The 142,876-nt window shown below is 46.8% G+C and overlaps 4 protein-coding genes across 8 annotated transcripts; 3 read left to right on the top strand and 1 right to left on the bottom strand.

Moving 5' to 3' along the window:
* The first annotated feature begins 55,688 nt into the window (after positions 1 to 55,688).
* On the top strand, positions 55,689 to 64,472 carry FAM210B (family with sequence similarity 210 member B). Its single transcript, XM_080812587.1, has 3 exons — positions 55,689 to 55,930; positions 61,646 to 61,821; positions 62,236 to 64,472. The coding sequence occupies exons 1-3, from the start codon at positions 55,745 to 55,747 to the stop codon at positions 62,450 to 62,452; spliced, it is 579 nt and encodes a 192-aa protein (XP_080668713.1). The 5' UTR covers positions 55,689 to 55,744; the 3' UTR covers positions 62,453 to 64,472.
* Positions 64,473 to 66,133: 1,661 nt separating this feature from the next.
* On the bottom strand, positions 66,134 to 84,397 carry AURKA (aurora kinase A). Of its 2 annotated transcripts, none has more exons than XM_080814505.1 (9): positions 84,300 to 84,397; positions 80,200 to 80,246; positions 77,223 to 77,502; positions 75,881 to 75,935; positions 74,595 to 74,786; positions 73,603 to 73,741; positions 69,832 to 69,980; positions 67,173 to 67,347; positions 66,134 to 67,048 (listed from the first exon to the last, which is right to left on the bottom strand). In XM_080814505.1, exons 2-9 carry the CDS (start codon positions 80,239 to 80,241, stop codon positions 66,863 to 66,865), a joined length of 1,218 nt encoding a protein of 405 aa, XP_080670631.1. In that variant the 5' UTR covers positions 80,242 to 80,246; positions 84,300 to 84,397; the 3' UTR covers positions 66,134 to 66,862. The 2 variants fall into 2 exon arrangements, with proteins under 2 accessions (XP_080670631.1, XP_080670632.1); XM_080814506.1 differs by having other exon boundaries at positions 84,267 to 84,349.
* Positions 84,398 to 84,517: 120 nt separating this feature from the next.
* Positions 84,518 to 96,739, top strand: CSTF1 (cleavage stimulation factor subunit 1). Of its 2 annotated transcripts, none has more exons than XM_080814037.1 (6): positions 84,518 to 84,688; positions 87,941 to 88,141; positions 89,731 to 90,008; positions 90,156 to 90,353; positions 91,195 to 91,585; positions 94,316 to 96,739. In XM_080814037.1, the coding sequence occupies exons 2-6, from the start codon at positions 87,973 to 87,975 to the stop codon at positions 94,573 to 94,575; spliced, it is 1,296 nt and encodes a 431-aa protein (XP_080670163.1). In that variant the 5' UTR covers positions 84,518 to 84,688; positions 87,941 to 87,972; the 3' UTR covers positions 94,576 to 96,739. The 2 variants fall into 2 exon arrangements, with proteins under 2 accessions (XP_080670163.1, XP_080670162.1); XM_080814036.1 differs by lacking the exon at positions 84,518 to 84,688 and adding an exon at positions 84,789 to 84,863.
* A 5,452-nt stretch (positions 96,740 to 102,191) lies between these two features.
* On the top strand, positions 102,192 to 136,176 carry CASS4 (Cas scaffold protein family member 4; the record flags this gene model as incomplete). 3 transcript variants are annotated; one of them, XM_080814653.1, is made up of 6 exons in its annotated part: positions 102,192 to 102,227; positions 122,466 to 122,726; positions 128,190 to 128,291; positions 129,692 to 129,772; positions 130,931 to 132,241; positions 135,766 to 136,176. In XM_080814653.1, the coding sequence occupies 6 exons, from the start codon at positions 102,192 to 102,194 to the stop codon at positions 136,174 to 136,176; spliced, it is 2,202 nt and encodes a 733-aa protein (XP_080670779.1). The 3 variants fall into 3 exon arrangements, with proteins under 3 accessions (XP_080670779.1, XP_080670778.1, XP_080670780.1); XM_080814652.1 differs by having other exon boundaries at positions 122,466 to 122,888; XM_080814654.1 differs by lacking the exon at positions 130,931 to 132,241 and having other exon boundaries at positions 122,466 to 122,888.
* Between the last annotated feature and the right edge of the window lie 6,700 nt (positions 136,177 to 142,876).

The raw sequence follows: 142,876 nt of genomic DNA, 5'->3' as shown, positions 1-142,876 counted from the left end.
TGTGTAAATTCCCCTCATGGTTGAGTTCTGGCTAGTGCCACGGTGCAGTAGGGCAGGGAATCGGGAGGAGGGGCACAGCAGGGCAGCATCCCACGAGAGCTCGGCCAGACAGAGAGGAGCACTGTGTAACCTCAAGAGCACAGAAAATATTAAAATGTAGTAAAATAATTAGAAAGTAATGCACCTGGAGTATACATCATATTTGTTTTTAATACAACTTATTCATAACTTCATATAACTTTGTTCTTTAAAAAGAGAGAGCGAGCGAGCACATGCAAGCAGGGGGTCAGGGGTGGGAGGGACAGATGGGGAGGAAGAGAGAGAGAATCCTAAGCAGGCTCCATACCCAGCACAGAGCCTGATGCGGGGCTCGATCTCACAACCCTGAAATCATGACCTGAGCCAAAATCAAGAGTTGGATGCTTAACTGACTGAGCCACCCAGGCGCTCCCATGTAACCTCATTTTTAATAGTGATTATGCTTGACAAGCAGCTTACAACACTCTTGAAAATATAATAATCGGCTCTCTCGAGGCGGATAGGCAAGCTCCAACACACCACATTAATGAGGGGGACAGAGAAGGGCTGCTCTGAGCAAGTGATTTCTACGATGAGACCAGAGAGAAGGGGAGGACCAGCCCTACAAAGATGCTGACGTTGAGGGGGGTGGGGTATTGGGCACAGAAGGGAAAGGAGGTCAGTGGGGCTGGAGCTCAGGGGGAGGGGGCTGTGGACAGAGGTGGGCTGGGAGGACAGGCAGGGGCCAGACTGTGCAAAGCCGTGTGGCTCACAGAAGTGACTGAGCGGACAGTCTGATGACAACAGGATGCCATCGAAGCTTTTATTCGGAAGCTCTGGGAGAATGGACCACAGGAGGAACAAGAGCAGAAGGGAGAGCATCTGGGCAGCTATAACAGTGGTCCGGGAGGCAGAGGATGAGAACTCCCAATGCTCGTGTGTACTTTTGCAAATGGTCCGTTTCAAAGGGGCCATTGACGTTCTTCTTGCCTGAGCCCCTCAACGAGAATCATAGAGGGCAAGATCTTCCTATTTTAAAGACAAGGAAACTGGGCCTGAGGAATATCTCAGGGACTTTAACAAGGTCACAGGCCATGTTAATGGTTGTGACAGGGATTGAATCAGTGAACTAAGGGACCATCCACTTCCTCTGGGGTCGTCTGTTTTGCCTCCTGTACCAGTGTAATTATTAGTATCACCACCTTTCACTCTGAAAAGTATCCCAATTTGAGATGTAAATAGAGGATGAGGGAAGGCAAAGAAGAACTATGTGAGGGTGCCCTGGAATTGGAGGTAGGGACAGGAACTCGTGATTTCTAAAGAGTGTGTGTGTGTGCACGCGCGCATGTGCGTGTGTGTGCGTGCACATGTGGGCATGAGATGTGTGCACATATGTGTGCATGGGAGTGTGTGTGTGTGTGTGTGTATGCTGAGAGGGCCTAGAATCAAAAACAGCTCAGAAGCAATGCACACATCTCCAACCCAAATCTTGGTCTCTAAAACCATTCCCCACTAAAAGGAACCGGAGGTCCTCAGCGCAGTGGTTGATTTCAGGACTGCAGCAGGGATAGTACAAGTAAACCTGGAACATCTTGATATGCCAGAAAATAAGAATGTGCTTGAAACAATGATGGGGAATGTCAAAACAAAGAGTTTCCATTGGCCAAATCTGGGAGAACTGAATATCCTTATGATTACAGACAGTAATGAATTATAAACCTTTGGGAAAGATGGAATCTGAGTCCATACTGGTAGGAAACAGAGATATATAAGTAAATAACAAAATAAAGGGGGAGGGGTCTTATTTACAGTAGAGCGTTAACTGCCAACTGGTAAATGTGGGGCAAGTGGCAGATCTGTAAAACCATCATTTTGCAGCCTTCAAAGAAAAGAGTGGTTCTGGCAAAAATCGTTAAAGAAAGCTACTTTCAGGGGGAAATGTGGATGAGGAAAAGGATACCCGTGTGATCTTACAGTGTCTCTTCCACCCACACTGCTTCTTAGGTACTGGGGGAAAATAGTTCCTACACTTTTGGAGGAATCGGACAGCTCGAGGCCGGGTGACAGAATGAGCATCTCTAATGAGGGCAGATGGACATCGTGGGCCTGCAGAGAGACACCCTGAGAAGGACGTGGCATCACTAGTGGAGTGACCCGACAGGGAATGCAAACCCTAAAGAATTACTTTAGGGGAAACATAGTTACAATCAGCTAAATAAATAAAAATCATGTGTTCAAGTAAAAAGGCCTAAAAGGACACCCACTAAAGAGTTGAGAGTCATCACATCTGCAGAGTAAAAAAGAGGAGATAAGAAAATCTGCACTTTCTGCTTTACATATTTGGGTTGGGTTTTTTTTTAAGATTTTATTTATTTGGGATAGAGAAGAAGCAGGGAAGAGGATCAGAGGGAAAGGGAGAAGTAGACTCCCCATGGAGCAGGGAGCCCAACACGGGACTCAAACCCAGGACCCTGAGATCATGACCTGAGCTGAAGGCAGACGCCCAACAGACTAAGTCACACAGGCGCCGCTGCTTTATTTATGTGGATAGTATTTGAATATTTTGACAGGCATGTATATGTTATTGCTTCTTAATACAAAAAAAAAAGAAAGAAAGAAAGAAATATAAAGGAAATATAATCAGCATCTCTGTCACTGGGGCTTCAGTGACTAAGGGCATTTGCAGCAAGTAATGTCCTTGACTGTCCAGCCTCCCTTAACTGGATTCTCTGAAAGGCTTCAATGTTGCTTGAGCATTTTTCTTTCTGAAATGCTCAGCTTTAACAAAATTCTGAGTAGAAGAAGAACCATGAGTCACAATTACAGGAAGGTTTCAGAAGTATTATGTAAAAATTACCCAAGGCAGCTTGGCTAAAACTTACGCAAGCAGGAATGATTCACCCCAAGCAGTAATTGGGTGAGGAGGGGAGTGGAAACCCTCATGGGTCATTGTGTTTACTATCATCCTAGTCTGCCCATATCCAGAATGCTGGGATAAATCACTTCCTAATTAAAAAGGTTTACATTTGTCACCACAGTCAGGTTTGGTTCCAATAGTCAGGCACATAAGTCCCTTCCTGGATTCTCACACGTTGAGGCCGCCATTTTGAAGAACGGTGTTCTCCTGCATTCAAGTATAGGGGAAAAACTACATCAAGCACAATTTTATAAGGATAGTAGAAAAGCCCAGTGGATATCTGTCTGATGGCATTTGCCAAGAGAGTCATATTTATATCTTCTCAGTATTTTCAGTAAAATCACATCACATTAGACACCACCTGAAGCTTCTACTCCTTCTTCACAACTTTAACCAGACTCAACCACTTTTCTCCCCTGTCATTGTTTTCACCAGTTTTCTGAAGCTGAAGAAAATCCTGTCTGCCCTAAGTCAAGATTCCTTTGGGCATTTCTGCACTTCCTATTCTATTTTACATTAAACCTGCCCTTCCCAAATTTTAGTTATAGTTGTAGCACCTTCATGGTGATGACCAAATCAGCTTACAACAACCTGTCTTAAAATTGACTTAACATTTTTAAGAATATATCTTTTTAAACTTAAAGGAGTATTTTTAATGGAAAATGGATATCCCTTCCTAAAAATGCAGAAACAGCACCACTTGCTTTATTAGTCAGGATCTGCTGAGTTTTGTGGTAGAAAACAAACAATCCCAAATTCTCAGTAGCATTACACATTAGAAATTCATTTCACGACTGACCCAAGCCCACCACCATCAGGCCACCCTCTCCAGTACTGAAGTTCTCTGTAGACCCAGAACTCTGGACTGCATTCACCAGACACCTGCCAAATCAGTATGTGAATCTACAGTCACTGACTGGACAGCTCAGCACTGGCTACTGAATGCTTTTCTATCTAAGTGCCAACCATGCCCTCAGCTCACATTTCATTGGCCAAAGCAGGTCACATGACCATGCCTGATTTCGAGAAGAATGCAATCCTGCTGGGTGTCCAGAAGTAGAGGAGACCAGACAGTGGTGGATCATGAAATTGCCTGCCCATGTACATCACGAGAGGCCAGTAAATTCAAAAATAAATATAATAAGAATGAGCAATGTTATTAAATTCTAGCTTGATGCTGTTGCCTGCCAAAGGGAGAGGAGCCAGAGACAGAAAAGTGTAAAAGAAATACAAACAGAAGAATCCCTCTCACATGCCATGGAGGACAGTAATTCCAAAAATAAATGCAATGAAAATGAACCAATAGTATTTTAAAGATTGAGATGATACATTCAAAGTGACTAGTTCATTGCTTATGACTAAGGACTAATTCCATCACTCTATTATTATTATTTTTTAAAGATTTTATTTATTTACTTGAGAGAGAGAGACACGGAGAGAGAGGGAACGAGCCAGGGGGAGGGGCAGAGGGAGAGCGAGAAACAGGCTCTCCACTGAGCAAGGAGTCTGACATGGGGCTCGATCCCAGGACCCTGAGATCATGACCCGAGCAGAAGGCAGACACTTAACCAACTGAGCCACCCAGATGCCCCTAATTATTATTTTTAGTTCCATTCAGAGAAGCATGACTCAGATGTTCACTGCAACAGTTAGGAAAATTGTCCGGCAACACTGAAAAACTCATACACTATACGAAAAAATGCAAATTACAAAAATGCAACAGTGAGATAATTGTTTTATAAAAATGTGTACTTGACAATGGAGTACCATCCAGCCTTAAAAAAGTAAATACTACCATTTGCAACAACACGGATGGACTTGGAGTGCATCATGCTGAGTGAAATAAAATGGACGCAGAAAGACAAACTCTGCATGATCTCACTGATAACGTGGCATCAAAAACTCACAGAGGCTGAGGGCAGACGGCCGGAGTTGGGGGGAAATGAGATATTCCTACGAGGGCACAAAGCTTCACTCACGTAGAAGGAGTAAGTTCTACAGATCTAACATACGGCCTGGTGGCGACAGCTGATGATACTGTACTCTATGCTTGAGATGTGCTGGGAGCGCATCTTAAGTGTTTTCACCACCAAAACAAAGGGTGACTGTGAGGTGACGGGTGTGTATTCGCCTGACGGCAATAATTCCTTCACCATGTGTACGTCCAGGAAAACATCACATACTCTTTAAACATGGACAATATTTATTTTTAAAAACATAGAAATATATATATGAATACGGAGTAGGAGGAAACTAGCCCTGTTTATGGAGTGTCTGTGTGCTGGTCCTTGCGTTAAGTGCTTTCAGCTTCGTTGGGTCATTTAATCCCCAGAATCATCACAAGAAGGGCACCGGGGGGCGCAGCCAGTTAGGCATCCAGCTCTTGATTCCAGTTCAGGTCATGATAACAGGGTCACAAGACTGAGCCCCGTGCTGGGTTCCGTGCTGAGCACAAGCCCGTCTGAGATTCTCTCCCTCTCCCTCTGCCCCTCCCCACCGCCAACCTCTCTCTCTTCTTAAAAAAGGGCCAGGGAGAGGAGGGGAGGCAGCGGAGGGGAGGGGAGGGGGAAAGAAAGAAAAGAATAGCCACAAGCTATAGGTGCTACAAGCTCCAGATTACAGTGAGGAGCCTGGTCACAGAAAGATGAAAAACTACCCCGCACCATACAGCTTGCTCCTGAAAGAACTGAGATCTCAACAGAAGTCTGATGCTCGAGCCTGGGCCCCAGAGGGTTCATTTTAATTTCCATCATTTTAATGGCTTGCCCTCCAAAAACTCACATAAGCAGAACGCATCGTAGCTCTTTATTGGCCATCCACTGATTTCGGATCCAAGCCCTCATTCTGCTGGGCCGGTAAGAAATTCAGCCCTAAGTATTCTTAGTGTTTCACTAAAACCACAGCCATTAACCTCCATCATCTGTTCCTTTAGGACCATGCACAGGGGCTAGAAAATTTCCAGCACCAACCAACCGGGAAGCTGCCCAGAGTCTGATTGTCTGTCCGCTGCAGCCTCAGCCAGGAAGACCGTCCGTGCCTTCAGCTCCACCGACCCTGCCTCTTCCACACCAAGCGCAGCGCCAGGCATCACTGGGACGCCCACCGCCCCTGCCTAGGACCCACTCCCCCTTCCCCCCCTCCAAGTAAAGACGGCCACCCTCTCTAAGACCTAGGGTGGGGGGAGGGGTGTTCCAAAGAACAAGGCTTGGGATTCTGCTCAGGATCCCACTGAGAACAAAGGCTTTCCTTCTCCTGCCCCAGTCTCCGGAATTTCCTCTTAAATCTGGGTAAATCCTTTCATCTCCCATCGGCATTTCTCCTCTCCTCCAACCCATTCTTTGGTGGGCTTCTGCCAGGAGCCACAAGTCACATGGCTTCAGGGCCCAGGAGAACGTGCAAATGAGTAAAGTCAGCACAGTCCATGGAAAGAAGGGGACTGCCCAGAGCACTCGCCCAGAGCTGTCTTAGGAGAATTTTAGGATCAGAGTTGCCAGTTTCCTAGACATCTCAGAAATCCAGCTGCTTGGGTGAAACTGTCTGATCTTTAAAATGCTATACTAGAGATGCCGTTCAGGCTACCACTGGCCCTATGAAGGTCAGTTTGTGATCCTTGGCTCACTTAGGCTCTGAGAAAAAAGAAACTGGGAAAGCAAAGTGTTCTTACAATTCCTGCTTCCTGCAGTACCAGAGCCCTCCCCCAAAGAAAGAAAACCTAAAATCTTCTCCCTACCTGAATGGAAGAGCAAAGAGAAAAAAACATTACAAATTTAATGTCTCAAAAAAAATTAGCCTGCTACATTTCCATTATTGTCTTATTTGTACAAGCTATAGAAATTCAAAGACCTCTTTGCCTCCATAATCTCACACATGTTATTTATCCAGATTCTGTTTTGGTTACAAGTGATAAGAAAACAACTAGCTAAGACACAAAGAGATTTTATTGCTTGTATAACTAAAAAGGGTAGATGTGGCTTTGGGCTCCATTTTATAAATAATTCAGACACTGTCACGAAACCTTGGTTTCCCTCCATCTCAATAAACTGGCTTCTCAGGCTAAACACAGTGGCAAGACCGGGGCGGCCTGAAACTTGTTTCCAGGTTCAGATACGAATGAGACGCTCTGCCCCAGGACTCCCTCCTGAGGCTCCTTGCATTCCGCGGGCTCTGAGTCACACGGCCAAACCAATCCCTAAGGCCAAGAGAGAAGGAGCTGGGGACGGAGCTCACCCCAGGTCCTGCTCCGCCTGGGAGCTGCAGGCACATGGTGGAAGCCGGAGGAAGGCTTGCCAAAAGAGACTTGGAAAATGAACAAATGGGTGCTGAGAAGGCAGAGGATATGCACCTTCAGAGACTTGGAAAAGCCCTCACGCAGCAACCTGGTTTGCACAGCAGCTGAAGAGAAAAGCTCAACAGTTCAGAAGCAGCACAGAACGACAAGCCCCCAGTCAGACAGTCTCCAGCTACATAATCTGCAGGGCCGGTGCAGAATGAAAACACGAGGTGTCTTGTTCAAAAGGTAGAGGGGGAAATGCTGTTAAAGGTACTGAAATAGAAAACTTTCCTTTCATTCTGTAACCTCTCAACTGATCACAGTATCTTCTTTTTCTTTTTTAAATTATTTTTATTAACATATAATGTATTATTACCCCAGGGGTACAGGTCTGTAAATCGTCAGGCTTACACACTTCACAGCACTCACCATAGCACATGCCCTCCCCAATGTCCATATGATCACGGTATCTTCTATTCGCTATGTAATATCCTAAGGAAAACCTAAATCTTACATGGCGAGCATGAATTTCACTGCTTCTCTTTCCTTTATGCAAATGTCAGTTTAAATGCAAATAGAAGCGTGTTGCACTTCTCTGCAGAACCATCAAAATTACACAATCTGTACTTGGCAGCTCACATGTACACATGCATCTCATTCCAACCAGAACAGTCGAAATGTGGCACAAAACTAGCTCGTCTGTGTATATCTCACTTTTCGAGACCTGCGCCTTCTACCAACACTGCCCACCTTCCACTACTGATGAGCAAGGCAGACTAGAAGGAAAGGAACTCCGGACGCCCCGACCCTTCTCGTTCCTTCCAACGCATCACCTTCAGCATAAACGGCTGACTTACACGGGGAAGTGAGAAAAGAAACGATGGGGCCCTTGGTCGTGTTTTTCCGACAACACTGCCTTCTTCCTGCCTTTAAAGCAGGCTCTGGTTCAAACAAGACAATCAGCCTCCCAAGGCTACCCAGGTCCCTGCTTACTCCGTCGTGGATGTAAGGTGCTTACCTTGAACTCCTTGGAGTTTTGCTGACTCCCGGGCGGGGCGGGTCCACTGGAATTCTGCACTCGTGGGCATCGTAACAGCTACGTGCAAATGAAACAGACACAAACCGCAGCACATACACACATCACAATGGGGCTCCTCTACTCATGCCAACACGTCCTTGACCCGCTGGACTTCATTTACAAAACACAAGTTCAAAGACAAAATTGTGAAGAGTTTCAAGGTGGGGAGAGCAGGGCATTGAACCAAGCGCAGGCCCCCCCGAGAACACGACCTCAAGGGGACAACGGTCCATGAAGCCGGCCCTGACGTCAGGAGGCACGGCAGCCCTCATGTTGACACAGACGTCCTCTGTGTCCCTGTGGATATTTCAACCCTCTCATCACCACCCAAAACAACAGACCCGAAGTGTAGTAGTTTAAAATAGGTTGGCCAACAGACAGGAAAATAAAAGCTCTATAAAAGCCAATGCTAAGCCCACAACATCACCTATTTGGGTAATTACATGTTGTTCTGCTCCCTAATGCTGCTCTCACATTCACCTGCACTGAGACGGTACAGACCGAGCTGTGCCGTGTGTTTGTTTCTCGTGGGTAAATGTCCAGAAACAAATCAAGTGACTCTGTGTACCTTTGCTAAAGAAGTTTGGAAGGGAGACTGCGCCCATGAATCAAGGCCCCAGGAATCTATCACTGACAGGTCCTTCACAGAAGCAATGACTCATGCTGAGCGCCTTCAGAACAAATTAGCTTTTATTTATAAAGCACCTCTGTAGTTCTTGCTCAACGCCGGCAGCTGCTCTCAACATTTCACAAATTTATTAATCCCCAGGAAAATTCTAAAAGGTAAGAAACCATCATTATGCCCATCATATAGGCGGCCAAGCTAAAGTACTGAGAGATTTATTAACACCCGGCAACATGGCCGGACCATCGTCAGGAGGCAGTTGTGGTGGTCAGAAAGTCCAAATTCTAAGATAATCGATTAGTCCTGTTCTTCCCGCCCAAAAGGAGTAAACCTTTCCTCAGCTGGTCTGAAACTGACAGACAGTGCGTCCGCCCCACCAGGGGCGGCCAGGGCTGACCACATCTCCAAGAACCTGGACAGCTCGTAAGTATCAGGAGGCCCTGGCCTCAGCCCAGACCAAGGACTCAGAACCTCCTAGCTGGGACCCAGTCACCAGTGTTCCGGAAAGCTGCCCACATGGTTCCAGTGTGCGGCCATGGTTGAGACCCAGAGGGGTCTCTGTCCCACTCTTCCTGGTACGGTGGCGAATGACTGGCCACCGTCGAGAGAAAGAGCCATCATTAGGGAACGACTTGCATTTTAATAGAACCCACTCACCTCCACTTCTTTAAGAAAATATTTATTGCATCAAAATAGTTGGCCAGGGGGTGCCTGGGTGGCTCAGTGGGTTAAGCCTCTGCCTTTAGCTCAGGTCATGATCTCAGGGTCCTGGGATCGAGCCCAACATCAGGCTCTCTGCTCAGTGGGGAACCTGCTTCCCCCACTCTCTTTGCCTACTTGTGATCTCTCTGTCAAATAAATAAATAAAATCTAAAAAAAAAAAAAAATAGCTGGCCAAATCTGAGGGAAAATTCCAAACTTACGTACACATTTTCAGAATGTTGATATTTCAGTTGTAAACTAGAGTAATAGGTTATTCATTCTCAGTGGGGAAAAACTGAAAGCTTTTTCCCTAAGGTCGGGAGCACGACAAGGATGTCCGCTCTCACCACTGCTGTTCAACACAGTACATATAAGTCCTGGCCTCAGCAGTCAGACAACAAAAAGAAGTAAGAGGCATCCGAAATGGCAAAGAAGTCGTCAAACTCTCACTCTTCACAGATGAAATGATAGTCTATGTGGAAAACTTAAGAGACCGTACCCTAAAATTGCTAAAACTCATACAGGAATTCAGCAAAGTGGCACGATATCAAGTCAATGCACAGAAACCAGCTGCATTTCTATACACCAACAATGAGAAAGAAGAAAGCGAAATTAAGGAGTCCATCCCATTACAACTTCGCCCAAAGCCATAAGATACCTAGGAATAAACTTAAACAAAGAAGCAAAGGATGTGTACTGAGAAAACTAGAGAACACTTGTAAAATAAACTAGGAAGACACAAAGAAGTGGAAAAACATTCCATACTCATGGATTGGAAGAACAAATATTGTGAAAATGTCTATGCCACCTAGAGCAATCTACACATTCAAAGCAATCCCTATCAAAATACCATCAACTTTTTTCACAGAGCTGGAACAAATAGTCCTAAAATTTGTAGGGAACCAGAAAAGACCCTGAATGGCCAAAGGAATATTGAAAAAGAAAACCAGAACTGGTGGCATCACAATTCCAGACATCAAGCTCTATTACAAAGCTGTAATCATCAAGACAGTATGGCACTGGCACAAAAAAAGACACATAGATCAGTGGAACAGAATGAAGACCCCAGAAATGGACCCTCAACTCTATGGTCAACTAATCTTCAACAAAGCAGGAAAGAATGTCCAATGCAAAAAAGACCGTCTCTTCAACAAATGGTGTTGGGAAAATTGGACAGCCACATGCAGAAGAATGAAACTGGACTAATTCCTTACACCATACACAAAAATAGACTCAAAATCGATGAAAGACCTAAATGTGAGACACTAATCCAACAAAATCCTTTAGGAGAACACAGACAGCAACCTCTTTGACCTCAGCTGCAGCAACTGCTTGCTAGACACATCTCCAAAAGCAAGGGAAACAAAGGTAAAATGAACTATTGGGACTTCATCAGGATGAAAAGCTTTTGCACAGCAAAGGAAACACTCAACAAAACCAAAAGACAACTGACAGAATGGGAGAAGATATTTATAAATGTCTTATCAGATAAAGGGCTACTATCTAAAATCTATAAAGAACTTATCAAACTCAATGCCCAAAGAACAAAGGATCCAGTCAAAAAATGGGCAGAAGACATGAACAGACATTTCTCCAAAGAAGGCATACAAACGGCCAACAGACACATGAAAAAAAAGTTCAGCATCACTCAGCATCAGAGAAATACACAAAACCACAATAAGATACCACCTCACACCAATCAGAATGGCTAAAACTAACAAACCAGCAAACGACAGATGTTGGCAAGGATGAGGAGAAAGGGGAACCCTCCTACACTGTTGGTGGGAATGCAAGCTGGTGCAACCACTCTGGAAAACAGTATGGAGGTTCCTCAAAAAGTTGAAAATACAGCTACCCTATGACCCAGAATTTGCACTACTGGTATCTACCCCAAAGATACAAATGTAGTGATCCAAAGGGGCACCTGCACCCTGGCATTCATAGCAACAATGCCCACAATAGCCTAACTATGGAAAGAGCCCAGATGTCCATCGACAGATGAATGGATAAAGAAAAAGTGGTGTATAGATATATAATGGAATACCACTCCGCCATCAGAAAAATGAAATCTTGCCATTTGCAATGATGTAGGTGGAACCAGAGGGTGTTATGCCAAGCAAAGTAAGTCAATCAGAGAAAGACAGTTATCTTATGATCTCACTCATAGGTGAAATTTAAGAAACAAAACAGAGGACAATAGGGGAAGGGAGGGAAAAATAAGACAAAATGAGAGAGGAAGACAAATCATAAGAGACTCTTAATCATAGGAAACAAACTGAGGGTTACTTAAGGGGAAGGGGGGAAGGGAGTAGAAAGAGGGGTAACTGGGTGATGGACATTAGAGGGCACTGGGTGTTATGTAAGACTGATGAATCACTGAACTCTACCTCTGCAACTATGTTAATTAACTGAATTTACATTTTTTTAAAAAGGAAAAAAGACCCCCCAGTAATTAAACCTCAGAACCAGAATTCAAATGTGTATTTGTAAACTCCAAAAAAATAATTAAAAAATAAAGTAACACGTTGTTAAACATGTTCTATCCTTCTAGCTTGATAAATAAGGCCACCCAACAACCAAACGGAAAGAAAACAGAACAGCCGTAAAGCAACAGCTTGTCCACACAACTGCCCATAGAACAAATTTGAAATGAGTTTCCTTTTCTGTCAAAGACTGCAGTTTGCTCTGGAGCGGGAGTGGGGCCAGAAAGGCAGACTGCAGAGGACTTCTCCCTCCCTCCCGGCTTCCTCAGCTAATCACACTCGGGAGCCACAGACACTTCCTCTTTTCAGAGAGGACTTGCCAGGAGCCAAGGCTGAACATGCTGTTACTATCCCCAATTTGCACATGAGAAACAGAGGCTGATGAGCGTGAGGAACTCCCAGGATTCTGCGCCCATGGCACAGGGCCAGGATGTGAAATGAGCACTAACTCCAAAACCCGTGTTTTTAACCGATTCATTACACGTTCAACCCTCCCGTTGCCTAAATTACACCCCGTTTATGGGATCTCTGCAAAGCCAGACTACCTCGGCCAACCTGCCCCGATCCCCCCACTGACTGTGCTCTCTCTCCCCAGCGCTGAACCCATGCTGTCTCTGACAACCACCACACCAGGGTGTGAGTACCTCCGACACTCCGGGATCGGCCTCACGAATGGTAAGGAAATCCAAGAAATCGATTTCCAGATTCTCAAAACTCATCTGTACCCTTTCTAAATCCAATGTGAGCACATTCCTGGAGCCCAGAGGTGCTCCAAGCTCCCTGCTCACTCTCCTCTCCCCGGTTCCATAATCGCCCTGTTCCACTCTACAGAAGCCCGCCTCTCCTCACCCCGAATATCGCCACAGCACACTGTCCCCAAGTCCAAACCCTCCCAGGGCCCCACACAAAGGACCATCAGAAAAGGAAGTAAGTGTTCATTCAGAGAACAAAGGATCCTAACATTGGGGACAGAGCCCTCCACAAGTTCAGTGGATTCTGAGTCTTCGCTTGCAACAATATTTCAAGCAAGACTTAATTGAGTTGTCCACTCACAGATCATTAAAAATAAATTTTCTGACAAATCACCGTGTGATTTTTGGCACATAACTCGAGTTTAAATAACTGAGCGACACTGCTGTAACAAAACTCCTATTTCCATCAACTTATTCATGTGTAAACAAGGTTTCTCCAAACTGACATCTATTGAAAAATGAAAAATAAGAACATAATTAATGTTGAATTCTGCATCATTATGGTAGTGATTTCCTCCTTTTGAACAATCTTTTTAAAGAGCCCTGTTCATCTTATTAAGAGATGCAGTCCAATAAATGATACGTTTTATCCTCAATAATTACTTGTCACATTTTATAGGAATTTCTGTTATGTGGACCAATTATATTAACAATAACTAAATTGCAAATTCAATCCGGAAGAATTTTTTTAAGACCAAAAGGCCTTACGGTTCAAGGAAGCCATGTTTTGGCTTCGCGGTATCTATATTTGTTTACAGAGAACCATGATTAAATGGTCAATAAAAGTTTTTAAAGCCCAAAAATATATGCCATTATGGGAATAATGGCATAGGTTAGAATAAAATTCTCTGTGGAAATTTTTAAAAAAGAGAGAAATTGTAAACTTGAGGAGAAAAGGGGGACAATGTAAACTTATAGAAGAATTTTTTTCATCCATTCTTAAATGAATAATGGTGGTATCAACTTATTATGGTCTTTAGAGTCTATTGGATATAATTTTTTTAAATATGTAAACTTTCTATTATAAAACATCAATATTCATAATATGCCAAAGGTAATATTCTTTGCAATTAAAGTTACCAAGAAAAATCCGAATGTCAACCTCAAAATGTATAAAGGGAATTCGTAGTGCTTCAAAATACTTTTAGGGGGGTATGCACACAAGAAAACTACCCAAGCCATTAGCCTGTGTCATTCGCCAATCCCCACCACCATGAGACCTTGGTTTCAACACTATTCTGCTGCCGTCTTGCTTGAATTTCCTCATGGCAGCCTTGTCTCCCCAAGTTGACCTGAAGCAAAGAGCCACACGCTTGCCTGTGTCTTCGGCCCCAGCACAGAATAAAGCTGAGCCCAGACGCCAACGGCTCTCCATGCAGCACCTTGTAACTCAAGAATGAAGAGCCCAATCGAAATCTCCCGCCTGCCAGCCACGGCGAACGCGCTCTGTTCTCTCATCTGTGAAACAGGGTTAAGCCATACACCTACTGGATCTATGTTACAGGATTTTTATGAGGCTCAGATAAAATAATCTTCCCTCCCAGTTTTGACTCCACAGTTTTTCTTTTTTTAAGATATCATTTATTTATTTGACAGAGACAACGAGAGAGGGAACACAAGCAGGGGGAGTGGGAGAGGGAGAAGCAGGCCCCCCGCTGAGCAGGGAGCCCGACGAGGGGTTCGATCCCTCAACCCTGGGACCACGACCCGAGTTGAAGTTAGATGCTTAACAACTGAGCCACCCAGGTGCCCCATTAACTCCATAATTTTTCAAGTATTGCCTTGCAGCCTGTTTGCATGCTCTGAACTCACAAACATCCCCCCTAAATGAATAAAAATGCTCCCTACAAAACAAAATCAATGTCCCTCACCACCACCACCCCAAACAAGTGAACCTATTCCATCTTTCTTGTCCAATGAGCCAAATATGGCCTAAAATCCCTTGACAAAACCCGCAGCACTCTAAATCACCACCAGCTGATCTTCAAGGCCACTTTCTCTGTGACGCGTTTGCTTACTGATCATTGGTTACTGTTGTCTGTACGGACTACTGAGCTTTGGAGGGTAGCCCCTCCCGGGAACTCAGAGGCCCCACAGTGGAGCCCCGTGGTGTAGAGACTCACACTTACCGCAGCATGTGTCTGGAAAGCTAGGCAGGCACGTGGGGTGGGAGAACTACAGCTCAAAAGAGAGACCAGGAAATGTCATCGCCTGGTTGCAGACACTCTGCCGTGTCTCTTCTCCATCTGCGACATCCCCTGCTGGGCCTGCCGGTGCTGTTTCCAAACCACCTTCGCTTGGTTTGCTTCAAGAATTTAAGTAGAAGAGAATGCACAAGTCTGCCTGCCGCCTCTGTGTGCAAGAGGCTTATTTTACAAATAAAAAGACCCTCTTCCGCTGGGAAGCGCTGGGAAGGCAGACAAGAGAAGCAGAGGGACCCTGTCAATAAGCCAGGGAAAGGGTCTTGGCAACTGTAGAAGACACAACCAACTTGAGTCCCAGGAAGGCAAAGCCCCTACAGTTCTGGAACGGATCCTCAAACCCACAGCCGCCACCCACAGGGAGAGTCAATACAGTCTTGGGCCTGAAAACCAAATCTGACCCATCTCAGTAGAATTCCATTTCTCTGTCCTGATGGTGAAGAACAAGGGCGAACCGTCTCTTCCCACGTGGTCTATCTACAAACGTGCCCATGCACAGGGTCCAGAAGGACTTGCACACCAGGCTCTCCTGGTGTGAGCTTAGTGTGTTAGTTCTCATCACTACAGACGCCACAGGATGGGGGCACCTGGGTGGCTCAGTCGGTTAAGTGGCTGCCTTCAGCCTGGGTCGTGCTCCCAGGGTCCTGGGATCAAGTCCCATATCGGGCTCCCTGCTCAGCAGGTGCCTGCTTCTTCCTCTGCCTGCCACTCCCCCTGCTTGTGCATGTGTGCACTCTTTCCCTCTCTCTCCCACAAATAAATTTAAAAAATTTTTTAATAAATGTAAAAAAAAGAAGCTGCCGCAGGATGGAGGGCAGTCAAGAGCCCTCCAGGATCAGCCGGGAAGCTACCAGTCATTGTCAAACAAAAGCAACACTGTTGGTGACACTGCAGCAAAGCTGTCTCAGACACTCAAACCACGAGCCTCCCAAGGCCACTGCCCCTGGGCATGGAAGACACCCAAGGGTTCCTCGGCTGGAGGGAGCTGCTCCTCCGGGGCGGGCACTAACGTCAGCGCCCAACACGAAGCAGTGAGCCACCAACGAAACCCCAGTGGGGGACAGACAATAAACAAAAAATAGAATAAAACATATTCTACATCCAATAGCAAGAAGAGACAAGAGGAGAAGGGTCTGAGTAGGGCCCGTGTGCACTGCAGTCTGAGACCGTGAGGTCGGGTCACCTCCCCGAGAAGGTGACCCACGAGCTCAGACCGGAAGGAAACGAGGGAAGCAGTCGCGCAGCGCGTGACCCAGGGAAGGGCAATCCGGGCAGGAGCGACGGCAAGTGTGAAGGCCCCAGACTTAAACCCTACACGCATACCCTGGTCCCAAAACTTCACACGGTGTCATCAGTTGAGTCCGGCTTCCGTCCTCAGGCCTCTAACGTGCTTGTTCATTGCTCTGCAAGAAGCTGTGGTGTCACCACTCCAACCACAGACGCCGGCTCCGCCTCGGAGAAACGTATACCTGCTGCTCTCTGTCCAGGCCTCTCCGCGGGTCTCACAACCGTTCACTCTGATGCCAAATTACAGTGTGTTGTTTTGAAGACATTTCTAAATGGCAGCTAGACCTGCAGTAACAGCGACGCTCATCACTCAACTGACGATCACATTAGCAGTAAGACCACATCCACACACGGTCTGACCACAACCACCACATCACACCAGGGCCCTGGCTGAAAGCAGGGCTCCGTTCAAGACTGCAAGACTCACACTTCCAAAGATTTTGAAATGGGATATGAGTGGTTAACAAGGTGACCGAATAAAAGATCAATATACGAAAGCCAGATCCGTTCTCAGAAGCAAAAACCTGCAAGCAACCCAAATAACTGGCCACCCGGGACAGTGAATGAATCAACTAGGGCATACTCGTGCAATGAGACAGCAGGTGAAAGTAAGGTATGGGGGCGCCTGGGTGGCTCAATGGGTTAAGCCTCCGCCTTCGGCTCAGGTCATGATCTCAGGGTCCTGGGATCAAGCCCCGCATCAGACTCTCTGCTCGGCAGGGAGCCTGCTTCCTCCTCTCTCTCTCTGCCTGCCTCTCTGCCTACTTGTGATCTCTGTCTGTCAAATAAACAAATAAAATCTTTAAAAAAAAAAAAAAGAAAGGAAGGAAGGAAGGTATGTATCCATTGCAGCAACAGGAAGTAATACGCACAAAGCATGGCATAAGAAAATGAAAAAAGTCCAAAAAGATTCCATAAGGCATGATACCCTTTTTGTAAAATTAAAAACTACTAAAATTTAAAATATACGTCTTAAGAGTACATACAAGTGTAACAACATTGCATAAAAAGAGAGGAAGGAAGCAATGACCAGTCATACAAGATATAAAGAGATGGCTACTTGGGTGGAGGGAGACAAACGGATAGGCTGATGGGGGACCAGATGGTTCAACGGGGCCACAGTCTTAACCTCAGTGTCAACAAATGCGTATCTAAAGTCTGAGGGCAAGTACCACCTTGTTAATCTTCACAGACACCACAGTGCCTGTGTCTCCAAGGGCAAAGTGACAGCAAGAAAAAGAAGGCAAAAGCCAAGTTCTCTATTTAGGACCAAGAATAGAGGGAAAAAAATCAAGATAGACAAGAGGAAACGGAACACCTTCTCCATAGGAGACATTCTAAGCGGCGTCCTACAGTGGAGAGACTCCCACCTCTTTGGCAAGACACTGGGGACTATCGGGACGACCAGAAGACACATTCAGGCTTGGGATCTTTCTGCCTTGTTGGTACAGAAGGCATCCTCTTTGATAGGGAAGCTCATCAAGAAGATCGTCTAGATTATTACTAACCACATTAGATACCTGTTAAATGGAGAAAATAATGTCACTGACTTCACAAACTCACTGTGTAGATCAACTGAGATAAATGTTTGTGACTGGCTTAGCACAGCATCTGGCAGCCAGGACATCAATCAAAACAACTGCTTTACTTGGGTAGGTGTGACTCCCCAGTCCCAACCGAGTACAACCTCCCACAGTCATGGAAAGGGGCAACATTCTCTTCCCCAAGGAGTTCTGCTAATTCTTTCATACAAATACAAAGACAGGAAAACGTATTTCCACTGGGGCTGGCTCACTATGAAAAAAAAAAAAAAAAAGATTCTTTTCTAATTAAGTGGCTGCAAGAGAGATGCTTCCTCTGAAACCTATTGCTTGCTCAGCCAGTACTAGCTTTCAATGAGTGCAGCTGCACAGGAAAAGAAAAAATTAAAACACTGAAATGTCACAAAAGAAAGTTATGCCATTTATAAAGCAACAAGGCTTTGGGGGGAGAATTTTCATCAAAACTAAAGATAAGGAGGGCGCCTGGTTGGCTCAGTGGGTTGAGCCTCTGCCTTCAGCTCAGGTCATGATCTCAGGGTCCTGGGATAGAGCCCCATATCGGGCTCTCTGCTCAGCAGGGAGCCTGTTTCCCTCTCTCTCTGCCTGCCTCTCTGCCTTCTTGTGATCTCTCTGTCTGTCAAATAAATAAATGAAATCTTAAAAAAAAGAAAAAAACTAAAGATAAGGAATCATATCCATCAGGATCCAGGCATACTCAAGTTGGGTGATTTCAAGAAGTATTAAGAAAAGGCCCACGTGCAAAGGTTAGGGCAGTCACAAGTGTTAGGAAATGCCCCAGCTCTAAAGGGAATACACAGATACCCCTTCAAGCCTCAAGGAACATGAATAAAGAACAGTTATCACAACCTGAAAGAGAGCTCCATGTGGAGACAGCTGCCCAATGCCCACCTGGAGCCATATTCTTTTTTTTTTTTTTATATTTTATTTATGTATTTGACAGACAGAGATCACAAGTAGGCAGAGAGGCAGGCAGAGAGAGAGAGAGAGGAGGAAGCAGGCTCCCCGCTGAGCAGAGAGCCCGATGTGGGACTCGATCCCAGGACCCTGAAATCATGACCTGAGCCAAAGGCAGAGGCTTGACCCACTGAGCCACCCAGGTGCCCCTGGAGCCATATTCTTGAGCCAAGGAATGCAGCCATCCCAAGTCAAACCTGCAGGGAAAGAGCCAGGGGAACAGACATTCTGACCTCATTCCTCACTCTCATCCCTCCCTCCAGTTCTCTGCTGTGGATTTTCACTGGTCACACCCAACCTGAAACCAGAGGGGAAAGGAGCCATTGATGATAGAAACCAAGGTGGATACGGATGGAAGGGGGATCTGGAAGGGCAAATAAAAAATACTGAACACAGACACTGGGTGTTCCTCTGTCCCTGCCCACCTCAATCCCAGTTGGCTCATCTTTCTATTTAACAGACTTCCTATTTGCTCATTTTCTCTGGCTGTTAACTCTGCCACTTGATGGGTGGAATCAAAATCCCAGGAGTTTAAGAGAAAATGCACAAGATTATATTCCCAAGGGTTGCTTTATTTGAGGGGGGAAAACAGGGGACAACTGACCTACCTGGAGCAGGGAAAGGAATGATAAGGTCAATTCTCATACATGCACTGGGTGAATATTATCTCCCTCTAAAACTAATGGTCCTAAAGTATGACAGGTCAGAAATATTTATGACCTAATTTAAGTGAAAAATGAGGACACCAAATAAGTCATATATATTATGGTTCTGACTGTGTAAAATTAAGCAGTCAATGTTCAGAAGAAAATATACCAAAATGTTAGCATTTTAGTGTTTCAGTGGTGGAACTTGGATATTTTTTCTGCTTCACTTTATTTCTGAAATGTCTTTGAAAAACATCTAGTACTTCCAAGAGAACAACAAAAAATACTAATAGAAAAAAGCAACCATGGTGTGTTTGGGGGTGGAGAGGGGGTGCTGATGATTCATTCTGGCCCCTGAATTTTCCGATGAGTCTATTCTAACCAAGTAACTTGGATAATGTCAGCTCCTGATGGCATGCTGCGAAAACACAAGCATAGTGGTCTTCCCTTTCCCCACCATCATTCTGGGCATTACTCCACCATCCACGACACAGCAGCCAGAGAAGCAGCAAGAGATGTTTGTCTACAGGCTTCGGTCCCTGTCTCCCTGTGCTTCCTCCTTCCCTATGTGAAAGCCGCTACCAGCACAGTGGATCCTCTCTCCTAGCACTGAGCCCCAAACTCCCTCCCAAAACACATCTCTGATCCTTCCCCACTCACGACATCTTCCCCTTCCACCCAACTAGATAAAATCTCATCTGTGTCCAAATGCCTAGCGCCCTCGTTCTGGCAGATGGTGAATGATAATTTCCTTCTCTTCTCTGCTTTTTTAAATCAACAAACACTTGATTAAACAAACAAAATAATTTCTTTGCAAATGCCAGCCTGCAAATGTTTCTTTGGTTATCTTTTTTTTTATAATTCTTCCCCAGCTTGCCCCTGTAACACCGCAGCGCATTCTACTCCCCACCCCCGACCCTCAGTTTCTAGGACTTGGTCATAATCCAGAGGTCAGCACCAGACTGAATTTGTTCAACAGTCATTAAGCAAAATGCACAAGTGAAAGCAAAGCACTGCTGGGAAACACAGCTGTTTCTACGGCCGAACGGAGGCAGCTTTTATTAAAGTATGCAGCCAGAACGTGGTTCATAAATTGTTACGTGGATTACTTTAATCGGCTAATTTCAACAATCTATAAGCTCGAGGTAATTTCACTGCATGGTGTAGAGTGGATTGAGCATTTAAGCTTTTGAAAGGACGGTGACTTGCTTTTTGAGCCCCAGACATTCCGTGGGTCAGAGGACATGTTGTTTGGGGACATTTCTACCTGTTCAGCCCTTTGGAGAGCTTCTCTTACTCATGCTGGGGTACTCCCTTGGGATGCAGCTTCACGATGGCCCTCTCTGCCGAGTTCCAGTTGTGTCTCCTAATCACAAGAGCTTCATGTGTTCCAGAAAAAGAAAAAATAAAATAGCTTCCTGGTTAGACTCATCAGAATAATGGGACACGCGCTTGAGGAGGGGGTGCTGATGCCAGGGCTTTTAGTGACAGGCCCGTTTCCAAAAAGGCTTTATTTCAAACATCAGATACAAGTAAGGGGGCCAGGCAATCTGACCAGTGAGAACTCCTCCGAGGCCAGTAGTAAGGAGTCCCCTGACAAACACTTCTTTGGACCTATGATGTGCTGAGTGCTACGGCAGGTACGAGGATGAGTAAGATCTGACACCAGCTGCCTTCCATGGGCTCAGTCTTCAAGGCACAGTGCTTGGCACTAAGTAGCCTCCTACTCATGTCTGGGTACTGAAACCCAAACAAGTCAGTGTGATAATACCGTGAAACAAACTAAAAAGATTTCAGTGGAAGCAGGTATTCTGGCTCTGTGACCCTGGGAAAGTTTCTTAGCCTCTCTGTTTCTGTTTCATCTCCTGTAAAACGGGGATAATAATGGTGCCCACCTCACGAGGAATTAATGAGTTAAGGTTTTCAGACTACTTAAACCACAGTCTGGCTCAGGTTTAATGTTTGCGTTCTTAATGAATGGCCTCTCCGTGATTCCCAAGTCTGGAAGCTAGTGGTGGGGGAGGATGAACTGCAGATGTCCCAGGAGAAAACTGCAGAGGAACTGGCAAACGAAAAACAAAAAACAAAAACAAAAACAAAATCCTTGTGTTGTCTGGCATTTGCAAAGAAATTTTTGCTTAATCTTTACTTTTCTGTTTACCTAATAGTAACATTTGAGGCACAATCCGAAAATAAAGATTTATCACAGAATCAATAGGTCAATTTAAAAAATAAGATACAAATATTAGGGACGCCTGGGTGACTCAGTCGGTTAAGCCACTGCCATCAGCTCAGGTGATGATCTCAGGGTCCTGGGATCAAGTCCCACATTGGGCTCCTTGCTCAGCAGGGGGCCTGCTTCTCCCTCTGCCTGCCACTCTGTCTGCTTGTGCGTGCCCTCTCTCTCTCTCTCTGACGAATAAATAAATAAATATTTTTTTTAAAAAAGATACAAATATTAAACACCACTAATTTCCACAGTCTCCAAGAGAATTATCTTCATTATTAAGGTAGCTCCCACTTCTAGGAATTCTAATCACAATTAATATCAAACCATTAAATTTAATATCGAAATGTATATATATGCACTGGGGAGAAGCAGTTATCAGGGAGAAAGTCCACTTTCTCCTGTCTCTCTCTCGCTGTCTCTTTTCCTCATGCCCTACTGTCTTCCTTAATAACCGCCACAACTGTTATCACATAACTACTTGTGGTATTTTTAGTGTTATCCTCCTTTGCCTCAATAGGCTACAAGTTCCATGAGGACAGGAGCAATATCTGTCTTTTTAACCTTCACTTCTCTTTCATCTAACATGTAATGCTTGCCACGTAATAGACATCCAGTGGATATTTCTTGGCTGGCTGGCTGGCTGGCCAGAGCTGGCTGGATAGATGGATGGATGGATGGATGGATGGATGGACGGACGGACGGATAGGTAGGTGGGTGGATGGTTGGATGACTAAGTAGGTAGATGGATGGATGGATGGTTTGGTGGGTGGGTGGGTGGATGGGTGGATGGATGGATGGATGGATGGATGGATGGATGGATGGTTTGGTGGGTGGGTGGGTGTGTGGGTGGATGGATGGACGGACGGACGGATAGGTAGATGGGTGGATGGATGAATAAGTAGGTAAATGGATGGATGGATGGATGGATAGGTTGGTGGATGGGTGGATGGATGGACAGATGGACGGGTGGGTGTATGGATGGACAAAAGATGAACACTTCTCAGGATCAACATTTGTAGGTTTTACCCTTCAAATGGTTCATGCACACAGCATGGTACAACAGTTTAACAGTTCTCAATGCGTAAGGCAGATGCACAAATGTGTCTTGATCAGTTGTGAGGTGGATCATAAGTAATAGCTCCAAAGTTTGTGACTGATTTCCAAGTTTTCCCAAGGTACATCAGATGCAAGATTTTTCTTTCAAGAACATGTCCTCTCCTCACTTACATTCAAAAATGCTACCTCACAAGGGGACAGGAGGAATGATGTTACAGCCAGAGCCCCTAAAATAAAGCACAAATTCAGGCTCCCTTGTTTTTGTGATGTAGCAGAGGCCTTTATTCCTCACCAAATATCCATGTGTTTTTTCATATTTCCTAGCCCCCTGCGGTAGGTTGGAGCAATGTAACTAGTTCTGCCCAGTGATCTAAGAGCAGAAGCACCATGTGTCCCTTTGAAGCCAAAGCATGTAAGAGCTCCAGGGGGTGGAGCTCCAACACTGGGAAGACTCCCAACCTGACTCATCAGCAGCTGTAAGAAGCCCCCATCCACTCGTGTTGGACATGCGCAGACAGAAGTCAACTTGCATGGTGTTAAGCCGCTGAAATTTTGTAGTTGCTTATTACCTCAACACAGCTTTGCCCATCCTGACCAGAACACGCCACCATCTGGTGACAGCCCTGGGAGAGGCTCGGCAAGTGGCTGGCATCCCTCACGTACTATAAGACGCAGAGAACGCTGAGAACCACTGCTCTGCTGTCAACTGTTCTGCCAAAAGTCTTGTGCGTTAGGAAAGGTTTCTTTCTGAACATTTTGTAATTATGAAATCTGTTCTATGTGTAAAAAGTCACACAACAGATAGTGTACCGACCCTACAAATTTGACAAAATTTAACATTTTGCCATATTAGCTTCAACTCTTTTCATTAGTACATTTGTAAAACATTACAGTTACAGCTAATGCCCCATTCCATTCCCATCCTGTCCCTACCCCCCCCCCCCGGAGATAACCACAGACCTGTGTGTCACCTCTGAGGAAGGCAATTTTAAACACGGCAATCTGATACTTGAGCTTTATGTTGCAGAAAGAGATGAGAAAACATTGTGCTTTTATGTTTTTCTTTTACAGGAGTAGCTACTCTGTTTTTCCACCTTTTTTTTTCTTCTTTCTCATGGTTTGCAAAACTATTTTAAGATAAGGAATATGTGACCACTTTACATTTAAACACTGGCCTCTTAAAGGTATTTTATTAAGTCAGTTTCAAAATTCTTTGAGGAAAAGAATTCTAGTTTCAGCATTTGCCTCAGTTTCGGGTTTTAGTGAAACCTCTATTTAACTCTTAAATCAAACTGCTTGTGTTCTTATCCCCTCTTGACGTTCTACTGGGCTCGGTAACCACGACTGATTCTCCTAACCCTTCTGTGCTAATGCTCCCTTGTGTAGCACTCAAGGTCCAGATACAAAATAAAGGGCACACTCAAAGGACACCATTAAAGAGAAACCAACAAGGGTTGGGGAACTACCCCAGAGCTGGCAACAGCAAAAAGCCATCATCAGCCTGGGCCGTAAAGGGTGAGGGAAAGTAGTGGGGCCAGAATCTGGTGAGACCTGAAGCTAGAGGACAGGACCACTGGCCAGGAGGAGCTGGGGCTTCAGGCAGGAAGCCCAGCCGGCCCCTCCTGTAATATTATGCCTTGACTTTCAATCTGCTGATGGCTCCCACTGGACAAACCTAACTGGAATCCAGAGGACAAAAGGCCACAGCTGAAGCAGCCCCACAGATCATCCTACCAAGGCAGTGTTGTAAGGAGGATACAGAGGGGCACGCACAGAAAATCGGCATGCCCCAACTGTCGAATTTGGATAATAATAGTACCCGGGTCATAAAGCTATTCTACCACATGAAAAAATATATCAACAACAGTCGTTGGCTCAACGTATTTGTATATGCCCCCCAAATACTAGTTTATTGCAGGATTATTAATTCGTCCATACGAGTTTGCCTCTGCAGCACTGAATAGGCATACTGATGTTTTCAAAAACACTATAGAAGTGAATTCTTTCCAAAAGGCATCTTATCGTGGCCTAGGGGACTTGCATTTGTTTGTAAATCTATTGATTCATTTATGTATCTGTAGCAAGGATTTTGCCAAAGAAGTCCTTTCAAAGCTGAATGTTTTCACCACATACACTCAAAAAGAAAATCTTCATTTTTTTATGAGCAGATCTGTGCCTTCATGTAATATTCACTGCCTTGCTGGCGGGGAAAAAAAAACTCTTACGGAATGGAAATGAAAATTTTCTTCAAAGAACCTGCTGCTCCAAATCTGTTGAAACGGATTTAATATTTGGTTCAATATTTGTCCCAATGCCTGTTTAAAATCTGGTGAGAATTTTCAGGCTCAACCATGTGGCCTGAGGAAGACATTATGAGAGCTGTTCCAGGACAAAGTTTCCTATAGGCAGTTTCTCTAGATCCTCTCCCCTTGAAAGCAAAAGATGAGCTTTTAAAAGCCGAAACACCAACCAAAAGCTGGTGCCTAGGTGGCTCAGTGGGTTAAGTCACTGCCTTCAACTCAGGTCATGGTCTCAGGGTCCTGGGATCGAGCCCCACATCAGGCTCTCTGCTCAGTGGGGAGCCTGCTTCTCCCTCTCTCTGCCTCTGCCTCTCTGCATACTTGTAAGCTCTCTGTCAAATAAATAAAATCTTTTTTTAAATGCAAAATATAAAATTGCTATCAATATAGTTGTAATTGGAAGGTTTCATTTCTTGTGATCAGTGATTTTGTACCAGCTACACCCAGGGATTTGTGTAGTTACAGAGCATGAGCAAATTCATAGCCATAAAGCCTGAGGCACACAGCTTTACGAACTCTCTACTCGCCCCTGGGCAAGCCACCTCCATTCTCTGCACCCCAACTAGATCGGTAGCCAGAGTGCCTACTTCCAATTGTAGCTCTGCCACTTTTTTAAAAGATTTTATTTGTTTGCTTGTTTGAGAGAGAGAGGGAAAGAGTGCTAAGTGAGGGAGGGGCAGAGGGAGAGGGAGATTCCCAAACAGACTCTGCACCGAGGGGAGAGCCTGACAAAGGACTCGATCTCACAACTCTGAGATTACAACCTGAAACCAAGAGTCAGATGCTTAAGTGACAGAGCCACCCAGGCGCCCCTCTGCCACTTTTTAAATATATGATCATTTTTTTTAAGATTTTATTTATTTATTTGACAGAGATCACAAGTAGGCAGAGAGGCAGGTGAAGAAGCAGGGTCCCTGCTGAGCAGAGAGCTCGAAGCAGGGCTCAATCCCACAACCCTGGGATCATGACCTGAGCCACACAGGTACCCCTAAATAAATGATCTGAAGCAAATGATTTAAGCTTTCTGGGCCTCAGTTTCCTCACATATAAAATAGAAATAGTAACAGCACATCCTTCCTAGTTGTGATGATTAAATAAGTTAATGAACACAAAACACTTAGCTCAGCACCTGGCATTCATTTACTGAATAAGCATTTGTTGAGCTCCTCAGTGTCCTGTGTCCTAGGTGTTATTTCAGGCACACAAATCTCTGCCTTCATCGGCCTTACATTCTACTTGGGGAAGACAGCCTATAAAAATAATAAACAGGCAACCTACAGAGCATGTCAGACAGTAATTGATGCTATAGAGGGAAAAAAAAAAAAAAAACAGAGCAAGATAAGAGGAATCCAAGCTTCCAGTAAGTGATGGGATTAAAACTGTAACAAGATGGTCAAGATCTAACAAGATCACACTGAGGTAACATTTTAGCAAGGGGCTAAAGTTGATCATGGAGTGAGCTACAGGAATGCCTGGAGTGTTCCAGGAAACGCAAACAGCCAGTGCAAAGGTCCTGAGACAGAAGAATCCCCCAAACATTCAAGGAATAGTCAAAGGGTCCAAAGTAGTCAATAATCAATATTAATATATTTTCAAAGTAAAATCAGCAAGATTTGGTAATGTGGGATAAGAGAGAAAAAGGAGTTGGAACTGATTCTGAGACCTTTGTCTTGAGCAAGTAGAAGGATGGTGTTGCCCCTTCCTGGGTCAATAAGTCAACCAGCCTGTTCTTTTTTTATTGTTCATAGTGAAAAATTCCAGGCATTGATCTGGACTCCCATCTAATGCCAAAGCTGGTGTGTGCTGGTCCTCTACACCATACTCCCCTTTAGAGGTTGGCAGTTAAACCACACCCTGGATCCAGGACAGCCTTGAACACGAGGCCTGAGCTAAGAAGTCAGTCAACAGCAAGTACTGAGGACACTTCCCACTCAGCATTAATTTCTGGACAAAGCTGGCTAAAACTAGGCTCAGCAAGATTGAACTGATCTGCCAAGCATCCCAGAGCAAGCCAGATGTGGGGCTGTCAGCTTGTACAAACTCACCCTGCTTGCCATGGATGAAGCTTTTCTCTCTAAAGCAGTTCTTAACCTCCTGCAGACCCCGGACCACCCTGAGACCTGACAAAAACGATGGGTCCCATCTCCTGAAAATGCATCTAGACATTCACAGCTATGTAGACCGTTCTGGAAGCCCTCCCCTTAAAGCTCATCTGTAAACCCACTCAGGAGCCCTGGGCTATGAATTCCTGTGCCAGAAGCAAAGTCTAAAATAACTAGGGTTGTAATAAGTAAATTACCCAGATACGAATTTTTTTCAATAGGTGATAGGTATACATGGAAAAAAAATACTAAAACGCAGGAGTACAAAAGGGTATTGGGTGGTCTTCCTCCCACACCTGCGTGGGAGCAGGTCAGTGCCCCTGTCCACTCCTCCTTCTATAGACATGCAGAGATGGGGTGTGTGGGCGTGTGGGAGTGCGTACCTCTTTCTTTTCATACAGAAAGGAGCATAGTATACACATCATTCTGTTTTCTTAGTTCTTCTCACTTCTCACTTCTCACTCAAGGTCATTCCTTCACAGAATCTAGAAATACCGCACACTCTTTAACGTTCCCCTAATGCTCCCACACTTCATAAGCTGGCTCTTACTGATGGATACTTAGGGTTTGTGTTTTTTTTTTAATATCTACCAAAAAGAAAGCACTGCATTGAACTTTCAACATCCCTATTTGTGCTCATTTGGGAATATATCTATAGCAAAAGCTCCCAGAAGTGGGACTGAGCGTCCAAGGAGGGTCCATGTGCTTTTAATAGATTTTTCCAAATTGTCCCCCAAAGGGATTCTACCAACTTACACTCACCAACAAAATCACCAAGCATTCTAATAATGTTGCCACATTTTTCATAGAACTGAAACTATTGATTTGTTTTTTAATTAAAAAAAAAGAAATACATTGCATAAATGCTTCTTGGCTTCTCTCGACTAGCCCAAGTTCATTCCACAAATTATACTCCCAAATAAAAACAGATACAGTAATCTAACCCAGAGACTCACATTCAGCTCAGGCTGAAAAGCAAAGGCAGGTTCACAGACAGCCTTCGGTTTGCTTATTTGTGGATAAGGGACTGACTCTTTCTTAATTATTAGTGAACAGACATCCCATTATTAATAAGTAGAACTGATGCCTTATCTGAATTGCAATTCCAAAGGAACCTCCTATGAATGATCCAGGACAGAGAGAGGTTTACAAAGTCAAAATGGAATAAAGGGGTGCCTGGGTGGCTCAGTGGGTTAAAGCCTCTGCCTTCGGCTCGGGTCATGATCCCAGAGTCCTGGGATCGAGCCCCGCATCGGGCTCTCTGTTCAGCAGGGAGCCTGCTTCCCCCTCTCTCTCTGCCTGCCTCTCTGCCTACTTGTGATCTCTGTCTGTCAAATAAATAAATAAAATATTTTTAAAAAATGGAATAAAAAGGGGGAAAAAAGAAAAGGAAAGGGAAAGGGAGATGTCAAGGCCAGAATCCATTCTCATTTCAATTAGTTCCAGCAAAGAACTACTGAATCATACTTTCAATGTTGCTAAAGCAATTACTCATTAAGGCAAAGGAAAACAAGGCCCAGTCCTGCCGTTTTCCCTTCATGGGAGCAGAACATCCCAGGCTTTCCTATTTGGACACGTGGTACCAAGTACATTTAAAAATGAACAAGAAATGTCATTAAAATAGAAGATGGAGAAAAGAAAATTTGAAACTGGATGTCTCATCCAAGGTTCTGCTGATGATTATGAGAGACTGAAGCTCACACTGGCTCCAGGAGGAAAAGGAAGGGTCCAGAGAGAGAAGGCTCCCATACCCTCCCCTAAAGACCTCTGAAATGGCATCATTTCCTAAGGGGCCGTGTGATTCTCTGGCCGAATGCTATGATGCTCTCCCGACTCTCACCCTAGGATGACTCCCCTAGGATCCCCTGCCCTGGCTGACCTCCCAGTGGGACACACACACAACTACCTTATTCAGTACCAGCTTAATCCCCGGGGAAGTGTGTATTGCAGTCCCCAGCTGAGCAAATGTGGGCAGCTTCCTCTGCACCCTCTCCTCTCAACCTCCTGCCATTTGGGCTGCTCAGGCACGTACCTGCCTTCAGGCCCCTCCAGGCCAGAGGCAGACACCATTCCACACGTCCAAGTGCCCACGTGACCAGCTCTCCCGTGCCCTTGCTCACCTTCTCCTCCCGAAGCATTTGAGGGCTGGGGAGGTGGGGGAGGTGAAGGCGGGCTACACGCCTTCAGCAAGCCCCCCCCCAGCCAGACGGGAGGGGCTGGTCACCCTCTGGTCAGCACACGGACCAGATGTTGTCCCTGCTCTGCCCCGTTCCCCTCAGGTACCCCCTTTCCTCTCTCTGGCCTGACATCTAAAGGCCCAACATGTGACTCTTTTCTCTGGCCCCTACAGCTGCTGGGCCTGTACAGGGCAGCTGGAAATGTTATGAGATTAATAGCCCCAGCAAAGAGCCTTCCATCAACAACCAGTAGAAGCTGGTGGGTAAATCATATCCCAGCCCCCTTAGCCCTTGAGTGGGTTACTCTCAGGTATACTGTCTACACTGTCTCCCGGCGCGGCCCGCAGTGGCAATGCGCTTGATGACACGGTCTTCTCTTCCCTGGCCCCGCCTTCCCACTCCCCTACCAGTGTTTGCTGACGTCACCTCTCAGATAAAACCACCTGCATGAGAACCTGCCTCGAGGTCGCCTTCAGTATAAACTATGTCAGGAAGTCAAAACTTCCCCAGAGGTCCCAGCAGGACTCTGTTTCTGTCCCGCTGGCCAAGCCTGTGTCCCATGGTCACCAGTTGCGAGGGAGGAATTCATGTTTTTTAGCTGGTCATATTGCATTGCAAACAAAATCAGCATTGTTCTTCTGTGTCTGGCTTATCTGTTTTAGCATAATGTCCTGGTTGATCTACGTTAACAAAGGCAGGATTTCATTCTTTTTAAGGCTGAATAATATTCCATCATGTGTCACATTTTCTTTATTCATTCATCCATCAACAGACACCTAGGTTGTTTCTGTATCTTGGCTACTGTGAATAACGCTTCAGTGGACAAGGAAGCAGAAATATCTCCTCAAGACACCGAGTTCATTTCCTTTCCGTAAATACCCAGAAGTTGAATTGCCGGATCGTCTGGGAGTCCTAGTTTTAATTCTCTGAAGAACCTCCATGCTGTTTTCCGTAACGGCTGTATCAACTTACATTCCCTTCAACAGTGCACCCAGGTTCCTTTTTTCCACAACTTTGTCAATATCTTCTTGGTAACACCCATCCTAAGAGGTGCGAGGTGATCTCTCACTGTGGTTTTGATTTGCACTTACTTGATGATGAGTACCACTGAGCACCACTAAGCTTGCGGTAATTTGCTACCCAGTAACAGAAAACTAATATATGCCTTTGAGAAGCAGGAGGGGTTTCCGGTTGGCTCTGTGAATCTCTGAGCTCCCATTTTGCTGAGGAGGATGGATTGCCTATTGATTAGGATGAGCCTGGGAGAGAGACAGCCTCCCTTGAGTGACTGAGCTCAACATGTAATGAACATGAGCTTCAAGGCAGCATCCACAAACAGGATGAAAACTGAGACTGGGGCCACACAGCTGGGCAGATGGCCCAAGGAAATTGTAAATTCACATATACTGCAAGGGCTAGACCATCCATATCCTGTACTATCTTTGGTTTGCTTTTAATTTATCCTAAGGCAAAATTCCTTACCATGCCCACTAGCTCCAGCAAGACTTACCCCTGCCAACATCCCTGGCTTGTTCTCCTCCAGTCCCCTCCGTATCAAAAACATTCTGGTCTCACCAGCCTTCTCTCAGCACCTGGAACGCGCCTATCTCTTCCCAACCTCTGGGCCTTCCCGCCTTCTGTTCCCTCTACCAGGAATGTTCTTCTCTTGTCTCTTGCCTTGGGCGGCTCCTCCTTCAGATCCAGCTGAAAAGTCATTTCTTCCTGCATTAGAAGACTTCCAAGAAACATTCTCTAAATGCTCAAGCCAAAGTTGGTGCCTCCATACCTTATCCCTGCACACATTATCTTCCGTCTTAGCCAAGAACTTGGGCTTAGATCATGTATAAGGTTGTTTACTTACTCACCCTCTATCTTCAGTACTAGAATGTATGCACCATGGGTAACCGGGAGCACGTCTGCCTGTTTGATCTCCGCTTCCCCAGCATCTAGCAGAGTGCCAGTCCCAAGAAGGCACTCGATAAGCATAAAGGGAAGAAAGACTACTTCTCACCCGAGAGAGTGCTTCTCTGCCATGCCCTCCCATAAGGCCAGCAAAGTGCAGAGACTGCAGGACTGTCTTTTCTGAATCCCAGACACACTCTACCCAAGTCTTGGTGATCAGTTATCACGATAGGACTATCTATTAGCCCTACTTTACAGAGGAAAAAAGTGAAACACAAAGAGATTCGAGGGCACACAGCTTCTTAACAAGCAGAGCCAAGATTTGAGCCAGCTTCTGTCTGGCTCAAAAATCCACATCCCTCCGGCCAGTGTCCACGGCCTCCAGTCCTCAAGAGAAGGCTTCTGAACAATTCTTCACGTTCTGCATACACGCAGCCTCCAGTCCGTGCCCAACCCAGGAAGAGAAGACAATGGTCAGAGAAACCTGGCTAAAAGGAGTGTGCAGAAGTAACAAAACAACAGGCAGAGAATGTGTCCCCACTGGAGAATGGGGCTCCCTGCAGACTGAGGGCTCCATGCAGGCAGGGGGCCTGGTCCTGTTCACTGCCGTGTCCTCAGAGCTAAGAACAGTGCCCAGAATATGAGGGACATTCAATCAGTATTGGTGAAAGAATTCAAATGTGAATATAAAAAATCAGGAGTTCACAGGTATGTACATAGCAGGGGTCTCAACTTGGGTAGAACCCCAAACATGTGGGTTTGCTGACCAAACTGGTTTGGGTTCATACTGGGGTTTCTCAACCTGGGCACCCCTGATCTGGGACTGGCTCATTCTTTGTTGGCGGGCTGGCTCTGTGCCCTGTGGGATGTTGGCAACATCCCTGGCCTCAACTCTTTTGATGCCAACACACCCTGCAGGTTGTACCAACCACAAATGTGTCCAGGCAGTCTCCAAATGTCCCCTCGGAACTCAGAATCACTTTCCTAACTCTGTGAGAACCATTGAATTATGTGTAACAGCCTAATCCTTATTGAAATGTGATTTAGCACAAAGCTGAAAAGCATGAAAAGTCTCAGGGACTTTTGCAGGAACAAGGACATAATTTGCCAGGACATTCTGCTTGCCTTCCTTTCCTGTACAAAATTGATCAACTCTGCTTCAGGAGAAATGGGGGCAGGAGTCAGGAAGATTCTGCAGGTCACCTTGAGACACTGCAAGGGCTGGTGGGGGCCTGGGAGCCCAGGCCATGCCCATTCCTGAAGCACTTGCCAAATTCAAGTTCCCAGCTGTGTGGCTACAGTACCATCTGGATTTAATCTGGAATGGGGCTTCACTGTCTTCTCTCACCTTGAGGATAAAAACAATTCTCAGCCTCGATTGGAGTATTTAACACTCAAGATGAGAGATTCTAGAACTGAAGGGGTCAGCCGTACCACAAATCACAACAAAGACAATGGGGAAGGATACTTCCTCCATTAGAAGTGCTGCTGAATTAAAGTAAAATAAAGGTGCACCTGGGTGGCTCAGTCATTAAGCGCCTGCCTTCAGCTTAGGTCATGATCCCAGGGTCCTGGGATCGAGCCCCACACTCCCCGCACTCTCAGAGCCTCTCTCACTCCCCTTCTTGTGTTCCCTCTCTCGCTGTCTCTCCCTTTCAAATAAATAAAATCTTTAAAAATAAATAAAGTAAAATAAAGATAAAGGTTTCTCCTTTTTAAATCTTATTAACATATATTATTTGCTTCAGGGGTACAAATAAGATCAAGGTTTCTCTTACTTGAGGCCTGTGATACTCTCCACAAACAAGTAATACAGAAACCATGCATACATCAAAGAATTTTCTAAGTGCCACTGTGAAACCTCTTATACTTAGAATCTCCTTCTCCCAAGACAGTTTCTTATCTGAACTGTTAAACACACGTGTCTGGCAGCTCTGGTGGCACCTTCCTAATGAACTAGAAGGAACAGGATCTGGTGAGGACACGGAGTCCAAAACAGAATTCCTCGCCTACCCTTTCTCCCATCTTTCAAAGGTAAAGAGGAACAAATATGTGTTCATCCTAAATGTCAGGCCTTCTCCATCAGGGATGCTGGCTCCGCTTCCCAGCAGGACATCAGAAGAAAAAGCACTCACAGGAGAAAGAAAGTTCAAGGTGGAAGTCGTGGGGCCCTTTGCTTAAACACGACTTACAGCTTACAGACCAGGGAGGCTGCAGGGGTCAGAGCGCTCTAGAGGCTGACTTTTAAAGTAGGTCTCTAATGCACGGAGCATTTTCTTCTGAAGAAATTGTCAGAGGAATCTTGAGCTCAGTAAAAAAAAAAAAAGATTCAAGAGTAGACCTTCCCAGAGAAATGGAAGGTCTGGACATCTACCCCAGCCAACACTCAGCCGAGCAGTTACCACAAAACCTCACTACATCCGCTCAGTCTGTAGTTGCGGGGGCAGGGATTAGGTTTTCTCCTCGACGTTTGGTTGTTCTGTGGACTCCAACTGACTATGCTTGCATCTGGAGTTACTGAGTCCACTCCCCTTCTCGCCCATTACCCTGGCTCAGGGCCCTGAAGCTGGGGACCGGCTGGCCCAAGTGCCCCTTGGCTTGGCCAATGGGAGGCAACAGCTAGAGATCAAAGGGCAGAGCAGGAGGAACAGAGCCGTCAGGGCACCTCTTCCCTGAGATCACTCAGCCTGGGCTGTTTTGGAACTGTAGCTGTATAATCACAATGTGCTGAGTCTGTCTACATTTCTAATAGCCTGATTGGGATCTGGGGTTGAGAAACGTGATCCCTGATATACAGGTGCATTAAGTTCAAACGATCGCTGAAGAACACTCTTTTTTTTTTTTTTTTAACCTGGAAGTGGAAATCTACCTTGTTGGTTGCCTGAGAGACAAAATACACTGCTTTGTGTCATTTAAATGTTATCTTACCCCCACCGAGTTCCTTGGGCCTCGCAGTTTCAGAGGTTAGGAAGTTCCTTTCATTAGTAAATTCTTTACAAAATGAAAGGGATGGATTTCATTTCTATCAATTCTTTGCTGTGCTTTCTACCCAATTCCAAATTAATTCCAGCCCCAGGTTTAGTGGACCAGGTCCACGAGGTCACCATGACTTAATGTTTCATACCAAGCCTGAACACGATTGAGTACCAGCTTTGTGCTACACATGCTATGTTCACGGCCTCCAGTCCAGCCCAAACTCCTAAGGGAAGTCGCATTATCCTCAATGAAGAAACTGAGGCTTAGAAAGAAGTGAAGTCACTTAGGAGAGCTAGAACTTGAACCTAAGTCTTCACGGTCCCAAAACCTGAACTCTTTCCACGCTGGCGTGTGGCCTCTTACATTTTAACCAAGTTATCTGAGGTTTCAGTTTGGCAATGTCCTCATTTTGAGGTTGCCATCATTTTCCTGCCCCAAACTGCTCAGAGTTGCAATGGACCACGAGCAAGCTTCCTGTCCCCCCCGCCTTGGGGTCTGCATGAAAAATGCCGCTCGTCATTTGGTTAGCTAAGGAACCTCAGGTACCATCTGGGGCAGTGGGAACAAAGTGGCCTGTGTCCTTCATCTGAGACGGTGCCAGGCACTTCTCCTGCAGCTAGGCACAACACATCTGTGTGTGTTAGTGCTCAGCTGTGCTGAGAAGAAGGCCATTCTCTGCAGAAAGGAGCTAAGAGATCAGGGTATCCGGAGTTACCTCTGGAGTGCCCACTCCAACATCGGCTCCTTTGGGGAACTCATGAACAGGAGACCTTGACGATTCACAAAAATAAAGCACACTGACAAACACAAGGATCAAAGAAGAAAAGCTGAGAAAGAGTACTTCTTTCTTTAAATGGATATAATTTACACACTATAAAATCCATCCTTTTATAAAGTGTACAATTCAGTAGGTTTGAGAATACTCACCAAGTTGTGCAAGGACATCAGTGCTATCTAATTCCAGAACATTCTCACTGCCCCAAAAGGAAACCCCATGCCCATTAGCAGTCACTCCTCACTATCACCGTCCCTCACTCCTGGCAACCAGTAGTCTACTTTCTATCTCTGTACACTTCATAAAAATCGAATCATACGATATTTGGCCTTTTGTGTCTGGCTACTTTCACCTGCCAGAGTGTTTTCAAGATCCATCTAAGTTGTAACATGTGTCAGCAGTTAATTCCTTTTTCTGGCTGAATAGTTGTATGTATATAGCACATTTTTTTTATCCAGGCATTAACTGATAAACATTTGGGTCAGTTCCATTTCTTACTATTATGAATAATGCTACCCGGAGCATTCACGTACAAGTTATCATGTAGACATATTTTCTTCAATTCTCTTGGGTGCACAGCTAGGGGTGGGATTACTGGATCACAGGACAATGCCATGTTTAACTCTCTGAGGAACTGCCAAACTGTTTTCCACAGGGACTGCAGGATTTTACATTCCCTCCCAGTGTGCGTGGGGGCTCCAATTTCTCTACATCCTTCCCAACTATGGTTGCTGCTCATCTTTCTTACTGTAGCTATCCTAGTAGATGTGACATGGTAACTACCTGTCATTTTGATTTGAATTCCCCCAAAGACCAATGGTGTTAAGCACCTTTTTATGTGGTTACTAGAGATTAATACATATTTCTTTGGAGATCTAGCTACTCAAATCTTTTCCTGTTTTCAAAATTAGGTTGTTTTCTTATGGTTAAGAGTACTTCACAGGGATGCCTGGCTGGCTCAGCAGATTAAGCATATGGCTTCAGCTCAGGTCACGATCCCAGAGTCCTGCGATCATGGGATTGAGCCTTGCATCGGGCTCCCCACTCAGGGGAGAGTCTGCTTCTTCCTCTGCCCCTCTGTTCTCTCTAATAAATAAATAAAATCTTTTTTTTAAAAAAAGGGTACATTTGGATACAATCCCTTATCAGATATGTGATTTGTAAGTATTTTCTCTCATTCTGGGTGTTACCTTATTTTCTTGATGGTGACCTTTGGAACACTGAGGTTTTTAATTTTGATAAAGTCGACTGAAGAACTATATAGAATATGCCTCAAAATTTTCTTCCTAAAAGAGAATGACGATGGGTGGTCCCAGAGGCATTAAGTCGCCAGCACCCCTAGACCACACTGGTACCCCCTGCTAGGACTCTGGACAATGATCCGAAGCTGCGGGGCACAGATGAGCCTGGCTGGCTCGGCCCATGCAGGGAACTGTCCACCACCGCAGTGCTGAAATCAGCCGGACCCAGATGTGCTACCGCACACCACCGCCTCTGCCAAAAAGCATGTCCAGAGAAAGACCTCAGAGACTTGAAAGTAAGGGAAGGACTTACCATGTGGACAAAAGAAAAAGAGCATTCCAGATGCAAACAGCATTTGCAAAAAAAGATAGAAGCAGAAGACAGAGTGGTGCATTTAATTAGCTGGACCAAGAAGAAAGGTGGTGGTGGCTTGTATTGAAGTAGCAGCAGCACTAATGGGAAAAACTGAGCACCCGGAAGATGGCTGCAGACAAAGTCCACGACACCTGAGAAAGGACTGGATGTTAGGGATGAGGAGAAAGGAGGAATCAAAGCAACTCCAAAGTCTGACTTGAGGAACCAGGTAATTGAAGGTGGCATTTACAGAGATGGAGAAAAGTAGAGGAAGACTAGTTTAAAACGGTAACGTAAAACAGATCGGCACTGAGAAGTGGGGTAGCAAAACATCTTAAATTTTAACGAATAAAATTTAAACAATTTAAATTCCAGAAGCTTATTTGTTTTCTTGTTTGCGGACTAGTGTTGTTTTAGGCCATTTGACTCTCCTCCCCGTAATGTGTAAAAACACCTTCATTTGTTAGCAATAGGTTAATTCTCTTTTTAAGATTTTATTTATTACTTTGAGACAGAGAGCATAAGCAGGAAGAGGGGCAGGGGGAGAGGGAAAATCAGACTCCCCACTGAGCTGGGGGCCTGACTCGGGGCTCAATACCAGGACCTGGGATCACGACCAGAGCCGAAGACAGACGCTTGACCGACTGACCCAACCAGGTGCCCAGCATTTACTTGTTCAGAGTCCCTCTTCCCACTAAATGTTAGTGTCCTCAGAGCAGTATATTGTCTTTCTTATTCACTGTGGTGTCGCCAGCACTGAACACGGTGCCTGACACATAGAAGACACACAGTAAATATTCAGTGGATGGAAGAATGAAGGAGCAAATTAATGGGTGACACCAAGGAGCCAACATTCCACACGTACTCCAGGCAAGGGGTAATCTTTTGCACAGACAGTATCACTATCCAATCGGTAGTATCTGGGTTCATCTATATCATTTCCCTGGGTACCATGGAGACCTCTAAGAAGCCACTGTTCTGAAGTAAAATTACAGGGGAAGATCAGCCAATTCAAAAGTATTCACTCTTCTACATAATAATTCGATATGAACAGGAAAAGCTGGGAGATACCAGTCCTACCGTCAGCATCTTTTTATTTTTTTAAGTTTCCTTTTTTTTTTAAGATTTTATTTCTCTATTTGACAGAGAGACACAGTGAGAGAGGGAGCACAAGCAGGAGGATTGGGAGAGGGAGAAGCAGGCTTCCCACGGAGCAGGAATCCCCATGGAAGCCCCATGCAGGTCTCGATCCCAGGACCCCGGGATCATGACCTGAGCCGAAGGCAGAGGCTTAATGACTGAGCCACCCAGGCACCCCTATTCTTTTCATGTGAGTTTTAAAAACTCACATGAAAGTGTCTTGCCACCTTCTGCATCAGGTGGTGAGCTCCCCAGAGGAAGAGGCTCAGGAGGTAGGGGGCTACAAGACATGGCTGAGTGTCAGGAAGGGGGTGTTGTGTTTCCCCAAGTTCTGTGAGAGGTTTGAGCAAATTACTGAACTCAAGGCAGGGGGCTCATGGGAACCCCACTTTAAGGCCACTTTGTCCGAAGGACCAGTGACAACCTGATACTTGTAACCAGCATCTGAAGAGTGTGAGTCCTGTGGGACTGAGCCCTTAACCTGTGGCATCTGACACTCACTCTGGGTTGACAGTGTCCAAACTTAAATGAATTGTACGACATCCAGCTGGTATCTGGAGAACTGGTTCATGTGAGAAAAAACCTACACATCTGATCATGGAAGCATTCTGTGTGAATGGCAAAGGGAAAACAGGAGGGGTTTTTTTTTTTTTCTTACAAAACCAACCCCAGGACAGCTGAGGCAGCAGCTCTGGGCATGGAGCCCAGTGGTCTGTATTCTAACAAGCCCAAGAGGCAACACAGGTGCAAGTTCAAGCTTGAGACCATTGCTCACTCCCCTGGGAGATCCCTGAAGTGTCCAACCCTCCTTCACAGCTCCCCCTTTGGCAGAATCATTCCACCTGAACCCACAGCACCAATTTCCAACTAACAAACCCCAGTGCCCACCTCTATAGCTCTAAATAGTATGTTTATACCATTGTTTCCAGATTTAGAAACATATATTCCCTCCCCACCAAGAGAAGTTAGCTCAAAATTCCCCTCTCCTCAACTTTTGGCATTTGTAGCTTGAGTTTTTGGTCCCTCCGTGACTCTAGAAATTCAGATGATATGCTCAACCCTCTATTCCTTGTTCTACCAACTTTCCGCAGGATGTCCTGACCCCCTGCCTTTGTAAGATGCTCATTAGATCCCATTCCCCTCTCCACTCCTCGTCCCTCCAACCCATTTCACAATGTCTTGTCAAAACACCTTTGCTTTTATGTTTCTAAACAGTTCTGAGTTTCAGTTCCTCCTGTCCTCTAAACACAAAAGCGAAGCTTTTCATGCTTGGCTTGGGAATCAAGTCTAAATACTGAAAACCAAGAGATAGCACTTATATTACTATGGGATGAAGTGTGTAAAGAACATGGCACAGTGTTCATCATGTAGTAAGCCCTCCATCAACAGTAGTTATTACTGTTATGACGAGGCAAATGTTGTTCAAGTGGTAGCCAGCCTCCAAGTGGTGTCCAGTGGTCCTCACCTCCCAGTATTCACACTTTCGTGTAATCCCAAAATGTATCACAATGAACAGCGTTGACCTATTTGACCAATAGGATATTGCAGACATTAGTCTGCATGATTACCAAAGCTAGGTCATAAAGAGCATTGCAACTTCTGCCTTGTTCTCTTGGGATTATTTGGCCTGGGGAAAGCTAGCTGCTCTGTGGAGAGGCCCAGGTGGAAAGGAACTGCCAACACTCAGTACCGACTGGCCTGCCATGTGGGGGAGCCACTTTGGAAGTGAATCCTTCAGCCCCAATCAAACCTTCAGATGACAGTGGCCGTGGTTCCATGTTGACAGCAAACTCACGAAAAGTCTTGAGCCAGAACTACCCAGTCAAGTTGGCTCTGAATTCATGACCTACGCAAACTGTAAACAATATAAATGTTTACTATTGTTGTAAGCCCCTCTGTGTTGGGGTAAGGTGTCGTGCAGCAATAGATAACTACTGCAATTCACCGGCGCCAGCCATCCTGCTGGAGAGCTGTACTTCACAGGACATGGCTAGTTCCAAATGTCAGTATCCCAAGTCGGATAAAGAGATGGGGCTCTCTCAACCAGAGGTAGTCCTTTTGGTCTGAGTAAACACCTGGTTTTAAGTACCTGCAAAGTCATCTCCTGATCCTCGTGGCAGAACCAAAGCCAAAGTCCTGTACATTCCAGGCTATCGGTCAGCATCTCACTGAGACCTTTAAGCTTGGACATTTTAACAAAGGGGAAGGTTTTCAGAGCTCACTTTGCACCACATTGTCTGTTCCCTCCTTACCTCTTAACACACTGCAAAAAATCAACTAAGTGACTTTTTTGAAGATTTATTTATTTGACACAGAGAGAGAGATCACAAGTAGGCAGAGAGGCAGGCAGAGAGAGAGGGGGAAGCAGGTTCCCCTCTGAGCAGAGAGCCCGATGTGGAGCTCGATCCCAGGACCCTGAGATCATGACCTGAACCGAAGGCAGAGGCTTAACCCACTGAGCTACCCAGGCACTCCTAAGTGGCTTTTTAAAACGATAGGTTTCAGGTTGCCATTTGCAGGGATTCTGAATCAGTGACTTTAGTCTGGACTCAAGAATCTGCTTTTTAAAGAAGCCATCCCCAGGAGATCCCAAATGTGGTGAAGATGTGGAGAAAAGAGAACCCTTCTACACCGTTGGTGAGAATGTAAATTGGTACAGCCGTTATGGAAAAGACTATGGCACTTTCCCCCCAAAATTAAAAACTGAGCTTCCATATGATCCAGCAATCCAACTCCTGGGTATACAGGCAAAGGAACTGAGATCAGTATCCCAAAGGGATACCTGCACTCCTACATTCCCTGCAGCACTATTCACAACAGCCAAGATGTGGAAACAACCTAGTATCCATAAATGGATGAATGGATAAAGAAGATGTGGCGTTAGACAATGGAATACCATTCAGCCATAAGAAAGAAGGAAATCGGGGCTCCTGGGTGGCTCAGTGGCTTAAGCCTCTGCCATCGGCTCAGGTCCTGGTCTCAGGGTCCTGGGATCAAGCCCCACATCATGCTCTCTCTCGGGCTCTCTGCTCAGCGGGGAGCCTGCTTCCCCCTCTCTCTCTGCTTGTGATCTCTCTCTCTGCCAAATAAATAAATAAAATCTTTAAAAAAAAAAAAAAAAAGAAAGAAAGAAAGAAGGAAATCTGCCATTTGTAACATGAATGGACCTCCAAGGTCTTATGCTAAGTGAGATAAGTCAGACAGAGAAAGACAAATGCTGTATGACCTCATTTATATGTGGAATCTAAAAAAAAAAAAAAAAAAAAAAAACTGACCTTGCAAAAACAGGAGTCGAGTGGTGGTGACTAGGGGTCAGGGAGTAGGCGGACTGGGCAGATGTTTAAAGGGACAAATTTATAACTAGCAGACACGTAAGTTCAGGAGATCTAATATACAACACAGGGATTACAGTCAACAATACTGCATTATAAACTTCGACGTTGTTGACAGACCAAATTTTAACCATTCTACACACACACACACACACACACTCTGATAAATCTGGAACATGATAAAGATGTTACCTAATGCTACTATAGTGATCATATTGCATTATTTCAGCCTATCAAACCAACGTACTGTACACTTCAAACTGACCCAATGTTATATGTAATTATATCACAATTAAAAGAAAAAGAGCCGCCCTCCGACCCCCACCCACGTGATCCTCATGTTGGCAGGCCCCAACCACACTCAGAGAAAAGCTGCTCTACACACAGTGTCTCCTCTCCTCCCACCGATTAGCTAAAGTGATTGCAGCTTGTGAAATGGGAGTAACACTGAAAGTATTCAAGCATAAATGAGCCAGGCCTTCTCCAAGTCTGAAGCAGAGGACGGCAAGCTGAGCTCCATTATGTAAAATAGGTACAATCACAATCCTTTCTCGGCCTCATAAAAGATCCACCAGTGAATAACTCGGGGACGAATTCCCCTGAAAGACTCAGGGGCTACTCCTACCTCCCAGAGACGACGTCTTCTCTTCCCCAGTTTTGCAAATCTGAGCGAACGACATCTGGTTCATTGTATCAGGTGTTCAGGACCAAGACTGTTTTTAATGGCTCTTTAAAGTCTCACAGACAATGCAGAGAAAACAACTTGGAAACCTTGAAAACCTTAAGGGTGAAACACGAGTCTGGTTCCTTCCCGCTGCCTCGCTTGGCTCCACTCAGGGACGCTGATTCAAAATACTCATTTCCTCTGCCTCGTCAATACCCTTGATTATTTGCCCCTGAAGTTATTAAAGCAGACTGATGGGCAGAAGCTGACGCTCTGCCGGTACCAGACACACTGCAGCGGGTAACGAGATCAGGACTGTATGCCTTACTGAGACATAAAGACTCTATTTTTAAACAAAACCAATAGATGATCTTGAACAAAGAAACCCACAGACAGAAAAGTTGAAACTCCGATCCCAAGAGGAAAGCCCACAGAGAGGAGTGCCCTTTGGGAGCCAGCACCGTAATTGCTTTCCACACTAACATTCAATTAATATTTATGAACTCACTACGATTTACACGTGTGAAATGACCGCAAACAGCAAACCAAGGTTCGTTCTATTCCACGGGCTTTATGGCAGGGTTTGCCAACGGGCGATTCCGGCGGCCCCACCTGGATCTCGGAAATATCTGGCTCAACCTCTGGACGTGGGGGTTGATTCGTCTGCCTGCTTCCTTTTAATTCACTGCCAACATTTTAAAATCAGGAGATTTGGGGGCACCTGGGTGGCTCAGTCAGCAAAGCATCCGGCTCTTGATTTCGGCTCAGGTCAGGATCTCAGGGCCCTGAGATGGAGCCTCACATGTCGGCCTCCACACTCAACTCAGAGTCTGCTTGAGAGTCTCTCTCTCCCTCTCCCCCTGCACCTTCCCCTGCGCACACTCACATGCTCTCTCTCAAATAATCTTTCAAGAATTTTTTTTAAAGATTTTATTTATGTATTTGACAGACAGAGATCACAAGTAGGCAGAGAGGCAGTCAGAGAGAGAGAGGAGGAAACAGGCTCCCTGCCGAGCAGAGAGCCCGATGCGGGGCTCGATCCCAGGACGCTGGGATCACGACCCGAGCCGAAGGCAGAGGCTTTAACCCACTGACCCACCCAGGCGCCCCTCTTTCAAGAATTTAAAAAAAAAAAAAATCAGGGGATTTTACATTCTTTACATGCAGATAGCAGGCCTGGGTCATTGGCATTTTCCGTGTAGCAATCATTTGTTGTCTCACGATTCTGTGGTTCAGCAATTTGGACTGGGCTCTGCCAGATGGCTATGTGGGACTGGGCTTGTTCCGGCGTTTACAGTCCACTGGAGCTCAGGCGGGGGCTGGCTGGTCTAGGATAGCCCTGGCTGGGATGACTCACTCTGTTCTACTTGGTATCCTCCTCCAGCAGGCTAGCCCGGGATCACAAGGTGATCACGGGTTTTAGAAGCAACAGCAGAGTGTGCAAGGGCCCTTGAAGCTTGGGCTCCAAACTCACACACCATCACTTCTGCTGCATTCTACCGGCCAAAGCATGTCACAGGCCAGCCAGATTCAAAAGGTGGAAATCTCCCTTCACCTCTGAATGGGCGGGGAAGAATCTGCGGTCACCTTTGCCATTGACTACACAGCTTATCTTTTTCTTTTTCTTTAAGATTTCATTTATTTGGGAGAGAGAGACAGAGAGCACAAGCAGGGGGAGCGACAGGCAAAGGGAGAAGCAGGCTCCCCACTGAGTAGAGAGCCTGATGTGGGACTCGATCCCAGGACCCCGGGATCATGACCTGAGCTGAAGGCAGACACTCACCCAAGTGAGCCACCCAGGCGCCCCAAAAATAATCTGTTTTCATCTCAAAGACAGCCCAGAGGAGATTTTTCGGTGGGTCTCAACGGCCCCACCCTCCAACTCCAAAAGCTACCACTTTCCTCAGCGTGGGGTTTAAAAGACGCGTCTCTCCCTCAGCACCTTCACTGGACTGGACATTCAGGTCCCACACCTTGTGTCTGTGAGCTGAAGGCAGATGCTTAACCAACTGAACCACCCAGGCTCCCCAGCCGCACCACTCATCGTAAGATTCAGTACATGTGACCACCTTGGGCGTACGATGTGCTGAAGCACACAGCTGGCCCCTCGGAGGGGTATGGCAAGGCCCCTCTGCCCAAGCCTCGCCCCTGCTGACTCATTGACACATGGTCTGGCTCTGCGGATGTGGCAGGCTCTGCCACTCCTGATCCCAGAATGACACCCCATCCCACAGATTCCAAAAACCATCCCCAGCCATGAACACAGCTGCTGTGATCACTTTTCACATCTCAGAAAACATCTCCTCTCTCTTTATCCTGTTTCTTCCCTGCTCATCCCTGCGCCAATAAAGATCCCACCTGCTGCTGGGAGAATCAATGAGGGGAAGGGGAATTGAAAAGGGGGAAAGACTTGGGTGGGGGGGAAATGGCCTTGGAGCCAGAGCACCGGAATCCCCTCCAAGCTCTACCACTCCACTAATTAATCTGTCCGAGCCTCAGGTTCTCTGCTGGGAAACTGTACCTGCTGTGTTCACACACTTCTCCATAAAGATATTATGTTAGTCCCTCTATTCGTGTTGCATAAGTGTGGACCCATGGTGGTGTAACAAAAAATTTAGACACAACAAAAGTACGACAACCCAAAAAAGCACTGAGAGTGAGTGGTAAGGCTATTTCCATGTTCGGCTCTGAATTTAAGGCAGGTTTCCTACAAAAGGGAATTGGCGACTCAGCTTCGGAAGCGATTCTTTGAACAGGTCGAGGGACCATAACTGCGAAGGGGGCTGACTTCAGCAGCTTTTCTTGCAAACCTGCGTTCCGGCAGGCGCCGAACCCCTGGGTGCTCAGAGCCTCCGGAGGACCTGCAGCGCCACCTGCTGGGCGAGGAGGCCTAGAACAGGGTTACCGGTGCGCCGGACCGCACTATTGAAGGTAAATCCGCGACGGAACCACCTGCACGCGCGCGCCACCCAGCTGCAAGCCCGCGGGCCCGGGTCCCCTGACGCCCGCTCCGGAGGCCCAGCCCGGCAATCCCAACCACCTCGGGGCTCAGACCACCTTTCGTGCGCGAGCGCTCAGTCCTCAGCCCCCCAGCGCACCCTAGATGCGGCGGGGAAAGGACTTCAATGAGCTCACGTCTGCAGGAAGAAAGGAAGCCCTCCCCTCACCCCGACCCAGGTCAGGGAGGGCCCGGCAGCCCCAAATATCCCTCCCCTAACCTCCCTGAGCCTCAACTGCCTCATCTGCAAAATGGAAATGATAATACCAACCCCAGGGGTGGTTGTTAGGTGCAAATGTGACCATCCATAAGTACCCAGAGGCTGGCAGCAGAGTGTGCAGAAGTAGAAGCTATTAATGGTAGGTCTGAAACTCCTCTGCAGAAGAGTAATATAATAACAATAATGATGAGTAGTAGTCCCCTCCTCCAGCGTGAGCAAAATAGCCGGTACCATGCATTTATTACCCACCAAGCTCTATTCCAAGAGCCTTACCTGCGTTGAAACAAGCATTTCCATGATGTTTATTATGTTCCATAATGTTTATTATCTTATTTTTTTGAGATTTTATTTATTTGACAGAGAGCACAAATAGGGGGAGCAGCAGACAGAGGGAGAGGGAGAAACAGGCTCCTCAACAAGCAGGGAGCCTGATGTGGGGCTTGATCCCAAGACCCTGGGATCATGACCTAAGCTGAAGGCACACGCTTAATCGACTGAGCCACCCAGGTGCCCCCTATTTCTTATTCTTTTTAAGATTTTATTTATTTATTTGAGAGCGTGACAGAGCACGAGCAGAGGGGAAGGGCTTAGGGAGAGGGAGAAGCAGACCCTCCACTGAACAGGGAGCCCCAATTCTCCATCCCAAGACCCTGGGATCACGACCTGAGCTGAAGGCAGAGGCTTAACTGACTGGGCCATCCAGGTGCCCCAACATTTATTATCTTAACTCAGAGAGATTAAGCAACTAACAGAGCTAAAATTCAAGTGCCAACAGCCTTTGTCTAGAAGTATTAAAAAATTTTCTTCCAGCTATTGGCAGGTCAAATTCCTCCCCACCTCCCACCCTTTTTCTTTCAATCTATTAAAAAGAGGAAACTGGAGCGCCTGGGTGGCTCAGTGGGTTAAGGCCTCTGCCTTCAGCTCGAGTCATGGTCCCCCGGGGGCCTGGGATTGAGCCCCGCATCGGGCTCTCTGCTCAGTGGGGAGCCTGCTTTCTCCCTCTCTCTGCCTGCCTCTCTGCCTACTTGTGATCTCTGTCAAATAAATAAAAATCTTTAAAAAAAAAATAAAAGAAAGAAACTAGGGGTGCCTGGTGGCTCTGTTAAGTGTTTGCCTTTGGCTCAGGTCATGATCCCAGGGTCTTGGGATTAGGCCCCACATTGGGCTCCCTGCTTGGTGGGGACCCTGCTTCTCTCCCTTCTTATGTTCCATCAGATAACAGAAAAAAATTTTTAAAGGGTAAGGGACTAAGCAAATCAAACGACTTTAACCCCCATACCCCTCTTTTGGGTGCTTTTGCTGCCTGCTGGGTTCCTCACTGGCATGGTGTGGCCCTAGGTATTTGTCCCCCATCTTATATACAGAAAATGCTGAGGATGTATTAAGCTAATGACTTCAAATCACTTGCTTGTCATTCCCAGAAGCCAGCCAGTGGAGGTGCCAGCCTAGAACCCAGTGTTCTAGGCCACAATGACCAGGGTCAAACCTGAGTAATGGTGCAGAAGCTTGAGGTCAACAGAAGAAGGCTAAAGAACAACACTTTCATAGTCCTGGGAGACAAATGAGAGATAGGTGCGTGCGCACACACATTCCCTGCTCATAGTACCCACATCACTTTGTTTTTCATTTTTAAGATTTTTTTTATTTGAGAGACACACAGAGAGCATGAGAGAGCACCAGCAGGGGGAGGGACAGAGGGAGCAGACTCCCCACAGAGCAGGGTGCCCAGTGGGGGCCTCGAACCCAGGACTCAGGGAGCATGACCTGGGCCTAACGCGGGTAAAGGACCCAGGCGCCCCCCAACATCACTTTAAAACTTCCCTGCATGTCCACGTCTGAGAACTAGCCCAGCGCGGTTGCCTCTGATGTCTCGCAGACCCTAGAACAGAACCTTTAAAAAGAGAATGTCGACTTACCCGCCAGGCCGGCTCTTCCCCAGTCTTCCCCGCTAGCCAGTGGCCAGCCGCCCGTCCGGAGCTCGGGGTGAACGGGGTGAAGTCCTGCAGCCATCCACGCTGGCTTCAACGCCGGGGTCCCCGCAGCACCCGAAACTGGCCGCGCACGGAGCGCAGAGACGGGAGCCAGGCAGGCGCCGCATGGGCAGGGGACAGTTTCGGGCAGCAGGGGAACCTGGGGGTGGGGGGTGCTCTCCGCCCCCACCGCCAGAAGCTTAAAGTTTACCCAGAGGCCTCAGCCCAGCTGGGTCAGCGTCCAGGCGGGCTCAGCCCCACCTCACTCCCGCGAGACCGCGACCTCGGACGCGGTTCCCTGCGCAGATGGGTGGGCGGGGCCACCTGGCGCCTCAGCCCCAGAATCACGTGCTCTCCGGTGACCTCGCAGCCAATCCCGGAGCCGCCTCTCCTTGCTCCACCCCCCCAGGCTTCCCACGTGGCTCTCCCGTCCTGCCACGTGGCCCCCGTGTCCGCCCGAGCCCAAGGCACATTCCCTGTCCTCCTCTTCCTCCCTCCCCCGAAAGTCTGCGGAGTCTGCACCGGGCTCTGCGCGTCTCATCTTGCCTCCTCCGGGTTGTCTCTCTCCCGGGATGAAAGCCCTGCGACGTTTAACCCCTGCGTCTAGAATAACACCCACTGCTCTGGCCAAATTCCCCACCCCCCACCCCGGCAATCTTTTCCAGCCAGGCCATGCCCCTCACTCCTTGTGCCCCGGCCACTCAGGCCTCCGAATTGCCTGCCCCCAACACGCCAAGCCAACCTCTTCGGAAATGCGCCCCTGCCACCCCTCTGCTCTGCGGCCTCTTCCCACTGAAAGCTGAGGGATGAGAGGAGCCGAGGGAGGGAGGGAGGGACAGAGGAATGGAATGAGAAGACTGATAGAGCCCTACAGGAAACAACCAATAATTATTAATATAATTTATAGTAATAGCTATCACCAGGGCAAGCCTGCTCCAGGCCTGACTGTATTCTAAGCGCTTTACACGTGTTAATACATTTACTCCTCACAGTTACCCCATCATGTGTCTGCTATTGCTTGCCCATCTCCTGGATGCAGAAACTGAGGCACAGGTGAAATCATTTCCCAGTGTCATACAGGAAGAGCTTGAACCTGGGCTTCACGCCAGACTTACTCTCAGCCTCCACTCCAAGACCGTAAATGTCCGCCATGTGGGGAAAGGGGTAAACCACTCCTCCAGGGCCACCACAGGGAAGACAGTGCAGCCCTTTCAAGAAAGATGAGGCTGCTCTGGGTTTACCCACACGAATAGACGTCCTTGGTAGGACAGTGACTGAAAAAGCAGAAGGGCACATTAGGGTCCCATTTGAGTCAAATAAAAGAACAGCTAGATGCCATCACTCATGCATAGGAACCTGCCTGGAAGGGCACAAAAGCACTAAGACTGGCTGAGGTTAGCAGAGCCTTCCCTGGTCCTCTTGCTGCCAGTTCAGGGCACATGGAACTCTTCAGTGACATCTGCCCAACGAGCCTATTTGAAGCCACCTTCCCCGCCCCCCAATCCTTTACCTGATTTCCACAAGGCATTTCCTGCTGCTGGACCCCATGGAGTATACTTACTTGTTTACTGCCTGTCTGTATAAGGGTGAAAACCAACTGAAAAAAGTTAATTTTCTGTGGTGCAGGAAGAGAAGAGACCCCCTTCCTTCTTAGATATTTCCTTTAGAAAACTTAAAAATCCCTTTTCTGCCCCTATGAGATGCATGCAAACCTTTTTAAAGGTGAAATAAGCTCTTGCCAGTTGTACAACCCAGAAATGGGTTTCTTAAGCACCTGAGAGCCATATCTTGGAAATGTAAACATGAAGAAAGATAGTATCCTGAACTCCTAGTCTAGCTGAGGGTCTCACTTAGGTGTAGCTCCCTGTTATAATTGCAAGCTTGTCGTAGAGACATGAGAAGTTTATTATTCCTTCAGATAAAGACAATTAGCAATCACAAATTGCCATCCCAATTACCAGTGGATTTAAGATGAAATACGTGTGACAAATAGTGCTGTCCAGTCCCCTTACTTGAGACCTAGTTATCATTTATCTTGATGATATGGGTATAATGTGTTGCATATGCTGAGCTACATAAAAGGGTGAGATTTCTTTCCGTCTTTGCAATCTATTTAGTGAATCGCCTGTGATATGCATCACATTCTGCCTTAATGTTTATTCAACAATAAAACTGCTCTCTCTTTTCCTTTTGTGGAAAGGTTTTCTGGATTGGCAGGCGATTTTTTTTTTTTTTAATTCTATTTCCCCAACATCTCTTCCCTACTAGAGCATAAGCTCCATGGGATTTTTTTGTCTTCCTAGTTCAGGTGTCCACAGCACCTGGAAAGGTCCAGCACTGAGCAGGTGTTCAAAATGTGTTTATTGAATGAATAAACAAATTAACCTGCCACCTTGTTTGAATTTGACTTCTTGCAATGAGCAAGTATTGTTATAATAAAAAAAAAATCAATTGAGCTTTTAAAATCACCACAATTGCCACGAGAACAGGTGAGCTGCTGGTCTGCTTTATGGATATTGATTTTATGTCCTGTGAGTCTTCAGGCTTCTCAGATGTGAGTTGTAGTCTTTAAAGCAGGACTAGGAACTCCTCCAGACATTCTCATTAGCAACTGTTTCAGACATTATACAAAAAAAGAAACAAAAAAACCTCGGACATCACAGTCCCAGTTAATCCAGAGCCTTCCTATGCACAGAGAACGATCTGTTTGGTTTTGTAGGGTTTTTTAAATTTGTTTGTCAAAGAGAGAGAGAGGGGGGGGGGCGCCTGGGTGGCTCAGTGGGTTAAAGCCTCTGCCTTTGGCTCAGGTCATGATCCGGGGGTCCTGGGATCAAGCCCCACATCAGGCTCTCTGCTCAGCAGGGAGCCTCTTTCCTCCTCTCTCTCTGCCTGCCTCTCTGCCTGCTTGTGATCTCTGTCTGTCAAATAAATAAATAAAATCTTTTAAAAAAAGAGAGAGAGAGAGAGAGGAGCAGCAGGCAAAGGGAGAAGCAGGCTCCCTGCTGAGCAAGGAGCCAGATGTGGGACTCGATCCCAGGACCCCAGGATGATGACCTGAGTCAAAGGCAGACACTCAACCAACTGAGCCACCCAGGCATCCCAAGAATAATCTGTTTTTATCTCAAAGACGGTCCAGAGGAGATTCTTCAACGCATCTCAACAGCTCCATCCTCCAACTCCAAAAACTACCACTTATCTCAGGGTAGAGTTTAAAAGCAGCCTGTCTCCCTGAGCGGCTTCACTGAACTGGACATTCAGGTCCCAAGCCTTGGGCCCTCCACCACCAGACCTTTATTTACATCTAGCTCACACCATTCACTGTCTTCTCTGAATGAATGAATGAGTGAATGAATGAATTGAAACAGTAACGGTCCCCATGTGTACTATGATTATCTTTCCAGAGGGCACTGTATGCTCCGGGCCCTATGCCAAGCACCATATGTGCATCATTTCCCTGAATCTTCACAGCAACCCTGTGAGGTGGGCAGGTCCCTACCTGTATAACTATTCCCAATTCGCAGAGAAGAACTGATGTTCATAGATGCTCGGTGACTTGCTTAGTCTCACGGGTAGGACACAGGAAGGTGGGAGGACACCCCAGGCCATCTGACCCAAAGCCCCAGCCCTTGGCTCCAAACCACAAAATGTCATTAGTTCCAAAGCACTGGGTCAATCTTCTACCTTATTTGTGGAAAAAAAGAAGAGAAAACCCAACCAGGCAGGAACCCTGGGGAGGAGGATTCAGAATCCCCTTAACAGCTCACATTGTCGAGCTCCTGCCCCAGGCCAGGCTCTGAGGTAAGCACTGAAAGAAGATCCCATTCCAGCCTCACACCAGCACCAAGGTGCGTACTGTTCTGTCCCCGTTTCAAAGATGAGGACCAAATGCATTGAGATATGAAGCGACTTCCCGAGGTGCCACAGTTAATAAGTGGCTGACTCAGAATCAAATCCAGGCCCACCGGCCCCCAGAGCCCATGTTCTTAGCCATGATTCTTCCTCAAAGAGATGGAGAAAAGCAGAGAAGGTGACCCAAAGTTGGTCCAAGTGCAAACAGGGAGGGAGTTACCACGGGGTGGGAGCCAGAAGGAGAACGTGAGAGGCCACCGCTACCACTGGTGACATTTCTCCACACCAGCTTAAGGGCGGGAGGTGGGGGAGGGGGAGACATTTCCTAGGAATGGAGGAGCTTGAGGGCTTTTTCTGTGTTTGTCATCTCAATGACTAGAGCCCTGACCTGTACTTTTTCTCTAGTCCCCTTTCTGCCTAACACAGCACCAAACACCATGTGGACCCTGAACCCCCAGTTGCTGAACAAATGAGTAAATGCCCACCTCCCTTTACAAGAAACTGCATAGCTCAAGTTTTCATGGTTTCCAACTCAAAAGTGGTCTATAAGTGGGACCTGGGTGGCTTAGTCTGTTAAGCACCAGACCCTTGATCTCAGCTCAGGTCTTGAGCTCAGGGTCATGAGTTCAAGCCCCACTTTGGGCTCAACACTGGGCATGAAGCCTACCTAAAAAAAAAAAACAAAAACAAAAAAAAAAACAAAACTGGTCTGCAGAATCCTGTTTTCCCCTCCGCCTTCCTCCTTCTTCCATTATCCCCCGCAAAGCCACTTTGGTTGAGATGGAGGGAAGGGGGCTGGGGAGTGAAGCCTCTGGGGCACTTACACCACCCCCACCATGCACCCACGTGCATGGTGAATTTTCATCCTTCCAGGAAGCCACAGAAGCACTGTTGTTATTTCCACATTACAGAAAAAGAAACCTGAGGCTCAAGGAGGTTGCATACCTTCCTCCAGAACACATGGTTAATGGTCCAGAACTCACCTCTGACCTGTTTGCCTCCGAAGACCCTGCCTCACGGAGGGACAGGAATCAGCAGGCACCGCGTGATGGCGGCAAACCCCGCACACGTCATCAGTACCCAGTAAGTACACAGTGAGTAAGCCAGTAAATGAACGGATGAGATTGTTTCAAGGAGAGGGTTGCTAACAGGATCTGTTGCTGCAAGACCTTACAAATAATGGGTATTGAAAAAAGGGCTAGGAGACTTGGCCATTAAGTCTGAGTTATTAAAAAAAAAAAGGAATTCACCTATATATGTCCATTATAATCTATATTAGTCTGCTTGGGCTCCCATAACAAAACGCTACAGACTGGGAGACTGGGGACTTAAACCCCAGAAGTTTATGTCTCACAGTTCTGGAGGCTGGAAGGGTGCCAGCTCAGACAGGGTCTAGTGAAAGCCCCCTTCCCGGCTTGCTGACAGCCTTCTTGCTGTGGCCTCACACGGCAACCAAAGAGTGAGCTCGGGGTCTCTTCCACTTCTTATAAGGGCACTAATACTGTCATGAGAGCCCATGCTGTAACCTAACCTAACCCTATTTACCTCCCAAGTCCTCCTCTCCGAATACTGTCTTAGCAAAGTTTAACGCTCAACCCAGGAATTTGAAGAGGTGGGTTGGAGGGGGTACACAAGCATTCAGCCCGTAACATCCATTACTAGGAGGTTGGATTACATAAGTCATGACACATCAACACTCTAGGATACTCTGCCGCTTTTAAATAATATTCCACTATCGTGGTTTCAACAGGAAAGAAAACAGTGACATAGAAGTAAAAAGAGTCATGTTATAATACAATTATACAGCATGACCTCATTCTTTTTTCTTTTTTCCAAACATATAATGTATTATTTGCCCCAGGGGTACAGGTCTGTGATTCATCAGTCTTACACAATTCACAGCACTCACCATAGCACATACCCTCCCTAATGTGCATAATCCAGTCACCCCATCTGCCCTCCCCCACCCCCAGCAACCTTCAGTTTGTTTTGTGAGATAAGAGTCTCTTATGGCTTGTCTCCCTCCCAATACCATCTTATTTCATTTTCTCCCTCCTTTGCTCGCACAATCTCCCCTCCGCCCCGAGCCCTGCCTCTCAAATTCCTCATATCAGAGAGATCATATGATAATTGTCTTTCTCTGGTTGACTTATTTTGCTTAGCATAATACCCTCTAGTTCCATCCACGTCATTGCAAATGACAAGATTTTGGGGGTTTTATGGCTGCATAGTATTCCTGTGTGTGTGTGTGTGTGTGTGTGTATATATATATATATATATATATGCACATCTTCTTTATCCATTCATCTGTTGATGGACATCTAGCTTCTTTCCATAGTTTGGCTATTGTGGACGTTGCTGCTATAAACATTCGGGGGCACATGCCCCTTCAGATCATTACCTCTGTATCTTTAGGGTAAACACCCAATAGTTTGATTGCTGGATCGTAGGGTAGCTCTATTTTCAACTTTTTGAGGAACCTTCATGCTGTTTTCCAGAGTGGTTGTGCCAGCTTGCATTCCCACCAACAGTGTGGGAGAGTCCCCCTTCTCCGCATCCTCTCCAGCATCTGCAGCATGAACCCATTCTTTTCAATAGCAGGGACAATGCATACTTTGGCAACACCTGGATCCTGTGGTCCAGCCCGACCAGAGGGCAGGTGGAGCACTGAGATTTTGACAGCCACTCCCAAGCTACGACGGGGAAAGAGGTGCACTCCTCAATACAAAGAGGGAGCTGAGTAGACAAAAAAAGGAAGAACTACCAGCCATGTTTTCATCTCTTGAGTCCTTACTCCATGCCAGGCCCAGTTCTACAAGCCCTGAAATGTGTCATCACATTTAACCTTCACAGTGCCCTTTGAGATGGGTGCTCTTACTCCCACTTCCTACAAGGAAAGAAGCAGAGACTTCGTTGGAGTCGCTTAGCAAAGGTTCGTGGCAGAGCCAGGTTCTAAGCCAGGCCTGGACTGCACCAAAGCCATGAGGCTAACCACCAAATCCTACAACAACAAGACCTTCCCGTCACTGTGTCGCTCGCTGCCAGCACAGCAGCGGGCACACAGAGTCATCAGAATAACAAATGCTGATTGGAAATGAACAGAGAGGGACACAAGAAACGATGGACGGGCTGGGGTGGTTGGTTTTGCCTTGGGAAAAGGGACAGAAACAGATGGGAGGACTCCAGACAGGCCAAAAACATTTGGAACAGTCATTGCATCATCTGAAAGAGAAAGAGAATGGGAATAAAAATGCTCTGGTCCACAGGAAGACTTAGGTATGATCAGAGAATATGCCTTGGGAGAAAACTCAGCAGTTGCTCCCAAACGCTGCCCACTCTCCATTTTAACACAGTCCCTCTGCCTGGGCTCAGGAATCTATCCCCCACATTTCTATAGAAACAAGCCACATGAGTAATCACAGGCCCCCGACCCCAGAGCAGATGAATAACATGTTCTCGGCCAATGGAACCTCAACTGTGTTAGGAAGACAATGCGAGTACTGCTTTGCCAACTCTGCTTCCTTTTGCCAGATTCCCTTGCAACTAAGAGTGATCATGTGACAGACAGCGTTCTAGCCCGGGAGACAGAAGGGGCTTCTCATGGTGGGAGGTGGGGTGGGGGGTTCTAGAAAGGGTTTTTATTTGCTGTCCTACTGAGTTTGGGCAAACTGATCCCATCTCTTTCCAGAACCTTCCTGGGAGAAAAGCCGAAGTTTCCCAGACTCCTTTGCAGCTGGGCTTCTGGATATGAATTCATTTCTGCCGATTGGATGCGCTTGCACAATATTTTGAAGGCGGAAACGGAGCAGAGGCATCTTCCTGTGGTTTGAGCTCTTTGCTGCTGCTGAACAAGTTTGCAGAGATTGGGGGTTTTCTGCAACAGAATTCAGGTGCCGGTCGCCAGGCCATGGGTGTGGACAAGCAGTTGTGGCAGAGACAGCAGCCTAACTGCCTTTCCAGGGTCCGGTGACCTGTTCTGTGGGAGCTGGAAAGCAGTCCTGAACCCTGGATCAGAGCTGTGGCAGTGAGTTCTAGAGCACATTCATTCCACTGGCCAACTCCTGATGCCCACCTTCCCGGTTGTGGCTGGCCGGTGTTGCTGTGTCCAGGCAGTCTTTCCTGGGGAAGAGCCTAGTGCCCACTCCTCTAGATTTTCCAATTATTTTCCAAGCACTAATTCCCTGTGCTAAATTATTTTCTGCCTAAAATAGCGAAGATCTAGAAACATTTAGAATCCTCTAGTTTCAACCAAAAAATGCTAAAGATGTTAGGCAAGAAAAGTGTATGAAGATGCCTCAGGGAAGTCACCATTTCTTTGAAACTCAGTTCTTCTGTAGAATGGAGACCAAAGATTATTATTATCATTATCATCAGTTAATAGTTATTGAGTACTGTGGCAGATTGCATCTCTCAAAGATGGTCACAACAGTATTTCCCATCCCAGAAGCCTTCCACAGGTCACCTCGCCACTTTCCATCACGTCGGAGGAATCTAACCCCTCGCTCTTGAATCTCGGCTGTCCTCTGACTCTATTGTAACCAAAAGAATACAGCCGAGTCGACACCGCCTAAACTCCAAGGATATGGAAAAGGCACGAATCTCCCGCCCCGCGAACTCTGCCTGGCGTTCGGGGTCCGGTCCCGCCCACTCTGCTAGAGGCTGGAGCTCGGGTGGGGCGGGGCGGGGAGGGGCCTGGGAGGAATCGCGCGGCTCGGCCCCGCCCACTCCGCGTGCGCCTCGGGCTCCGGGGGGGGCGGGGTCTGGAGGGCCAGCTCCGTTCCGCCCCCGCCCACCCCGCCTGCGGTTCCGGAGGGGCGGGGCCGGTGGGCAGGGCCAGGGAGGGATCGCGCTGCTCCGGCCCCGCCCACGCCGCTCCGGGCTCCGGCTCCGGCGGGCCCCGCCCACCGGCGCTCGTTTCCCCTCCGGTCCGCTGCGCCCGCGACAGCGCTTCGCCGCGCGCCATGGCGGGGCTGCTGGCGCTCCTGGGCCCCGCCGGCAGGGTGGGCGCCCGGGTCCGGCCTCGCGCTTCCTGGCTCCTGGGCGCCGCAGCCCCCTGTGCGCCGCGCCCCCTGTTGCTGCCGCTGCTCCGGCCCGGGCCCGAAGCCCCGCTGCTGCGCACGGTCGGCGGGGACAGCCGCGGCCGCCAGGTAAGCCTCCCCACCCCCATCCCGGCCCCCGGGCGCCCGGATCCCGGTCCATCTCCGCCAAAATAGAGCTTTAGTTGTCCAGCTCTCCGAGACCTAGACACCCCCACCCCCCCAGGGTTCCCGAGACCCCAATCCCTACAAGCCAAGGAAGCGATCCTCCCAGTTGACAGCTGGAGAAACTGAGGCTCAGGGAGGTCTGGTTATCTGCCCAAGGTCACAGTCTCTGGCAGAGCCCCAGGTTCCCAAAGTGTGGGCCGGCACCGTGGCGGTAGCCGAGAGAATTGTAACTGGGGCCTGGACTTGCTCTCAGCGTGCTCACATGGTTGTCAGAGTTGTTTCCCCTTCAAGCAGCGCCGGATCCTCCTCCACACCGGGCCGAGGAGACCGGCTCCGGGGGGGGCTGCTGTCTTGAACACCCCCATCACTTGCTGCTACTCCCTTGTTATCTAAGCAAAAGAGCAGGCCTCCCTGCAGGGCTTCGGGGGAGACTCAGGCAAGAAACACGGTCTTCGGTCCTATTTCATCTTGGTTACCTTCTTTATATGATACGTGAAACTGGTTTCCCTTCAGAAGGTAATCCGGACTTTCTTTAAAAAAAATGTTTTTAAGTTTTTTTTCTTTTCTTTTGAAGTGTGTCTCCTTAAAGGAAAACAGTAAGTAGCGCAGTCTGGAGACACAGGACTGACCAGTTGGAACACGCAGAACCTGGCCTCCTGCAGTCCCTTTCTTTGCTTAAGGATGGGATCCCTGAGCCTGCAGTCACTAGCCTGTGACCTCACCCCACGTAGGATGAAGGCTCTGAACCTGTTTGCTGACCTTTCAAAGGGCTACAGATAGCGGCTTCCCAACAAGAGTTGGGGGACGATTCCAATGAGCTGAAGCAGGCCGGAGCACAGTGCCGGTGGAGATTCCTGAATGAATGTTGCATAGAGATTTGACTCACACCCTTAACATGCCTCCTGCCATCTGCTCCCCCATTGAACGGCAACAGATCTTGTCTCTAAACCCTGAGCCCTCGACACACATCTGGCTGCCTCCTGGTGATTCTTTATGGATCAGCCCCTCTGTCTCTTCCTCCAGGAAGCCTTTCCTGACCACCAGAGATGCTCTGGGTGCCTCCACTGGCCTCCCTCAGCCCCCTGGGTGTGGATTCTCTCTGCAGTCATCATCTGGAATGGTCTCCTAACTTGCTTATCTGTCCCATGAGCCACATCAGTTTTGCCCCCAGCACAGGCCCTGGCACTGGCAGGGGTGTGTGTGTGTGAGCATGCGTGAACATGCGTATGTGTGGGCATGATACGTGCATATAGTAGTAACGAGTATGGTCTCAGACTCCCCATATTCCTGTCTATTCAATCGTTCTGTGGCCTTGATCAGATTCCCCCACTTCTCTGTTTCTCAGTTTCCTCGTCTGTAAAATGGGATGGTAATAATTCACATTTCTCAGAGCATGAGTGTGAAACCTGCCATCGGGGACATTCCAAATTAATGTTAGCTATTGATGTTCCTGTCTCAATAAATGTATAAATCACGGGGCCCCACGAGCTGTGCTTGTTTCTCCTGCTATCTGGTAGATGGGAAGGATCCAAGTTGGGTCAGAACCTAACAGGATGTTAGGGCAAAAGATGCTCATTACTCAAAGTGTCATCTTCTTGAGAAAATACATCGCCGTTGGGGCCTGGGAGCAGGTGCAGGGATCTCCCCTGTCAGCTGCTCCTGGCTACCCACAGGCACCTTGTTTTTGGCCATTGGGAGGACGGAGTGCAGCTAGGGTCTCCAAACATGCCAGGATTTTAATTAAGTACCTGAGAGAACTTCCCATGTCTGCCTTCAGTGGGGTCTCCACTCTAATCAGGAGGAAGGAGGTAAAGCCACAGGAGAATCCTGCCCCTTTCACTTAACCTGATTCGTGTCATGTCACCTCGCAGAGCAGCCCAGCCTGCCTACACTTACACTACGGGAGGGAAATCTTAGGCAAACGATTGGCTCTCGTTGAGCCCCCGTGTCTTTTGTCAGTTCTTGCTCATGTGCTGCCTTTTCAGGGATCCCCTCCTTGATGACCTTAAACTGGCCGCATCCCTCCCGACAGTCCTGCCAGTCTGCCTCCCCTCTGTGGTGTTTCTCCATTGCACTTGTCCTATCTAGCAGCCCTGATACTTTTCTGTTTATTGTCGCTACCCTCCCCCACTAGACCATAGGCCCCCTGAGGGTAGAGTTCTTTTTCATTCATTATTCTGTCCCCCCAATTAGAGCAGCACCCCTCATAGAGCAATTATCCCTGAATAAGTGAGACGCACAGCATAGTTGTTAAGAGCAAAAGCCTTGGACCCAGTAGGTTTCCATCCCACCCTGGACAGGTAATTCCTGTGTGACCCTCTGGAAGTGATTCAACCTCTCTGGGCTTCCAGGCTCCTCTTCTGTCCAGGGAGGATGATAGCAGTGCCTATCTCACAAGGTTGTTGTGAGGATTATCTGAATTAATATTTTCAAAGTACTCAGAAGAGTGCTTGGTACAAAATAAATACAATGTAGTGTTGTGTTTAATATTATTATTATTATTACTGAATGAATGAAAACAGGCGGTACTCCAACCAATGTGAGCAACTCGTGAGCAACATCTTTGCTTTATTCTTCGAACGTTCTGTTCTTGGAACGTTCCTGCCCCTTCTGATAGAGCCTTTTATACCTTAATAACCATTTGGCTTGGGGTTGGGGGGTGGCAATCGCACAGGCACACACAAGGATTTCTAAAGGCACTTTGGCTGAGTCCAGACACCAGGGCCCGTATCATGTTACAGGAACCCAGGGAAGTGCCTGATGACATAGCACAGGGACTTAGGGGGAATATTTCACAAAGACGTGAATGTCTGAAAAGTTTCCATTCCTTGCAAGCCACCCCCTCAGAAATTCCCTTATTTTAGCTTCTTCAGTCTCCTCCAGGCTTAGGAAGAAAATGGACTGGTTCAGTCCGTTTACCACAATAAAAGGAAGAAAATTGTCCCAAGATTCTAACTCTGGGTTCACAAAGAACCCACTACCAGGAAGTGGTCCATTGTGTCTGAATATTTTATCCCTCCCATTGTTTGCAGCAGATGCGGGTCATTCTGTGGCTGGAAGTCTGGCTGCCTCTTTATTTTTCTTTTGTGGCCAAAAGGCCTTTTGCCAAAATAGAGGTTGTAAAGAAAAGAGCCCTCAACAGAGACAGCTCCACTGGGCTCTGGTGAATGGACAGATGGGGCATAATTAAGTTTGGTCGGGCCAAGTGTCAAGGGTGGGAAATGAAAGGGGCTTTCTCCCTCCTCAGCCTCAGAACGCTGTGTGGCACTTGGACTGGGGATTGTAGATTATTGTCCTATCAGGGCCTGACGTCTGGCAGCTCTCCCATCGGCACTGCTTGCTCGGCGGCCAAAGGCGGGTGGGGCCGTGTTTATCAGAAAGAACCTGAGTTCTGAGCTGCCATTCTGGCGGGTGGGAGGAAGAGGCAGGCGAAAGCTTTGAAGAAAAGGGGAAGTCACACGTGCTGGCCAACCTTCAGGAGACTGACTGGTTTTCCTTCTCCCCGCCAAAGCCTTGACGTCCTGGAAAAGTGTTCCAGAACTTTCAGAGTGTCCAGCTCTTACAGGACATGAAGCCCTGGGGCTGGCCAGCTCGCCACTCTCCTCCCCCCTCCCCGAACCTCCTTCTCCCACCTGTCAAAGTGGCAGCCACAGACGTGCCCACATCATGGGGGTTACCGTGAGGGTTTTTGTGAAATGACACCTTTAAAGCGCTAAGCCCAGCACCTGGCTCAGTAGAGGGGAACCTAACCTGAGGACACAGGTGGTTTCCCCGGAACCTTTCGAAGGAAGTTATGCGCTACTGCCTAGCAGAATGCACTCTCCGAGGGGCAGCTGGCTGGCTCGGTCGGTGGAGTCCGCGACTCTTGATCTCGGGGTTGTGAGTTCGAGCCCCACATTGGGTCAAGGCCCCCCCTGGAGAACATGCTGAAGGGGGAAAGCCTGGCAAGGTGAGGCAGGATTGGTAAGCAGGGGTTTACCTGGCAACTCTGGACACCTGATAACGAATCCCAGCGCCCAGGCCTCTCCCCAGAATACGAAATCAGATGCTGGGCGCCTGGATACAGATACAAGTGGACCAGCAGCACCTGAGCCTGCCGGGAGCCCATGAGCAAAGCTCCCCCACCCTGGCCCACCCCACAGGCGGGGCGGGGGCTCCTGAAGCAGGGCAGGGCTGGGAGGTCCCCTGCGGCTCTGGGGAGCCTTGCGAGGTTTGGAGGTGCTGCTCTGAGCCCCTATGTTGTTTCATTTTCATTGGGGGAGTCCTGAGCCTCCCTCCCAGGGACTCTGGGCGTCATACTCCTCCCTCTTGCCTTTGAAATGCTGCTCGGGTGCAGCCTGCTCTAAAAATACAAAGAAAAAGCCATCGTGCTACAAGGCAGAAACTGGAGCTCATTGACCCAGATACTTCCTCCCAGGAAGAGCTCTGAGACAGGTCATTAGGATTCTAGAGATCTTTTCAGAAAAAAAGGCACTCTCCATATTGAGGAGACTTTTTTAAAAGAAATCCAGCGTTCTTGGGTTTTTTGTTTCTCCCAAACATTCCAGGCCATGTAGGTGCTCGATAAATGTTAAGAGAAGCCACGTCCAGTGGCTAGTTTCTGTGCAAATTCAGGCCAGTGCACTTATGGCCCAGGACTTGGCCCTTCCTGTAGCTGCTCAGATCTCCAGGGAAAACCTTGATTCTGGTAGTAAATATACCGTAGCTTCTGCTCCTTTTTTTTTTTTTTTGCACACGCTGTCCTTGTTTTGTGGAGTCTAGGATGGTTGTTACGTGCTCAGGCTGTGGACCCCGGTGACCTGGGTTCTAGTTTTGGTGACTTTGGGCCAATTCTTTGGCCTTTATGCCTGTGTTGCTGTTCTGGAAAGTGGGGGGAACAAAACAGTATCTACCTAGAGGGTGGTCATGAGGATGGAAGCCGACAGCAGATAGAGAGAAGCATCTGAGTTCTGCCTGGCTGGGGGACAGTGCTCAGTAAAGCACCGTCAGTGTCCCCAAATGTGTGTGCCCCAAGGTTTTAGTTACTGTTGATGCTCTAACAGCTTACCAGGAATCCAGTGGCTTCAAACAGCACACATTTATTATCTTACAGGCCTAGAGGCCCAAAGTCCAAAACAGGTCTCACTGGGCCAAAGGCATGGGCAGGGCTTGTTCCTTCTGGAAGTTCTAAGGGAGAATCCATTTCACGACTTTTCCAGCATCTAGAGGCCACATGCATTCATGGGCCTGTGGCCCCTTCCTCAGATCTCTGACCCTGCTACTGTAGTCACATCGTCCCTGACCCCCACCTCCCTCTCTTCACTGATAAAGACCCTTGTGATGACATTGGTCCTACTCAGAAAATCCCTGATGCCCTGCCTATCTCAAGATACTTAGTCACATCTCCAAAATCCCTTTGCCATGTAAGGTAACATAGTCACAGGTTCTGGGGATTAGGACCTGGAGATCTTGGGGGCCATCGTTCTGCTGATCATACCCAGTACCTAGCCTTTCAGCGTGCTCAGTGACGAAGTGGGCACCAGCTGACCGAGGAGGCGGGGAGTAACTGGTCCATCGCTGGGCAGGAGGGAGGGTGGAACACTGCGTGATATGAAAGCTGACGGCCACTAACCACCTTGCTGCTGCCCGAGAACATCTCCCCTTCCTGTTTGTGCGCAGAACCCCAGCAAGATCACTGCGACGCCAGCCCCTCCTGTCAGCAGCTCGGAGGAGGAAAAGCAAAGCAAGTCACAGCAGCTGAGAAAGATTTTCCAAGAGTATGGTGCCGTCGGCGTGTCGCTGCACATCGGAATCTCTCTGATCTCCTTGGGGATATTTTACATGGTAGTTTCAAGGTAAGAGCTCTGGCAGGAACATCTCTTTGTTCTTTACGGTCATGTAGGATTCTTTGCGAATGAGAACATTTTTCCTATGAATGTGTATTCGTCTAGCTGCTTCCAGCATGTTTTTTAAATACTTTAAATCTGGGCACCTGGGTGGCTCAGTGGGTTAAGCCTCTGCCTTCGACTTAGGTCATGATCTCGGGGTCCTGGGATCTAGCCCCGCATCGGGCTCTGCTCAGCAGGGAGCCTGCTTCCCCCTCTCTCTGCCTGCCTCTCTGCCTACTTGTGATCTCTCTCTCTCTCTCTCTCTGTCAAATAAATAAAATCTGAAAAAAAAAAAAAAACTTTAAATCTTAGAGCTACATCGATCACCTAATTTAACCCCTTGTGGTAATCCTTTTTGTTGTTGATGGTCTCCTTCTGCAGTGGTGTGGACATGTCTGCAATCCTGCTCAAACTCGGATTTAAAGAGTCACTGGTGCAGTCGAAGATGGCAGCAGGCACAAGCACCTTCGTCGTGGCCTACGCCATCCACAAGCTGTTTGCCCCCGTGCGAATCAGCATCACCTTAGTGTCCGTGCCCTTCATCGTCAGATATTTTCGCAAAGTGGGATTTTTTAAACCTCCAGCTGCAAAGCCTTGATGAACGCTTCAAACCTGTTTCTTTTAAATAGAAATTTGGGGTTAGTTTTAGGATAGAGCTTTTCCAGGGGGGCGAGGGGGGTTAGGAGTAGGGTGGGGACAGGAAGCTAATTGCTATGTTCTCATGAATAAGTTTTCCCTTTAGCAACAAAATTCAGGTTTTTAAATAATTATAATTATTTTGCTTTACAAATGTTGTTAAAGCTGTTCCTTATAGGGTTTGTACATGTAATCTAAAATGTCAGCGAAACGTCACAAATTGCGTTGTCATCTCAAACAAAACTGTTCGCCTACAAATGGTCCTTCTGGAAGATCACTGTTGAGGTTCTAGTCTGCAAAAGCCCTCAGGGGTTAATCTTCGCTCAGATTCTTAAAGGGCAGCGATTCATTAAGCCGGTTTTTAAAATTCCTCTTCCTCCAATATCTGTTGTCAGGCCGCCTGCAGCTTCATAAGCAGTATGCTGCAAAGCAGCTGCCGGTGTTACCATTAATGAAGCCGAATTTAAGACTTAACAATATGTAATCGGGATCTAAATTAGCATCAACGCTTTGACGTTCATTACCCTTCTTTTAGGGAGGAAGAATAACCAAGTATCTCTGGTGTGTTTCATTGATGCTAAAACACCTTCCAGTCTGGACATTCTCAAGTTTCACTGAAGTAGGTCAGGGTCATTTGTCTCTGTTGGGGTGAAAGATGGAAATTCTGTTCAGTAGTAATGGCATCATGTGGCTCCTGACGGCCTTATCCACAGGTGAGCTTGGACACTGCCCTCATGGAAAGCTAAGACAATCTTTGCTTAACCCTCTATCTCTCAAACGTCAGACATTCCAGAACTATCATCACCATGTTTCCATTGTGTTGCTACTTATATTTTTTTGAGTTGAAATTGTTATGTAGAAAAAGATTTTATATCACTCTCTAACAAGGAAAATGAGCGGCACTTGCTGTAAAAGGGAGGCAGCTGGGAAATACTACAACCTAATACAAGCCGGGGAGGGAGGGGGCGGGCAGGTGTAATTACCTTCTGTTGAGCCAGTTTTACCTGATAAAGGAAGTTTGACCTGAGCTTCCCACGCACCCCCTGCCAGACTTAGGAGCAGGCAGACTGGAGGGAATGCCTTTCTGTGGGATTCATGTAATGCTCCCTTCAGGGCTGTATCCACCCATAGCACAGTCCACACTGGGACCCCCGATTCAACCAGTTCTGCCCTGCCACCCTGGTCGAGGGAGATCCACTTTGTGGGGGGAGGGTTAATTACAGAAAGGACAATCAGAAGACTAAAGGAACTATAAATTGACCATCATGGTTTTACCACCTGGCTGCTGACCGTTCCCTGATTAAGCCTTCGTAACCTATGTCCATTACTTCAGTTAACTTTTACAAGAAGCTTTATGGAACAAATTCTCCACTTGTAAGATCGTTAAAAGTGGATTCTGCCCCCCCCCACCCTTTTAAAGCAATTAGCCCATTGCCAAAAGGCTTTATCGATTTCAAGTTGGAACTGCCTTTCTGAGATCTAATTCCAAGGACAGTTGGCTTCATGCTCCTAACCACCTTCCCAACAGTCTCCCTACCACTCAGATCCCTAGTAATGCCTATGCAAAAAAAAAAAAAAAAAAAAAAAGCTGACAGTGAGTCCTACAGGTTTAAGGGCTGAAATCTTAAACTTTGACTCCACGTTTGGAGGAATGGAAGTGGACTGACAGGAAAGCAATAAAACCAGTCACCAAACCAAACAGCCGTGGCCTTTTCTTCTAAGCCCCACCTCCACTCCACTCCTGTGGCCAGTGGCCCCAGCAGAACAGAGAACCTGGAGAAGATGAGGAGATCAAAGGATCAGGGAATATGTGACTTCACCAGCAAGATGTACAGAATGCTTGTATTTACACTGTTTTTATGGAACTAGGGAAAAAAACATGATCTATTTTAAAAATGTAAGCCATTGTTCACCCGATTTTGTATTTGACCAAATGAGCCGCTTAAATTCCCCGAAACAAATAAACATCTTTGTAGCGTACGAAGAACTTTGGATTCCTCGTCTGGTTAAGCCGTAACTGTTGCTGATTAGGAAGCGGCACTGTGTGTGACTGGTTTGTTAATGGTGCGCTACTACAATGAGCTACTTTCTTTGCTCGTGTGGGATTCTGGGGAAATGACAGAAGTTTAGCTGGTGTCACTGGTCATGTTGGTCTTAACATATTAACTATCACTTGGGTGGATGGTGCATGAAAGACTACTTTGGGAATGTAAAAGTTGGTTAACTCAAGACTGAAAAGCTCCTTTATCCCGAGGGGGCTAACCGGATGGACACCTGCAGCTTTACTCAGTTGTGTTCTGAAGCTTCTGTCACAGTGTCACCAAAGCTGACATGGAAGTAGTTAGTCATTTCTAGTATTTAGTTCCTGACTAGACAAAGGTCAGCCATGAAAGTATAGCTCTGTATTAGTTTTCAGGAACTTCAACATTTCCAAGGTCAAGTTCACCCTCTTTGGTCAAGGAGATGATGGCAGCTAGAAACAGATATGTAGCTTTATGTGTTAGGAGCACATAGTACATGAGATCAGAAAGGGATACACCGGCTCCTTTCATGGCACCTGCTCATTTCCAGGCCAACAGCGAACCGATAGTGAACAGAATTACCCGTGCAGCCTAGATGTATTTGCGTCCTTATTTTTAAAGTTTATAAAAAAGTTTATATACGTGCCATAACTCCAAAGTAATAAATTTTAATAACTTGCCAGGTGTCCCTTGGGAGCCAGATAACAAGGGGAGCAAAGGAAGCCTCTACCAGGGGTACTGAAGGGGCAGCAGGCTTGATCCCCCATGGCTGGAAATGAGGGATTCTATTAAGCAAACATTCCCTCAGAGAATTAAGACCCATGCTTGTAAAATCAGTTTGCAAAGAACTAGTTTACCCCTCGTGTAAAGCTCTTTGCATCTTACTGAAAACATGGTCAGAAGCAGTTATGGACATAGAATTTGAAGACTTCCTCTGTCCTGACCACCTGCAGCTCTAGTGAACCCTGAAAGGTGCCAGGCCAGCTGTACCCACTTCCGTGAACTACTGTGGACGCAACAGCTGATTCCCCAGGGTGAGGACCCACCCAAGATTCCAGCTCCATGCGCTGGACTGCGCTCCGGCCCTGGATGTCCGGAGCCTACGACAGAACTCACATAGGACAGTTTCCAGTGCTGGCTTCATGCTCCTAACCACCTTCTCCTAACCACCCCCCTATCCTGACTCCTGGTTCCCCCTCCACCACCCAGTCACGCAGCCCTGTGCCTGCCCCCTGTGCTGCCATGTTTCCTGCTGCTCCCTCCCTGGACTACGGGGACCTCTTGCCGTCCCTGCCTCCACCCTTTCAATCCTCCTTGTCCCTCAAGCCTGGCTCAGATGCCACTCCCTCTGGCTGCCTCTCCTACCTGATTACCCATCATAATTCATGGGCTCCCTGACCTGTCCCTCTTCCCTGCCTCTGGTTGGTGGCTACCCTACTAAGTCATGTCCCCAGTTGTCAGAGGGGATATGCTCACAGGCCGGCCCAGCTCCAGAACTGCAGCCCCGGCAGCACCACGGAGGGGCCTTCCCACCCTCCCAGTGGGCCCACGCTCAGCCTGGCGTTTCTCAAAGGGTAGAATGAGCTGCAAGATGCATTATCATTTCAAAGTTAGACACAGGAGAACATGAAGTGTAATCATTTTATAGGTGACTTACTGTGCTTTACAAAAATTAAAACCTCCAAACCATGAAATAAGCCCTTTAACATTTAGAAACAGCTGAGACAGGTCTGCTCTAGCCAGCCCAAGATGAGGGCAGAGCACATATTTCTGTATCACAAAGTCTCAGGGGCGACGAGAACTCGCTAACCAGGCTTCACCACTCGTGTCTGGCAGACGTGTTGGACACGGAGCGCAGTCCTCAAGGGATGCCATGGAAATGAAGACGGAAGTCTACACAAAAATCTTTATTTTAACATTAAAAGAAAGAATCATATGTTCATCTTGACGGCTTTCCCAGGCTTGGCCACCCAATAAGTTACACGCACACGAAGGGACTCAGAAGGTTATTGCACGCCTGTGTCACTGACGGAGTCACGGTGATGTGGCCACTCTCCTCGCAGTCAGACCCCGAGCCGGTCCCCCCTCCGCAAGGAGGCCTCACTCCAGCCAGGCTGTGGGGAGGCTCCAGGTGAACCTCGCTTCCAGGTTGTGAAACTAGTGACATTGTCACAATTCCTGTGGCTCCTTTCACTCCAGAGCAGTGTTCACTGGAGTGGACTCTTGGGTGGGGAGACGAAGGCAGCGCCTGCTCAGTAGGCCTTTGTCGGCAGTGCCCTCCGGCACGGGGAGGCCTGTTGCTGACACCAGATGGCAGCCCTGCCTCTCCGATTCCTCCCCCTGCACCATTCTTAAGATTGTTTGCTAGCTGATTCTTTGCTTTTTTGGCTACTTGATGGTTTTGATGAATTCGCTATGATCCAGGGGTGTTCTAGTACTTCTTTGAGAGTCGGCCTTTGGCTGGGATTATGTTTCAACAGTCTTGAAATGAGATCCCTGGCTCCTTCCGGCACGAAGTCAGGGAATGTGAATTCAACCTGGAGTACAACAAGTTGACAGTCACAAAACGCGGCTTAGAACAGTGTGGATAGCCGGCTCACAGGCACAGTTAAGGCTGATAATTCTACCACAAGCAATGGATCATTTCTCATTAGGTCTTACCCGTGATATTCTTTTGTAGGTCTCTTGGTATGTGCTTGCCTCAAAAGGCGGCTTCCCAACGAGAAATTCATAGCAAAGAACCCCAAGGCTCCAGAGATCAACCTTCTCGTCATGCATCCGGCCTTCAATCATCTCTGGGGGCAAGTAATCCAGGGTGCCACAGAGGGTGGTTCTCCTAAAAACAGAGGCAGGCTCAGCTTGGTGTGCTCCTGTTCGTATCAGCACAAGAGTGGCTAAACGCCATTCACAACGACATTAACATTGAGTGCGCGCTCCTCCTAGGCCACATCCTGCGCCACGAGGCATGTACTATTTAAATCCCTGGTTTGAGGGGCACCTGGGTGGCTCAGTCAGTTGAGTGTCCAACTCTTGATTGCGATGACTCAGATCACGATCTCAGGGTCGTGAGATCAAGCCCCACGTCGGGCTCCACGCTCAGCGGGAGTTTGCTTGAGATTCTTTCTCTCCCTCTCCCTCTGCTCCTACCCACCCCGCTGGCTCGCACGTGTGCACGCACTCTAAAATAAACAAGTCTTTAAAAAAATATATCCCCCATTTTAGACAGAAAACAGATGGAGAGATGTGCAACATCACACAGCTAGCAACCAAGTCACACCCCAAAGGTGTCCAACTCCAGAACCTTCTTTCTTAAATGATCTAAAAAATGAGAAACTTCAAGAATCCCTACTGCATAAAAGCAGCCGTCAGAATTCTCTGAATACAATCTAGAATTCCAGATTTGTTTTTACATTACAGATAGGCTAAACAGCTCAACAGCCAGGGGGCATGAGAAACTACAAACTGTGCCACTGAGGAAGCACAAGCTTTAGCCTCTGACACATGCTGCCTCTACCAAAGAGACACTTCAATTTGGGGGTGACCTATGAGGTATTCTTGCCAAAAACACTGTGTAGGCCTTTTTTTTTTTTTTTAAAGATTTTATTTATTTGACAGAGATCACAAGCAAGCAGAGAGAGAGAGAGAGAGAGGGAGAGAGAGGGAAGCAGGCTCCCTGCTGAGCAGAGAGCCAGATACGGGACTCGATCCCAGGACCCTGAGATCATGACTTGAGCCAAAGGCAGCAGCTTAACCCACTGAGCCACCCAGGTGCCCCCACTGTGTAGGCCTTTTGACCAACTTCCAATTCTCAGCAATTACAGAGCATGAAGGACCGAGTAACACCATTTTAGGTGAGAAAAGTCCATTTTAAATTATGGGACAACTGGTGTAAACTTAGACTAAAGAAACAACATCAAATACAACACCTGGATGGACCTTGGCTGGTGCCGACTTTAAAGAACAGCTCTAAAATTTTGTGGCCAACAAGGGAAATTGAATCATGGGCTAAACAGATACTAACAAGGCGGTTAATTTTCTTGGGAGTCACAATGGTTGTGGTTAGGAGGACAACGTCCTTATTTTTAGGAGATACATACTCAAGTGCTCAGAGAAGGAAGCATGAGGTGTACAACTTATTTTTGAAGGTTCACCAGAAAAACAGACCCCGCCAAATAGAGCAAGTGTGCTGTGCGGCCATACATATGGCAAAATGTGGCCACCTGCTGAATGCAGGCACTGGATGGACAGTGAGCAGCCAACCACCAGCTCGGCATTTCTGTATGTTTGAGTTTTTAACAATGAGGGCTGGAAGTAAGCGGAGGGCGGCACACATTGAACTAGGAGCAAACACCTTGTAGCTTTCATTGTTTTCTATCAGTTATTCCTTGCCGTTGGCTCTTCTAGGGGGTCATGCCGAGGCCGGTCACCACGCCTGGCACCCCAAGAGCACACAAGAGTGCACTGAGCTCAGTGGCGACCCACGGCCTGGGATGAAGGTGTTACGTCTCCAGACCTCTATCCCCACAGCACCACAGAGATGGCGGAAATGGCCCGAGTCAGAGGGTCTCGAACACCACCACACCCAGGAGCTCTTACAGTTGCTCACGTCGGGGGAGGTGGGGCGAGGTGAGCATCTACACGCATGCAACTTATCAGTAGATGTATGTTTTTAATGCTCTACCTCACGAGGCCGCAAAAGCTTAATTAAACCCAAATTAAATTAAAACAGTGTTTTAGCTCTTGTTTGCAAAGTTAAGATTTAAATTGTTTCATTAGATTTCTCTTAAGAGGGGACAAGAAAGGACTCTGCTGTTGACAAAGGCAGACCGCAGAGAATCCTCACCACCACCCTGAAAGTTCTATCCAAACCAATTTGGTTTTGGAAATTCCCCCCAGAGAACTGTGCTCTCAGTTCTAGCTGTGTGTGTCTGTGCTGCCCCCGGAACTGGTCTGTCCAGGAAGCAGCAGAGTCTCCCCCTTCCCATCGCTGCAGTCATCACCTACTACACACATCCTGCACTTATCATGTACTCACATGTCATGTACTGCACATGTCATGTACTCATCACATAGGCCCCCTTCATTAGCCTCTAAAGACATTCAACATCTTTAACCCAGGCCTAGGACACATTAAATAGCCTCAAAATAGTTGCAGAATTCTCAAAGACACTTCTATCGGGCCCCAGTTACTCCAAAGTATGTGCCGTCAGTTACCTGCCCCGAATGCACACAGCTATGCTCAAGTGTTTTTCTATTTAGATCCTGAAAGTTCCCAGGGCTTTTGCTAAAGTAAGTAAGTTCCACCTGTAAAGGTACATACCTGGAGGATGGGGCGTGTACTGACCACCCAAAGTCTGCGATCTTAAGCTCTCCAGCTGATCCAAGGAGTAGGTTCTCTGGCTTAATGTCTCTATGAATGACTCTCTTCGAGTGACAGTAAGACAGGGCATCTGCCAACTCTGTGATATACTATTTTAAAAATAAAAAAGTATGGAAAGTCTGTATCTTACATTTTATGTAACACAATTTTAGACATCTCTTCTGAAAGGAAGCCCAACATAGATTTAATAGGTTTTGTAAATTTTGAGGCAAAAGCTAGAAACAATTGATGACTCTTAAATAAAAAAAATTTTTTGAACCAAATTAGTGTTTAGCATAAAACACTAGTTATCCTATACTAAGTTATTTATTTGCTAATACAGCACATAGGATACTGAAGGAAGAGGGAAAAACTGATTAGCTAGAACTCATCACCACATGGCAATTTATGGCCTAACAGCAATGAATTATGATAATACTGAGAAACTGGCACAAATTAGGGAGTCAGACATGTAAACAATTAAAAAAATTTTTTTTTAAACTTGCAAGTAGTCAATTCCCATTTTAAAACCAAGATCAGGGGCAGAACTGAGTGGCTCAGTTGGTTAAACATCGGCCTTCTGCTTCGGTTGTGATCTTGGGGTCCTGGGATGGAGCCCCATACTGGGTTCCCTGCTAAGAGGGGAGCCTGCTTCTGCTTCTCCCTCTGCCACTCCCCCTGCTTGTGGTCTCTTGCTTTTATACTCTCTCTCAAATAAGTAAATAAAATCTTAAAAAAAAAAAAAAAGCTAGTGTTAGAGCTCTCCAGCAACCTCGCTTATCAGATTGTGAATATGTGTAAAAGTCCCTAATATTTCTCTACAGTTAGTTCTATTTGAATTAATCAGAAAAGGGAAACAGGAGTGTATAAATAAATATTCATTCTAACTACTAGGGAATCTAGAAAGAACCAAGCTGGGCGCCTGGGTGGCTCAGTCATTAAGTGTCTGCCTTTGGCTCAGGTTGCGATCTTACGGTTCTGGGATCAAGCCCCACATCGGGCTCCCTGCTCAGCAGGGAGCCTGCTTCTCCCCCTCCCCCTCTCCCTGCTTGTGTTCCCTCTCTCGAGGTCTCTCTGTCAAATAATCTTAAGAAAGAAAGAACGAACAAACGAACCAAGCTTTCTTTTCCAATAGCTACATGCTTATTATCAACATAAACTCCATCTGGATTAAACAAAATATAGTAGTAGTGTAAGTATTAACTGCAGATTAAATAAGACAAGTAATTAGGTTAGCTAATATTTGAAAAGTAAAATGAATCTATTTCTACTTAGCTAAAAAGCAAATGCTTAAGTTTAAAATGCCTTTTTTTTTAAAGATTTTATTTATTTATTTGTCAGAGAGGGAGAGAAAGAGCACTAGCGGGGGGCACAGCAGGCAGAGGGAGAAGCAGGCTCCCTGCTGAGCAAGGAGCCTGACGTGGGACTCGAACCCAGTACCCTGGGATCATGACCTGAGCCGAAGGTGGATGCTTGACCAACTGAGCCACCCAGATGTCCCTTAAGTTTAAAATGTCTTATTGCTGAGACAAGGCCAAAGGGTCATTCACCAATAAGGCTATGATTTCAAAAGTAATACCACCTGAAAGTAATGCCATTTAAACCAATGCCAAAAAGCAACTTAGTGCCCACACTACCCAGAACAATCAGCTGTCGGTTCACCAAAGAACTGCCCAGACTCTCTATTTCTTCAAACAAGTAATTTCACTCAAATAAAGCAGTGCAATCCATAGGGGAAAAAATAAAATCCCAAAACAAAAACCTGCTTATGTTGGACTTTATTAGATCCAGGTAAGAGAATGAAAGACAAGCCACAGGCAGGGAGAGAATCTTTACACAACACATGTGATAAAGGACTTGTTTCCAAAATATACAAGAACTCTTAAAACTCAAGATGACCAAAAACCCAATTGAAAATGGGCAAAAAAGGTTGCCCTCTCTTGTAAGAGGTGCGTACCCGAACGTTCAGTCTGATTCTTGATGCTTGGCGCGAAATAAAGCTTTGCTTGACCTTCAAAAAAGAAAAGAAAATGGGCAAAAAATCTGACAGACACCTCAAAGATGATCTACACACGGCACATAAGCACATGAAAAGATGCTCATCTTCTGTCACTAGAGAACTGCGAATTAAAACAATGAGGTAGTTGCATAGATATTTACATATATATTTAGATGATGGAAAAGTATTTTACTCATTTACAAACACATATGTAGCACTTTAAAAAAAAAAAAGAGGTACCATGCACACCGATGAGAATGACTGCGATCCAAAACACTGATAACACCAGTCACTAGTGGAGGAGGAGAAGCACGCACACAAGCATCAGGAGGTGGGGGCGGGGGGACGGGATGCAAAGATGGTCTGTCTACTTTGGAACACAGTTTAACAGTTTTTTTTCTACAAAGCTACACAATCTTACTCACAAGCCAGTTTTCCAATCTGTTGAAAACTCATGTCCCACAAAAACATACATGCAGATGCTCAGTGCAGCTTTATTCATGATCACCAGTGACCGGAAGTAACCAAGATAACCTTCAACGTGAACCAAAATACATCCGTGCTCCAGAGTATTATTTGGCAATAACAAGTGAGCTCCGGTGATCGCGCCCTGTGCCCACTAAAGGACACAGGTGACCCTTCAATGCATATAGTTGTCCCTGCCCCCCGCCCCGGACTAACTGGTTAATCATTCTGATACCACTACCCATAAACACAGGAACTGAATAATTAAAAGGTTGGTGGCTGGTAGGATCTAGATTTTTCAAGGTTGGAATGGGAGGCTACAGATAAATAAGGGGAAGAAGGTAGAATGAGCCAGTGGCACTGGACTCATGTTTTGCTTAATGTAGATACAAATGGATAAAAATACAGATACATATATATATACACAGATTAATATACACATATATGTCCCTGTTCAGCCTGCCGAGAGCCTAGACATAAGGACACTCCAGTACCAATGAGCGTATCTAGCTTCCAGATCTTGGTTTCTAATAACATTTTTTGATAAAAGGAACAATGATGGGGGTAGGACAAAAAAAACTAAAACAGGGACCATGTGAAAGAGATCCCAAAAGCCAAAGCTGGAACAATTTGAGCAGCAAAATAAAGGCGTATGAGATTATAACTCAAAGTATAAAATATCCATGAGTCCACATTAATAAATGACTGAGTAAATGAGAACAGACCAATCTAATGCAGAAGAATCCTAAATAATGTATGCAGACAGAGGTGGGAGTGGGACGCAAGCCCCGTTCCTTCTTCAATGTCAGTGGGACAGAGCACGGCACAGCATGGAAAGACAGAAAGAGTAACTTCCCAGTGGAGAAACCTAATGAGTGCGACACCTCAGCCAGGTCACCAAAGCCAAGAGCCCCAGCCATAAGCCAGGTTTCTAGCAGGGACCACGCTAATGCACGATGAACAGGAGAAAAGACGTCTGCACTATCTCCACATTCTCAAAATCCGAAACTATTCTAAAATAAATTATTCTTTAAAAAGAGGGCAACTATTCATATATATGTTTCCACAAAAAACAGCTGTAGAGACAAACCAGCCCCAGTATTTCACCTGGTACCCGAGTTTACCCATACTTAGGGTACAACTACAGTACTCTGATTCCTTCACTCAAACACCTGATCCCATTAGGCCCTCTAAGCCGCTGGACACACTGTTATGTAGCACAGGAACAGAGGAAACAGAATTAGTCGGGACAATAAATGAAAACTTACGGTAGCGGTTCTCTGCTCGTCAAACTTCGACAGTTTCTGAAGTTCTCTGTAGACAGCTCCGAGAGGTGCATATTCTAGAATTAGGTAAACTCTGGTGGCATCATGGAAATAGCCATACAGTCTGAGGATGTTTGGATGCCTGCAACAAAGGATGAATGCTCTAACACCTGGTTCTGGAAAAGATCCAAAAATCTGTACTAACTACTAACCAACTCCCTCAGGTAAAACTAGTGAAAATTGGTCCTGAACACAGATTTCACACACCCCACCTGATTTGAGAATCGGGGAAAAAAACACATACATCTGTAGTCAGTGACAAACATTATAAGGTATTAATGGACCTCATTAAAAAGACGATTTCCTTCCTTCAGGCATTCTTTATCCTTTGGGGGAGAAATTCAGCTAAATATTAATTCTCTGCACATTAGAGAAAGAGAGACATGGCATTCCCACAGCAGTTTGATCCCCAAACACTAGGAGACACAAGTTCAAAGCTGTGTTCAGCTGAGGACTTGGGCAGCTGAGATCACGGCCCAGGACCACAGCCTTCAGCTCCTGCCAGCGGTTGGCAGGGAAGGATACAGAGGTGATGTAGGCAGATTTGTCAGTATTAACGACTGATTCAAGTCTCAAAAAAAACACTGAAAGCAAAAAAAAAAAAAAAAAAAGAGAGAGAGAGAGAAGAAAGACCCACTGGCCAAAGTCAACCTGCAGAGGCTGCCAGTTTGCAACCTCTGCTTAGGGCTCAGAAGTATCACTCCCCTTTACTATGCATGTGCGCGCACGCACACATACAAACTTGGCTACTCATGTACATAATTCATTAACAAAGCATAAACATCCAAGGGGTTTTTCAGGATAAAATAGATAAATTCTTAAAAAATGACGAATTAAATCATACTCTGCAGTCCTATGGAGCAGGTCTGCCATCACTAACTCGCAGTAACTAAGTTCTGCACCACATGCTTTGGAACATGGATCTGGAAACTCACCTGAGGTGGGACTGTATTTCTACTTCTCTTCTCAGCTGATGCTCAACTCCTGCTTTCTCCAGTTGAGCCTTAAATAATACTTTAAGAGCCAGGATAAACTTGCTTTGTTTTTCTCTCGCCAAGTAAACATTACCAAACTTTCCTTTACCCAGGGGACGACCAATTTCAAAATCTTCCAAAGCCCATTGCCTTCTAGGAAGAAATGTGAACATTTTAAAATGTGAAGAAAACAAATCTTTTCTAACAATTTATTAAGCAGTTATAGATATACCTATAAATAATTTTCTATATGAAGTCATACTCAATATGTACCTTGGCAAGAACCAAGCCAATAACCACTCTATGTGAGTCTCCACCGACTTTAAACCCCCCACTCCCTCACCTGCCAACGATTTTATGAGTCTGTGACAAGGAACAGTCTGGACTTTTAGAGCTAAAGCACTAATGCAAAGTGTCCCAAGGCACTACTACACTCTGAATTACAGACCCATTACCACCAGCACCGAAGACCACAGGAAAGGTTTGGTAAGTAACTGGAGGAAGTCTTCAGATCTCTCTGTGGGCCTCTTGCAGACTAAACACAGCCTCCTCCTCTACCCCAGAGAAGCTAAGCTCTCTGGGGTAGAGAATCGCCCTGAGGAATCAAGTCGGGTGGCTCCTACAGGGCGGTGAGGTGAGAACCACTGGATTTAGATTCTCAGAAAGCTGCTATCATAGGCAGCTAAAGCACAAAAGCCTGCAGGTTCATTCTTGGCTCCTCCTCCGCCATTCTAGAAATTACATTCTACATTCTAGAGTCTAGACAGTTCAGAACTTGAGAGCAGACTTTTGGAAAATATCCGGGGAAGATATTATAAAGAATAATTCAATTGATACTGTCACAGTTATTCAGAGTCACATATACATGTGTCATAGTTTTGCAACATGACTGCTTTTTGTTTAACAAACTTGCTCTTTTGTATAAGAATAGAAATATAAAAACATACCTAAACTATCTGTAGTGGTTACTTCTGAGGGTAGAGAGAAATTTATTTTACACATTTCTGTAACAAATTCATACAGGTTCTTTTCTAAATTTGGAAAGCAATAAGAAAAGCTTGAGTCCCTGGTAAACATCATTAAAATTCCTTTTTTTTTTTGCAAGTTTAGAATTTGGAAACATTTTTATTTTCTGAGTGAAAATATAAAGACCTTTTTATTTTTTAACATATTCCCATAATTAAACTTGCAATGGTATATTCTACTAAAATGATAGCACAGGACTTTGTAAATAAGATAAAGCTTACTTTTTCGATTCTTCATTTTTCTGTTTTGTTGCCAGCTCCTTTTCAGAATTACTTCCTATATAGAATAAATTAAAAATCCATTTTTAGAAAAACTACAATTATTTTAGAATAACTGTAAGTAATTAACACCCCATGAACAGAAATGAAGAATGGTCACCAAAATATTAATGGTATGTCCAGAATGGCCAATATGGGCTATTTTTAGTTTTCTTTATAGAAAAAAAATTATCACACCATAACCTGACTCATACCAGGTGAAGTCTTTATAGATTTCTAGAGTAAAGATGAGCAGATACATATACAGCTAGGCCCTCTGATAATTTCAAGATTTAAGACTATGCAGATTCAGGGGCACCTGGGTAGCTCAGTGGGTTAAGCCTCTGCCTTTGGCTTGGGTCATGATCTCAGGGTCCTGGGATCAAGCCCCGAATCGGGCTCTCTGCTCAGCGGGGAGCCTGCTTCCCCCTCTCTCTCTGCCTGCCTCTCTGCCTACCTGTAACCTCTCTCTCTCTCTCTCTCTCTCTCTCTGTCAAATAAATAAATAAATAAATAATCTTTAAAAAAAAGGAAAAAAAAGCCACGCAGTCTGAAATTTCCTGCTAAGTCTTTAATGCTTTGGACATTCTTCGCCTGGTGTCCAGCTGCACTTTAAAAACTCAGTCACTGAGTGCTCAGCATCCAAAGTCTACCCCTCAAGGAGCACGCTAGCCAGAAGTCCACGTGAGAACAGTGTAACGCATACCCAAAACCCAGTCCCATTTACAAAGCTGGTAAATGATCACTGTGACTACCCTCCCTGCTCCACCCAGCTGAGGCCGCTGCAGGCTTTGACCTAACCCCCACCAGCCCGCCTCCTGTCAGCCTCCCTGCAGTGCAGCGCTACTGACCTTCCACGTCATTCCACCCGTCCAGAGGAAGCCTCTTTCTAAAAGGCCAGCCCTTCCTCTGCTCAAAAACCTTTCAGTAATTTCCCCATTCACAGGGGACGAAGCCCCACCCCGTGACATAGCCACAGAGCCTACCGTGACCTTAGCCGGCTGGCCTCAGTCCATCCACGTCCATCCACTTCCCCGACTGCCCTCCACACGCCCAATCTTGGAACTCTTAAGTTCCTCAAGCACACAGGAGGGTAGGAAGCCGCTCTCCATCCTGGGCGAGGGTCTGGCCCACAGGAGACACTGCTCTCCAACCTGACATCAGATTCTCTCCCCGTCCGCAATAAAGATAAAGTAAATGGGAGGGCTCCAGACAATAAATGCAAGTCTATCCACTCGCACCCCCTTTATTTAAGCAACTAAGACGAATAATAACTATCCAATAGAAGTCTCAAAAGCCGATTTACCAGGGGCTGATGATGATGGCTGCTCTTTCTTTTGGGTATTATTCAGTGGCCTAGAGACAGGACGAGGGACACTGGTTGCCTGCAATTGCTTCTGCTTCAGATTCTGAACCTGTTTATGGCCGGAGACGAGCTTTTGTGCTTGTGGAGGAATCCGCTGGGAGGAGTTTGAAGGACACAAGACCCGCTGGGCCTGGCCAGTATTTGCAGATAACGGATTCGGAGGAGGAATTTGCTGAGTCACCGGAACACGTTTTGGACCATCACCAAGTGCAATCGTGGTCTAGGTTGGGAGGGAAAAATTTCATGTCTTCATGAACAAAAGCTGAGTATTTTGACAATTTCACAAAGTCTGTTTTCTAGTATAACAAAATACTGAAGGTCATTGATAATCCATGGAAGGGGAAGGCTATTTGCATCAGCACTCCCAGAGGATTTGGTTAATATACAGCTGAAAGGAATATTAAGGGTGCCACCCACCCACCCCCAACACCCCCACCCCTAAAACCGTGCTCCTATAAATAACTGTTCATTTACTCAACTTCCATCTGAAGAAGGAGACATCAAACACTTTTCAAGAATTCTCAACGACTCAGAAATTACTTACCAAAAAGCTACAACACAGAAACTTGATACCAAAATCCCAATTCCATAAAATTTCTTTGGCAATACCATACAGACATTTAGAAAAAAAGACAAAGAAATATGTCAAAATATTCATCAGTGGTTATGTTTCAGAAGGCAGTCTGAAAGGCGCCTGGGTGGTTAAGCATCTGCCTTCAGCTCAGGTTAAGATCTCAGGGCCTGGGTTTGAGCCCCGCTTTGGGCTCCCCACTCAGCAAGGAGCCTGCTTCTCCCTCTGCCTGCTGCTCCCCCACTACTTGTACGCTCTCTGTCAAATAATAAAATCTTTAAAGAAATAAAGGTCTGAATTTTTACATTCCCCTGATTTTACACAAAATACTTACTACTATTAATTATTTACTAATGTTTCACTGACCAAGTACTTACAAAATGGGTCTGAGCCAAAAGAGCTATGTTGCCATGGAAAATAAACAGGTAGAGGAAATAAACAGGTTCTTTGAAAAGTTATGCCAAAATATACTGTTTACATGCCTGTAAGTAGGGGATCACAAGCTTAAAATATAGTTAATTCTAAGACCTTCAACTAATCAAACTGAATTTCAATAGAGGAAATGTCCTCACAAACAAGGGAACAATGCTGGCAAGGGAAGCCTCAGAGCGCCCCATAAGAGATGGTTTCCAACTTCCAAGTAAAAAGTCAATTACTCCTGAAATTAGCAACCTCCACAACACAGTAGACATTCAGGCAGTGACAAACATTTCACACAGAGCAGTTTTTTTAAATGATCTTTATCAGGGGCGCCTGGGTGGCTCAGTCCCTTAAGCACCTACCCTCAGCTCAGGTCATGATCCCAGAGTCCTGGGATCAGCCAGCGTTTGGGGGGGGGGGGTCCCTGCTCAGCGGGGAGCCTGCTTCTCCCTTTCCCTCTGCCCCTCCCCCTGCTGGTGTACATGTGCTCACTCACAGGCTCTCATATATATCTATATAAAATCTTTTAAAAAATAAGAAATAAAATGAGCTTTATCACAGGAATTGAGAATCAAATACAAGGACTCAAGTTAGCCTTTTTCTGAATGGTTATTTTAGACTTCCAGCCAGTAAAAAAAATGATTAAGTATCCATTTATATGAAAATGAAAACTTCTTATACCTGTCAGAATGGCTAAAATCAAAAACACAAGAAACAAGTGTTGGCGAAGATGTGGCGAAAAAGGAACATTCATGCACTGTTGATGGGAATACAAACTGGGGCAGCCACTGTGGAAAACAGTAAGGAGGTTCCTCAAAAAGTGAAAAACAGGGGCACGTGGGTCGCTCAGTAGGTGGGACATCCAACTCTTGGCTCCGGGTCCAGTAATCTCAGGAGGTCCAGATATCGAGCCCCAGGTCGGACTCAGCACTGAGTGTGGAACCTGCTTAAGATTCTCTCTCTCCTTCTTCTCCCACCACCTCCCACACCCTGCTCATGCACGCTCGCTCAAGAAAACCACCACCAACAACAAAAAAACAAAAAACCACACACAAAACACACACACACACACACACACACACACACAAAACCCCAAAAATTAAAGAAGAGAAAAACTTCTAAAAACAAGACACCCCCCTCCCCCGCAACACACAAATCAAGAAGATTTGTGTTTTTATGCTGACTTCCTAGAAGGAATAAAATCTGGGGTTTGTTTACATTAAAGGATGTTTATATAAAGATTCATTCACCCAGCTGCTCCACAAATACTAACTAAATTTGAAGAGCCCGGGGTCTTTCCTAGGTGAAGCCTTCCTGGGTTCCAAAATAGCCCAATGTGTACTGAGCACCCCTTGGCAGAACTACTCAGGTCATTTCATTTACACATATTTTAGGAAGGCGTGTACTGGCTCACATAACTCCCCAAAAGGGCTAAGTTCCTCAGTATAAAAGACCATGTGCTTTTCACCATTGTAATCATCCCTGCATCTGACACAGAATCTGGCTTAAAGTGGGCACCCAGGAAATGTTCACTACAATGCAGCCTGACGGCCTCTGAGCTTACCATTCCCCGAATCCTGCCCAGAACAAACTAGGGCAAAGCAATTTCATTTCTGGCAAGCAAGGAAGCACCTGTTGCTTCCTTGCAAGTATTGAGTACCTGTTGTGTACAGTGTTAACCTCCACACAATGGAGGGATACAGATACTTCAACAGCTAGCTAGAAGACAAAGCAGAACAAAATAAAAGCTACAGTGACAATCCACAAAATATTATTGAATGCCAAGAAAAGGGACTGACGTCCAGTAATATAGTAGAGAGTTCTAAAGTTACAATCCAAAGTAAAAAGTAAAAGGAACTCCAGATATAAAACCAATCTCCACTGGGTTTTATAAATGTGATCGAGATTACAGAGTATTCAATTTACCTTAAGAGGCCCTGCAATGCAGTTCTCTTTAGATCTGTCCATGATGCCTGAAAAGAAAAAGAACCACCTTTAATTTATACAAATCCTCATGCTTCCAAGTGCTGTTATGCTAGATCAGGGTTAGAGCTCCTGATGAAAAAAGCTTCCACAACACGGAATTTCATACTTTTTCTTTATCCAAATGAAGCCAGCAAGGGAGCCTTGTTTTCTCAAGTGACATACGGGACAGGTGTGAGGCCTCCAGCCTGCACTGCCTCCCCTCCCTGAGTCCTCCCACTCCACCAGCTCGTCTCTAAAGGACTACGTCCATCAGTGAGGAGCCTCCTTCCAACCCTGCCTTTTAAAAGCAGGTCCTCGGGGCGCCTGGGTGGCTCAATGGGTTAGGCCTCTGCCCTCGGCTCAGGTAATGATCTCAGGGTCCTGGGATCGAGCCCCACATAGGGCTCTCTGCTCAGTGGGGAGCCTGCTTCCTCCTCTCTCTCTCTGCCTGCCTCTCTGCCTACTTGTGATCTGTCAGTCAAATAAATAAATATAATCTTTTAAAATAATAAAATAATAAAATAAAAGCAGGTCTTCTCAGGGCGCCTGGGTGGCTCAGTGGGTTAAGCCTCTGCCTTCGGCTCAGGTCATGATCTCAGGGTCTTGGGATTGAGCCCCGCGCCAGGCTCTCTGCTCAGTGGGGAGCCTGCTTCCCTCTCTCTCTCTCTCTCTGCCTGCCTCTCTGACTACTTGTGATCTCTCTGTCAAATAAATAAATATTAAAAAAAATTTTAAAAAAAGCAGATTCTCTCTTCCCCGTAACAGATTCCGGCTAGGACAGCATCTCCCCCCTCACCCTTCAACACTGAAGCTCCAGAAGTCATCCACACTCACCACATTCACCTGTTCCTCTCAGCCACTAGCCCTCCCCCATGATTCCGTCCCCACAAAGGGGCTGGCTCATGACTGACCTCTAGCGTCACCAAATTGGCGTCCCCCAGCAGTGTGACAGGGTGGCTCTTTTCCCACTCCCAACCTCTGCTAGCTTGCAGGGTGGTCCCCCACACCACCAGCTGTCCTACTGCAACCTCCTTCACTCCATCAGCCTCTCTTTTGCCAACCTGAAAGTCTGGGGTGACCCAGAATGAGTCCTTTGACCCCACTTCTCCATCCACAGCCTTCCTAGGGTCCCTCATCCAGCACCAGGGCTCTAAACAATCTTTAAGATGATATGAATTTACATTTTCTACCCTAACCTCTCTTCCGACTGCCAGACTCCTACCTACCTACCTGCTCAGTGTTCCCCAAAAAGGTCTGTCAAGCACCCCAATCCCAGCACTTCAGGAAAGAACCTCTTCCTCCTCCTGGCTTTTCTTCCCCTCTGCTCTCAGAAGCAGCCTGAGCTTGGGCCCAGAAACACTTTCTTTTGCAGCTATCCTCATTCCCTAGAGGAACTCATCCAGTCTCCTGGCCCTCAGTACCATTCAGAGGCTCAGGACCTCCAGACTTCCATCTCTAGCCCAGAACTCTCCCCTGAACTCCTACAACCTAGGAAACACCTTCACCTTTAATCGGAGATCCCTCAATTTTAAAATGTCTCAAACTGAACTCCTGCTCCCTCCCTACCCCCATCTCTCCAAACCCTGTTCTTGCAGATGTCTCCATCTCAGTTACTGGCAAACCCAGCCTGCCGGTTGCTCAGGTCAACTGTCTTTTACACGGTTCTCCCTCAGACCCCACATCTAATCCATCAGTGTATCTTGTCATCTCTACGTTGAAAAATCACTGCTCAGGACCTTTAATACTACCACCCGATCAAACCAGTGCTCTCTCCCTTCAATTCTTTGCAACAAGCTCCCCGTGGTCACTCTGCTTCCACCCTTGCCCCATTATACTCCATTCACAACACTACTAAGTCAGCTATGTTGGTCAGTTCCTTGGTTCGGAAGCCCCTCATGGTCCCTCAACACAAATTCAAAATCCTACTTGCATAGACAGGCCTACAGTCTCATAGAGTATGGACCCTGACCACCATTTTTGCCTTATCTCCTCTTGTCTATTGCACACCAGCCATACAGGGCTTCTTTCTTTCCTCAAAGCAGTCCCCTGCCACAGGGCCTTTGTACTTCCTGTTCTCTCTACCCATTTGGCTCTTCCCTCAAATAGAAGTGTGGCTTGCTCCTTCATTACAGTCAAGTCTATGCTGAAATGTTGCCTTTCTGACCGTCTTGCTTTTATTTTCTTCATAGCCCTTACTTAACATCTTACATAACATTGCTTGTACTTGTAAGCTCCATGAGAGTGAGGGCTTAGTCCCATTTTGTTTATGTTGCCTCCGCAGAACATGTCTGCACAGTTCCGACACCAGTATTTGGGAAATGAGTTAATCCATTAAGAAAGCACATCAATAATGCAAATAGTTTATAGCACTTACTAAGCCCATACTGTGAGTCAGGCACAGCAACCTATCAAGAAGGTAGAACATAAACTCCAAGAAAACAGAAACCTCTCTGTATTTTTCCTACCTAGGTGCTCTCTGAATTCTAGAATCCAATCAGAAAATGTTCCCCACCCCCACACTTTCACATCCATTTCACAAACAAGCAAATAACTCCGCCTTGAAGATGGAACCACAGCTACAGAGCAAGGAGTCTATCAAACGGGTTAGGAGAAATGACAGAAAGGAAAAAGGAGTTATAAGCTTGTGTTACGCAAACATTAATTTCACACACGCTCTTGTGCTTTCTTCACTCTCCCGAACAATCGCAAGCAGCAGACTAATGAGATCACACAGGCTTAAAGACATTTATTCAATAGTCTTCCATAAAAGCTAGATATTTGCCCTAACTGAATATAGTTTACTCTCTCAGGGAGATGAATAATAAAAAAGAGAATGGAGTAAGATTCTGATCCACAGATTCCGGAGAGCCCCAGGAAAACGGTTTCTCAAATTATTCCAGTCCACAGCCAGGTTCACGTGACCCAGTGACCTTCACAAGATCCCTGCAACTCAAACCACACATCCTACTATTCTAAACAGTAAACTGTTAAAGATTGTACAGCACTGTGCATTTCGACTTTTTCTTCACCAAACCTGCTAGTGTCTGCACAGACTCAGAGGAGAATGGGAATAAGGATGTGTCTGAAAAGCATTTAATTCAAAGAACAAGAAAGGTTAAGGAGAGAGGACCAACCCTTGAAAGTTTAGGGCAGTAGCTCCCTCTACTTCTGGAAGGCATTTGTTAGAAATGGAGACTTTGAGGCCCAACCACAGACCTAATAAATCAGATTCTGCATTTTAACATCCCCAGACGTAGTACGCATTGGCCTAGATCACTGGTTGTCCACGAAACATCAGAATCACCTGGGAAACTTGACAAACTACAGACACCTGAGTCCTCTATGCCCAAGCTCTTCTGATTCATTAGCTGGGTCCACATTTTTCACAAGGACCCTTAGAAATCCCGGTAAACGCGGTCCAAGATCTGCTGTTTGAGAAGCACTGGCCAAAGAAAGCCTCTTTGAGGAAGTTTTCATTTATTCACCCCTCATCCATCCAGGAAAAGGGTCCCGCCTGGCTATTCTACCCAAAGGAGCCCCCGGTAAGCCACACTACTGTTTTCTTTTGCAAGTTCTCGGGTCAGTTCGTCGTCTGGCGCCCCACCCCCGCTAGAACACAAACTACCGGAGAGCAAAAGCCCTATTTTTTTTCTTATCCAGGTGCTCAAAGAATACGAGAAACCCATCAGAAAGCACCCCCACCCCCAATGCCCCTCAACAACCCCTTGCACCGCAGGTGTTTAGTAAACACCAAGCGGCATCTTACCGGGCGCCCCAGTACCCGGAAGGAGAGGGCACAGAGCTGGGAAAGCACCGGGTTGCGGGGCAGAGGAGGGGAGAGGGGAAGATGCGGGTGGGGAGAGGAACAGGAGGGCTGAGGGCAGAGGAGGACCAAAGTGGGGACCGAGTCACCAAGGGAGGCCTCGCCTCCACGCTTCCCCGCGGGCCCCGCAGCCCCACCGCCCTCTTCCTTCCCACCCGTTCCGCCGCCCGCTGAACATCCACCCAGGCCCGCCGCCCTCGCCCACCCGTCTCACAGAGCTGTCCCAGGATCTACGAACCCGTCGGCTCCCGCCTCCGACCCAAGGAAGCCGAGTGCTCCTTAGAGCTCAGCCGTTAAGATTCAAAGTCTTCATTTTAAATAGGAGTTAAACCCTCTAATCTGAAAGCTGATTGGCCTGCGCCAGAGAGGCGCTGCCTTGTGATTGGTTCACAGCCAACCGGACGGCTTGAGTCACATCCAAGGCGGTGACAGCGCGCAGGCGCACTTGCCCGGTAAGGCCCCGGAAGTGGTGGAGCCAACCGCCCGCCAGGCTTTGGCCGTTCTAGCGCCCGCGGTGCTCTCCAGGACCCGACATTTGTCCACGAAACAGCATTTCCCTGGTGTCAATCAACGTTGTCGCGCAAGAGGGAAAGTCGGAGGAGGTTAACGAACCACTCGAACGCGCCAGTAAGTAAGATGGCGAGAAGGGCAGGAGTGAGTGAGGCCGATCGATAGCGCAGCGCTCGGCGTTTCGCCCTTTGCGCGTGCGCAGGGAACGTGCGCTCAGAGCGATCGATTGGGCAGAATTCGCGCCTCCATTTTTCTGGGAGAGAGCGGGAGATCGAGAGAGCCGGACTAGAGGGTACTGGGGGCCTGGGATGCATGGAGAGCGGCTGGTGCGGTTCGCTGGGGTCTTTATGGGACCACAGGAAAGATGAGCGGGGCGGGAAGGCCGGATAGTGAGAGGGTTGGCATGCGCCCTGAGTTGCCAGGCCGGGCCTGCACACCCCCTTCTGTTCCTCGAAGGCCTCGCTCCCACCCTCACTCCGTCCTTAGTTCGCTTCTACCGCGGGACGGTAGCGGAGCGTGGGGAGGGGGCATGTGTGTCCCCGCCCTGGTCCCCCTTCTAGTTCCGGGTGTAGACAGTTCTTACGGCTTGTTCTTCCCGTCCTCGGGTCTCGGCGTCCTCATCTGCAAATTGGGGGTGGTAATTAGGCACTTAGTAGCCCAGCGAGCGAACGTTCTGTGAGACTTGAGAAGCGGGCCTCGTTCTTTTCTTTCTTAATCTTTGTGTACCCCGTGATGCTCCTGGCGGGAGGGCAGAGGCGGGAGAGAATTGTAGTTAAGTTCTGGGCTCTGCTGTGGGCAGTCCTGGGGGCCACTTGACGCGTTACCCAGCCACATTTTATTTTCAGTTTCCTAACCTCTTTGTGCCGGTTTCATCATCTGTTTTGTGTCCAAGTGTTGTCTACACAAGCATAGATTTGTATACAGTTGTTTCTACGTGTGCTTAAATACTTCGATTTCATTCAGTGAGCAAATGCTTGTAAAGTGCTTAACACTGTGTCTGGCAAGTACTTAATAAATGTTAGCAGCTGTTATTAACACCCATCAGTGCAGCCCAGTAAGGCCTGGAGCTCTGAGGTCAGAGAGCCTGCGTGAGTTAACCTCTCCGCACCTCAGGTTCCTTATCTCTAAAATAGGATTAGGTGAGTATTAAGTGAGATAATGCAAACAGGTTACTTGCACGCTGTGTTATATACTACACTTAATGTCTAATAGATTTTAACTATTATTCGATTTTTTTAAAGATTTTTATCTATTTGAGAGCAAGAGAGGGAGCAGGAGCAGCGGGAGGGGCAGAGGGAGAAGCAGGCTCCTCCATGAGCAGGGAGCCGGATGCCGGAATGGATCCAAGGACCCTGGGGATCATGACCTGAGCTGAAGGCAGACACTTAATGGGCTAAGGCACCCAGGCGCCCCTGTCATTAAATTTTCAAGGAGGGCTACAGGTAGTCATCAGCAACAACGCAGTCTAGAGTTAAACCATCTGTATTCTAGTCCTGGTTTCTCCATGCACTCGTCGTGGGACCTTGGACAAGTTATTTCCCCTTATGATCTGTAAATAAGATGATGGGGTCTCCTTTACAGATTGGTGTTGAGGACTAAGTAAGAAAAAACATGCTAAATACTCAGTACCTGTTATTCTCCAGAGGGGGTTAGAAAACATGGTTCCACACCCCTTTACTATAAGACACCCCCCCTTCCATAGTCTTTTCCAGTAAAGTACAGCAGTCCAGGCAGTGCTAGTGTTACTGTTCACTCCTCTTTGCTGGTATTCCTCTCTCTCCCCTGTGCCCTGACTTTCAATTTCTTGTCTGCCTGCAACTTCTCTTCTTTATTACTGGCCCTGGACTCCTGTGGCTTTCTGATAGCTGTCCAGACAGACATATACATACAAACATTGATTTTTGGAAGTCAAATTATGCACTCATGTTCACCATTTGTACTTACTTTTTTTGCATAGACCAGAAACCATCATCTGCAGTTTTCATTTTACTTTCTAAGGGAGACCTCAACCACTTCTGAACCTAATCTAAGCGCACAATCCTTCAGATTTTTGCCCTTTTTTTCATGTTTTTATTGTTGTTCTGGCCATATCCTTTTTGCCAGTATTTTATTAAGCAATTCATCTTTGAATCTTTCCAAAGCATTCAATTTGATTTAGTTTTCATAGCATTGTAGCTTTTGTGCCCTTGTGTTTCTCTTTGCTATGTAATTATATTATGTAATTTAACAAATTTAGTTACCTTAAAGTGTGGGTTTTTGTTTTTTTTTTTTTTTTTACTTAAAATGTGTTTTAAGAATCAACATAACTGGGGGGGGGGATGTCTGGGTGGCTCAGTCGGTTAAGCATCTGCCTTCAGCTCGGATCATGATCTCGGGGTCCTGGGATCGAGTCCTACATTGGCTCCCCGCTCAGCAGGGAGCCTGCTTCTCAGTCTCTCTCTCTCTCTCTCTCTGTCAAATAAATAAATAAATAAAATATTTTGTTTTAAAAAAAGAATGAACATAACTAGGGCTCCTGGGTAGCTCCTGGGTAGTCGTTAAGCGCCTGCCTTCAGCTCAGGCCATGGTCCCAGCGTCCTGGGATCGAGTCCCGTGTCGGGCTCCCTGCTCAGTGGAAAGCCTGCTTCTCCTTCTCCTACTCCCCCTGCTTATGTTCCCTCTCTCACTGTGTCTCTGTAAAATAAATAAATAAACCCTTTTTTAAAAAATGAACATAACTGACATGAGTAAACATGTAGCTCAGCTGGTGGAAACAGTAGCATCTAGACATTCAGCAATAGCAGCTGTCTTACCTATTGCAAAAACCAGTGTCCTTTTTTTTTTTTAAGATTTTATTTATTTGACAGACAGAGATCACAAGTAAGCAGAGAGGCAGGCAGAGAGATGAGGGGGAGCAGGCTTCCCCTCTCCTAGGACCCTGGGATCATGACCTAAGCCGAAGGCAGAGGCTTTAACCCACTGAGCCACCCAGGCGGCCCAGTCAGTGTCTTATAACAGAAGAAATAAAAGATTCTAGGATAGCAGTATAGAATAAAAATGGCAAGCGGGTAGTTTGACAGAAAAAAAATTGATGAAAAGTTCTGTAATATTCTGTAACTATTAGCTAACATGAATTTGAATAACATGATTTCAATACTCTGCACATGCCATTCTTTTTTTTTTTTTTTGCACATGCCATTCTTATTTAACCTTCACTAACTTGCTTAACAGCTGAGGAACATGATCTCAGAGGAAGGAGGTTGATGACCAAAGATGACGCGACTAGTAGACCTGGGATGTACGCCCCGCAAGTCGGGCCAGATTGCTGTGTTGCCTCTGTGACTTACTAGTGCCTCTGCCCTTCACCATCCCTCTTTTCTCATCTTGCAGCCGGCAAGGAGATTGTCTTCCTCTTCTCCAAGATGTACAGAACCAAAGTGGGCTTGAAGGACCGCCAGCAGCTCTACAAGCTGATCATTAGCCAGCTGCTCTATGATGGCTACATCAGCATTGCTAATGGCCTCATTAATGAAATCAAGCCTCAGTCTGTTTGTGCGCCCTCGGAGCAGCTGCTGCATCTCATCAAACTAGGTAGCTCTGAATGCAGGTTCATTGATTCCATGACAAGGTTCCCGATGTTTTCGCAGTCAGAATTTTTCAAGATTATTTTTGTTTCGTTTTAGTGCCTAGTATGTGTCAAGTACAGTGCTAGATACTGAAAGAGTAAGCAAACTCCAGATGATGACCATTTCGAGCTGGTTCTAGCCTCAAGTTCTGTATAAGAATTATCTGAAGCGTTCTTTCATTGTAATATGGTTTCAAATTTCAGCTCGAATGGTATTTCAAAGTCGTCTTCTCCTTTTCTAAAATAACCCACTATCTTCCCCATACCTCCCCAGGTACTCTAAAACAACAGTTCCGTTTCTGTCGTAATAGAATCACTGTCTGAAATTTTCTTCACTGTTTCAGGTTGTTTCCCACGCAGTCTGTACTCCCCAGAAAAGACAGTAAGCTCAGTAAAGACCAGGATCTGTCTTGTTCAACAGTATATCCTGATGCTTGCCTGGGTTGTAGAAAGCACTCAGTAAAATATAGAATGACCATAATGTTTATACCCTTTGACTTAGCAATGCCAATTTTGAGAAATTTTATACGAATTTGAGGAAATAAAATGAATACATCTGAAATACCCAACAATATGGAGTTAGTTGTGAATATTCTTGTATCCATCACATTGGGTCCGGCAACGTGATATAGATAAACATTACACTGGCCAGATGTTTATTCTGTTTGAGTAAATGAACAAGTTACAAAATATCATATAGTGTGGTTCTATTTTTAAGAATTGTAACAAAGGTCCAGAAGAATTTCATTCCACCATGTTAATAGTAATTATCTCTGGGTGATCTAATAGAAGATCATTTTTATTTTTGTGTTCATCTGTATTCCTAATTTTTCTTATACTTAATAAACATATTGTTTATGTGATATGTGAAGTTATTTTTAAATTTAAAGTGAATTTTCTTGAGAAACTTCTGTTTATTTAAATATCAACATTCTTTCAAATATGTTTCACTAGTGTTAATGCTAACAATGTATCTGACTTAATGAGCCTCAAAGCTGCTTCTAACAGATCTCAGCACAGAAAATACTAAAATACAGAATGGGAAAAAATGGACAGCGTAACTATAGAATTGCTTTTTTTTTTTTTTTTTTACATTTCTGAAGTTGTAATTAAAGTAGGAAATTTTGGAGGCAGAAATCGGGGGAGCTGATGGAACCTCTTGGAGTCTAAGCTTCCGTGATCCCAACTGCCTATAGTGTTGTCACTGTGCGTGCACCTCGGTCGGCAGACATATTTTGTGAAGGACTAGGTATCCTGCAGCTCCAAGAAAGAGTAAATGGACACTGGATCCAGAATTTTGTCTTGGCTTTTTAAAGTAACATTTTTTCATGCACTTAATTTTTTTTTAAAGATTTTATTTATTTATTGAGGGGAGAGACCGCATGAGCAAGGGGAGGGGCAGATGGAGAGGGAAAAGGAGGCTCCCCGCTGAGCACAGAGCCTAACGCAGGGCTCGATCCCAGGAGCCTAGGACCATGACCCAAGCTGAAAGCAGACGCTTAACCCACTGAGCCACCCAGGCACCCCTCATGCACTTAATTTTTATTCCTTTCAGGAATGGAAAATGATGATACCGCAGTTCAGTATGCAATTGGTCGTTCAGATACAGTTGCCCCGGGCACAGGAATTGACCTGGAATTTGACGCAGACGTCCAGACTATGTCCCCAGAGGCTTCAGAGTACGAAACGTGCTATGTCACATCCCATAAAGGACCGTGCCGCGTAGCTACATACAGTAGAGATGGGCAGTTAATAGCTACTGGATCTGCCGACGCTTCTATAAAGATACTTGACACGGAGAGAATGTTGGCCAAAAGTGCCATGCCGATAGAGGTAACAATGCCAGCGACGCGTGTGCTGTGTGCCTGTTGTTCACTGGGAGAATGAGAGACCAGTAGACCAGACTCAACTTAGCATAGTTGGGTACTTTGAATCAGACAAGATTGTAGAGTTTGAGCACCTATTTTCTCATTGGTCTAGGTCATGATGAATGAGACTGCACAGCAGAACATGGAAAACCACCCAGTGATTCGAACGCTTTACGACCACGTGGATGAAGTCACATGTCTCGCTTTCCACCCAACAGAACAGATCCTTGCCTCTGGCTCAAGGGATTATACTCTTAAATTATTTGATTATTCCAAGCCATCTGCAAAAAGAGCCTTCAAATACATTCAGGTTAGGAATGTTTGGAAAGGAGCTTTACATTTTTTTCTTAAAACAAAGAGTTACTATTGTATGACTATTCCCTTTTTTAAAGTTGGCTCAGTGATCATCCTATAAAACAGGAAGACGCAACAAGGACGCGTGCCGCAGGTTGCTCGGGAATCCGGTTTGCATGGGCTCGTGATCCGCTTGCTTCCTGTGCCCGCCTCCGCTGGCTGGTCAGGACTGCTGGCCACAGTTTATGCAACAAGGGTTCACAATCTGTGTCACTTTTTAAGGGTTGCAAAGCCCTGTTTAAAGACAAAACAGACCAACTTGGCTGAAGTGTAAATGGCAATCAAAAAATCATTCCATTGAAACTATCAGATGTTTCCCGGAAAAGTGACATTTGGTACTGTATTTTGAGTTTGAAGCTCAGAAATACTAATGTTTTGGTAGTGGCTTCTACCTTTTTATAATTTAACTTAGTTTTTTTACTCAATAAGAAGCTCTTTTTTTTTTTTTTTAACTCAATAAGAAGCTCTTCCCGTGTACAAGTTGTGTTTATCCTTGCGCGTTCATATGTGAATGTATCCTAGCCCGATAATGTTCCATTCTGAGTTCACCCAATGTTAATTTGCAAATAATGAAGCTCGCTCCTGCGGTTTTTGGAATAAATAATCTCACCAGTAAATAGTTTTTGAAATCTCTGTTCAAATGATACTCTAGAAAGTTCATTGTTCCTTCTTATACCTGTGTAACATCTGACCGTTGTCTTACGTATTCTTTCCATCAACGAAATACTTTCCACATTTCCTCTGGATTTAATTGTTCACTAGTCGGTCACTTAAAGTTAATGTCTCTGTCCTAACAGGAAGCTGAAATGTTGCGTTCCATCTCATTTCATCCTTCCGGAGACTTTATACTGGTTGGGACTCAGCATCCTACTCTTCGGCTTTATGATATCAATACATTTCAGTGTTTTGTCTCATGCAATCCTCAAGATCAACACACCGATGCTATATGCTCCGTGAATTACAATCCTAGTGCCAATATGTATGTAACTGGTAGCAAGGACGGCTGCATCAAGCTATGGGATGGTGTTTCAAATCGATGCATCACAACTTTTGAGAAAGCCCATGATGGTGCTGAAGTTTGTTCTGCCATTTTCTCCAAAAATTCGAAATACATTCTCTCCAGTGGAAAAGACTCTGTAGCTAAACTTTGGGAGATATCGACAGGACGAACCCTGGTCAGATACACAGGTATGTGAAAAATTGCTATTACTTAACGTTTCTGAAGCATTTTATGGTTTCTAGAACTCTTAAATCCTCACAGAGAGCCACACAGTAGATGTATGCATTGAGCAAGGCAGATGTAATCCCTCTTCTAAATAAGAAATCGAGGCTTAGACATTAGGTCATTCAGCCAAGACTGCAACTCGTAAGAAGCAGAGCTGGAAATAGAATGATAGTTTTGTAACCTTATTCTCCATACATTATGGCTTAATGAGATCTGATTCCATGCAATTAACATTTGAGATTCTGGTGGTCCATTTGTAGACCAGTGGTCGGCCTTCTTTCCTTAAACATAAGAGCAGTACAGAGAAAAGCCTGAGTTAGTGCATCACAGTAAATATATGCATTAGGGGAAGAAGGCTGAGAGGGAAGATCTTGGCCTATTCCTAAGAGAGCCAGTAACCCTAATAGTTATTTGGGCAGTGAATGGTGGTAAAATACTGTGTCTCATTCCCTGTTCCTAGGAGCTGCAAAGGCTGTTGTTTGGTAGAAAACCTCCAGGAAACTTCAGCTAATTTCCTGTGTTGTGAGATGTTTGTGTTATACACTAAAATCACCAGGACCGGAACTTAATAAGGAAACAATTTATAAGGGCCTGGCTGTGGTGGTTATTAGTTAGCCTTTTAAGAGAAGAGAATTGAAGAGGTGGAGACTGAGACATCTGAACCACTAGGGTGCAGCATGACCCCCTCCGATCTGTCTTCTGGCAGCCAGAGTTGGCTTCCTGTCGTCCGTCTGGCTTCTGACATAGGCGGTACAACTGACAAGTCTTGGGGAAAGTCATTTTTGTCATAATTCTTGGTGACTTTGTTGAAACACTTTTGTATGGAGCTATTTTGAAGAATTTCTTTAATTCTTACTGTTCAAGGACTGTGTGCTTGTTGCAAAAAGAAGATACAAAAGTGATCAGAGTGAAAGTGGGAAAGCCGCCTCCATCTTCAGAAGTAACTGAGTGCAGTGTATCGGGAAGGGTGCACGCTAGAGTCTCAAGATTTATTATGTCTGTTTTGTCTTGTGACTGTTGGGATGTTTCATGCTTACATGTGGCCGATGAGTTTGTTTTGGTGGAGAATTGGGATTTGATGTCAAAATGAGATTCTACCGAATTTATATGCAAATTCCCTCATTTTCTAATTCACAGGTTAAGATTCCATGGCAGCATGCTTAGATCTGTGTTTCCAGCTCGAGTGTCTAGTTAGAATTCAAAGGATTCTTGAAATATTGAAAGACAAGGAAAGACTATCAAGCGTTAGAAATTTCAATGTTAGAAATTAATTCAGAACACTACAAATGCTGAACTAGGGAAGCAATACGCAGAGCTTGTGAAGTGGACACATGCGCAGTCAGCGATCTCCAGGAGAGGGCAAGGTGACTGGCAGTTCTGTAAACGTAAGAAACGGAAATGGAAGTATCCTTCTGTACGCATCAGGTGGTGGGAACTTCTAAGATTGCTATTACTTTGTATTGATCGACATTTTAGGAAATTACATATCCTATTGTTAGGAGTGTCAGCTGGTAAAGTATTTCTACTGGGCAGGTTGGTGTCCTGTATCAAAATTTTCAGCATTGGACCTACAAGGTGCACTCTTAGAAATTCAGTCTAAAAACACTCTCAGCAAGCATGCACGCGCACACACAGCAAGGTTCCACACCAACAAAATCTAGAGTAGGTGAAAGGGAGAGAATTAAGTGAACTGTTGTTCGGCATCCTTTTCACAGTATGCAGCCTTGAAAAATAAACACCCTGCAAAGCTCTATGTGTGTTGTACCCTACGCAGATCCTGGCAGCCACCGTGTGAGTGGGTGCTGTCATTACCCTCCACAGAACAGAAGCGAAATTGAAGGCGTAACAGGGCTATGTGATCTGTCCGTGTTCGCATCACTTGTAAGTGTTGAGTCCAGATCTGACACCAACACTTGTATTTTTATCCATTAAACCGTAGTCCATCCTCATACAGCTCTGCTCCAGCCTGTTGAATGAAAGCAGTGGTGTGTGCTCTGCTTTACAGATGACGGACAATGTACAGAGATTCAGAGAAAGGGTGTTCATCAAAACACTGACTCTGGGTGCAAAACTATCAGGCAGTTGTTCTTTTTTATGCTTCATACAGTATTTTAAACATAAAATCTGTATTTTCCTGGTCCTAAAAAAGCCTAAAGGTTCCTTTTGGAGAGAAGATGTCCATACATCCCAGTAATTCTGTTTTAGAAATTTAATCAAGGAAATAATGTGTTCGGCACAAAGAATTTGTCACAGTGTTATTTGCGATCAGATACAAACTAAACGCCTAGCAGGAGAAGAATTAACTGGTAATAGTGCTTCCTAACAATGGTGCATTTTGCAGCCAGTAAAAAACATGGAAGAACGAATGTACCCAACAAAAAGTTGATTTAAACTGTGGCAGAAAAGACATATAGCACCAATTTTGTATCTTTTCTTAAGATGTTTTTATGCCTAGAGGTATATCAGAGCGTTCATAGTTAGTTGCCCGAGGTAGCAAGCTGGGGGTGATTTTCTTCTGCATGCTTTCTTGGATCGTCCCAAATTGCACAACAAATGTGTATTCCTTCCATTTTAAAACACTGTTTTGCCAGTGACAGGATAGTTAGCCAACGTGCGAGAGTCCGAGGATGAAAAACATCAACGTGGACGGCTAGCCTTGGCACTCAGACCCGTAACCTCTCATCTCTGTGCAGGTGCCGGCTTGAGCGGGCGGCAGGTGCACCGAACACAGGCTGTGTTCAACCACACCGAGGACTACGTGCTGCTGCCGGACGAGAGGACCATCAGCCTGTGCTGCTGGGACTCTCGCACGGCCGAGCGCCGCAACCTGCTCTCCCTGGGCCACAACAACATCGTGCGCTGCATCGTGCATTCGCCCACCAACCCCGGCTTCATGACGTGCAGCGACGACTTCCGAGCACGGTTTTGGTACCGGAGATCCACCACGGACTAACCCGCCTCCAGGATCTAGGGTTGTTTTCTCTAGGACTGTGTCCCTCCTGCCCCCGTGCCCCGTCACCAGCTCCGGTCGTAAGTCACTGCACCACCTGGCAGTTGTGCTGCCATCTCTCCATCCTTCTTGGATTTGTACAAAAGAATCTTTTTTTACCTTGATGTAGAATCATGGTGGGAAAAGTTGGAAACGCAGATCTGTGCAGTGGTTCTGCACTCACTGATTATTACAGTGTGATTTTCATCGGTTTTGTAAATACAGGACTTGCCATTTCTCTTGAATCTCTTGATCATTTGAAGAAGGATAGAGTATTAAAGTGCTTTCTAGATCTCAGCTGAACCTGTCCCGAGGAATTTTCATTTGCTGGTTTTGTCAACTTTTGTACCTGTTCTCCACCCTCCTTGTCCGTGTGTCTCCGTGCAGAATACATATCAACCGACAAGTGGGCACACAGCTCTGAGAATCGAGTGTTGTGCCATATTAAAACCATTTTAGAGCATCCGTCAGTTCTATCCTAAAATGACATCATTCTGATAATAAAGCTCAGATCTCCAACTTTAGTGTTATACTTTTTCACTTCAGTAAAATTAGCGGCCAGTTTTTCCTGAAGATTTGTAGGAGACAAGATGTTTCATTGTACCCTCCCGCATTGTCCTTTCAGTGCCTGCAGCGCTTATCTTCAGTGAATACTTCTAATAAGATTATTGCTGGTCTATAGAAAACCTAATTGAAGATCCATCCAATCTAATCAAAATTAGGTGACCCCACCACTGCTTGCTGCTCGCTTGTTTCACAGATGATTAATACCGATTGACTCTGTTCTTGTGTAATTTTAATCTCGTTTTCCAGTTCTCTTCAGCATGAATCATCACTACTCATCGTGGATGCACACAGCAGCTATGTTCTTGGAAGATTTTTGCAGTTAACCAACCGATGGGGGGTTTCTTTTTCTCAAAACTTTTTAGGATGTGACACTATTTCTCTGGATTCAGCTCAAGCTAGATCAGGGAACCCTAACCTCCCCTCCGAAAGATAGGCTTTGGTTTATATTTATCCCCAAATACAAATACCTCATGATCTGGGTAGGAGTATCTAGAATTAGAATTTAGGGTCATTTGATAAAAATATTAAATAGATTAAAGTGTTTTATGTTACAGGAACTTTAAAATCTTTTGAGGTTTACTGCATAAAAATTCTTCGTTAGTCGTCCGCCTTAAGGATCATTTCAAGTCTTTGGATTATGAAACCATTTTAGGCTTCTTAATGTGTTAAATCAGAGTTTTAGTTCAGATTTCCAAAGAGCGATATTTTTTAGTCTATAGGGGGTTTGGATTTATTTTTATTTTGTGTCTTGATTCTCCAGCATTTGAACTTGGCCATCTGCGGGTGCTGCTTTTGTAAGATAGGAAGAAACCTACTGAATAGGAACAAGAATAACCAGTTCCATAGAAAATTACCAGCCAAAACTCCTCGCTTCTTTTTTTGCTGCTTCTTTCGCTTTCAGCCCTATGAAACTACATCAGAGGTTGAACATTTCTGTGTCCTTCTGCTCCAGCACGCGTGCACTAGAGTGACCCCGACGCATTCCCAATTTAAGCTCCGCTGGGTCTTTTTAACTGTTCATGAATCTAAATAATGATGCCTGCTTTTTCCAGTTCCTGGAATAGTCTCAGCAGTGGATCTGTAGTTTCAGGACTCCCGCTTACAAGATTAAGATACTTTGTGTGTTTCCAAAACAGACTTTTTTTTTTCTTTTAAAAATCACATTTTGGGACACCTGGGTGGCTCAGCTGGTTAAGCGTCTGCCTTCAGCTCAGGTCATGGTCCCAGGGTCCTGGGATCCAGCCCCTGGTCAGGCTCCCTGTTCAGCCGGAAGTCTGTTTCTACCCTCTCCTCCCTGCTCCTGCTCTCTCTTGTTATCTCTGTCGCTATCTGTGTCTCAAATAAATAAAATCTTTTAAAAAATAAAATCACATTAATATTTTGATCTGGTATAAAGGCCAGGAATATTACATGGACTTGACATCGGCATGTCATTAACTGTACCACATAACACCCTGGCTTTCAGTGAATAAGAAGTCAGGGTCAGAACTTATAACTTCTGTGTTATTTTTTTAAAGATATGTGATTTCTAAAATAAACTTTTTGTATATAATGATAATTTAAAACTAGTTCATTTTTTTCTTTTGGACCTTACTTTGAATGTTTCCATATTTAAATATGTATTCTCATATAGCAGTTATGACCTTGGTACTTTTCATACTGTTTCTTTAGTGTTTTGTTCTAGAAGTCAGGTTTTTTTTTTCAATGTTCCAAAATTCATTGTTTATGCACCACACCGAGTATTGCATGCAATCTGTGCCCTCCATAATACCCACCTTCAGACTCACCCAACCCCCCAAAACCCTCCAAAACCCTCGGTTTGGTTCCCAGAGTCCACAGTCTCATGGTTTGTCTCCCGCTCCAGTTTCCCCCAACTCACTTCTCTCCGTCTCCCCGTGTCCTCCATATTATTCCTTGTGCTCCACAAGTAAGTGAAACCAGATGATAATTGACTCTCTCTGTTTAGAAGTCAGATTTCTATAGCCAAAACTCCATTAGCTATGTGCCTTACCTAAAACTAAAGTATAATTCCATATCTTTTGATGACTCAGAGAAACGAACCTTTTGCCTTAGACTTCAGTTGAGCTTAGGAAAGGTGATGTTGTGGGGTGGGGGAGGTGTCTCAGGAACAGATTTGGGGTGATGGGGAGACTTATGTTTCTGAAAATATGGTGGACCGGATACTCTCAGAACCCTTTGAGCACACACCTGTACAGAATTTATTTTTATTTTTAATCTCTAAATAGCTGAGCTAGCAATAAGTTCTCAGGGAATTTTTGAGAGGCAAAAGCAACCAGAAAGCTCCATTCTAGATAATCAGGAGCTATGGGGCAGCCAGTTGCACTGAGGACATTTGTCAAGCCCCTGAAGCCGAATGATTTCTGAGCTGTGACCTCACATGGTGGGAGCTTTGGTCCAGACCTGGAAGGAAAGCCTGGAACCCAGAGGGAGCCCCATTCCCTGAAAGGATGAACTTGACAAAAACTCTGCCTCCCGGGAAGAGGAAAGCTGCCTGACTGGGTGCTGGCTCGGGCTTGTGGGGCGGGTCTTCTCTGACAGTCCCATCTCACTTAAGGTGGGAACAAACAACTGGCACTACCTTTGTGGCTGGAGACAAGCAAGCCAAGAGTCTAAAGCCAGTCCCAAGAACGCCTGTCAGAAGCCAACACCAATGAAGGAAGAACACAACTGTCCCCCAGGCCCCAGTGCTCCCAGATCCAGCTCAGAGAATCACGGGGCCATAATCAAGTATGTAAGGAAACTGCCCCCACGAGGAGAAGCCGTAGGAACTAGACCCGAGAGTCAGACTTGAAGACTTGGAATTAATCAGATGCATGAAATGTGAGTACATCGGCTATGAAGAGATGAAACGGGACCGAGGACGAAGAGACTTTAAAAAGTGACCAAGAGGATCTGAAGAACAAAAACCTTGTAGAAGATAATCAACATTTTTTTAAAGATCTTTTAAATTTATTTGATGGAGAGAGAGAGGAAGAAGCAGACTCCCTGCTGAGCAGACTCCCCGCTGACGTGGGGCTCCATCCCAGGACTCTGAGATCATGACTTGAGCCGAAGGCAGACATTAACCCACGGAGCTATACCCGGGCACCCCAATAGTTGACATTTCTATAACTTTCATTCCTCGGGCTTTTGGCCTTTTTCTGGAGCTTTTCTACTTCACCTTTTGACTCCCTTGGTGGGTGTTCCAATCCTGTGAACCTCTTTCTCACTCACTGGCTGGCCGCTCACCTGACAGTAACCCCTTGCCTGTGCGCCCCTGTGCTGTTCCAGGAGTTTCTCGTGTTCCTGCTGACACTCAGCCCCTCTCCTCCAGCTTTTGGCCCCCTTGATGCTTTCAGCGTTTCTTTTGCATCCTGTTCCTCAAGTCATGCTTTCCTTTCCCTCTCCACCATGGCGTCAAAATTCAGACTATTAAACAGAGTCATCACTGACCATTAAAATCCCAGTCCTCCCTATTTTATCCATGCATTAGAGAATTTAGGTGAATTTGTTGACAATTGATGAAATCCTGCTTTCCCCAAAAGAGCTGTATTTGAGTTACCTTCTTGAAGTTAAAAGCTGCCAGATTACTAGATGATTTGAAAGCCATGCAGTCTAGGGGCGCCTGGGTGGCTCAGTGGTTTAAGCCTCTGCCTTTGGCTCAGGTCATGGTCTCTGGGTCCTGGGATCAAGCCCCGCATCGGGCTCTCTGCTCGGTGGGGAGCCTGCTTCCCCCTCTCTCTCTGCCTGCCTCTCTGCCTACTTGTGACCTCTCTCTCTCTCTCTCTCTGTGTCAAATAAATAAATAATCTTTAAAAAAAAAAAAAAGGCCATGCAGTCTGAAGTTTCCTGCTAAGCCTTTAATGCTTTGGACATTCTTCACCTGGTGTCCAGCTGCACTTTAAAAACTCAGGCACTGAGTGCCCAGCTTTCGAAGACTACCCCTCAAGGAGCACGCTAGCCAGAAGTCCACGTGAGAACAGTATAACGCATACCCAAAACCCAGTCCCATCTACAAAAGCAGTCTACCTTCCTGCGCATTTATTAGGAGCTCTAGAAGTGAAGTGGTCAAATGCCCCAGGCTTTGAAGACAAAATTTATCCAAAATACCGTTCTCAGTAGCATTTGTCAAGAGAAGGGGGAAAATTATCTCATTAGAGTCTCGGACTCGGTTCCCTTGAACTGCAGCTGTTTCAACCTTCAGCCAGCGGGTGATACAAAAGCCACCTAATGTCCTGGAATAGCAAACTCTTGGCATATTTGTGCACAGGAGGACACTTTTACCTAAAGAAGTAAATACGAATGGATTGCAGCAAAATGTCTAAGGGCTTTCATTCAGAAAAACGACAGGGCCAGATAGGAGACTGAGAAGCCAAGCCCCTCATTCACAAAATTCAAAACGAGGGGTCTGTGTAAGAGTGAGTCTGTTTCCTTTGGGGACCAAATCTGTGGCTTTTGTGACTTCATTCTGTTACTTAATTTAGGTTGTTTCTCCTAAAAAAGTAAATAAGATGTGTAAATTACAGCATTCTAACCTGTATCGGGAACTCAAGGGTCAGCCCTTCAGTCGTGGGAAGGATCACTGTCGGGAGTTTGTAGAGACGGCGGGAACCATCCAGACTGGACCTTGTGCGAAGTCTAGCTTTCTTCTGAGAGGCCTGGGTCTGGATTCTGCCTCAGTCCCACCACCGTGTGACCTTGAGCAAGTTTGTCCATCCTTTTTACTTCTTTTCAAATATACGGGAAGGTGCATTATACAATTTAAAAAAAAAAACAATGGTGGCCGGGAGCTGGGGTCCATCAGAGGAATGAGGAGTAACTGTTAGTGGGTATGGGTTTCTTTCCAAGGTGATCAAATTTTCTCAAATTAGATAGTGCGGATGGTTGCACAACCCTGCATATACCAAAAAACAAAGAAAAAAACACTGAATTGTGCTCTTTAAAAGGACGAATTTTGTGGTATGTGAATTCTATCTTAATAAAGCTATTGTTTTTGTAATTCAATGTCAAGAGTACCATATAATGAATTTCCATGTAGCCGTCACTCAGACTCCCCAGCCAACTACTCATAGCTAATCTTCCGCCTATATCTCTAGCCACATTCCCCTCTCCTGAATTATTTTGAAGCAAATCTCAGATCTTTATCTGTCAACATTCCAGTATGTATGTCTGAGACATAAGGACTTTTTAAAACAAAATCATGACGTAATTACCACTAAACAGACATGGAAGCCTCAAATTGAGGTTAATGGATTCCCCCCCCACCCCCGGAAGCGGGAACCCGAACCTGAGCCCAGTAGTGCCTGCATCTTCCTCATCTGAGATGCGGGATGACCCACGCCACCAACACGGTTGTGCAGTTTAGGGCCAGAGGAAAGCAGGAGCGAAGAGGCACACCCCGGCGAAATGTCCAGATGCACATTCAACAACATGGACATCACCTGCCATTTTGTGCAGGCCTTTGCCTGCCAAGCATTACCAGCTGTAAGCCTTGCAGCAGTACCGCTCTCATGATTTGTCCTATCTGTAAAGACCAACGGGATAAAATCTGTCGGCTAGTCCAGGCTGTCACTCAAAACCTCAGCCCTTATGACTCATTGCTCTTACATCTGAACCCGCTTCGTTGCCTTAAATGGAACTTGCTAATTCCATCTCTTTTTTTTGCATATTCATGGTGTTGCAGCTGGGAGCAAATTCTGCCTCTCTACCGATCTGCCCCTGCCTCTCCTCTCGTACCTTCCTCGTGAAGCCTTCCCTCAGTTACTCCCCATTCTCCCATCTCTGTCGTCCTCTCTATGAATCTCTGCTTTGAACTTGCTGCTAAGCCAGCTCGTGTTCTCATCCTATGGGGTCGTCGTTCCCTCCCTGTTGATCTGCTCCCATCTGTGACACGCCAGTCACTTGGCCCCAGGAGTTAACTTCCAACAATGATAACAATTTAAAATATGAATTGTCTCAGCCAGAAATCAGCTGGCTATGTCCAGTAAATCCTTCCTGGTGCTCAGATGTAGGAGCGCTGACTACACCGGGGTGGATACCCAGCAGACCAGACAGTGAGGGCCATAGTGGCAGGAAGGTAGCAACGGGGAGAGACAAACTGTTGGAGGTGTAACCTGAGCCAGGCTCAGAAGAATGGGTACCAGTTCATGGTACTGTGACTGCGCCTAGCAAGTCTTCTCTGAACGTTTACTCTGAATTCAGGGAAAGTAAAAATACTTAGCAGGTAATGCTGAACTGCAATGAGGCAGTGCTGTGGCTTCAAGTTCAGATGATGGGTGGGTGAGATTTAAGAGGCAATTTAAGAGATAAGAGGAAAGTGCTCAGCAGAGAGCCCTGGTAAAGAGTCAGCACTCGGAAAATGTTCATCATGAAGTTTTGTGAGCCAAGACCAGGAGGTGGGCCTGGGGTCAGAGCAAGAAGCTGTATGCATCAGAGGAGAGGAGTCGGGACGGGGTCCTTTAGGGCGTCCCCCTTGACTTGTTTTCTCCTAGCTGTTTGTGGGGCAGGTTTAGGAAGCAGGAAGGAAGAGAGGCTGACCACGATCACAAATTTGGCCTAGCGGCCTCTAATCAGAAGAACGAACTTGCTCCGTCTGGTGGAGGTTGTTCATAGCGTTTGTGGGGACAAGAATGCAGAGCGTTCATACGCTGAGCTTTCAAAGTAGGAACTTCACCCTATAAAGCAGAAGAGCATTTTTTTTCATCTTTTGTGGTTTCACATAGCTTAAGTGTGACAATCCCTACTTATAGACCAAGTGAGAGGCCAGGCATTGAGGAGTGAGTGTGGCCTGGATTTCTGTCCCCTCTCCATCATCCCTTTTATTTTACTCTTATCGTGCTTTCCAGAAAGTTTGCCTGCTGGGAGAATCGTTTTGACAGTTTCCCGTGTTGTCAGATAGCTCCACAGAATTCAGTTTCTGAGAACAGGACAGAGGCATGCAGTGACATTGCATAATCCTCTTCTGAAGCCGGAGATACCAGCCGGAGAGCTCACGGGAGCTGTTTCACACCAGGATGAAAGGAGCAGGCATCATGGATGGTATGCCCAAGGTGAGTGACGGGGGCTGTTTGGAGGGGCAGGGGGTGAAACACCCTGTTATGGCTAAGGACAGTGACCGATTTTCACTCCAAGGTTCTAATGAAGTTGAAAGGTGAATAGTAGTAACGTGAGTTTGAGATGGAGAAGTTTAACTCAGTCTAAGTGTGGAAAATATATGTGCTCTAAAGCCCCTGCCAGTTTGATTCAGAGATGGATGAAAATGACTTCCTAGCAGAAGCCAGATTATGGGGTTGATGATACAACCCATCCACCCCTTTGCGTCCATTCACCTTCTAACAAACTTCTCAAGCAAGATGTGAGTCTCGGCCTCCGCCCATGCTGACCTCCCTTCTCTCTGGACCCTGCAGACAATGAGTGTCACTCCCAGGTGTCCTGGTTGATTCTGTGTTCCTTCCCAAGAGCAGAGTCTAGATCTGGCTTCAGCCTCCAGTAGGCTGGGTCCACAGGGAGCATTCTGCACACTAATTCCTGAGAACTTTTGTACTGATACGTATGAGTGGGGCTCAAGTCTGTGTCATGAATCAAAAAAGATTCACTATTTAGAAAGTTGTGTTGGCTGCTTTAAAGGAAAAACAGCTGGGACACAAGGAAAATGAACCTCAAGGATGGTCTTGCTACACCTTTTTAAAATGTGAAGTAGAACAGGAAAAAAAATGAAACAGTTACTAAAGGGGAAGCTTGTTTATATGAATTACGAATATGTTACTTAGTATTAAAATAATACTGGATGGATGTCACCAGTGGAATTTACCGCCGAGTAACCAATGACAGCCTCACTCATATGGATTGTGTGTAAATATTTAAAGAACCCTGGAATTTTATACCCAACTATTTTCTTTGAAAAAAATTTAAACCATTAGAAAACTGGGGGTGGGGGGAAGTAATTCAGTAAATCCCTGCATAGCCTTTACCTAGATTCACTGATTCCTGGCACTTTGCTACATTTGTCTGCCTCTCCTTGCATGTATTTACAGAGGTGTGGGCACACTTTGTTGTTACTGTCACACCGTTTGAAATCCGATTGTAGGCATAATGACATTTCACCCCTAAAGGACGCTTCACATCAATATGTATCTCTTTTTTTTTCCAATATGTATCTCTTAAAAACAAGGACATTCTTCTGTACAACTCCAATCTGATCACAGGCAAAAAAATTTAACGTTGAATTAATAAAGTCCTTCTAACACTAAGTCCATACCAGGAGCAGTAGGGCAAGAACCCAGGTCTTCAACTCCTAGTCCAGAGGCAACCTCGGCTCAGGGACACCTACAAAACATACCAATGCAAATATGATATAATATACTTTTTTAAAGGCTTTCTACAAGTAAGAGCACTAACGGAACAACTGTTGAGCTTCTCACCTTTTACAATGAACAATACCTATTAGAGTTCCATTTATTTTAGCACAGTTGATCTCCTTTGTTAATTAATTGCTTTTTATTAGAGGGACACAAGGCAGTCAGGGGTCATACCATGGAAGTGGTTCTCAGCTTTCAGTGCATTTGGCTTTGAAGCACCCTCAGGTTCATCGGGGGCACCCCAGAACACCTCTCATACCCTGAAGGTGGCCTGCGGACAGTGGGGGTGACCATGACTGCCTATCACGCTGTCCCCTGGTGCTGCTGCTTGTCACCCAACTGTTCTGTGTCAGTAGAGTCTTCGCCTTTGTGACCAGCAGCCTTTGTGTGGTCGTCTGACTTTGATTAGGTTTTCCCTAATTCTCACATAAAACCAAAAGAAAAATGGAAAATAAATAAGATGATATTAGTGTCAGGAAACGTTGGGAGTGGTACATTTGCAACAGAGGTAGTAGCTCGTCATGAGTGGCAAAGTGCTGCATCTAACACGTCATTCATTGGCTTACTGGACAGTAGCTGGTTGCCTCCATGTTCAACTCCATTCAAGAAATGCTGGAAACTTAGGTCTAAAAGGGTGAATAAGTGATTTTATTATATGTAAAGCCTTGTTTGGGATTTTGGGTAGTTTCACAACTGCCTTATTTATGAAAACAGAGTTTGCATGTACTTGAGTGACAGGTCCCATGTGTTACAAATCATATTCACTTCTGAGTGTGTGTGTGTGCCCGCGCATGTGTGCTCGTGCACACCATTAGAGCTTATGTTGAAACTGGCATCTTTGGGCCCAGACATCTTTGTCTTGCTGGAATTGAAGGAGAGTCAAATAAGCATGGTATTTGTTTTCCTTCACTTTCTGAGAATTTCTGAAATTTGATTCTATTTTATGCCTACTTTCTCACAGTATTTTTTCTACGACCTGCACTTTCTCTCTTCTGTCAATACGGCTGTAGGCTCACTTGGTTTTCTGAAAGGAATTTTCAGACAAGTGTCTTTCCCCTGTTTCTGAAATGTGGTTGTCCAGAGATATGATCAAAATAATATTTACGTTTCACACACATTTAAGCGTTCTTAGATGTCCTTAACATTTCGGGTTCCACCTCAAGTAAAGAGCAAATATCCTTTGGCCCTCTTCCATCCCAGTTCTGGGTGAAGCGGTCCTCCAGCCCCTCAGGGAGGGGCTCGGTAAAGATCGCCAACATTCCCAGGGCTTGTCTAAGCATGGGCGGGCCCGACAGCCAGGCCGGTGCCTCCCGGCAAGAGCACTGGGGATGTCACTTGCGGGTGGGGAGAATTGCAGGCTCTCCTCGTGCCTTTAGGACCTCTGAGGTGGGAAACAAGATATTTTAACTCAGTCTTTGTTGAGGAATGGCAGCGGGAATGTGTGCAGAGAACTTACTACGGCCACAAGGCCAGCCTGACCTCCTCCCGCCAAGTCCCCCACCTCACTGCCTCCCCTTCCCCTGCCTTGGGATGCTCCATTTGGGGGCTGGATCCGCACATGCTCGCTCACTCGCTTGACCCCTCTCTGGACCTCCCCACCCAAGTCACCTCCCCAGCCACACCCTCCCTGGTCATTCTCGGCTTCCTCCTCCTCTTCATTTATCAACGTCTGAAATAATCGTTCCCAATTGCTTCTCCCTTTATTCATCATCTGTCTTCCCCTCTGCAGTGTTAGCTCCACAAGGGACAGACCTGGGCTTTCTTTATTCTTTTTTTATTTTATTTTATTTTATTTTTTCAGTGTTCCAAGATTCATCGTTTATGCACCACACCCAGTGCTCCAGGCAATACGTGCCCTCCTTAATGCCTACCACCAGGCTCACCTAAACCCCCTTCCTGCTCCCCTCCAAAACCCTCACTTTGTTTCTCAGAGTCCACAGTCTCTCATGGTTCATCTCCCCCTCCAATATCCCCCAACTCACTTCTCCTCTCCATCTCCCAATGTCTTCAGTGTTATTCCTTACGCTCCACAAGTAAGTGAAACAATATGATAATTGACTCTCTCTGCATGACTTATTTCACTCAGCATAATCTCTTCCAGTCCTGTCCATGTTGATACAAAAGTTGGGTATTCATCCTTTCTGATGGAGGCGTAATACTCCATTGTATATATGGACCACATCTTCCTTATCCATTTGTCTTTTGAAGGGTATCTTGGTTCTTTCTACAGTTTGGTGACTGTGGCCATTACTGCTATGAACATTGGGGTACATATGGCCCTTTTTTTCACTACATCTGCATCTTTGGGGTAAATACCCAGTAGTGCAATTGCAGGGTCATAGGGAAGCTCTGTTTTTAATTTCTTAAGGAATCTCCACACTGTTTTCCAAAGTGGCTGCACCGACTTGCATTCCCACCAAAAGTGTAAGAGGGTTCCCCTTTCTCCACATCCTCTCCAACACATGTTGTTTACTGTCTTGTTGATTTTGGCCATTCTAACTGGTGTAAGGTGGTGTCTCAATGTGGTTTTGATTTGAATCTCCCTGATGGCTCATGATGATGAACATTTTTTCATGTGTCTGTTAGCCATTTGTATGTCTTCTGGGCTTTCTTACTCAGGGCTGGGTCTCCAGTGCCTACAGCAGTGCCTGCCCATAGGTACCCAATAAATGCTCTAAGTGTGTGTGTGAATAAGTGGGAGGTCACAGAGAGTGCAGATGGAACACTTGCGACATAGCCCTGCCCTGCCACAAGGTCAGAGACAGTACTTCCTAGTTGTCAGACACCTGGGAACTGAGGCCACCACGACTCTAAGCTCCCTAACCCCTACCTGGCCCCAGCCTGACCCACTCAGCCTAGACTCTCGAGAACTGGCCCCCTTCTAACTCCCATGGTCAGATGTTGCCTTAGATCTGAGCCTTTGCACCTGAAGTCAAGGTCACAAGGACCTGTGGCCTCCCCGTGACCTTGTCCAGCAGTTCCATCCCTTTATCTGCCTCGCAAGGCAGAACATCCCAGATATGACAGCCGGCTTGAGAACACAATTCACCGTCCACCGTTTAGCCATCTACCCAGCAATGGGATCCAATGTAGTTATTTGGATTCTGGGGTTTGGATGATCAACACAGAGCTGATGTTCTAGTAGGGCCAGAAAGTCAGCAGATGAGTAACTGGACACAATGATTTCAGCGGTGAGAACTGCCGTGCAGAAAACAAAACAAGGTGATCCGATAGAGGTGATGGATAGAGAGGGCCTCCCCGGAGACCTGAATGATGGCAGAAGCATTCCAGGCAGAGGGGACAGCAAGGACAAAGGCCCTACAGCGGGAAGGGATTCAGCCTGATGGAGGGTCCGCAAAAAGGCTGACGCTGTTGGGCCGGAGGGACAAGGAGAGGGAGTGGGCAGAAATGAGATTGGAGGGAGAAGCAGGCTCCTATTCACTTGGGACCTTGTTGGTCCTGTAAGATCTTTGAGGTGCATTCTAACTGCAAAGGAAGCCACTGGCCTATTTAAAGAAGGAGATGACATGGTCTGGTTGATGTTTCTAAGACATCACTCAGGCTACTATGCAACAAATGGATGTTGGCCAAGAAGAGCAGAAGCGGGGCATGAGTCAGGAGACAAGGGTGGGTGGTCTCTCCTTCCATTGTGCAGGCCACCATGCTGTTCTCAGTGGACACGGACCAAAATCCCTTCCCTGTCCTTTGAAAACACTTTTGACATTTGAACCTGTCAGGGGATATGAACAGAAAGATGACCAAAGAAAGATGTAAACAGTTTTTATTGAACAACACACGCTACACATCCTTTTAAACTGATGTTTGTTTTCTACCAACCTTATTTCCAGACAATATACCTTTCACTCATTCAACAAATTAATGGGTGCCTGCCCTGTGCCGTGCACTGTTCTAAACACCAGCCCTGTCCCAATATAATAAACTGTCATTTTAGTTAATAAAATACCCATCATATTATATGATCACTCCTGTTTAATAACTTTTACTCTCGTAACAGTTTATTTGCTAGAGAGCTCACTATTTAAAAAAAAAAAAAAAACTCAACAGAGCACGCTCACGACCCCCAAAGTTTCCAGACTATTCAAAGAAAAGTAGCCTGCATGATCATCGAATGGGGAAGCAGCCCTAAAAACAGAACATGGTCATTTTGGAACTAGGATGACTAAGGGAGGAAATGACAAGTGCCTGGAAGGGAAATAACTTCAAAGGACGGAGGTGGGAGGCGGGGAGAAGTGATATTTGGATACTCCAACATGAGTTGCAAAAAGGGGAAATAAATATTTTAGGAACCGTGTCCAACTGTATTGCTCATAAGCCATTTGTGGGCTGGAGTGGAAGAGGACGCTTGGGTCCACACCATGGGAACAGGTGTCCCATGCTCCTGCCCTGCACCTGGGACAGCGTCCGGGCTCCTGGGTGAAGGCTTGCGGTCTCTGCAGACCCCTCCAGGGAAAACACGGAAACCACTGAAAAGTTATCCACGGGCACATCTGGCATACCCATGTGGCCACTCACTCCAGAGAGAATGTCTCCGTGAGCTTAGAAGTTACTGGAGAGACAGTATTGTTCTTTTCCTTAAAGTGTTGCTTCTCCGCAGAACCCAAAGCAGCTTTTGCTCTGCATCTGTTACAGGCTATCTGGCATCTGGGGAGAAGAAAACAGAAGAAATGAGATAAGAAAGCAGTAGGGACTTTCTCCCTCCGCGATGTTTGCCCTCCAGTTAACAGAAAATGAAAAGGTCTTTGGGGGATGTTCGCTTCAGGTTCAGAATGTAAACTTGCCCCGAGGTTGAAAGGGCAGAAGAGTTGATTATAGACAGCGAGTACTTCCAGCCGGTTCTTTCCTGCATGGATGTTGCGCGAAGTGAGGAGATTAATGAATATCGGGAGGTCAACATGGCCAGTTACACACACCCGTCTCTCACCGTCCGTGTGGTCTCCCAAGGAAGACCTGCAACGGGTTTATCCATAACTCATTACTGACAATAAAGTGAATAAGTCCAGGCACTGGAATAAATTCACACCCACGGAGGGGGAGACCAAGAGCTTAAGCAACAGGGTGGCTCCTTGCTTTCCTAACACACCTAAAAATGACCCTGGGGGTTGGAGAATTCGGTGAACAGGCATGAACCTTCCCTTATCTTTCTGTGATCTATTAAACGGCTTGGGCCAGCTTTGAATTCTTCCTGATCAATCAGATGGAGAAAAATCACACCCTGAAGGGACCTTGACTGCTAGCCTCCAAGACAATCTTAGATGCGGGACACGGATAGATCATTTTTCTAACGTCTGTTCTGTATTCTCATATGCATTAGAAAAAGCGAATACTAGCTCATCAAACAATTTTACAGGTAATGTTGCTTAGGGAGAGTTGTTTGTAATTGGTCTCTTTTAACCTTTTACTCTAAGTAAAACAATGTACCAACGACGATGGCACATGGCTATGACGGGAAGCCGTTAATAGACACACGGAGTTGACAAGTGCCATCCTAGACAAAGCGTCCTCCTCATCGGACATGGCACAATCGCACAGAACACCTTCTTGTAGTCCCCTGTCTCTCCTCTTCTTTTTCCTTCAAAAAAAGAGAGAAAGAAAAAAGCAAGAGAGGAAAGGAAGCTAAGAAGGGAAGGAACCCACCTGCGGAGGCCCCGAAAGTTCCCAGTTTCTTGCCCTCCCCCCTCCCTGTGCTTCTCACGAGCAAGGGCTGAACCTCAACCACTTCCAGAAGTTGCTTCCAACTTCTCCTTTTTTCCAAACAAGGCATCTTAATCGATAACCCAGGGGCGTGACTGGCCAGGAGTGAATGTGGAGGTGCGGGGGGGGGGGGGCGGTGAGGAATAGTGGACTGAAGGACACAGTCTGGTATAACAGGGACCCGTCTTGGGCCATAACCGATTAAACATCAGTTACTGGAAGGCCTTTCTCATTGCATCATTTCTATCCTGAGGCTACATCAAGGGGACCTGTACTGCTTGCTCACTCCCCCCAGCATACGTTGTCAAACATACAGTAGGGGTTTAATATATGATTGCCAAATCAGTGAAGCACGAAAAGTGCATTCTAGCAAGGTTCCCATCAATAGGGGAAGTAGATTCAAACAAGTGGATCTGGTCAAGACCCAAACCTATTGGAAAACCACAGCATTCAGGCCTCAGGGAAGAAAATACTTCACTTCCATTGGTCAGCTTCGGAATTTTTTTCTGGTCAGTCACTTCCTCAAAGTCTCATCCGTGGGCAGGACCTTCCGCAGCTACGGAAGGCCTGGGATGAGGGGCTTTCTCATCTGAACCATCAAGAAGATTTCAAAGCTGGAGGGTTCAGAGGTCAATGTTATGGTGCAGAAATCACTTCACGTTTCTGCTTTTTCATAGATGACGCCATCAACCAGGGCCATTTTTACAGGTGTTAGGAGGACAAGGAATCACTCTTTGACTTAAGTTGTTCTTTTTCTCTCATGTGGCATCTCATTTCCACGTTCGCCAGGATTGTTCCCACCACAATGGCTACTGGCACCCAGATGAATGGGGGGCAGGGAGCAGGGGGCAGGTGGAGGGAAGGCATGGTGTGGCCGGCCCCATCCTTTGGCAGGGCTGTCGCGTTCAGCCCAGATCTGCCGGCGAGGACAGCTGCAGAAGGAGCACACGGTTCACACACAACCGTTTTAGACCCACACCCCCCAGCACTCCGGCTTAAAACGCCACCGAAGGACTTCCCTTCCCAAGAGATTTCTGCCGGTGTTTTCCAGGATATGGAATAATCGCTCTGAAAAATAATTTCTTTAAAGGATCAAGATGAAGGTGAATGTGAGTATCTGAGTTTCTCCTGGTGGGCATCCATTTCTTGCAACTTTTCAAACCACTTGGGACTCTACATTAACCATGTGAAGGGGTCTATTACTTGTTATTTCACATTTTTCCCCTAAGTTAAGAGTGCAGGTAAGGATCGTCCTCAAAGGGCTGTCACACCAGTTGAAGCAATTGAAAGTTGCTCTATGGCCCATTTTTGACTTTGGAACCAAAAAGAGAGAATTTATATTTTGTTTAAAAAGCTATATTCTACCCAGTTAATTTTTTTTTTTTTTTTAAAGCCTAAGTGTTACTCTAAACATAAAGGTAATTGCGGGAAAAGGGTATTTCGGTGTCTCAGTGAAAGTGACTTCCAGTCACTTTGTTCACATTCTGGAGCCGGTCACTGGAGAACTCGTCCTCTTTTTCAGAGCGGCGGCTGGAGCCCAGACTCGCTGATTTTCCCAGCCTCAGCCTCTCTGACAGGCGACAGCAGCTTTCCCTCAGTGTCTCTCCTTTTGCTACGCCTTTAAAACCAGCTCCAAGAGAAACAACTCTTCTTTATGTCATAGAATGATGCAAGAAATTACTTAGCTGTCACCTCATTAAAAAAAAAAAAAAGCCCAAATATTTCTGAGACTAAAATGCAGATTCTTTTTTTAAAATTTTTATTAACATATAATGTATTATTGGCCCCTGGGGTACAGGTCTGTGAATCGCCAGGTTTACACACCTCACAGCACTCACCATAGCACATACCTTCCCCAATGTCCATAACCCCAACCACCCTCTCCTTTTCCCTGTGCCGCCCCTCCCCAACCCTCAGTTTGTTTTGTGAGATTAAGAGTCTCTTATGGTTTGTCTCCCTCCCAATCGCATCTTGTTTCATTTATTCTTTTCCTACCTCCCAAACCCCCCCACTAAAATGCTTATTCTTTTTTTTTTTAAGATTTTATTTATTTATTTGATGGACAGAGATCACAAGTAGGCAGAGAGGCAGGCGGGGGTCGGGGGGAAGCAGGCTCCCCGCTGAGCAGAGAGCCCGATCCCAGGACCCTGGTATCATGACCTGAGCCGAAGGCAGAGGCTTTTTAGGCGCCCCTAAAATGCAGATTCTTGACGCAGAGTTGTCTCAAGCCCCACAATAGCACCAACAAGCTCTCTCAGCACATTAGGCATGACCCATGAAAGGTGAGTAGCTGAATACCGTTGCAAGTCCCAGGGCGCGTTCTGATTATGAAATGTACCGTTTTGCTATCTTCCATGACGCTTAGTTCCCTATTCCTTGTGGAATTGCACTTGTCAATGTCAGTGTTGCTCTGGAAAGTTATTGAAACCATGAGGGAATACAGAAGTTAAGGCAACAACTTCTTTCTTGAACAATTGTTTCAAAGGGAGATTCTTCAAGAGGAGGGAAGAAGGAAGGAGGGACAAATGGAAAACAGGAAATGGGGTGGTGGGGGGTGGAGCAAAGGAAGAGAAGGTGGTCCCATCTCAACTACAGACCTCAGAACACAGCTGGGGGGCTCCGGGAGGCCCAGCAGCAGGTCGCTCTCGCGGCCCTCCCCCACGTTACAGGCACACGACACTCGCTTGTATCTTGCAACATCGTCCTAGTTTCTCTGTTGGTGGTATGACTTTGTGCGGAAAACTGCTTTCAGCTGAGATGAAGTTGACTTGGAGACAAGGTTTCTTCTATCTAATCAGGGTAGAATGGATGGGAGTGATTAATGACAGTCACTCAAGTTTACCAACGTAAAGCCATTTTCTTCCAATAGAACTGAACCCTTCTTTAAAACTAAAACACATACCCAGGGTTTACAAAATTCTACCTACCAATGAGCATGGGCTAAAAGCATGTTTTCCTTTAATCCCAAATATCTGTGGTTTCCTCGGCTCTGGTCCCCCGGCCAGAGAGAGGGAAAGCGCCAACCAAAAACTTATGTCACCTTGCACAAAGATGCTATACTCACAGTAGCATAAATGGGGACACATCGTACCCACACTTAGTCATCCTGACTTTTTTAAAATTAATACTATATTTTGGAGATGATTCCATTTCAACTCATAAATTCTACCTCGTTCTTTTTTTTTTTTTTTAAGATTTTATTTATTTATTTGACAGACAGAGATCACAAGCAGGCAGAGAGGCAGGCAGAGAGAGGAAGGAAAGCAGGCTCCCTGCTGAGCAGAAAGCCCGATGTGGGGCTCGATCCCAGGACCCTGGGATCCTGACCTGAGCTGAAGGCAGTGGCTTAACCCACTGAGCCACCCAGGTGCCCCTCTACCTCATTCTTTTTGATGGCTTTATGGTATTCCATTATAAAAGTGTATCATTATTTACCAGTAATTACCTGTGAGCTGTGTCCTGAATTCTTAGGGCAGGATCTAATTCTGATAAATGACCATGCAACGTACACACCTGTACTTATCAGGGTCCCTGGGTGGCTCAGTGGGTTAAGCCTCTTGCCTTCGGCTCAAGTCATGATCCCAGGGTCCTGGGATTGAGCCCCACATCGGGCTCTCTGCTCAGCAAGGAGTCTGCTTCTCCCCCTCTCTCTCTGCCTGCCTCTGCCTACTTGTGATCTCTCCCTCTGTTAAACAAATAAAATCTTTAAAAAGTAAAATAAAATGTATTTATCAGCTTACCATCCCTCTCTTGGAGGCACACTTTGTCATTTGCTCCTCTGTCAAGATGCACGTGCCAATTGGCTGTCTGAGCCAAGCACTGTGATTTGTGGGCCAAAAGGGCAAACTCCAGAGTCAAAACTGCTTGTGTTCCATTCCCGTTCTGTGTCTTGTTTTCTGAGCCCCCTTAAGATACTTTATCACCAAAAAAAAAACCAAAACTTTATCACCCTTTCTGTTCCTTAGTTTTCTCATCTCTGGAACAGAACATTAGTCACAGTAACTGCTCCATGGGGTGGTAAATACCAGGAGAGATAATGTAGGCGAATTATTGCAGTATCTGGCCCAGAAGTTGGAAGATTGTGAGCTATCCTCATCCACGAGGAGTGGCTAAGTAGTAAAATCCGAAATTAACGTGATGCCTGACTCAACATGCAGCCAAAAGTCATCGGGATTCTTTTCTCTTCGATTAACTGCAGGACGTCGGTAGCAGCTAACACACAGCATGTGTCAGGAGTAGGGTGCATCGTTATGTGGGGTTTGCAAACTGGGAATCCTTTCCAGACCATCTTTGCCACGACTCCTTAAAAACACGTCTGTCCTGTCCTCTTACCTCACAGAACGCTGCTCCCCACCAAAACCTCGCACAAAGTGAGTATCATATCACTTTGTCTCTTCCCCAGGGTTGTCCTTCCTCTGTCTTTCTTCCCTTTTTGGAGAATGCGGGTGAGAAAATGGAGGTGGTGCGGGGATTTTGCTTATACTCTTGGAAACTTATTTTTTTCTAAACATAATGTGCTTTTAAAAACGATGGAAAGTAAACATGCAAACGAGCTGACAGCACCGTTCTCCCTGCTTTGATCTTTCCACGCCTGTGTATTTACCCAGCACGAGATACTTCCAGTGAATTCTTCCAGGGCATTCGAGGGAGACTGTTGTCCCTAATGAGGATCAAAGGGCTTTCTCGGCTCCGGCTCCGTGTCTACTCCTGGTGTTCTGAGTCTAGGTTCAGCCGCCCCATAGAGATCTATGAGGGAAGCGCTCACTGATCTCAAAGTCAGAGTTCCTCCATCCAGGGGAAGCTTTTATGAACTTCAGAGATCCACACTTGCCGTCTGTCCAAGGCTTCATATATTTACAGTGCATGCTTTGAAAAAAAATTGTGGTTTATGTGTTACTATTTTCTCATGATCCTCGGAGGGGAAGTATGAACAATTCTGCTACCTTCTCCTAAAATGAAGAATTCTTGGAAACAAGTCATGGAATTGCTGAGGAAGAGGCTAAAATGCTCAACATGGACATTTTTCAGAGGAGTTCAGTGGAAGTCAGATGCTCATTTTGTCAGCGATGAGATTCTGTGATGGTATAAGATCGGGGGGCCAGCCATCACTTGGGGCTCATGGTTCTTGCCCCATGTACAGTCTCTTATCTCTTGCGTGGGCGCTTACTTGTTTACTGTTTCCTGGAAAGAGGAAATGACGTTCTTCTGGCTACTTTGCAGGAAATCATCTCAGGGTCTCTCCTATCCCCCTGGCTACTAACTTTTTTAATTTTAGGAATACTGGAGTATAGGGGATGGGGATGGCACTTGTGTCAGCCGAGAAGGGGAGGAGAGGAGCAAGCGGGAAAGGGTAGAGGGAGTCTCATGTTGTGAGCCGTCAGCACACGGTCTTGGCCATAATATGACGCGGCGGGGTGGGGGGCACATCAAAGCAGATCGCCTGTTCACGAGCCCTGCACTGAGCAGAAATGCTCCAGCCTGCTGCGCATTAGCTCCGGGTTTGCAAAGGAGGGCAGCATGGGGCCTCTAAGACCCCAGCCGTGGCGGGACTCAGCAGCAGCGCCCTTCGCTTGGCCCAAGAAGTTATATTTTCAAATCTGTGTGAGCTTGCTGCACTTTCCAGAGCTCTCAGATGTCCCACCCCTGGCCTCAGTGCACTGGCTGCCCAGCTCCTATCATCATGTGAGTTCGCTGCTTCTTCTACAAGTACATGCTTTTAGACCTTAGCAGATCAGAGCAAGAGGTTGACTTGGATTTGGAGAGGCCGTGCGTCGAGCTGGCAAAGCAGGCGCTGGCATCAGACCGGCTGCTGCCCGCCGCTGTGTGGCCTCAGGCAGGTCGCGTAACCTCTCCGGGTCTCAGGCACGTAACATTCTCAAATGAGGCGAACCCTGAAGACAGCGTCCTGGGTCCGCGCCCCGCTCTAAGGCTCTGAGTGTCTGCAGCTTTGTTCTTTCAAGGAAGGAAAGAACGATGGAAGGTAAAGGGGCTGCACACCCCCTCCCGGTCCAGAGCGTGATGACTGAAGAGAGGCACAGAGCCCAAGCTTCCGCGCGGCCCCCCCACGGGCTCATTCCCTGTGGTTCTGCTTGGAGCTGTGGCCGGCGGCTGGCTCTCTGTGCCACTGCAGGAGACAGAAAGCACGAGAACCGGTTACTCTCCCTGGTCCATACTGCGTTCCTCCTCCCTTCTCTCAAGACTCGCCTTAGAGATCGCAGGTGATCCTTCACCGCCGCCTCCCCCGGGCTGTCCTCAACCCAGCCTGTGCCCTCATCCGCTGGGCCACTGGCCTTGACGAGCCTCTCGGGCCTCACGGCCGCTCCCTCCGATCCCTCTCACCCAGCAACCAGATACAAGCAGCAGCTGCTGGCAATCGCGCTCTGGATCCTCTGTTTACTTCTCTCCCTTCAGCCCGGCCACCTGGTTCCTCCCGCTCACCGCCCACTCCACACACACCCTCTCCCTCCATCGCTCCCCCCGCAGCCCTCAAACCTTTCTCTTCCTTCGCCTGGATGACTCCTGAGCTGACTAACTCCTACCCCCTCAGCCCCAGAGCACGATTTCCACAATTTCCACGGCTCTGCTCTCACTACACCCGCATTCCTCACAACTTCCTGTATTTTCCCTCCGTGTCCGGAAGAGCGGCAGAAACCCTCTGCTGCTTTCTGGGGAAATCTGGTTAGGTTTGTCTCCCCACCCTGGAACGTAGACCCACACGAGATCAGGAACTTTGTTCACGGCTGTATCTCTAGCAGGGCACTGGGTGTATAGTAGATGCTCCATACGATCTTGGTGAATGAATGAATGAATGAATGAGCGAACAACATCCCAGATTTCTCCAGCTGTAGCTAGTTACTCCCACAGCTCATTCAACGCAGACGAACGCATTGCATCTGATGGTTGTGTAAAGGTCTCTCCAGAGAATCTTTTTTTTTTTTTTAAGATTTTATTTATTTATTTGAGAGACAGAGATCACAAGTAGGCAGAGAGGCAGGCAGAGAGAGAGGAGGAAGCAGGCTCCCTGCTGAGCAGAGAGCCCGATGCGGGGGCTCGATCCCAGGACCCCGGGATCATGACCTGAGCCGAAGGCAAGAGGCTTAACCCCCTGAGCCACCCAGGCGCCCCCTCTCCAGAGAATCTTATATTTTGTCTTTGCTCCTTTCTTCCAAGTTCATCTTCATTTTCCTTTCCTCTCCAGCTGTTGTGTGAGGTGGGGCATGTGAAGGAAATGCCCCTTCTGGAAATTAGTGAGGAATATTTCTTTCACTGCTCACAGGCTCTGTCAGTGTGGCCCCAGCGGACAAAAGTATAAACATCCGTCTTCCTTCATCTTCTCAGTATCTACACAGACGTTTCCAAATTAACACCCTATTAAAATAATCCCTTGTGAGTGGCCTCAGAGAGTATCGCAATGGTCGTGAGGTTCCCTCGTGGCGGGCTGGCGGTTGCTTCCAAGTGTTACCCATGAAGAGCGTGGCGCAGTGCCAGGGACAGAGGTGAAGGCTGAGTGTTTGCTGCTGCCACTTCCTCCGTTCCCCACACCGGCCGTGGGCCCCAAAACGTCCGGCTTGCCCTGACTGGATTCTTTCCTCAGCGAGCCTAAAGGCTCAGCATCTCAGTCCTGTGAGGACGCAGACAAGAAGACTGGCCTTACGTGGGTGGGTGGTCAGGGACATTTCGGCAAGAAGTGACCTTCGTGCAAGGACAGCTTCTGCGGGAGGCGACCTTTGAGCTGAGATCAGAAAGAGGAGCCGGTCATGCAAAGATCTGGCGGGAGAGTGTTCTGGGCAGGAGGAGTAGCAGGGGCCAAGGTCCTGCGGTGGAAACCGGCTCAGTGCGTCTGGGAAACGGGAGAGAACAATGTGGCCGAAGGAAAATCAACAGGCGGAGTGGTGGGCCAGGAGGGCGGCCAGACGGGGAATGTAGGTTTCGTTCTAAGTGTATTTCTAAGCCACTGGAGGCCTTTAAATAAGAAACCAGCACGATCTGAGTTAAGGATTTAAATACTTATGTGCTTGAATGTCTGGAGAATGGATTGTAAGGGGAATGAATGGTGCAATAATGGATGTGAGGAGAGCAGTAAGAGTCCAAGTGACCTTAGACAAGTCTTTTGATCTCTCTGACCCTCAGTCTCCTCCTCTGTAGCATGAGGATAAGAAAACGCATCCATAAGGGATATAATGACCACATTGCCCCCGGTGCAAAGTAGGGCCCCATTCAATACGGTCCTCTGTTTTCCAGGTGAAGAGCCCCCAAGATGCCTCACTTATGTTAAATTCCTCTTTCGGAACAGAAACTTTGATGGGCTTTGCTATTAAAACTCTGAGACATTGCTGATTGCACGAGGTGTCCAGAGACATCCCTACCATTAGAATGAAGGGAGTTAAGTGATAGCAACATGCATAGGATTTTTCCTTTGCTGGGAGTTTACAGCCTGTTAGGTAGGCGTGTTTGCCCTGCAGACGGCAGGCTGGAGGCACGGAGTCATAAGATGGGGGCTGTCGTCGTGCACAGCTGTGGGTGCCGGTGGAGTGGCTGACTGTATGAGCCAGCTGTTCTCCGGGAAACAGTCCCTGCCTCTCATAAAAGGCAAATCCACCGACGAAGCTGATGCCAGTCTGGATGCTTCCGAGCAGCGGCCATAATGCGGCAACTGCTCTGTCTGGACACACACGTGATCTTATTTCTAGACAAATCCAAGAGGCTCTCCAACGCTTTTTCTTTTACGGCTGTGCCAAGGGTATTTCGTGAAGTCGTGATGCCTGGTTGGAGACTGTGTTTTTGTTTTCCCGCCAGTGTGAACCGTTGCCGTGTAATGTTCAGGAAGGTCAACTCAGGACCCTCGAGAGAACATACCATGGACTCATGTCAAAGATTTTATTAAACGGATTCGTTAAGGAGAGAACCAGGAAGATGTTCAAACTGGGTCAGAGAGCCTTTAAGAATCCAGGTAGCCGCAGGCAACTGAATAACGATCATTAAATTTGGTTAAAGTCTGACAAGGTAATAGACCGTCAACTTTCAGGTTCTTTTCTTACTATACAGAGATTATTATTTACTAGAAAAAAAATCTACAAAATAACAGGGAACTTCACTAAATCCTGGCCTTTAATTTGTACTCTTTTTTTCCTAAGATTTTTTTTATTTATTTGAGAGAGAGAGAGAGCATGAGAGGGGGACGGTCAAAGGGAGAAGCAGACTCCCTGCTGAGCAAGGAGCCTGATGTGGGACTCGATCTGGGACTCTGGGATCATGACCTGAGCTGAAGGCAGACGCTTAAGGACTGAGCCACCCAGGTGCCCTAATTGGTACTCTTTATAAGATCCGACAATTCTATTCCCTCTAAATGCTTCAGCTCTGCTAGACTCCCCAGGCTGGAAATGCGCTTGCACCACATTCATGGGACAGTCAGTGAGCAGACTAGCCGGGTCTTGTGGCCTGTCTTTTGGACGTCGTGGTGGTCATTCCCATCAAAGACCACCTAATGGGATGGGCAGAGAGTCTCAGAGACCCTCCTTTTTATCCTACTCTAGAAAGAAACAGGAGCTCTCATCTCAGCTATGTGTCACTTTATCTTCCAAAGACTTGCACGCAGGGGCCTTATCCACTGCCTTATCCACCCAATTCACTCAAAAAGAGGCCAGTGAGCACCTGCCCTGTGCTGGAAGTTGGGGATGCAGTTAGAATGAGGAAGGTGGGGGCGCCTGGGTGGCTCAGTGGGTTAAAGCCTCTGCCTTCGGCTCGGGTCATGATCTCAGGGTCCTGGGATGGAGCCCCGCATCGGGCTCTCTGCTCAGCGGGGAGCCTGCTTCCCTCTCTCTCTCTCTGCCTGCCTCTCTGCCTACTTGTGATCTCTGTCTGTCAAATAAATAAATAAAATCTTAAGGAAAAAAAAAAAAAAGAATGAGGAAGGTGTCCTCTTCTGGAGTCGGTGCTCTAGCCCGGACATAGACACTGAATGGATGATCATCACCTACTTAATGAATTATATGCCAATGTCATCAGTCCTGAAACGGAAAAGCATTGAGCAAAAAAATGGAGAGAACCAGTGTAGTCTGAAGGAGTCTGGGTGTCAAGGAATCCTTCTGCCAAGTAGGGACATCTAAGAGGAGTCTGGAAAGATGAGTGGGTCTGATTCGGCACACAGCTGCGGACTCTCAGGCGGAGGCAGCAGCCTGTGTGAGGGACTCAAGCCCACACAAAGGGTGTGCTCCTGTGGGGCTGATGAGGAAGTGATACCATGAGCCCGGAGATGTGGGCGGGAGTGGGATCTCTCAGGGCCCTGAAGGTCTGGGCAAAGCACGGGCTACGGGGGAGCCGTGGAAAGCTTACAGAGTGGACTACCACATGATCAAAATTGGTATCTCCAAACTCAAGCACGCAGAACAGTGCTGTAGCTCATAAAATTTCAGCCAAGGTCGGCTGCTCTTAACTAAGGAATTTGTAGGTGCCCAAGGGGACACTTCATGAAGTCCCTCACACCCCGGAGGCAATCGGTGTTTATTAGCCCTAACGGGGCTCTCTGCTTTTCCGGGTAACCCGACACACTCACTCTGCCCACAATGGGTGAGCTTTGTGTCACCCCTCTCAGGGGAGGGTTTCAAGGATGGAAGAGGAGAGGCCCACGGGCAGGAATGTCCTTCACAACACACACACCTCTAATGCTTCAGGACTGTGTTCCTTCTTTTTATTATTATTATTTTTTTATTAAAGATTTTTATTTATTTATTTATTTGACAGAGAGAGAGAGAGCTCACAAGCAGGCAGAGAGGCAGGCAGAGAGAGAGGGGGAAGCAGGCTCCCCGCCGAGCAGAGAGCCCGATGCGGGGCCCCATCCCAGGACCCTGAGATCATGACCCGAGCCGAAGGCAGAGGCTCAACCCACGGAGCCACCCAGGCGCCCCATGTGTTCCTTCTTTTTAAAAATGAGTTGATTGCCAAGAATGTGTTTAAAAAAAAAATCTCAAGTTTCCATGACAAAGATTTTAAAACACATGTACCATCCAACCAAGAGCTCGTGCCGAGGGTCATGGGGTGTGAGGAAGTGGGCCGCCTCGTTCACAGTGGATGGAGGCGTACAGGGGTCAGCCGTGCCTGACGGCAATGAGGGCAGGGGGCATCCTAAGGATTTCAGCCCCCTGGGCATTTCCCTGTGGAAATAAATAAGGAGCATTGCAAATATCTAGCGAGAAAGACGATCTTCTCAGCACTGTTTGTAATAACTAAAATCTGGAATTAGCTAGAATGTCCCAGAACCAGGAAGAGCAACCATGTTCACCCTCACAATGGAAAACAGTGTCACTGTTTAAAAGGATACTGAGCGAAGGAAGCTGCTCATGGACATGGAAAAATGTTCCTAACCTACTATTAAGTGAAAAAAAAAAGCAGATTGTAAAACCATGCATGAGGTTTTTAAAACACAACTGACTCTGCGCATAATATGAACGAATCCGAGAGGATTCGAGAGGATCCGAGAGGTGACGACCCCAAGGAATGACAGTGGTTATCTGTGGCAGGCACTTCTGTGTTCTTCTATTTGCTTATCATTACTTTGTACTCTCTCTGTCCTGAACTTTTACTGCTTTTGTAGTAAGAAGAAAGTTCCAGGTACAAAACCTATTCCTGATCTCCTGGGACCTGAATTGCCGTAGATTTAATGCGGGATTATCAGTGTCTGCGTGCAGGACCTCACTCTACTTATGCTTCTTGGATTTACATGCAGTAGTGTTTCTCTAAATGCACAGAGACCTCACTGTGTGCTTAAAACGATACTTTCCCGCAGCTGGACCTCCAATTCCATTTTCGTAACAGAAAGACTTTATGCAAAAAAATAAATAAAAAACAACACTCCCTGACAAACGTAATGGGATAGTGGGTCAATTTGCTTTGTCTTATTTATAAACTGTATGTACTAGGAGCTAATGACTATCAAAGGTATAATTAACTAAATTGAGTCGAAGAAAGAAAAAAGCAACCAGAAGGATAAATACCAAAATGGTCTGAAAAGTTATCTCTGAATGGTGGGATTATGGGTAATTTTCACCTCTTTTTGCTTTTCTGCATTTCCTAATTTTTCTGTGAAAAGCGTTGATTGATGTAGTAACAGGTGGTCACGTTAAAATCCTGAGAAACAAACTGTCTTCTTGTAATTACAGTAAAAAAATCCAGTAAGAAGGAGGCTTACCCATTGCTGTCCCTGAGGCAGGACCACCGTGTGTGTGGCTTACAGGGAGAGAATGAATCTGAGAATTAGGGAGACTGACTGCATTTCTTTCTTTCTTTTTAGGATTTTACTTAGGATTTTACTTATTTTTTAGAGAAAGAGAGAATGAACATGGGTGTGGGGGGGAGGAGAGGGAGAACGACAAACAGACTCCCTTCTGAGCTCAGAGGCCGACACAGGGCTCAACCCCAGGACCCCGAGATCATGACCTGAGCTGAAGGCAGATGCCTAACGCACTGAGCCACCCAGACGCCCCTGACTGGGTTTTGATCCTGGTTGTGTGTCCACAGACTAGTCACTAACTCCTGTGTCTCTCCTTCCTCACTCCCCCGCTAATGAAGGTCGACTGAGCATCTCCCAAGCATCTGAATCTGCATTTGATGTTGGGGACCGAGCAGCAAATAAGGGAGATATAGTCGCAGGAGTCACGGAACTTAGAATCCAGTTCAGGAGAGAAATAACAACAACCAGACAAAGGGCACCGTGATCATTAAGACAGTGACAGCCTTTACCGAGCACCTGCTAACAGCCAGGCTCTGTTCAGTGAGCTTTACGTACATAATAGCCCTTTTCATTCTTGCCACCACCACCCCCCTCCCCGGGAGATATTATCACTAGTCCCATTTAACAGACAAGGAAACTGAGGCCCAGAGAGAGTAGCCAATTTGCTCAAAGGCCCACAGCTAAGAAGTCGCAGAGCCAGGATTTCAATTCAACTACGTGCTCTGCTGCGCTGACCCACGCAGCCCATGGTCGTCACAAATGGAAACAGGGCCCTGAGGGCACATTCAGGAGACTCGACAAGTTAGACTGCCCTGAGGACAGGACGTTTCGCCAGAGTCCCCAAGGATGGGTCGGAATGAATCAGGCAAAGAGTAGGGACAAGAGCCTGTGGGGTCAGGGAAACATTCGAGTGGGTTTCCAAGTCAGTGGCCTTGGCGGAGTGGATGTTGGCAACGGGAATCACAATGAGCTCTTTCTCCTCCCGTCCCCAGACCCTCCTGGCCAGAGCGCTTTTTGACAACCACCCAGACTGCTCCTACGAGCTGGCTTTCTGCAGAGGAGACATCTTGACCATTCTGGAACAAAACGTGCCAGAAAGCGAGGGCTGGTGGAAGTGTTTGCTCCACGGGAGGCAAGGTCTGGCCCCTGCCAACCGCCTCCAAATCCTCCCCGAGGCCCCCGCAGACAGACCCTGTGCCCCTTTCCTGAGAGGCCTGGAAGAACCTCTCGCCGGCTCCGAGGAGACCTACCAGGTGCCCACCCTGCTCAAGCCCCCGACTCCAGGCCCCGTGTACGAGGACATGAGGAGCTGGGTGGAGGGGCCTGCACCCACCACCGCCCAAGTCTACGAATTCCCTGAGCCCCCGGCGGGGGCCAGAATCGTCTGTGAAAAGACTCTGAGCTTTCCGAAACAGGTATGCATGTTTCCAGATAAAACAGATGCGTCGAGGGGTGTGTAACACCCAGGCGCTGACCTCGGCCTTCAGTTCTTGGTGTCCATCAGGAGGAACCATGTGCAAAGTGGGAACCTGGACCCCTTTGACTGGGTGATGACGGGTGGGCTTGTATTGGCCCCCAGTTAGTTTCTTGCTGATATTCTCGGCTCTCCAGTGATTCGCCTCCCACCCCACCCCAGCTCTCCAAGACGCCCATGCTCGGGGGGGAAATCGAATGCTTAGCGGGGGGTGTTTATGAAAGTATTAAGGACCTTTACCATGGCCCTTTGGACACTAGGACTTCTAGTGATGGGTTCAAAGGCAAGAAATTACCCAACAGATTTAACATCTAGATTCCCTTCAGCCAAGAAACTTTCCTTCCAGAATTACTACAGAAATACCCAAGGAGGCAAACATATATTTGAGTGGAGGAGGCCATGGCCATAATAGCATTTTTTGTTATAGGGAAGAATCGAAGACGCCTATATGTTTGTTAATGGAGGGACTGGTTACATAAATGTTTGCAACATACTGGGCACTTGTCGAAAGAAAGATGAAGTCGTTCTAGGAAGCATGCAGAAGGGGAAAAAATAACCATTTAAACAAAACCAACCAAACAAAAACTAAAAAAGAAAAAGAAACCAGATGATCTGTGTGTATATATGTATGTGTGCTCATTCACTGACTAAGGTTCCCTTAGGAAGTGGAGTTGGTCACTCGTATGGTCCCTGTGCCGGCGACTCTGCCTGGCTTGGGGCGAGTGCCCAGTCAAGGAGCAGGGAGATGAGAAAGTTGGTTTGTGTGTTATATACAGTATATATGACATCAGCAATTTTCAAAAATAGCAATTAAAAAGAAACAGAGAAAAAGAAGCACTAGATAAATGCAAAACGAAAAAAAAAATTTTTTAAGATTTTATTTATTTATTTGAGAGACAGAGATCACAAGCAGGCAGAGAGGCAGGCAGAGAGAGAGGGGGAAGCAGGCTCCCTGCTGAGCAGAGAGCCCGATGTGGGGCTCAATCCCAGGACCCTGAGATCATGACCTGAGCTGAAGGCAGAGGCTTTAACTCACTGAGCCACCCAGGCGCCCCAGAAAAATAATTTTTTTTAATGGAAAGGAATTTAAAGAAGAAAGGAGAAAAACAATGGATTACTGTCCCCAGGCCTAGGCCTTGAGGAGGTGTTAAACAAGCAAACAGAGTTATGTGGTCTTGGGTCACTGTGGGGATTTCCTGCAGTTTGGTCTCACCTGGCCTGAGCTCAGAGCAGGGATCCTGGCAAGGTCTGTGTCTAGGACGGCCCCCACCCCCACCCCGCCCTGTCCCCCGATGTATGAGCTGGGGACCCTGGGAAGGTCTTGCTAGCCTTTCCCACAGCACCTCCAACCATGGAAAGGTGTTGATTTCTTTTCTTTCCTTTCTTTTTTTAAATTTGAAGGTGTTTTGTTTTGGTTTGGTTTCAGATTTTATTTATTTGAGAGAGAGAGAGAGAGCATGAGAAGGGGGAGGGTCAGAGGGAGAAGCAGACCTCCTGCTGAGCAGGGAGCCGGATGTGGGACTCGATTCCGGGACTCCAGGATCATGACCTGAGCCAAAGGCAGTCGCTTAACCAACTGAGCCACCCAAGTGCCCTGAAAGGTGTGGTTTTCTTAAAATATTTTGAATACTTCAGATTTTCTAACCCCCGGGGCTGCCAGACAGAGAAGTAGACATTTGTGCACAAAACAGCTGTGGTTCAGAGGGGCTGACTACAAAGCCCCATGGGAAGCTGGTCAAGCCTTCTGCAGCGGCCCACGAGGCGGCCCCGGGACAGCTGGCCCGCCCGGCTGCTGCTGGAGCAGCTGACTCAGAGCGGGGGCCTTGGTGGTGGGTCCTCCCCCGACAAGTGGCCTCTGCTGAAGTTAATTTGGGCTTCCCCCTCTCCCTAAAAGGCAAACGGGGGCTGCGTCTGCTGTTCACCAGGTGGCCCTGACACCTGAGCCCCGGGCAGGCTCCTACCACTTGAATGTTTGCTAAATGAATGAAGTGACCGTGGAGCCCAGCTTCTAGACGGGCATCACGATAAAGAGAAGGATGCGTTTACTCTCTCAGCCTAACTCAGCACAGGGTCAGGGCATTGGCTGGGAGATGTGCCCTTGACATGAAGCGTGTCTGTGATGGGAGTCCTCCCCTGTGCACGGCTGCGGCCGTGGGCAGAAACCACAGCCCGATGGGGGAATTCAGAAACCAGGGGCTCTTGAGGTGGACTCAGTAAAACACCTGGGGAACTTTCCTGCCTTTCTCTCCTGTTTCCGTTTCCTCCGTGGCTGCCCCATCGACATTTCCGCTCCCTCCTCCCCAACATTGTGTTTGTATCACCTTCTCTGTGCTTGGGAGGGGGGGTCTCTGAGAGCAAGAGATGCCACCTGTGGTTTGGAAATCAGCAGTACCAGAGGTCACCTGGCTTGTGGGGCAGCCACCGCCAGGCTGGGAGAGTGGACCCGTCCCAACACCCCTCTGTACCTTTCTGTCTTGCCCATTTCTAAGGGCTCCTCAAAGTTGTGCCTTCTAGTGATTCTAAATAATTCCACTCCTTCTACCCCAAGAAGGAAGGAGCTAGAAGGAGTGGATGAAACCCAGTTTGGAAGCTTCTGCTCCACAGTTGAGGCAGACCTCCCTGCCCCGTCCGTGCAGTCGGGGGGTAACTCAGCAAATCTGGCCACTAGCTTTGAGCCGTTTTTCAACGGGCAGTTCACAGGCTGGAACCTGCCCAGGTGACCCATTTCACAGACTGCCCTTAGCCCTGCATGGACGACCACTAGGTTAAGGTTAGCCAAAAATTAAAAACCAAGAAAGTGAAAATACGTCCCTTTTCTCGAGTTCTCTAATCAAGGAATCCACGTGTCAGGATCAGACGTCTGTGTTGCTGGAAGAGACTGCGGTGGGTCTTGAGAACAACTCATCATGTTACGAACAAGGGAACCAATTCCCAGGGAGTTCACCCAAGCTTCCCTGCACCCGTGCGTGGCTGCCAATGCCCCTGGACTCGGCTTGCCCTTGCGCTGCCTTTTCCTAACTCGGTGGCTGACGCTATCTCTTCTTCGCAATTAGCTTTTTACTGAGACGTAACCTCCAGACCCTAAGGGGGTAGCTTAGTCACAAGGATCCAGATGGAGAAACAGAACAAAAGCAGCCCCCAGAAACCCCTCACGATTTCTCCTGGTCACTTCCTCTAGGGGAACCACTGGCTTGAGCTTTGTTGTACTTTTTATTCCAACTTCCTTAATAGAACATGCTGGCCTGACTTTTTTTTTTTTTTTTATCACCATACAAAGAACCCATTTGATGTTGGTTTGCATTCAGAAAGGGGAATCTTTTGTATTTCAAGTAAAAAGGGTCCAACTTCCTGGTGGAATTATTCTCAGACCCACTAGTTCCTGAACCGGAGTTTCCTTCTGTGCCCCTAAACCTTTTGAAATCGTGGTTCTAAAACATGTTCCTTAATTGAGTGCCACCTTGAACCTCTGTGTTCCAAGAAACACTGGGCATTTCTGAGCCAGCTTCCTCCACCCGAAATTCCACACCCAGGAAAACCCCTCTGTTCTCTGTGGATGGTCTCCCCATAAAGGCAGCTACAGAAAGACAAGGGGCTTGGGGTCTTAGGGGGTAAGAGGCAGTGGGAGTGCATTTGGAAAAGCTCTGTGGTAGGGGAGAGCTTGGGGTGTCAGGACAAGCCAGAGGTGGAGGTGACGGCCCATGGCCCTTTGTATACCGAGGCCTGTCTTGACGGGCTCTCTGCAAAACAGGGCAGTGCGTCAAGGGTCAGCCTCAGCCCAGACTGCAAAGCAGACTGCTCTCTCCTTGGGATGGGGTACAAGGGAAATGTCCCATCTGATACCCCACATCACAAGCTCCACGTTGGGGACGGAAAGCGAGCCTGCTTCTCTCACGAGAGCGGGATGTTCTCTTCTCACTGACGTGACTTCAGTCTCCTGTGCTCTGGAGAGTCCAGGATTTTAGAGAACCAACTTTCTCTGTGAGTACGGAAGCAGTCATCACTCGCAGGAAGGTTGTTTGGACACTTGACAGCTGTGTTGTGGGGAGGAATGTCTGCCTGTTTGCTTTGCACCTGCTTTATCTGCATCCATTATTCCAGCCTGATGGGTGGTGGGACCCACTGGTCCCCCACCTCTGCCTCAAGCTGTGCACTTTCTTTCACCCAAAACGAGCAAATAAATAAGAAGATACTTGCATTTCCTTCATGCCATGCAGGGTCGCCCTGGTGAACAAAGGGACTCTGCCACCTGCCCTCCCCATCTGCACAGACTCAGGTCCTCACCAGCCACGCCATCCAATTCAGGGACAGGTTCCTGGGGACCCGATGGGAAATGCAGGCTCCCTCTGCCAGCCTCTCCGGACTTGACTCTTTCCTCTCCTCAAGGCCCTGTCTTGCTTTCCAGCCTGTGTCCTGCCTGTGTCCACACCTTATTCCTCCCCGATTAGACCCTGACCCTGGCAGACAGCACCCATTCTCCTATAAAATCACCCATTCCCGGGCCCCTCCTGGAAACGTCCTTGTTTGAGAGAGGTCTGATGTGGAGCTGGGCGACCGTATCATTTTGAAGCTCTCCCCGAGGTGGTTTCCCTGGCCAAGTCTGGAAGCTTCGGCCCGGGAGCAGCCAGCGTGGTACCCGACGCGGGGACATTCTCGATTTCTGGAGGATTCACTGGAGTCCAGTGACAGACACAGCCACCATGGCTGAGGACCACCCTTGGTCTCGTCTCCTCCTGCTGCCCCATCGACTCTCATCCCCAGCGACACGTCCTGTGAGAGGCCCCTGCTCCCTCTCCACCCCCACAAGTCCCTCCACTTTACACCCCTGGACCCCCATCTGCCTGTCCCGTGCACCACGGCGGCCCCTGCGGCATCAGATGAATAGTTAACACCCCAGACTCGAATCACAGTCTCGATCCCTCGAGAACATCAGAATCACCTGGGAAATTCCCTGATACGGCAGATTCCCAGGCTCCCCGGCAGGACTGAGACCCCAGTACCCCGGATGCGGGGCCCGGGAATCTGCATTCTAGCCCGCTTCCCAGGCGGGGCTGACGCAGGCAGCTGTGGGCACCCCGCCACCACGGGGTCTCCCCTCCCACCGCCCAGGCCCGCCGGTCGGGGGTGGGGCACAGGGACGGGGCCTCTGCGCTGTCGGGGCTGCCTTTGTTGTGCGAGGCCAGCTTGGAACTAGATCTGCGGACTCTGCTCTGACGTCTCCTTCCCTCGCTCTTCTCTCTCCAAGGCCCTCTTCACGATGCCCAGACCTGCTCGGGCCTCGTTGCCAACGCTGCCTTCCCAGGTGTACGACGTGCCGGCCCAGAGCCGGGGTCCCCCAGCCCTGAAGGTGAGTGTCGGCCTGGCCCGGCTGTGGGGTTCCCCCAGGCAGGCAGATTGCTTTTCCGCATTCGGGCAAGCTCCGCCCCGCCTCTCCTTTCCCCGCACCTGCCCCCTCCCCGGCCCCGCCCCACCCCGTGGCTGAGAGTCTCTTACCCACAGGTGCCAGGTTCCCAGGGGGCTCCTCCCTGGGGTCGGGGGGGGTCGGGGGGGGGTCGGGGGGGTCGGGGGGGTTCGGGGGGTCGGGGGGGTCGGGGGTCGGGGGGTCGGGGGGGTCGGGGGGTCGGGGGGGGTCGGGGGGGGTCGGAGGTCGGGGGGGGTCGGGGGACGGGGGGGGTGGGCTGGTCATCTCCAGCCTCAGCCTCCTGAGATGTCCCACCTCCTGGCCTGGCTCTTGCTCCGGCTCCCGTGTGATCCGCCTCTGGCCGGTGGATGAGCACACTCGCTCCCTTCCCCAGGACACACGCTGGCAGGGTCCCAGCAGAACGAGGCGGCCTTGGGCACAAAAGTCTTAAATAAAGACACGCGTGCAGGACTCACCTCACCTCACCCCGGCCCTCTTGACCCTATCTTTACTGAAAATGGTGACATTTTGTTCACCCTGAGTTTTTCACATTGTGATTTTTTAAATGTCGCATTCCATTATTATTTATCTTGATGACCAAGAATTTGGGGGACCCCCCTCAACTCTTGTGGCCATGTTCTTCACCCTGATCCCTGCCCAGGAACAGGCCATGCCCAGAACGGCCATCGGATTCTCACCCTAACCTTTGCCCAAGCCGGAGGCAGCCCCTGTGCACATCGACCCCACGGCCACGTGGCACAGTTCTTCACTGAAGTTCCCGATGGTGCCTTTTCCACTCCGTTGGAGGGGAAGGAAATGCATCCCACCCTTCCCCAGTGAGGAGGAATCAGTGGGAAACTCATGGGTCAGCTTTCTCCAAAGAAAACCCCTCTCCAGAGTCTAGCTCTTGCTTTCTTTTTTTTTTTTTTTTTTTAAATATTTTATTTATTTACTTGTCAGAGAGACAGAGAAAGAGCAGAAGCAGGGGAAGCAGCAGGCAAAGGGAGAAGCGGGCTCCCCGCTGAGCAAGGAGCCTGACGTGGGACTCGATCCCAGGACTCTGAGATCATGACCTGAGCCAAAGGCAGACGCTTCACCGACAGAGTCCCAAGAAGGCGTCTTTTTAAAGCACAAAGTCCACATTGTTGAAAACAGAACTACATAAACTTCCACCATGCGGACATCATGACCAAAAGCCCCAAATTCCTTGGTGATTTCCGTTTTCATTTGGAAACAAAACAAAACAAAAACAAAAACAAAAAAAAAACTGCTGGTGTGGGCAGAGTTTGTGATGTGCGTCCATCAGGAAGGAAAAATCCAAGTTATCCTTTTCTGTCTTTCCCCAGGAGCCAGAGAAGAGGCAATTATATGATATTCCCCCCAGCCCCCAGAAGGCGGGACTTGGTCCCTCGGCCAGCCAACCGAGTGTGAGTATGACGAGGCACAGAGATTTGACGCTGGGAACATGGGAGCATCCTCTGGGATGTTTTATTAGCCTGGTCAGATTGGGAAGGGAAATTCCTCATAGTAGAACTGATTTCATTTGAAACCCCCGATGGCAGCGGTGTTCAGGAACAAGGTGAGCAATGTGGTTTGGGCAAGTCCTCTACCTTCTCTGTGCCTCAATTTCTCTTGAGGGACTAATGCGAGCATTGAGCTAATCCCCGCAGACGACCCAGTACAGGTGTAGTGCTCGGCACGGAGCAGAAGCTCAGTAGATCTTAGTAGATCTTAGGTAAATGCCTCCTCCTCTCCCTCTCCCTCTCCTCCTCTTGACTTGGTTAGTCTCTGAATCTCCACTTCCTGCTGACAAAGAGCAGAACTCTGTACAGGGTCACATGTAGTTGTTATTGCTGAATTTTTTTAAAGTTTGGCTCTGGCTCCAAAATGTCCTAGTAATAGTATATTCATCCTGACAAATAATTATACCTAACCAATAAAGGCCTTCCTCCTCCTCTTCCTCTCCCTCCCCCTTCCCCTCCCCCTCCTCCTCCTCCTTCTTCTTCATCTCAGAGATATGCTGTGTTAAGGTAGATTTTTATTTGTTTATAGGGGACATGCCTTGATTTGAAAATCTGGAATCCACGTTCATCGTTGAATTGTCACCCATTTACAGTACATTATACCCACTCCCAAGTGTTCTGGGGGAGGCCTTACAAAAGAGAAGTCATCTCCGCAGTATCATGAGGAATGCAGAGGAGGTTGTTAGAGGGAAAGGAAAGGGTCAGGTGGCCACGTAGAACAGAAGGACTAGTTTGCGCAAAATGAACCATAGTGGGCTAAGGGAGCACTGTGGGTTGAGGGGAAGGTGAACCACCAGGGTGACTGGACCCCTAAGGAGGCTGGTGCCTGCCATGGTGGGGAGGCTTCAAGGTGGGTACTACTGGATAAGGAAGGGCCTTGAGTGATCATGACAATGGGGAGCCACTGTAGTTGCTTGAGGAGGGGAGCGACAATCAGATTTCTGAGAAGTGCAGTACCCGGCACTTAGTAGGCCCTCAGTGTGATGTACGCTTGTCACATGAGTTGCTCAAATCCTCTTTCTATTGCTTCTGACCTGGGCACTTTTGTGTGGTTCTTCACAGGGACAGAGTGCTCCCCTGACGTCAGCGATCGCCGTGAGGCGAGGTGGCTACAACACGTTACCAAGCCCCCAGAAATCAGAATGGATTTATGACTCGCCAGTGTCTCCAGAAAAAGCCGACGGCAGAAATGCATCTCTGAGCAGCTTTGTGGAAGAGTCAGAGCCCCACCGTCCCCTGGGGTACATGTCCAGCTTCCAGAATCCTCTGAACAGCAGAGCAAGGTCCCACTATCCGCACCTGCATAAAAACGTGCCCATGCAGAAAAAACTCAGCCTCCCCGAAATTCCTTCCTATAAAGCCCTGGCACCCAGGGACACATTTCCCTTGGACGAGGGTGCTGGCTACAAGGTGCCTTCAAGCTTTCTGATCCCCCGGGTGGAGCAGCAGAACACCAAGCCGAACATCTACGACATCCCTAAAGCGGCACCGAGCGACCCTCAGGCGGTGAACGAGCCGGGGAGAGTCGGCGGGGCTCCGGAGAACGCCGCGGACCGCAGCTCCTCCTGGTTCTCGGGCCGGGCCCCCTCGCTGTCTCCGGACCCGGACCGGCTCTCCATTTCCAGCTCTGACAGCAGAGCCAGCGTGGTCTCCTCGTGCTCCTCCACGTCCACGGACTCCTCGTCTGGCTCCTGCTTGGAGGAGTCAGGAAAGGAGCTCTCCTTGGACCCGGACTTGGCCAGAGAGACCGTCGAGGCTCTGCAGCACGAGGTGGCCAGCTCTGTCGCCAGCCTGATGGTCTTTGTCAGCAGGAAGTGGAGGTTCCGAGACTACCTGGAGCCCAACCTCAGCGCCATCCGCAGCGCTGCAGACCGCGTGGAAGAATCCTTGAGAGCGTTCCTGGATTTTGCCCACGGGGTCCGTGGCACCGCCTGTAACCTCAGCGATACGAACCTTCAGGCCAGGATTAGGGACCAGCTACAGACCATCTCCAACGCCTACCAGACCCTGCTTGGGACAAAGGAAAGCCTGGATAGCTGCCAGTGGTCCTTGGAAGTCCTTGTGACGGACAAAGTCCAAAACAGCCCAGATGACCTCGAGCGATTTGTCATGGTGGCACGGATGGTTCCAGAAGACATCAAGAGGTTTGCCTCCATTGTCATTGCCAATGGGAAGCTCCTTTTCAAACAGAACTGTGAAAAGGAAGATACCTTGCAAATGACCCCCAATGGACAACTGAAACTTGCAAAATGCATCCAGCTTCCCCAAAGGGAAATTGAACCGTACGAAAGAAGTACTTCTTTTAATCAACGAAAGGAAAATGAACACTCCCCTGAGTTACTAAAGAAAAATGGGACAGTTATGTGTGAACCGGTGAGTTCAGGGTGGTATAAATATAAGGAGGCTTTCGAATTTTATCTGGAGTGGTCGCCCATCAGTTAGATGCTAAGAATCTTTCACTAACTGTTAGATAGTTCAATAATTGGATATTGAAAGATACTCATCTTTCAATAATTTTTGAGAGACATTGGTTCCATTTTTTAAAAAAATAAAATTCATGAAAGTAATGTTCTAAATGAAATCTTATTAAGAAGTAAGACTAAGGGGCGGCCTGGGTGGCTCAGTGGGTTAAATCCTCGGCCTTCGGCTCAGGTCATGATCCCAGGGTTCTGGGATCGAGCCCCGTATCGGGCTCTCGGCTCAGCAGGGAGCCTGCTTCCCTTCCTCTCTCTCTGCCTGCCTCTCTGCCTACTTGTGATCTCATCTGTCAAATAAATAAATAAAATATTAAACAAAAAAAAAAGAAGTAAGATTAAACACTTCAATATTAAGGCACATAAGATGTCTTCTGGAAAGCCCCGTGGGGTTTATCCCCAATACTAGGGTTAGGAAGGACTTTGAAAACCTTTTGAAATCTGTTCCTTGAGCCCCTTTTTTTAATCTCACCACCCAGTTTCCTTGCATTTTTGAAAGCTGTTGATTTAGTCATTGTTTTTGTGTTTCTTAGAAACAGAAGAGGAAGTGTAAACACCCTTCCAACTGCCTATGGTCTTAGCAGCTTCCAGACTGCCGCTACTGTTAGAAATTCTTTGCTGCATGAGTTTGGACTCTGTAGAAAAAGAACCTCTCGTTCAAGGATTGCAAGAGCCAAGGGGCATGGCCCGTAACCTGGGAATAATGTGACTTGGCCCTTTTAGCCCCAGTCTTGCATAGTATTTTGTTAAAAGGCCTGCTGGTTAATGTCACAGCTTTCGCACGTTCTAGAGAAGCTAGAAATTTGGGTATTTCTCATTCCCTAATTTTAAAATACAGACATAGATATAAAGAGGTATAATATACATAAATATAAATATATATATAATTTTTTTTAAAACTCCTGTGTCCTTGTATCAAGCCGTGTTGATAGGCAAAATTCAGTCCTTGGTCTTGCAAAGTCTCCCTTGTTGAAAAAAGGCATCAGCCCTCTGAAACTAATATCCTAATATACTACATGCTAATTAATTGATTTTTTTAAAGATTTTATTTATTTATTTGACAGACAGAGATCACAAGTAGGCAGAGAGGCAGGCAGAGAGAGAGGAGGAAGCAGGCTCCCTGCTGAGCAGAGAGCCCGATGCGGGACTTGATCCCAGGACCCTGGAATCATGACCTGAGCCAAAGGCAGAGGCCCCAACCCACTGAGCCACCCAGGCGCCCCTAATTAATTGATTTTAATTTAAAAAAGGCATCTGGAGGCAGAACCACTGACAAAAATATAAAGAGAAATGTTCAAGTTTTTAAAAATGGACTTAAATACTTCTGTACAGAGGTGCCTGGGTGACTCAGTGGGTTAAAGCCTCTGCCTTCAGCTCAAGTCATGATCCCAGGGTCCTGGGATCAAGCCCCACATCGAGCTCTCTGCTCAGCAGGGAGCCTGATTCCTCCTCTCTCTCTCTCTCTCTGCCTCTCTGCCTACTTGTGATCTCTGTCTGTCAAATAAATAAATAAAATCTTTGGAAAAAAATACTTCTGTACAGTGTAAAAACCGCTCACATTGGTAATTGGAAGGGATTTCATTTTTCAGAAGTTGTCTAACCTAGAAGAGACAGAAAAACCCATCTCAGAAGGAAGGTTGGATGAAAACAAAAACTTGGAAGGACAGGTAAGTGATAGCGCTGTGTCTCCCAGACTTCTGACTCGCGCACTTTATCCCTCGAGAGATGCCCCTGCTATGAACAAGCCAGCATGCTAGTCATTACCCCCTTGGGAGTAGCTGTTTTTGTGACAGTTTTTCCTGTTTGCGGTAGAAGGAGCCCTGAACAAGTCCAGTGAGCCCCAGGATGTGGAGCCCGAGTCTTGAACCATCGGTGACATAGTTCTCGGCTGTCTGCAGGTTGATCACGGGTGGGACTGACCTCACCTTTGGTAGCTTGGACTCCCATTCCCTTTGACATCCTCTTTTAATGCTTCTGATTACAGTAGAAAAGATATTTTGGTTTGGAGCTTGTGTATTATCAACACCTTTTTGACACTTGATGTTTCTTTCTTTCTTTTTTTTTTTTTTAGCCAAAGATGTTATCATTGTACTTATTTTTATTGCTTACCTTCTACTGGTGGCAAATGACAATGATTTTCCAGTTACCAGTTTGAAGCATTTCCATTAAACGAATATAAGTAAAACCAGTGAATTCCTTTAAAGACAAAGATGAAGCAAGTCAGGTTAAAAGGGAGCCAAAAAGGGCATAACTTGGGAAAGTTGTCTGAGTACCGGAAACCTGGGATCAGTGAACCAGATCGGCTCCCCGGCTGGGGGCGGGTGGGGGGTGGAGGAGGGGAGGATGGCTGTCTCATGCCATGGACAAGATCGTTCCTTTCCTCGGGGGCAAACTGGGACAAGGACCCCAGGCTGGAAGTCCTAGGTCAGGGAGCCAGCATGGTCAGATCCTGGGGAGGGCTCTCCTCTGTCTTCTCCTGTCCTCTCATGCAGAGAGCAGAGAAGGGAAGTGACCTCTGACAAGGGCACTAATCCCATCATGAGGCCCCACCCAAATGGCCTCATCCAATCCCAGGTACCTTCCACGGGCTCATCTCCTACTACCATCATGTTATGGGGTGGAGTTTCAACAAAGGGAGGGGAGGCACACAAAAAATCAGATCCTCACACTGTCAGTGCTTCCAGGCTATGAATTTTGAGATGGAAGGTGGATGAGAGAGAGCAATTTAACGAAAAGACTTAGCGGGCTCGACTTAGAGCTCTGGCTCTTCGTTTTGCTAAATGAATGACCATGTTAGATGCTGAGAAACTTTCAACAGTGCCTAGGCTTTGGGAAGACACTGGTTCCATATTTTGGAAAATACAACTCATGGAAGTAAAATTCTAGATGAAATCTTATCAGAAATTTGGAGAAATATCATAACATTAAAGGAGCTAGGTGAACATACTTGAATTTCTTCTAGAAATTTTGGGGGCTCAGGTTTACTGCTGATAACAGAATTAGTAAAGATTTTTCTTAAATCCCTTAAAGTCTGTTCTTCGAGTAGATGTTAAAATCTCACCATCAAGTCTTCTTTTATTTTTTTAAAGTTATAGATTTAGACATTGTCTAATGTTTTGTCTAATGGAATGGGCTGCTAATGGTTTTTTGGGAGTACTGAATAAGATTTTATATACTTAACATGTGAAATTATATAGACAACACTATATGTAAGATTGTATATATAAATACTATAGTTCATATGTTAACAGTGCTTTGAAAAGATTAATTTGTTAGGCAGATGGTGCACTGCAGAGCTTCCCAAACAAAACTGTGTTTTTTCTTAAAAAAAGTCTAGAAAATTGAGCAAATGAGGAAACGGGAGACAACCACAGCCTGGGGATCAAATCTGTCTCTTACCAATAGTTTTCTTCCCTTTTCCAGAATCCTAGCTCCCTCATCCTGCAGCCTTTGAGTCAGCAGAACACTGAGAAGAGATTCCAACTTTCTGAACACTGTCGGCTCTATTTCGGGGCTCTCTTCAAAGCCATCAGCGTATTTAACCACAGCCTCAGCAACCGCCAGCCCCCCGAGATCTTCATCACACAGAGCAAGCTGGTCATCATGGTGGGGCAGAAGCTGGTGGACACGCTGTGCAAGGAGACCCAGGAGAGGGACGTGCGCAACGAGATTCTCTGCGGCAGCAGTCACCTGTGCAGCCTGCTCAAGAACCTCGCGCTGGCCACCAAGCATGCCGTGCTCAAGTACCCCAGCCCCGCAGCCCTGGGGCACCTCCAGGCCGAGGTCCAGAAGCTGGAGCAACACACTCGGCAATTCAGAGGGACGTTAGAATGAGCCTCCTTCCCCCTCTTTCTCCTTGTTAACCTCTTAGCCTCAGCTTTCCCAGCCTGACATGTGCAACTCTGTCCTACAGGCAAAGCCAACCTGGGGACGCACCAATGAGTACACGCTGGTATTATCAAGTGGCTAAACAACCCCAGGACATTGACTTAGCCCAGAGAGGTCCAGGTATTAAGTAAGAACTTTGCGGAGTTTTTAGCATAGCCTGTGGGGTCAGCGTACGCAGGGATGTTGTAGAAACCAATTTTATATTGGTCAAATGTATGCCCGCCTTAAAATCATTCATCCAGTACTTATTTATTGGGCATCTACTTATGTCAGATTCTAGGTGCTGGGCATATAGCCGTGAATCAGAGAACTTGCCCTCAGGGAGCTTACAGTCTAGTGGGGAGATAGACGATCAGTGATGAAGAATTACATGCACAAATTGTCAGGTGTTAGCGAGACAGTAAAGGAGGAGAGACTTATTCTCAAATGATGAGTTTCTGTTGCGTCCATTAGCAAATGTGATAAGTTTTTCATTTTGAATTAAGTCTGTAAGATTTGGTACAAATTATGTACCTGCATCTTATACAACATATATATATATATGCTATTTTACCTTAACTGTGTTAAAGATACACCTTATATTTACAACATAACGTGTTCTGTTGGGTTCCTTATTAATTTATTTTGTATATAATAGTCTATGTTGATAAATTCAGTATGTTTACTCAGAAAAGGCTCGTATTACAACAGTTGCCGATCTGTGACCATTTGTAATGTTATGTAAATATAATCGTGAACTGAAACATTCTTTGTAGCAATCCTCTCTTTGGAAAAGTTGGTGATCCATGTCACCCAGGTTCTGATATCAAAGCGAAGCCACCCATGTTTACTTTTCTTATTCAAATGTTTCTCCCCAAAGTGTGCAAGGAGATGCCATAGAGGCCAGGTGCTCATGCACGAGGCTAGTGCGGCAAAAACAAAGCCATCACTTGTGGTGGGGCAATGGGAGGTGTGGTGTGGACAGGATACCCATTGCTGGGCACAGATCTGAAAGCGGTGCAGAGCTCCCCTCAAGTCAAACCACCTGCTCTTCCTCTCCTTGCGGCTGGGTCTGTAGCTCACATTGCTATGGTGACACCATCTCTACTTTGCTTCAAGTGAAGGTCCATGTCTCCTATATATATCTCAGCCACTAAACACCTTTGTAGCCTGGAACCAGCAACCTCAGGCTGGAAGTCATCTGAAATGTCACCAGCCTGCCTTGCTACTCTGCACTTAGCAGGCACTTCTAAGTGGTTGACTGTTAGAAAGCTGGTTGTTTTCACCGAGTTGTTCCTAGGGTCTCTAAAGAAGGATCGCACCTTTGTGAAGCTTGCTGGGTTCGCTACACTAGAACAGAGATGCCGCATTCTTTGAACAGCTGTGATCTGTATCGGCAAGAACTCCTATTGCAAGCGATCAAAAACCACATCCAACCTTTCTTAAGCAATAAAGGAAAGTTATTGACTCAAGTGTCTTAAAATAACCCAGGGACAGACTGGCTTCAAGGACAGCTGGTGTGAGTGCCCAGTTTCTCAGTCCCACTTTCTCTGTGTTAACTCATGATTGCAAGGTGGCTGCCCCAGGTTATGTCTTTGGTTTGTGGCTGGAAGAGAAGAAAGAGGCTTGATTCTGCTTGGACTAAGTTAGAGCAGGTGCCTGCCCCTGAAATCCCCAGGACAAGGAGAGAATGTAGTACTCAGGTTGACCTAGACTTGGGATTCACCCCTCCACATGTGCACATGCGTGCACGCGCACACACACACACACACACACACACACACACACACAGACTCCCATGTGTCCTGAGAGAGGGAAAGAATAGCCCTGCCAAGAGCTACGACATGTCTGGGATCCCCCTGCTTTAAATTAACAAGTTAGTCTGTCACTTTCATGGATGTTGCAAGAAGACATAAGATTCTGGGGTCAACAACTATGTCTGGGGTCCCCAAGACCATGGCTGGTCCAGTGATTCACAAGGAGGAATCCCAAGACTCAGCTTGTGTTCCTACTCATGACTCCGATCTAGTACAGTGAAAAGAGACAGCAGAGGGAAAAGCTCAAAGAGTTTGGTACAAAGGAAACCAGACTGAAGCGGCCAAGAGTCCTCTCTTTGCGGTCACATGGGGCACTTTTAATTCCCTCAGCAACAAATTGTGACAACACCCGTGAGATGTTGCCAGCCAGGGAAGGTCACAAGAGCCTCACCTCCAGGGACTCCATGGGGCTGATCGTGTCGGCAGTCTCTACATGGTACATTCCCGAATTCCAGACTCTCCAAAGGCAAGCAGGTGTCCAGTACGAAACACTTTGTGTGTACAAACAGTTTTGGCACATGCACCCATTCTCAACTCCAGGGATGGTGGGAACCCTCCTCAAATCCAAGTTTTTACAAACAACCAAAGGCCACTCTGGCAAGCCACCTTTCTAAGGATATTATTCAGGTTTGCTATGTCAACTCATCTGCCCAGAGACATGGGATTTTCCTTACAGCCTTGCAAGCAGCTTATGCTTATATCATTTCCACCCCACCCCAAGTTCCGGGGCAGAGCAAAGGAGGGCACGGGTGATGCCACGCGCACACTAAGTTTGTGCCAAAGCCGAAAAACTTAGCACAGGCAGCCCCAGTCTTTCCTAGCAGCCTCTGCGCAAACCTGACCAAGACTTGCCTTAGAGGCAGACAGGATCTTTACGGTACTGGACAGCAAGCAAACCTGCCTTTGTGCTCTGAAGAGAGACACGATCTCTGTCTTCTAAGGCTGTTCGCTAAAAATCACCTTGAAGGGGTAATTCAGAACAAAATTTTCATCAATGCCTGTGCTGGAAGGACATGCAGGGGCAGGGGCGGCGCAGGGAGGCACTAGTACCTGTATTCCAGCCAGCAAGATGTTTTTTGCACTATAGTAATAACAACAGCACGTATTTATTAAGGGACTACTACATTCCACATCCTGTTTTAATGCTTTAGCTGTTTTAACTCTTTTGGTCCCTCATACATGAGAGGCTCTAACAGGTACTCAACAGATCCCCATTGCTTTCAGAATACTATCGATGTATGTACGCAGATAGGCAGATCAATATATATGGAGACATATCTGTCTACATAACATTTTTTGGGGGGGATTCTCTGCATGTATTTTGAGACGAGTTCAAACCAAGGGCCCTTGTTGACAAAATACAAAACCATTGGGTTGAAAATAATGAAAGCTGCTGCTCTTAGCTAAATGTGTTTCCTTCCCTTTTTTTTTTTTTTTGAGGGAGGGCAGTTATGAGACGAGTTTCCTCTAATTCGATGGGATAATTGTTTCTGAAAAACACTGAAAAGTAATATCACAGTTTGTAACTTTTAGCCATGTTTTGCTAAGTAGTTTTCTTTTATGCCCAGAATTCTGTGCCGCTTCCTCTCGAAGTAGGAAGAGGAAATGGTGGGTGGTGTGGTGGTGATAGCAACTTGACCTCAATTAAGCTGAATTTCATCAGGAGGATGGAAGTGGTGAGGGGCCTCGTTGAGAGATCTTCCGTGTGACAAGCACCGGGGAGCTGTGTTTCTGGTTTGGGGGTAACTATCTTTTTTTTTTTTTTAATAAAACATCTCTTTAAAATTTCATATTCTCCCCAAGGATCCACCCAGGTCTCCAAATCTGTCCATTTACAAAGGTTGCCCATTTGTGTAGGTGGTTTGTTAATGCCCTTTTCGTGTCTTTTACTCCTTGAACAACTATTTATTGCGCATCTCCTATCCACCAGGCCTCTACTGATCACTAGAGCTGCTACAGGGGACAAACCAAAGCTTCTGCACCTTCCAGCCTTCATTCCAGCTGAGGGGGATGGGAATCCAGGGCCAGGGAGAGGTGGGGTGAACGAGGCACTCTCCTTGAATGCAAAATATGAGGCGGCGACCAAAACCTTTGTAATCAAGATACATTATATTTCGAGGCAATGTTTTAAAAAATCACAACCCGTGCAAAGAAGTCCATGTTGAACAAGATACCAAAATTTAGATTTATAACATGAGGTCAGTGGCGTAAGTGCAATGACGAAATTAAATCAAGGTGGTGGTAGTGGATGGAGGAACGGGGGGGTGCTCTTTTACTGGGAGAGGTCAGGGAAGAAGCTCTACAGAGACACCCCCCACCCCTCCTGCCAGGAGCAGACGCTGAGTCACTCAAGGGAGGCAATGTGGAAACCAGCGGGAAAAGAGTGTTCCTGGAGAAGGAACAGCAAAGCAAGTACCCAGAAGTGGAAATGAACCCGGAGCTCTCAAGGGAGAGAAGGGGCAAATGTGGCTGGAACCGAAAGAGGAAAGGGAACGTGGGTGATACCAGCCAGGACGGGTAGCCAAAGGCCGGTTCATGAAAGGCCTGTGTATTCCTGAAATACGTTTAATGTTCCCCTAAAACTGAAAATCAAAAGTAATTGTTTTTGGTCTTGAATTATGTCAGGATGAACTACTTCTAGCTTTCCACTCTATTTGACTTTAACCCTCTTTGGGACATCCTCAGAAGTGTAACCGTACGTGATGGTTGTGATACTCTCGAAGAATCCTAACATAGAACCGTTTGTTATTTTTTCATGCTAATTCTTAAAAATGAGTCACTCTGCCTGTCTGCCTTGTCCAGACAGAATTGTAAACTCCAGCTATGGGAGAGCACATGGGCAGCACTCACCAGAAATCAAACCCTCAAGGTTCAGGAGGCTGAAACATTTGGGAAAGATTGTAACAGGCAGTAGGAGCGCTTAAAGTACTTGTTCTTAGCCTGAGCCTCAGCACGGGAAGCATGAAATACACAGATGTGTAAACCATAGCAAAATTTTCTATGTACTACTGGATATTTTTCTGGAGAGTAAGTCCAAAGTTTTCATCAAATTCTCTATCAGGTCCAATGACACCAAAGAGGTTAAGAAATACTGGTTTTGCCAGAGGATGATGGTGTTCTCTTTCCTGGTTTTATTCCTCTCCTGTCCTTTAAATCCACAGTTCCACTGGGGCGAAGTTGTCACCAAAGATCCTTGCAAGGGAATATCCTGCATCAGTTCATTCCACAAAAACAGTGGAAAGTAACAGCAGCTAATGACACCAGTGTGTCTACCATGCCTGGAACAGAACAGCTCAAGTCACGGAGCTGACACTCAGCCAGCTCTCAACACAACTGTTGATGATATTAACTCTACAAACCTTAGCTGTGTATCGTCTGCAGCACAGAGTAGCCTAAAAACCAATACTCTAAATGAGGACACCAAGGAGGAAGAGAAAAAAAAAATCCAGCTGCCCAAGCTTCAGCATCCACCCAGCTGGCCGTGCGGGGCGTCACAGAAGCTTTTGGGGAGAGGCTAAGGAACATGGCATAGTCACAAGGGCCTCATCTGAGAACGCCTCCCAACCTGCACTCCTTTTACTCAACTGCTGTGTGCCCCTGACCCAAGACTGTACACCTCAGTCTCAGGTTTGTCATTTGGGAAATGGAAGGCGTTATATCCCCTATGTTCTAAATTACAAAGACAGAGGAAACAGTGCCTCCAAATCCCCCAGTGGAGTCATGGTTTAATAAAGAGTGGTTACTTTTATTTTAATTTCTCCAAATGAACTTGGTGAGGGGAAGATTAAGTCGCCAGAAAAGAGCACTGGTTTGAGAGTCTGTCTAAAGATCTTTGCATTTGTGCTATTCTGTAACCTGATTTTCTGTCCTTCGGGGACAGAGGGGAGAAAACTAATCTTGTAACCCGGTCCCAGCTCTCCCTCTTACTAGCTGTGGGACCTTGGGTAAGTCCCTTGATCATTCCTGACTTCTATTTCCTTACCTGTAAACGGATTCTCATAGCACTTACACCAGATTTAGGGACTGCCAAAACTGGACTTGTCACCCTCCCTGAATGTGTCTGTACTTCCTTTTTGTTTACTGAGGAAATGAATATTAAGTGTGCCAAAGGTTCCACTCACTGAGGACACAATGGGGACTAAAGCGTAGTCCCTACCCTCACAGAGTTTACAATTTCTGTGACCGGCATAAAAATAAATCATAAGGCAATGAGAGACGAACTGATTAAAGGATTTATATTGTTTTAATTCTCATTCATTGCAGTAACAGATAATCCAATGTTACAATCCATGAAGTTTTTATATCCACATATTTTCTGTTCCCAACTGGGGAATATCTTTAGATTTTTTCTTTTTTTTTAATTTTTTTATGTCTCACTTTGGTCAGCAAGGTGACATCCAATTATGTAGGTCCACCTTGCTCGCCGTGGTTAGACTTTCCCCAAATAGTCATAATAATCAAGGAACCTCTGGAAAGATAGTCAAGAGGATAGACGCAGACAGTCGTGGATTTCCGCAGGGGTTTTGCCAGGGATCCGTGTTCTCGTTACAGACGTAACACAGCGCGTCTCCGGGGAAAGGCAGGTAAACATCAGTGTGGCTTTTGCACCGGCCTCCGTTCACTGCACCTGATTATTAGTAAATAAAGAGAGGAGGCTGCACAGACTCTTTGCAACTTTCCCCCCCAGACCGTATGCATGGCACGTCACAGCTCCGGGCCTCGGAGGATGGTACTTCCCCAGAATCTCCTCCAACTTCACGTCACAGGATTTGCTGCGGGCGCTCCGGTCCCCGCCGTGCTCCGTGCAGAGTTCTCGTTGAAGCCCCCGGGCGCTATCCGAAATCACAGAC

This window comes from Martes martes, assembly GCF_963455335.1.
Source record: "Martes martes genome assembly, chromosome: 9".
NCBI lineage: Eukaryota > Metazoa > Chordata > Mammalia > Carnivora > Mustelidae > Martes > Martes martes.
This window is presented reverse-complemented; position numbering and strand designations above follow the sequence as displayed.

Bases quoted from the DNA above. Each gene is read 5' to 3' on its own strand.
- FAM210B (XM_080812587.1), top strand. From the start codon at position 55,745: ATGGCGGGGCTGCTGGCGCTCCTGGGCCCCGCCGGCAGGGTGGGCGCC. The intron at 55,931-61,645 runs GTAAGCCTCCCC...GTTTGTGCGCAG, and splicing joins GGGACAGCCGCGGCCGCCAG to AACCCCAGCAAGATCACTGC. The intron at 61,822-62,235 runs GTAAGAGCTCTG...CTCCTTCTGCAG, and splicing joins TTTTACATGGTAGTTTCAAG to TGGTGTGGACATGTCTGCAA.
- AURKA (XM_080814505.1), bottom strand. From the start codon at position 80,241: ATGGACAGATCTAAAGAGAACTGCATTGCAGGGCCTCTTAAG. The intron at 69,981-73,602 runs GTAAGTTTTCAT...TTTTTAAAATAG, and splicing joins ACGAGCAGAGAACCGCTACC to TATATCACAGAGTTGGCAGA. The intron at 67,348-69,831 runs GTATGTACCTTT...CTCTGTTTTTAG, and splicing joins GTACACGCCCCATCCTCCAG to GAGAACCACCCTCTGTGGCA.
- CSTF1 (XM_080814037.1), top strand. From the start codon at position 87,973: ATGTACAGAACCAAAGTGGGCTTGAAGGACCGCCAGCAGCTCTACAAG. The intron at 88,142-89,730 runs GTAGCTCTGAAT...TATTCCTTTCAG, and splicing joins GCTGCATCTCATCAAACTAG to GAATGGAAAATGATGATACC. The intron at 90,009-90,155 runs GTAACAATGCCA...TCATTGGTCTAG, and splicing joins AAAGTGCCATGCCGATAGAG to GTCATGATGAATGAGACTGC.